Raw genomic sequence first — 121,896 nt, 5'->3', positions numbered from 1 at the left:
GGGAGGGTTGTGTTTGAATGTCAGTTTTGTAACCGGCTCATAATGCGTGTTGATTTGGGTCCTGCGTTAGTCAGAAGAGGTGTCTGCTGTAAGATAGCCCTGGACCCCAGATTGACACTCATTAGCAGAGGGCTGTGGGCCAGGAATCGGGGGGTTTGATGCGAGGGGACGAGGAAATGGAGGTGGGAGGGGGGTGTGAGTGTTATTTTTCAAGCACAGTCCCAGGGTGCCTCTGCCGGCCCAATTGAGGGCTGTTATTGGCCAAGCCCCCAGGAACGCACAGCAAGCTACATCCTGCTAAAAATAAACATCTGAATGATTGATATAGATAGAGGCAGACTGATAAAGCCACATAAAATAAAAGCAAGGGGAAAATGAGCCCCGATCAGAAAAGCCGTGTCAGGTTAGAAGGCCGCTTAAAGCCTACAGGACCCCCTTACAGCCTGTGTTTATCCTGCCTGGAGGAGAAACATGCTTCCCATCTTCTGCCACACACAGGGAAAACACCCTCCGGCCACCATTACCATCACGTCTGCTTAATCACCACCACCCTGTGGGCGAATAGGACCTGTGGATCTCTCTCCCTCACACACACACACACACACACACACACACAACGCTGTGTTCAACTCTCCCGCTGCGTTCACCTGTGCTGCACTAAGCAAGTGTCTATCAATGCCCCTGAATGCAGCAGTTCCCTTTCTATGACCCCATATATCAATAAGTGAATAACATGCTGCATTATTACAAGGAATAAAAAAAATCACCCCTTATGGGAAGTTATTGGGGAAGATCTAGAGGTGCCATTTCCCATACAAAACTGAAAGTTGAACTAGTCAGCCGTATAAGGTGTCTTCTTCAACAGGTGCGTATTTACATGTTCTTTAAGAGATATAACGAGCAAGTGTAAGCAGTCTAAGAAATGTATTATCACTTCCTCTTCTCCTTTTCTAATCATTTGCTTATTGTGATTTTAATTTTACACATTTGAACTGTATTACTTTATTTGGAAAACGGATCATCTTTAGGCCTAATTAACATCTTTTCCTACAAGAAGAAGTGAAAGTGAATAAGAGAAGAGGAAGAGATGGTATCATTACAGGATCTTCACTCCTTCCTGGACTCCTAAAAACATCTCTCTCCAAGCCTTTTTCCCACAGGGATCCTTCCTGGACAAAAGCTAAAAATACTACGAGAGTGGCACGAATGTCTGTTCTGGACTTAACAGAAGGTCGACTGGCCAAGGCCGGAGTACCAAGCATGTCAGCAGAAGTAGGTAAACAGTGCCATGTTGAAGGATGGATTAGCCTCATCCACTGCCAAAGTGTGACCACAGCAAAGTAAGATCCCAGTGACACGGCAGGCACTTCCACTAACCGTGCTCTCAAATGAAAGAAACATCTCTCTACTGCTATCTCTCTTAGGCAGTGCTTTTGTCCAAAGTCACATATTGTTTTCACCTACTTATACACCTGGATAATTTGATTGGGTAAACATCTCACACATGGGTCTTGTCTGGGACCCAAACTGTTAGGCTGCCAACCCCCAAGGAAGATGCTGCCCCCCAAGGAAGATGCTGCCCCCCAAGGAAGATGCCACACTGAGCTTCTCAGAAATGGTCAAAAGAAAAAACAATTATACAGTATTGGAAAATCATACACCTCATTTGAGTGATGTGAGTGGGTGGTTAGGTGTAATGTAGATATGACACTAAGTGATATGGCAGAATATGTAGTTAAATATTAAAACTCGGGAAAATTTCTTCCAGTATAAAAGACAGATTAATTGCTAAGTGACCCAGAGCATCGGAACATGAAAGAGAGCCATCCAAGTTCCAGAGCAGTTTGTCTCTCATGGGAATTCAGTCATGGTAATAACCATGTCTGTTTGAGTTAGGAATGAAGATGGAAAATGGAAGACATTAACTTTATTTACATAATTCTGTGATTTTGTCATGAAATCAGAGGCAATGAAATTTTATATATTAATGGAAGTTGTCTTGAACTAAATGAAATGCAATGGAAATAATTAGTGTTTTTTCTTTAATTCATAAATGTCCTACCTAGGTAAACCGGTGGATAACATAAAAAAAACATTTAATTCCCAAAACATGCATGATCAAAATTGTTGAACAATCCCACATACATGCTGCAAACCAGCAGAAGCCACTTCCGAAGTGTCCCAGACGACCCGCTCTGCCCCCACCTCCCTGCACACCCTGTATGGGGATGTTGCCACCAAACTATAGCAGAATCTCTCCTTCTTCCTCAAGATTCACAGCAGTCCCAGTGCCAACTTTTTCATGCCAGTAGAAACGGCAGTGTTACACCACCAGTTTTCCTCAGTAGCCCAAAAAAGAGAGCGGGATGCGATGCTTAAAATCAACCAAAATCGTTAGACAGCCTCAGCATTAAAACAATTAGCACGCACTATGGACTACCACCTGCAGCACTGTGTGTTCAGCTCCCAGCCTGTCTGCACCATGTTTGTGTGGGTTTGATTCCAAGCTTTTCAGGGAGAACAGGGTTAGGGCTTGGTGACACGCAGCTTCAAAGAAGTGGGCTTAGATAGCGACCAAAAGCAAAGCGTGAAAAACCCAAATACAGAGACACTGTTTACTCATCATACTATTATTGTATATTGTATATATATTTTTTTCTTATTTTATCTCATTATATTTTATGTCTATAATTTATTTTGTACTGTTATTTGTACTGTATTATATTTATCTCTGATAATTATTTTTATTTACTTTTTATTCTAGGTGTCTCATTCTTTCTCTTTTTATCATTTGAGCTACCTGTATGTGTGAAAGGTGTTATACAAATAAAAGGTATTATTATTATTATTATTATTATTATTATTAATCATTGACAAAAACATTTTAAAAAGTACATTGCAGACCAATTTAACGTGACATCATAGAGGTAAAACATATAAGGTATAACATTGTAAGTATGTAGAATTCTTTCATAACTGACTACTATTCGATACCTCCGCTATCATCTGAAATATGTATTAGTTCATTAATGGAGGATTTAAGGATGTTCAAGTTATACAGGAGAAGATTCCCTGTCATGCCGTCAAATTCCTGTCATTGAACATCATGTCATTTTCCCAGTTAGATTTAATCCATTTAGAAGTGGACAAAATCTGCTTAACAGATATCTTTGCCTTTCCAGGTCAGTAATAAGCATTTTTGGCTGTAGGCATATAGGGGTTTCACTTGGTGGGAGGATGAGCCAGAGGTCTCTGTTTGTCCAGGAGGTAGAAGATGAGGTCAGGTGACCCACAGTTACCAAAAATACAATTTGACCCATGAGGAATCATAGCAATTTCCAAAGTAAAATTATCAATAAATTTGTGTTGATTTTATCAATGACCCATTGATGACTAATCTCTGTGGCTTCAATCATAATATAAAGCTGCAAACTGAAATGCAACCATCACAAGAAGCAATGGTGTGAAGATGAACAGATAGATAGATAGATAGATAGATAGATAGATAGATAGATAGAAGGATGGATGGATAGATAAGTAAACTGCTCAGGTTTGTGTTTAAGTGCATGTCATATCCAATTTAATTCTGTTTTCATTTAATGTTATTATTTAGTCACACCTTACTTATTTAATACAGCAGGGCAATGTAACGTACTAAGATATATAATGATTAAGTAAAAACTGTTTTAAAAAATCATGTGTGATAATATTTCCGTAATTACTGACTGCCACTGACGTTGCCCAAGAAACAGAACCTAACTAAACAGCACAGAGCTATTGGACCTTGGGGGGCTTTGCGTATGTCAGCTAAGGAAAGACCATGTCATGGAGGCTGGTTCCGAGCACTAGGGCAAGCCAAAGGAATGTGTCTCTCCAGCAGCTGCCCTGTTCCATCAAATCCATGCAATCTGCAGTCGGAGCAGCAGAGCATCAGAGTTTGTCATGTGTAGAACCCACTGCAGCCAATTCAGACATCTACAGCAGGCTAGCCAGACACATGGCGATAGCGTCACCAAAGCAGCTCCATAAACCCCATCTCAAACAGGTTTAACATGTCTAATTGAAGCTGTCACTGGTTTTAAACTCAACAATGGATCAGGTAATAAGTAAGAAAATCAGATACTACCCTTTGGCCACTGATTTTGTAGTGTAATGACAAACTCTGCTTGATACACTGTGTTTGTAGAGCATCTAATGATGGTCCTTTTATGGTTTAGAATTTTACCTTAAGTTTCACGTGAATATCTGTTTATATCATTCAAGAAAACGATACCAGACATGATCCCGTTCGCTATTCTTCTGGCATGGAGACTAATACTGCTGAAGCAGATATCATCCCTACATCCCTCTTACCACCGTTGGGTTTGTAATGTTCTGCAGTGTCTTACTAGGGATTGTCCCTTCTTGCAAAACTTAATAGATAAAAAAAGAATAGAAAAACGATACTAGACATGGCACTGTTTTGATTTCAAGTTCACGGCAGTTTGGGCTCATTGTCATCGGTAACATTTACAATGTATGCGGCCTGGGAATACAAAGGCAGTTCAGTCTACTCTAGGAAGGCTCCGGAAATGGCTAAGGGCCATTGGTCAGGGGAGGCATTCATGGGGGTGGGCAGGGGATCACAAGCTGACTTGGAGATTCGTATTGTCCCCCAAGTGCTTCATGTTTCTATCTTTTTGTTGCCATAACAAATGTCAGGGGGCATAATGATGTATCTGGAGAGCCTGTAGGTATGTTTGCCAGTCTGGGGGGGACTCAGGTGCTGCAGATACACTAGAATTCATTTCTTGGGATTCCTCCAATTAATAGTTTACCCTTGATCTCTTGAGCTTTGTTTGTAAGACAATAAAAAGCAACTGTATCTTCGATTACTCTTATGCTGGGGAAGTATATCACTGGACACTGAATTTGTTAAATAACATGTCTAGAAACAGGTGCGGATTATAGGATGGAATGGGGATGAAGGTAGCAGCTGATAGAATGGCCAAGATAACTATGCAGATAATTGTGCAGCGTGGCTTGATCTCCCATCGCAGAGTTTAAGGTGAATTCCGACATCTCTGCCCACCGTAGCGGGCCCCCAAAGCAGGGTCAGCTGCCTTCTCACCGCCGAGGAACCCAGCATTGATTACCGGCTAATTATAAACCAAGGAAATGGCAGCTTATTTGTTTCTAGGGTTGCAGTGGAATACATGAGAAGTTCATGTGATATCAGGTGCGAATTTCACAGAACGCTAACTGCTATCTTCCCCGTTCACTCTTTCTCTGCCTGGTGCTCCCTCTCGTCTGCTATCACGGCTCTACCCGCCTCTCACAGCCTCTCCAGGTGGTACCTCCTCCAGCCTGTCTTCACACTCAGTGTGGAGGTTTAAATAAACATATGTCCTGTTAATTACCTCTTGGTGCCATGATGCTTTCTGAGTGCCTTTTAAACAGCGAGCTAAGTCTCCCTAATCAGTGCCTTTTACAGAGTGGTCATTTGATTGGCGTTCTCTCTCATGCCTTCAAGGAGCTCATTAGTTTGAACAAAGTTAATGCTAAACTGTCGTCAGTGACCTTGCTCTTTATATCTTATTTATCAGCCGTATTTCAGAATATTATTCTTAACTGTTGTTGCAGGTTATCATTATGGTCATATGCAAGTCCAGCTGAATTCTGGGATAATATGCTAAAAGCACCTTAATACATTCATCTCCCTGCTGAAAAACCAGCAGAGAGCATGGTTTCCATGCTGTGCTGTGCTGGTTAGGTGCTAGTGCAGCTGGTGGACCAGTATGGCTATGCTTGTCTACCTGCACATGAAACTGTTCCACCAGCAATATTTCATTAATGACGTTTGTCCACCAGCACCAAAACACAATATACATTGGTATAACCAGCATGCATTATACTAGTCATGCTGGTAACCCGCTTATGCTGGTCTATGCTGTTTTTTTTTCAGCAGGGCTACTCACCACTTATCCTAGTATGAGGTAGCCTGGAGCCTATAGCAGGCAGTATAGGGCAGATGGCAGGATACACCCTGCATGGGATATCAGACACCTAACTGAGTGCTTTTAGGCTGTGGCAGGATACCACCGCACCCAGAGGAAAAGCTCACAACACAGGGAGGTCACACAGAGATGGGAAACCAATGAGGTGTCTTACACCCATGTTTTAAGTAATTAAAAAGCAGAAAAAAGTCAAAGTTAGCTTTATTGTCATTGTGCACATGTACAACGAAGTGAGGTGGAAAATGAAATGAAACACACCTGATATTTCTAGAGCCTGTATAAATGATACATCTTTACACTCTACAATTTTTTTGGGAGCACACTCATCCATCCATCTTCCATAACCAGTTATCCCTTGTGGGAGTTTTACTTACATAAAAATGTTCTGACAGCAGAAGGAAAAATTATTGGTTCAGAGAGGTAGCCAATCAGATTGTAGAGGAGGTGGGTCAAGCGCCTAGAGGAGGCGGGGCCAAGACATCTGGTTGTTTACGTAAGAATTATGCTGGCTTTGTTTTTCAAAATGGAAAGAACTTTGAAGTCACCTTAACATTAGGAATACTCTGATTTAATTTTCTGCAGAATTAAGATGTACACTCATCCATGTTTTACTGATTGGATTTATTTTGAACTTGTTTTTGCATCCTTATTCTGTGGAAAACCATGACAGAAACTTGCCTTTTATTCAGAAACAAGCCCTTCATTTTATATTGTCTTGCACTGGACTTTGTGGCGGGGCGGAGCTGATCTTCTGTCAGGGGCACCAAATAAGTATGAGCATGCTTGCTGGTATCAGCATGATAAATGGTCTGCTGAAGATCCATGTGGTGACATGAAAAAACGAGAAATGATGATGTAGAATAATGTGGCTCCGGCCTGCTGTGGTGACCGGCCCAGTCTGCCCACTGTGCCCTCGCTCAGGTTTCACCCATATGCTTTTTCAGCTGTAGGCCCCATTTGGATGAGTGTAACCCAACCGTTTTCCAGCGAAAGCGATCTGACAAACTTGTGACGTCATGCCAAGTGAGGCAGCTTGACATCTACAGTGATCATACGGTTTGGCCAACCTGTACTGAAAGCATAATATAACTCAGGGTCATTTACAAATTCCTGAGAAGCAATGAACATTTATGTGTTACATCAGATGACCAAAGAACTTCCAGAAAGCAGTTCCGTCTCAGTATTTTGATATGATCTTACTATGCATGCAAGTGAAAAGTTGTATAAATGTGTGTAGAGTCAGGATTATTGCCCCTTTAGACTCATTAAATGAGCATAGTAAGTGGCAAGATCTAAAGTAGATTGGCATTTATTTAATGTACTGAAGTGGCCCAATTAAAGAAACTATAACAAATCAACCTAAAATATGAAGTAACAGCAATTTCTCCAACTAGACACTTTATTGGGTGAGACGCCATGCTACGAATTCATCCTGTAACATTCATGTATCCATCACCCCAGTCATCCACCGGCATGCACAAGTGGCAATTTAAAGATGCGATTCACCCAACTGCATGTCTTTGAACTGTGGGAGGAAACCATGACAACAGTATGAAAGCCCCAGAACACACGGAGAACATGGAAGCTCCACACAGCTGTGGTAAGAGGCCCCATGTGCTCAGTAACTGTCATTGTGAAATATTAGTAATGAACATAACAGTATTGGATCAGCTAACCATTTAATTATCTACATAAAGTGCAATTAATTATAATGGTGTCATCCTGTCCAAAGTGCCCCCTGAGTCCTGCTCAAGGCTTCCTGACGTAGGCTTCAGCTTCACTGTGTCCCTGAAATGGACAAGAGTTAAAGAGGCAAACACAAAGAATATTCCATAGTTATTTTTTCAAAATTCATAAACCTTACTTCAGGACAGACATGGTGGCCCAGTGGAGGCTGGGGCTGGTGAGTGGCTTAGCAGATATGGTCCTGTGCCTCTGATCAGAAGACCACCAGCTCAAACCCCAGCCCAGGTGGAACACTCACATGTCTGGGGGCCTTTGAGCAAGGCCCCTAACTCCCCAGCTTCAGGGGCACTGGCTGACTCTGCACTGAAAACACCCCCCACCCCCAAGATGGGGTTGGTGGAGAGAAGCATTACAGGGTACTCGTCTAATCAGCAAATAAAGCATGTTTGTTGTGTGGCACAGTTGCCTTTTCCACATCTCTTCCCTTGGTCACTTGGTTTCCTCCTACCACACAAATATATGCAATTAGACTAATCAGGGCCTCTAAAATGCTCACAAAGAATGACTGAGTGTGTGTGCCCTGTAATGGACTGGCGTCCTGTCCAGGCTGCACCCCAGCCTTGTCTTACCTGGAATATGGTCCTAGTGACCCTGACCAGGGTAAGTGACTGTAAAATGGACAGAGTAGCCCATATTGGTTGGAAATTTAACATTGAATGGCAGAGTTAGGATTGGTAGACACCTGTATAGAGAATACCAAAGAATTTGCCTCCATGAAATTTCAGCTAGCAGGACACTGTCCCCACTGGTATTACACAGCCTTTCTGCTTTTACTGTTGTGAGAGAGGATTTATTTGATGAGACAACTTATTGACTAAAAGTCCTGTTTCGTGACCTTGCTCAGTGAGATGTGGCTGCTTCATGGCTGTCAGTCCTTTGTTACACTCCTTGATCAACAGGACACTGGACAACTGGCAACACACATAAACTCCCTCACTTCTCAAATACTTTAAAATCGGTTCTTGCTTTGCAGGAAAGCAGCATTTAACATTCTTAATATGGAGCATCAGGGCAAAACCATCATTCTTCCACAATCAATGAGAAACAAAAATCGATCGTGATTTTTATAACTACCAAGATCCTAAATTAAAAATCAGGGCGATCACCTTGTGTCTGTTCCACCTATCCAACCCGCACATGTGAGGTAAGAGACCACCCACTCCATCTGTTACTCACATTAACACAATTAACATGATGTAATCGTGTATACAAGGTAACTTCCAAGAGGCTCAACCTGCAGAGGAAAATAGTAGGAACGAGGGCACTGGCCTGAGGGCGCGAGGACCCGGCTGGCTGGCCTGACCGCGGTGTCACCCCATTGCGTCCCCGCTGTCCAGGATGTCAAGACAAATGATTTCACCACATGCCCTTGTGAGCTCACCTTGCTAGGAGACACACAGGAAGTAACATTTATGCGATGCCAGTCAAAAGACAGCTGTGTCATACCTGCACTGGGGTTACTGCATGTGAGTGTGTTTCTGGGAGCCAGAATGCATTACTGTATATCCAAATTTCTAGCTATTTAAATTCTGATATAGTGTTGATTCCCATACCCCAGTGACATTCAAATTTAATCATAATTATAAAAAAATCTGCAGACTGCCCCCCAGCATTCTTTAAGAAGTTGTGTGTACACAATATGACTGAAATTCACAACACAATACTTTCTTCAAGTGGGGCAATGAAGAGAATTATAAACTGGGTATGAGATCGGATGGGTTTTTACACAGACAGAAATGAGTCTTAAGTAATTATTGGTGTGCGGTGGCTGACATAAAAGAGGATACTTTTCCTCACAATTTTTGCCTGCCTTGAGACATCCATCAACCCCACCCCCCAAAATTCACATTCATACTGCGCAAACTGAAATTTGTAAAGTGTCATCACTCTCACTATCCATAACACAGCCTTCCCTGTTCTTCTCAGCCTGTCACCGCATGGTTTCCTTTGCAGTCCTCCGTTAGCAACTAACATTACATAACAATATCTCCGTGTTTGTCATCAAAGAGTAAAAGCTGAAAATTCCAAAGTGAATAAAGTCACTGAATTTCTGGTACAGAATGTAAGCCTTTGATGCCAAGTCCATAAAAATCAATGGAAGAACCTCAGTACTGCAGTTCTTGTATTTTTCCGTGCAGTGTATTGTGGGTTACAAGTAACACCATTTCCACAGAAGAGGATGTGAATTTTCCAGAGAAAACGCAATTGTTTTCGAAAACAAAATTGTAAAACAGTTGTAGTTAAATGCAATCAAATGACTAAATTAAATTCTTTATAGCTAAAAACTTACAAACCCCAGAAAACTTACAAAAACAAATAAATATCATCACCACGACTTATAATGTTGCACATCAAGGCATTTCACGGGGTGGTACTTTGAACATCGGTTTTAATAGTTTAACGCGACTTTTTCTGTGTTTTTTTTCACTACAGGTTCAGTTTTATATGGGCTTGCCACACGATACAGGCAAAACTCCACATCCATTCCTACATTACACATTCACATTTAAAAATCTCACCAATTAGAAAAATGATATTTAATTTAAATATCGAAATTACAAAAGTTGCTCTGTGATGGAAAGCAGTCCATTCAGAATGTACCAACGCAACAGTTTCAAGTATAAATGGCTGGAAGATGGAGAGATGGATATTAATCAGCTACAGTGATCCCCGCTATATCGTGGTGGCGCCCCCACTATATCGCGGATTTTCCCCCGCCGCGTCACAGTTCTCTGCTTATCACATATCTTGCTTGTGGTCCGATTGTTGTGAGCCAACTTATCGTTTTATTCTAAGCCCCACGATTTAAGGCTTAAACTATAAAAAATGTTTGTTTTAGGCCTATGGTCTTTCTATATCGCGGATTTTCACCTATCGCTGATGGGTCTGGAACGTAACTTCCGCGATAGGCTGGGGATCACTGTATTGCATGTTGAGTTCATTTGGATATTGCGGAGTGATCAGCGCTCGTTTGGCATGAGTACCTCACCCAAAACCAAAATTTCAGGGTTTTTAAATGTCTAAAGGGGCGCGACTCCCGCCTTTTGTTTGTCTGCATATGACCTTGTGCGATGTGAACACAAGGTTCACCGACAGTGCAAGTTGTTATCAGTACGGTTACGGGTTACGTCGTGTACCAAGTCATTCGGTGCTGGGTTTTTGGGTTATCTCCGACCTTCTGTGGGTTGTTTTCTAGTTAGATTTCCTAAAAAGAAAACCCGTTAAGTGCCGCGTTGTTTCTGTGAATTAGGAAGAACGTTGCCCTTAATTCCCCAGAACAATGCAACTGCTGTTGATCTAAACACAGCTATAGCAAATACCAAGAGAAATGGCACAGCAGACTTTCAAATAGGCTATATTTCATTAATTAACAGAAACTGCAGGCCTAATAACAGTTATTTTAATTATTCACCGCTTACTCTAGTGAATAAAAACAGCTCAGTTCCACAAATACCACAACTCTCCGAACACCACAGAATTTTTCATGATGACAGTCTTTACACCAGTCTGATAATATATCCTAGTCATTTATATATGCATAGATGACATAGGCTATATTACGCATTTAATATCATTGTAAATGAGTTCTGATTGAAAAGAGGGGAAATTATTATAAGATTTTAAATAAACAATGTACCTGGGCAATTGAATTCCGTAAAGGCTGTCTGGAGGTGAGCTTCTATCCTTTCTTTTGTATAGCCCTACTTTTCTTCCGTCGCTTACGAAGCAGTCTTTAATGTTACATTTCTGCATTCCAAAATAGGATTCAAATTAAATACACGTAATTAAAGACTGCCTACACATATTGTCACAGAATCATGTGCGCAGTCCTTTACTCTGTCAGAAAATAGTTCTGTGGTTATTAATCAGAAGACAATTATTTGGCAATTGAACCGTTTTTGGTAATTGAACCATTTTTTACACACACGACCAGCTGCGAATCATTGCTTCTGTGACTTCCTTTACAGGAAAGACACGATTTCTCGGTTGTGTCAGCAATGAAATAAAGATTTATTATTTGTTTAACCACATAATTTAAAACTATAAAATAGGGGAAATAATAAAATAACAGTATAATTGGTCTAAAACGTTAATTGTACAGATCCACAGATCCATGGAAATTCATTTTAAAGGTTCTGAAAATACAATATGACTCATTAACAAGAAATTTCTCCTCTGAATTTTGCTTATTTAAAAAAGCTATAGGCCTTTCTAGAGTTAATAGACCCTACTTGCAGTTAAGGTTATAAAATAATCATGACGTCATGTATTTACGGATTTTTTCCCCCATAATCTGAGCAGAACGACCTAACTTAAATTATGTGTGCCTCAGTGAGTTTAGACCCCGTGTTTGTGGTGCAAAGGTCGTTAGTTCAAGTGGCGGCTGAGTGATTCTATAGGCTAATTCAGTAAGGCCCTTAATTAGCCCACAATTACTCCAGGGACTTTATGTGGCTTCAGATAATGGCGTCTGCTAAATAAGTACAGTATATGTAAATTGTCATCCTCGTATTAAATTAGTGATGAGAAACACGTGGAAGGCTTTATGCGATTATTCTGACACCGTAGCCGCTGTGGTTTAACAATGTCATACTCACACGGCTCGGATTTTGGACTTTCGATCAGATATTCCTCTTCCTAAACTTTCAAGATGAAACACAAATTAATTACTAAAACATCCTGTAAATCGTATTGCTTAAAGAAGCAACAAGGATGTAACAAAGAAATTCACGACACATAACCAATGTTGTCTACGTAACTGGTGTAGAGTTACGTCGTAACACCACCTGCAGCTGATGCTCAGGGAGAAGTGTGCATTTTAAGTTTATTAAACACTAATCTATTAATTCGTTTGAAAATTAATAGTGATGGCATATTTACACTAAAATCTGTGCAAAAAGAACTGTTTTTTTCTTTGGCAAAATAAAGATCATTAAATGACTGTTGGGGTGTTCTATTGTAACTTTCGGGGACTAAAACGCTCACAGACAGTCAAGAGGCGCAGCTCGGAAACTTGTAGTGTTAACCAATCACACGCCCTCCTCTGCCCCGCCCCCAAAGCTATCCCCAGACACGAAATGTATATATTATTTGTAGAAAAGACAGGCATGTGTTTTAAGAGTTCAGAGGAAGCTAGGTCGAAAATAAGGGTAGACAAATGTATTCCGAGATTTAGAATTAAAAATAGCCAATGAAGAGTGTTATTATGTTACATGATAGTTTAAATCTAGTTTTTGTTATTTAATACGTATTTTAACGGTAGAACCTGAAAAAAGAATGTGAAACTTTATGCTTAGCATACAGACTAGTCAATAACCTTAGTCGATGTAACAGCCGTAACGTTTTTTTCTTTTGAGTAAAGAGTCGTATTTTTCGTAGTCATTGCCTTTATTATTTTATTTTTTTTTACTAAAACTTACAGACACTGTGAACTTATGACATTTCAAAGACGTTCAGATTGTAGCTGCAAATGGGCGGTATAGGTGGTAATTTTTACCCCAGCATGTTGAATGGGACTGAAACGCAAAGTTTTGAGAAAGACGCTGATATTAACAACCACGTTTACCGCACCAAGGATTTAACTGACCTTAAAATGGGAATCCAAGATACCAGATTTTATTATCAAGACCCTATCCAAAACAGCCCGGACAATCTGCCTCTCCCGTACCATGCGGGTCAGGCTGTGGCCGGATTCGAAGCACAGACCGGGAGGTATTACCCTCATACGCCGCTCACTAGCTGTCCTTTCAATACCATGCGATCCCAGGGGAGGAACGGCCCGGGACAGGGCTGTGCACCGGCAGGAGGGGACGGTTTTGCGACGACGGCCAAAGACGTTTACCAGGCTGGTGGAGAGAGTTACACTTCGCCCTTCCAGCACCCGTATCCGCGACCAGCCCTATATCCTTTACCTGGGCTACAGGTGTGCGGAAAGACGCAAGCTCTTCTGAACAACTTCCCACTTTGGGCCAAGTTCCACAAATATCAAACCGAAATGATCATTACCAAACAGGGACGGTAAGTACAGGATTGCGCACTCAAATGTTTTAAGAGTGAATTTATGATAGACCAAGCAGGTAGATTGTACTAAACTTTTACCAGCAAAGTGTCTGTCAAAGGTGGCTCAATAACAGGCAGCCTTCTAAACAGTGGAATACAAGAAACTTAGGCTGGTGTATACGGTTTTCAGTTTTCTTTACTTAATCTCAGAATACAGGTTTTACTAAGGGCTTGACTGAAAGTATTCACGCTTCGGCTGCCGAACACAGCGGGTTTCGACACGTCCTATAGGATCCTCTATGCTTAAATGTATGAAACTGCGCACTTAAGTTGACAAGAAATTTAAGTATTATGATGTAGACCGCTATTTATTCATAAATGGGACAAATGTATATAGGTGCGTATTTGTTGTCATTCATATTACTATTGACCGCCGCTGTAAATGTTTCTTACGTTAATCGTCTGACGTTATAACTATTACAGGGAGAATGAATATACAGTATATTCTAAAATGCAACTTATTCAACTTGTTGCATACAAGAAGGTACGCGTACACCATATAAAGTGTGTCCCATTAAAAAGCGGTGTTACGTATTTTTGCACGTTACAACACATCTATGTAAACTGCACATAGTGAAATATACTACATCTAGGGTTTGCTATAAATCCAATTTCACTGTCTAAATTTAACCGGCAATCAGATCTTGGTATACCGGATGTTTGGTTTAATTTTCCATTCGTTTTTCTTACGTACTCTGTCATCATTAAATATTATTTTGGTGTTTTTCTGTCGGTGCGTGTGAACTGTCTGAAAATAGTTCGGTAGCTCACTGAAAGGGTAGACCGGTCGTCATGAAAAAGTCGTGCGATGTTGACGATTAAAGTTTTCCATGTTACTGTTTTGTATAGTTCGAACGAAACTCAGCAGCACTACTAATGTCAGCGGAATGATGGGTGTAATTCTATATCCAAAAGTCTCTGATATTCCTTCAGTCTCTCAAGGTGTGACAGGAAAGGGGAGGGGTGATAGAACTGCCATTGGGGTCCCGATATTCACCAGCCCCCTACCTTCCTGGCACAGTCAGCAGGTAGCAATCGCTTTCGGATCTCACCTAGCATTACGATTATTACTCTTTGATTAGGCCTAATTCACTAATCGGAATACGTTTATCGAATATTTACAACACTAAGAGATACTGGAATTGCGATCAAATGTTTGGTTTCCAGTATCTTAGAGCCCCCACACAGAATGTGTTTAATATGGTTTTGAATGTCTATAACCAATGTACTCGGAAAACAACCGTGATTGATTGTTACTGTTTTATATGAAACAGTGACTGGGGTTTTGGTATGCTAGCGTTTGTACATCATTTTAAATAGTCAAATTTGTTTAAAATATATGGCCTTTCTGGTATATTAAAATTGATATTCCTTTTTCAGAAATGTGTGGTGACTGAGTTTAATTGAAATCATTCATGTTTCCTAATAAATAAATAAATAAATAAATAGATAGATATTCTCGACTTACAATACGTAAATTTTTTAGTGCCGCAAAAAACAGAAATTTGTATTTTTAAATTTTCTTTGTTAAATTTATAAGTCAACTGCATATAAAATCTGAATTGAGCATTTTTTGTCATGTCTACTGAATGTAAATTGTATCATGACACTTATGTTGCAGTCTTTTGCTTTATATCTTACCATGTGATATGTGTGATGCAGGTAGAACCATTGTATTTAATTTAGAGGGAAAACCTATTCAAGATAGTTGTCTAAATATCCAAGTTGGTTCCAAAGTTGTGAAACTTGTCCCAAGAAAGATGATAAATGTGATATTATATATAAATATATTTTGAAAATGTAGACTTCTAAACTTTGGCCCCTGTGGTTACTTGGGTTAAACTGTTAATAAAATAACAATAAGAAATAGTTTTAACCAAATGGATCTAAAGCTTTACTGATACATTTGAGAACCGCACAGTAAAGTTGCAGTTAGTATCTTCAGATAGGTCCAACATTTGATACAATGATACCGCGACAAACAATAACTGCTTGTTGCAGGTTTAGGAGCTTGGTGCTCGGGTCAGTAGTGTATCTGGCGATCTGAGTATGCCTCATCTGTGATGTGGCATAATAGTCTTTATTATACCTCAAGTAGCGGCATCACAGCTTGCCAGCTAACATTTACCTTATAAATACTTCACAGATGATACTCATATTCAGAGACATGCAGGTGGATTGAAATATTCTTAACTTTCTGCTAATTGAATTTGTAAAATTCTTGTTTTGTCCAGATGCTGGCTTTACACTGGCTGTGTAACAATAATTGAGTATGTCAGTAAATTCACAGCGAACGTTACTTGGGTCTAATACCTACCTTTTGGCTTTGGAACTAAAACTTCTTTTTTTGCATTTTTGAGGGCCATATTTTATGGATGAGGTTTTTCGTAAAGAGAAACTTGCAAGATCAGAACTTAGGTTTCATGTGTATCTCGCAAAAAAGGCTGACGCATAGTAACATGTTTCCAGGATCTCGATATTGCTGCATGAAGGTCAAGTGGCAAGAGTCATAGCCTCGTCTAACAATGTTACTCGTTGCAGCATAAATTAGCAAGTTTTGCTTGTTTGCCATTGATACCTTATTTGTGAGCAATATAAGTTATGCTATTGTGAGAATATGCATTTGACATGAGATATAATTAGGCTTCCTGCGACTCAGAAATATTTTCCACTGTCGAATGCCACTTCTCTCTTTTCGCGTAGACATGCTGATCAGTTGACATGATGCCCATAGGGCAGGTGATAAAGAAAGGGCCAGTGGCTTGTCTGCATAGACTCATTGGACCTTTGGTCAGTATCATTCAGGTGTCAGAGTAAGACTGGGAAAGTTCCCACAATTTGGATTTTTAAATTATTATTATTTTTCATTGTTGTGGCACTTTGTACACATGTTTTCAGTGCTGTCAGTCAGTCAGAGATGTGCCCTTTTTGAATGAGCTATTTTAATAAAACGGATAATTGAGAAAAGAAACAGTGTTGTATCCTGTTCACCATCTGAAACCCAATCTGAATACTGAAGCAGTGGTCTCACACTATTGCTCATGTCCTCAGTCTATTTAAAGCTCAGACATGAGCATCTGTGTGTGTGTGTGTGTGTGCGTGTGTGTGCGTGCACACACATGTGTATGTGTGTAAGGCAGAATGGAAGTGTGTAAATTACTTTAATTAAATACTTCATGTTGAATATCACTGGGATGGCATCTGCTAGCACTAGTCATATCAAAATCAGACATCACCCAATAAAGCGAATGTGTGACCATGCGCATGCACACATACAGAAAACAAAGACTAATGTATTTTAAATAATGCAAACTTGGTAAACGGAATCCCAATAGAAAATCATTTTCTCAAATTTGTCTCCTGCAATATCATTTTACAAGTATGTAATGTTTTGATTAAAGTTCACTGGTGTGCTTAGGTCCACTTAAAGAGCCAGTTCTATCTGGTTTGCAGTAAAGTGCTCCTCACAGTCATGTTTCCCTGCTGACAGCAGACCTCAGGCACTGAGTAAGTCAGACGGCTAGACTGTAGGTGGCACTCCTGTTTATCACTTGCTTTACACAGCTGTGGATGTAGTCTCGTCTTCTCTAGTTGACAATACTCTCAGTTTTATTAACATATATTTTTTTATTATCACTAGAATAATGCAGATGCTGCTTTGTAAAAAGTAATCGATTTACTGAAAATCTCCTGGGGAAAGGGATAGAATTTTTCGTTGAGCGACATTTACGGCAACCAGACTTCCAAAAGCCCAGTTTACTTATGGCTGCTTTTTTTGGAAGTTCACCATCTAATAGTCTGTGCAGCAGTTATTGTAAAACACCTACTATATAGAAGTAACTGTAATGTGGCTGACTGCAAGCTTATATGTGGTTGATGAGTAAGTGTTTAATCCAGACAAATCTGTCATTTCTTACAACGGCACTTGCCAATTTTGTCCTTTTGTCTATCATACGTTACAGCTCAGATTACATCTACTAAGCACCTTCTGGGAATTGAACCTCCAACCTGTCAGTTACAAATCCAGCTCACGAGATGGTGCTTAGCATGTGTGCCTATGATTATAAGAATCTGGGGATGTAGCATAGTAAAATTCAGTTCCATTCCTACAAACGATGCAAGAATCATAACCTTGACTACGTGTTTTAATGCCTGGTTGTAACAGGGTCAGAAATATCACCATCCATTAAGTCATAAATGAAGATGTTTGTTTTTAGCCAAATAATGCAGATAGTATCCTGCATCAAGTGTTGATTAGAAAGATGAGAAATGTAAGATTGAGGTCTTATCTGGAATAAAAGCAGGGATTAAAGTGAACTAAAGTGAATAAAAGTGGACTCTTTTGTAGAGAAGGCTGGGTAACATGATTTGATTGTGACAATTAACCCTGAGGATGACGCTGGCGTTGCGAAACAGTCCAAGAACAAGAATTAATTGTCCTGATTTGTGACCTGCCTGACAGTATGTGTGCAGTGCTTGAATGGCAGTTGCTAGCATGCAAAATCCCTCTCTGATAGGGCATTTGTAAAGCAACTGAATGGGGATTCATCAGACCACAGATCTCTCTGCACAGAGGCTCACGCTCAGCTGTTTCCCAAGCAACACAAGGGGAAGTTTAGCCCCAGTGTTTGTATATGATAAGGGTGGCAACCTAGGTTTGTGGTTGCCCACATGTCATATTTTCAGAGAATCTGGCAGTGGACGCTTGTCAAAAAAATAATAAAAAAAAAAAAAAAAAAACAGTGCACTGGCGCTGGAAAGATACTTGCAGTGCAGAGACTGGACGGCAGCTTCACTGTGGTTTTAAAAGGTGAGCTCTTTGATTTGAGCAGAGAAATTGTAAAAACGTTCAGGAAAGCCTTCTTTGGTTCTTTGTCACATGCAGCAGAATTCATTGTACTGCAGTGAGGAAGAAGAGGGGAGGGGAAGAAGACGACTGAGCACCACTGATGCTATGATAGCAATAGAGAGCACTGGAGGTGCCTTTGAAGTGCATGAGGGGGGAAGCTGTGTTTTTTTATCTTTCTTCATCCTCTCTTCTTTTGGCATATTTAGAGAATAACAAGTCATGATCCTTCAGAAGCTGGTCCTGGCTCTGAACCTTAACTTTGAAATGCGCAGTAACCACATAGCTGATCTGAAACCGGCTCTTTTCAAGTTTCCCTCTAAACAAACCCAGTCCATCCAGCACTGTTCTGGAAGATTCTGTCTGTAGCAGTACTTATCAACTAAACAACTAAAGCTATCTTGTTAATACATCTATTAGAAGTCATCACTGAATTTGACATGACTGGCAATTCAAATCTGCCCAGAAGTTACCCTGCTTGACAGTATCCAGCACTGGTTTATAGGCTTGGTGTGATATAGCACATTGAAAATCAGAACAATTACTCTGAGTGGCATGATGTCAAGGGAACTGAACTTTTAAAAATCTAGTATTTAAATGTAGCTCTTGATTTCTTATATACTGGAGATGCATCTGTTGAAGATCTTCACTGTATTAATTGTTATTATTACCAAAATCATTACAATAACTGTGTTAAAGAATTTCTTAGTGGCATAACAGAAAATTAGTTTTAATATCGGAGGATAGTGTAGCATATTTACTTCATCTGCAAATCCCACATTAAAAACATGTGTTTTCGACAAATTGGCTAATGATAATCTCAAGAATTAAAGTAGCCGAGTATAGTACACTACATTTGAGCATTGTACATGCTATACAGTACTTATCCTGTGCTTCTTTCCTAATGATAAATGGTCTTCCTGTTGTTGTTTTGCACGTCCCCATAGAGCTGATAAGACACAGGGTGCTGCTCTTCATCACCTTTTGATCTAAAGGCCTCATTAATGGTCATATCTGTAGATCTTCTATAGGCGTTCTCTGCCAATAAGTAGATCTCGCCCTTTTGAGGGATTTTTTTTTGTTGAGCATACACACTAATTTCAGTATTTATATACGCATGCATGTGCTTCTTTAAATTCATTGGTTTGACTGTGCAGATTTAATTGTAACACAAGAAATATGATCCCGTTCTTTGATTACTGCTATTTTTAATTTACTCTTTGTATCATTCAGTGAAAATGCATTTATATAGTAGTTCACAGTACGGAATCTCCTACACATCCATGATTTGTCATGCATAATAGATTTTACAAACTTCTTTTGGCTATTTTGAGGTCAATTAATGCAGGTGAAATGCTACTTCACAGTCTCCTGTTCTTTTCCTCAGTGTCACACCAGGGGAAATGCAGAAGTCTATTTCAGGGCTGTGTTGTGTGTGTTCTTTGTCTTTTACTGATCAAAACACTTCCTGTTGAACAGATCGTGTTCACATCTGGTGTGCATGGTCTTGCAGTTGCTTCTAACAAACTCTGACTTCTTGGTAGCTATACGTATTCTAGGTAAAATGAGCTATATGAATTTTCAACTTTGCCCGATTTTTTTGCTCCAGTAATCGGGTTTTATCGCCTAATGTCTTCATAGCTTGATTATTTATTACAATCTGGTTTTGCTTTGTTTTACGTCATGCACATGTTATTCTCTATCCACTTGTCATGTGATTTGAATGAGAACTCCAAATTAAGAAAAGGATTATTTTTATTAATAGTGAGCTGACGTGAGTCCAGTCACTGATTATGAATCAGTCTGGTTCTGTGTTTGCAAAGGAGATAAATCCTTTCTGTTCCACGTTATGGCTAATAAAGATATAGTTTGTCATAGAACCTGAACAGTGCAGGATATGTGCTTCGCTTCGCTCCTACTGCCATGTTTTTATCACAGAGAGATCGTGTACATGTCGGTAATGCAGACTGAAGCTGAACCCCTGTCCCTATTGATCGGTGAATCGCTGGAGTGAAAGAGGCCCCAATGTGCCCTCAGCTGCTAGCGGAGCACCTGCTTCACACACACACCTCCCCCCCATCCCCCTACCCTCCTCTATTTCATCTTCTCAAAGAAAATGGAAATAACCCTTGTTCTTCCTTCTCAAAGGGCACAAGTTCATTTCAGTTGTTAATTGTGAAGAAAAAAATGCCCCCAAGACACCGTTAATTATCTAAAACCAAATATGACTTTTTGGATTCCAAAATTTTTAAATAATTATGCACGTTTTATATATCTGTTGGTGAGAACTACTTCATAAATGGCAATGACAAAATTCTGAGAACTTTAGAGCATTACAGTGAGCAGGAGGGTTGGAGAGCGCTGTGCAGTATTTTCCTGCATTGTTGGACTTGGTGAATGGGCTCAGAGTGTCGTGCTCACCCATCCTTTAGTGCTGACATTTTCCTTTTTGAACTTTATGCCACTGTGCAACTGAACTGTTTATAAAAGTGGTACCTGTGTATTTATGAACACTCATTAGCTGTGGTTTTCTCTGAGACATTCTGAGATGATGACACTAGCTGTCATCACATTGTTGTCCAAAGGTAAACGTTTGTGGAGGTACTGCTCCATATTTTCTATGTCATCTGCTTTGGTGTCTGTCTTAAGAAAATGAACATCTAGGTCGGTCATTGTACAAGTATTCTATACATACAGTGAAACTGTATGCATTCTCTTTCAATGCTAAAAATATACAGATATACAGATATACATATATAAGACTACGTTGAAGTGCAGTGGTGGAATCATATGATAATTATCAGCATCAAACATGTAATGATTTATTGTTTGGCTGGTGAACTTTCCAACCATGTGCTCAAGGTCTAGTTGAGCCTGCAAATGTATATCCAACAATCTACATAACCACCTAGTAGAAGAATTGGTTTGTTGAGGTAAATATGCAGTTTGAACTTTGCATCATTTCCAAGAAGTGATATCCCCATTGCATCTGCCATCAGCTGCAGTACTTTAGGTAAAATCAGGTATTAAATGCTAATTAAAAATAAAAATGAAAACCAATGCAAGTAATCATAGGCTTTGCTCATGTTACGGTAATTGTGCTATCTGCTTTATTAAGATCCTGTAATACAACCAGCATAGAATGTCACATGATACGTGTTTCAGGCGAACAAATGATTGTTGAGTACATCATGGATTACAGCTCTTAGTCAGCAGCAGACATGATACAATTGCCGATTCATGTTGGGAATCCAACATCATTACCACAGTCTGGTAATGATCTTTTAGGAACTTTTTGGAATGTACTCCTAGATAGTAAATGGAATGAGGTTCATGGATACAGGAGTTAAGATGCACGCTGTGTATTATGCGGCACTGTGCTTGGGTTTTCTAGGGTAGGTAATTTGGAAAAACTCTTAAGTCGTTCTTTAGAAGCGTTACTATTTTTGTAGCTCGAGGAGGTGGAGGAGTTGGTAGACAAGTAAAAATGAGTAAGATGTGCATTTTGGGGAAAGTATAAATGGGGTGAGCACTTTGCGAGGAGGTGATCATTTGCAGTGTTTTGTCCTGAGAGCCAGTGCTGATGTTACATTTCCCCTCTGTGTGGAATACGGCCCTTCTCTCTGTTTATTAGTGATGGCTGATTAACTCGCCCAGTTGTAGTTCTGGCCTGACACTGGTCACATGGGTTTTCCAGCTTCTGGCTTGATTCCTTGTGGTTCTGCATCATCTCCCTCATCTGATGACTGAACGACCCATTTTAAGACAGAAGGGTCTACAGCAGCAGTTTCCTTTCCCATATATCTTGCAAGCAAGTGTGCTTTCAATGAAAACTTCGATTCCCCTGCATGCAAATTTGCCTCCCTGTGGTACACTTGAATTCCTCTCTAGAAGTTCTGATTTCCTATAAAAGAGATCTCTTTTTATAAGTGATAAGATAAGTGCTCAGTCATATGAAGAATATGACAAGTCTTGTGGGGTCTCTTTTTTAATCATAGTGTGGGTTGTTCAGCATGGCTATACATGAAGTCGTTTGTACTTACGGTTTCTTTTTTCAGTTATATTGACAGATAGAAGAAGCCTTGTCTCTCCTCTTCTCTTTCTTATCCACATTGTGGTTGCAACAAAGAAGCTAAAAGGATCTGTACAAACGTAGGTTGGTCCCTCATTTACTACGCCAGCCAGTAGACAGATGTATGTATATATGTATGAATACAGGGCATGAAGGGGAAGTGAGAGGTGTGAGTGTTGCTCAGAAAAGCCTGGGCAGCCCCTCGTTCCTCCTGGGGCCCAGAGCTGGTCAGAGCATGGTCAGAAGCTGGGCCCTGCAGCCAAGCCTAATGCAGGAGTTTGAGTGTAATCATTTGGTGATTCCACATAGAAGATGCCTGTTACCCAGTCATGGGAAACTGAGTGTTATGGTACAGCGAGTGCCGCCCTGTTGTCTGATGCCAGGGCAGCGATAATGCTCAGCATCCAGATGACTTCAGTGGGAGAATGTCGCCTTGGTGTTACACCGCACTGCATCTAACCTCAATTATGGACTGATTTGACACAAGCCACTCATTTCACACTCCGAGCAGAGTGTCACACGGTGCAGATGCAGACTTATTATTTATTTTATTTTTTTTATAAATGAATGGTTTTCCTCATGATTGTTCTGCATTAGTTTGAATAATGCAGCTTATGGTAGTTCAGAAATCACCAAAACAAGATGCCGTTTCTTCCCCTTTTCCTTGAGGTTTTCACTGCAGGCTCGATAAGTCCCTGTAAGCATAAAGAGAAGATTTGAAAATAGAATAGGAGTATTTTTGTTATCCTTTATTTTACCAGGAAGTCCTGGCCAAGACAGCAGCAAAAAAGAAAAATAAGACAAAAGTTTTGTATACATACACAGAGATTATTAATATGAACACAAACTACAACACATACAAATTCTCAAACTCTCCAAAAATACATAGAATAAAATTAATTTACATGACACAATGACACTGTTCTTTAATCTCAGAGTTTAAGAGATTTTTAAACACATTCAGAGAAGGCAAGGAGTCTAGCATAGTCCAGGCGTTACAAATCAGCTTATTGTACTCTCCCAGATCTCTGCAAACATGGACTTTTGGTGATGGACACTGATGCCTTTAGCAATGAACACCGCTGACCTTCCCGGTCAGACACTACGATACACTGCAGCCCACAGGAAGCTGACCACCTATTGCTGCAGGCTGTCCTTCCTGGTACCCGGCTGCAGCCCCGGTGAGACAGTAGATAGCTCAGTGGATCTGTCACTAAGGCTTTCCACTGCCAATGTGCAGCCAGTACTGGATCAGAGAGCCTGACAGACCATAGTCCCCACATGCTGTATGTGCTTTAGGCAGACAGAGCACCTTGGAGCGAAAGCCAGTCATAAGTCCCCCCACCTCTGCATCTCTCCAGCTAACCACAACACTCCCACATGCGCCGTGCCCTGCCCGGAGACCTGCTGTTGTCATTTGTTTATAGTGCAGATCGCATCAGATGCAGCACATAAGCATGAAACATTCTTGCCGAAAATGGTTCACGTCTATGACGGATGGATACACGTGGGTAGCTATTAAACCAGTAAGAGCGTATTTCACAATAACATAGCCCCGGTTTAAATAAAGTGCTACTGTGACATGCAGTTTTATTTGTGATGAAGAAATGCACAAAGAAAAAAATACTACCTGTGCATGTTTTATGCTTCCAGGTGTTATGCTAGTCAAACTTAGTCAAGTCTTTATCTAGATCATGGTGTCTTTGGATCCGCATAGCCCAGCCTGTCGCATTTCACTGGGGGCTACCCTTTACGTGGCTGCTGAGGATCAAGCTCCTAACTTCGTATTTAGGCCATATAACATAAAAAGGCACACACTGAGATTTAGGTACGTCCCTTAGATGAGCATAACAAAGTACTATATCAGTGCAGTGTCTAAAAGTTTATGAATGTCTTTTTAAAGATGCATTTATGCTACATGCAGTTACACTAATCAGCCATAACATTAAAACCACTGACAGGTGATGTGAATAGCATTGATTATCTCATTACAATGGCACCTGTCAAGGGTGCCATTATGTAGGCAGGGGAACAGTCAGTTCTTGAAGCTGATGTGTTGGAAACAAGATAAATGGACAAGCGTAAAAATCTGAGCAACTTTGACAAGAGCCAAACTGTGATGGCTAGACGACTGAATCGGAGCTTCTTGTGTGGTGTTCCTGGTACGTTGTGCTCTTTACCTACCAAAAGTGGTCCAAGGAAGGCTGGGCAACAGGGTCAAGGGCCGCCCAAGCCTCATTTATGGGCATGGGGAGCTTAGCCTGGTCCACCTGGTCCGATCCCACAGGAGAGCTAATGTAGCACAAACTGCTGAAAAAGTTCATGCTGGCTAAAGGTGTCAGAACAGACAGTGCAGTGCAGCTTGCTGCGTATGCGGCTGCGTAGCTGCAGAGCAGTCAGAACGCCCATGCTGAACCATATCCACCACCGAAAGTACCTACAATGGGCACATGAGAATCTGTATTGGAGAATGGAGCAATGGAAGACTGTGGCCTGGTCTGAAAAGTCATGTTTAAACTTACATCATGTTGACGGCTGGGAGCATGTGCATCGTTTACCTGAGGAAGAGATGGCAGTAGGATGCATTGTGGGAAGAAGGCAAGCCGGCGATTGCAGTGAGATGCTTCTGCTGGGAAGCCTCGGATCCTGGCATTAATGTGGATGTTACTTTGACGTACCACCTACCTGAACGTTGTTGCAGACAAAGTTCACCCCTTTATGGTATTCCCTGATGGCAGTAGCTTCATTTAGCATGATAATGCACCTTGCTACAATGCAAAAAATTGTTCAGGAATGGTTTGAGGAACATAAAAAAGAGTTTAAGGCATGGACTTGGCCAGATCTCAGACCAATCGAGCATCTCCAGGATGGTCCGGACAAACAAGTCCAACCCATGAAGGCCCCACCTCAGAACTTACTGGACTAAAAGGATCTGCTGCTGATGTCTTGGTGCCAGATACCACTGGACATCTTCAGAGGTCTGGTGGAGTCCATGCCTCAGTGGATCAGAGCTATTTTGCTGGCAGGAGGGGGACCTACACAATATTAGGCAGGTGTTTTTTAATGATGTGGCTGATCTGTGTATAGTGGTAGCAGTACTCCGTTTCATCATTAAGCAGAGCCAAGACTGAAGAGTTATGGCTGACCTATATCCAAGCTCTGCTCGCACAGAATATTAGTTACAATCACTCTGATGATATATAATATAATATGTATTTTTCTAGCTTTTTTGTCATCAGAATCTTTAATGGAAAAAGTTTGTTGAACAGCATCTCTTGGAATGTGGTCACTCATACAGTAGAATTTCATCATTTATTTGTACACACATGTGCCACAAAGCCCCTGTCCTGTTTCGTGTGGTTTTATCTGCATTTAGGTGACTTTGCACTCATTGTGTCACCTGAGGACTCAGTGACCTCCTGGTTACCTCCTGACTGTGACATCCACTGTGATCAGAATAAGTTCAGCAAATACAGCTAGTGGAGCTCACTTCTGCTTCTCTACCATGTTTTATTAAAGAGCACCATTAAACTTTCACACCAGCCCCCCAGCCCCCACTTTGCCTCCTGTCTTAGCTGCCTCTTAAGCATCCTCACCCATCCCCTACAAGTAAGTCTCCCTTGACAGGTTCCATTTCATTCCTTCTCAACTGTACCATTTCCATCCTTAGATTCTGAGTCTTAGAAGTCTTTTCCTAATAATAAGATATAATATTGTGGAGCCAAATGGCTCATCTTTTCTATTGTGGCAAACGAGTTCTACACTGAATGTCTTGGCTGCTTATACCGTTATGAGTTGAATGAATGGATGAATGAACGAATGAACAAATGAATGAATGAATGAATGATCCATTTGTATAGCTCTTTTCAAGACATCCAAAGAGCTTTACAGAACCAATATGGAATCAGTTGGACCACCATTATGGAGCCTCACCACACAGTAGCTAAGGTGGTGAAGGGGCAGGGAAGGATTCACCAGTTAGATATAGGCGATGATTAGGAGGCCAGATTTCATAGGGCCATAGTGGGCAATTTTAGCCAGAATATTGGGGTATCACCTCGACTCTTTTGAAAGATGCCCAGAGGTTTTTTATGACCTCAGAGAGTCAGGACCTCATTTTTATGTCTCATCAATCATCCGAAGAACAGTGCCATGTTTACAGCACAGTGTCCCCATCACAGCACTGGGGCACTGGGATGCACACAGACCACAGGATGGTCTAACATGCTGGCCAGTGTCCCCGTCACTGCACTGGGGCACTGGGATGCACACAAACCACAGTATAGGCTAACATGCTGGCCAGTGTCCCCGTCACTGCACTGGGGCACTGGGATCCACACAGACCACAGGATAGGCTAACATGCTGGCCAGTGTCCCCGTCACTGCACTGGGGCACTGGGATCCACACAGACCACAGGATAGGCTAACATGCTGGCCAGTGTCCCCGTCACTGCACTGGGGCACTGGGATCCACACAGACCACAGGATAGGCTAACATGCTGGCCAGTGTCCCCGTCACTGCACTGGGGCACTGGGATCCACACAGACCACAGGATAGACTAACATGCTGGCCAGTGTCCCCGTCACTGCACTGGGGCACTGGGATCCACACAGACCACAGGATAGGCTAACATGCTGGCCAGTGTCCCCGTCACTGCACTGGGGCACTGGGATCCACACAGAACTTAGGATGGGCTCACCTGCTGGCCACACCTCTTTTATATGACACCCATGTGAGCCTTGTTCTTTTGTTACAGGAGAATGTTCCCCTATCTGAGCTTCAACATTAGCTCTTTGGATCCATCTGCTCACTACAATGTGTACGTGGATGTGGTTCTGGCTGACCAGCACCACTGGAGATACCAGGGTGGGAAGTGGGTGCAGTGCGGAAAGGCTGAAGGAAACATGCCAGGTTTGCCTTTCATTCATATCTGACTTGTGTCATTCATCAGTTGTCATCAGCTGTTGGTGGGAAGGATTCAATGCCAAGTGTTATCTACCATGCCTATTGACTACCAGAGTTGGGTAATTCAGGTCCAGAGAGTAAAAGTCCAGACCAGGATTTTGTTTCAATCAACCAGTTGAGCATAAAGAGTCACAGTCACAGAGTACTCAACTGGTTGGTTGAAACAAAATCTGGACTTTTACTCTCTGGACCTGAATTACCCACCTCTGACGACTACTGACTCTTTTCATTAAACAAGATCAGTATGGAAATATTAGTATCTATTAGGTGAGCTGGTGTGGGGTCATAATGCATATCGGATATGATAAAGTTGAAGTGGGTTGAAAGAAAAATATATGTTGCCAACACAGTTTTGTGGAAGTTACCCACAAAAGTAAAGAGGTGGAAAGTTCAGGTCCAGAAATTATAAATCCAGATCAAGATTTTGTTTCAACCAGCCAGTTGAGTACTCTTTATGCTCAACTGGCTGGTTGAAACACTGAACTTTCCATCTCTGTTTGTAATGGGATTACTTTTGTGAGTAACTTCCCCAAAACTGTATGTTGCATACCAATGACCTAATTTGTATTAATTCATGCAATATATATTATACTACATACTGAGTGATTGGATGTTTATTGTAGATAATGCAAAAAGGGGGATTTTGACGGTAACAAAATTATTAATTTTAATTAATTTAATTATTAAGAGTGGGTTTAATAAGTCAGCTGAATGAGTCACCCATTCATCTCTAGAGTGACTAGAAACGTTCTGATGAGCAACAGTGAGTGTTAAGTCTAGATTTGTTGTTATCACTGGATGTGGTCAACACCCTGAGACAGGCAGTAGACTGGATTGGGGCAGACTGAGGTTGACTGTATCTGGCAGTGGTGCTGAGTGTCTGTGTCTAATTGTCCTCTGCAGGTAACAGGATGTATATGCATCCTGACTCACCCAACACTGGGGCTCACTGGATGAGGCAGGAAGTATCTTTTGGCAAACTGAAGCTCACCAACAACAAAGGAAGCTCCAACAATGTGGCACAGGTGGGTGAACACGAGCACGTTCATGGTTGGGTGTACATATGCCTGTGTTATCTCTATTCAGCCTTGTTCAGGTTCCCCGCTACTGTTGAGCAGACCCACAGTTGTGCAAAGCTGCTGCCTATTCACATCTGTGAACACAGCGACGTCCGCGTCACCCGCGACTGTTCCGTTTAGAAAATCAGTTGGACTAACACAGTTGTATCTCTGTCTCCCCAAAGATGATTGTGCTGCAGTCTCTACATAAATATCAACCCCGCCTGCACATTGTGGAAGTAAAGGAGGACGGCTCTGATGATCCCTTCGTGACTTCCAAGACCCTGACCTTCGTCTTTCCTGAGACACAGTTCATAGCTGTCACCGCCTACCAGAATGCAGACGTGAGCTGCCTGCCATATTCACCATGTGTGGAATATGTTGTTACCTCCATAAGTGGAGCAAGTTCTTTCAGGTTACTTTTGAGTAATTACGTGACGTTACTAATTCTGTTTGCTCTTTCTTTGTCCTCTCTCCTTCTACTGCTATTTATTGTACAGATCACTCAGTTAAAAATAGACCACAACCCCTTTGCCAAAGGTTTCCGGGACAATTATGACGCGTAAGTAAGAAACTATTTAATTCAGCAATTAGGGAACAATAAGAATTTTATCCTGAAGGTACCTGAAGGCATTATTATGATTATATCCAACCTAAGAATATCCGCTCTCTAGAATGATGATCTGAACATGACATTTGAGGGCATTTCCCAAGTGTGTCCACCCGTGAAGTGTTGGGACTGTTTTTCTCATTACTGTGTTTTCCAATCCAGTCCTAAGGGACACACAGTTGGTCCATGTTTTTGCTCCCTCCAAGCTCCCTGCCAGACAGTCCCAAAAATGTGGGACTTCCAAAAATGTGGATCATGTGTGGGTCCCCGGGGCCCGGATTGGGAAACACTGCTTTAGTGAAACAAACTTTGACAAGCCACAGAGATTTCTGCCCTGATCTATAACAGCATCCATGAAGACCAATAAATTCCTTGGGCCAGGAATTGCCTTCTGATTGGTTAAACGTTGTCCAATCACGGAAGAATGTTTTGCATACCATCATACACAGTATCTTTTCAGTAATAAGTAAAATGATACAATCATACCACGTTAGTGACTGAGTTCTGTTCCAAAGACAAGGTTGTTGATTGAAATGGTCGCTAAGTGAAAATCACGCAGCCTAGGCGTGACTGCGACTGTGTTTGCGACTTTACTTCCGCCTTCCATACTTAACTTCTATTATTCATTAGTCTGAAAATGAATTGTTTATTACCATCGTATTTGCAAATGTTCACTAACCGAGGTAGTCACTATAGTGGTTAAGCTGTATGGGAATTATAGCCCACCTTACATGGTGTTCAGGAGAGGTCGGGATCATGTATATAATTTGGGGTTTTGGTGAGAAACTCCAATTTATTGGTCTTAACTTCTATTATTCATTAGTCTGAAAATGAATTGTTTATTACCATCGTATTTGCAAATGTTCACTAACCGAGGTAGTCGCTATAGTGGTTAAGCTGTATGGGAATTATAGCCCACCTTACATGGTGTTCAGGAGAGGTCGGGATCATGTATATAATTTGGGGTTTTGGTGAGAAACTCCAGTTATTGACCAGTGTGAACTCCCGCCACCCATACCCCCCCCCCCCCCCCCCGCAGGCTATATGCACCTCCCGACACGGAACGGCTAACCCCCTCCCCCTCGGAGAGCCAGCAGCTTCTCCCTGGCAGCTGTTACCACCAGCCCTACCTTCCCGACCAGTACATGGGTGCCCTGCCCCAGAGCCGCTTCTTTAACAGAGAGCGCATGACCATAGGCCAGCAGCCCAAGGACGCCAGTAACGGCCCCCATAGTCACTGGTATCTCCCCAGCCAGCAGGGGACGGGCTCCAGCCGGCTAGACTTCAACTCATACGAAGGAGACTACTCTGGTAGTGGCTTCTACAAACCCTTCTCCCTCCAGGGGCCAGCGCACTCTCATCTGGGGTACTATCCGGACCACCCCTTCACCTCTGGCAGCATCAGCACAGCTACTCCTGGGGTCTGGAATACAGGCCGACCCTCGCCACAGTACCTGAACCACTCCCTGCCCAGTAAGCCCACTCCAGGCCTCGGTTGGTATTGTCCCATGCCGTCGTCTTCCTCCGATCACCGGCTGCATACCCCGTCTCTCCTTGAGCCGCCGCTGCCCCCACCTTTGCTGCAGGACAAACCTAAGGAGCCGGGAGACGACGCCTGGCTGGAGCCCGCCTCTGTCAAGTCGGTGGACTCAGCCGACTCGGGCCTCTACGAGAGCATGGAGAGCAAGAAGAGGAGGGTGTCACCCTATGCCTCCAGCACTGAGAGCTCCCCCCCCAACCGCAACACTGAGTCCAACGAGAAGGACAACAGCAGCGATGCCGGCTACTATGGCTTCTACAACAACTGAAAAAAACAATCCACACCCCAGGCCAAAAAAAAAAACATCATTTGTTACCCACTTGCATACGCATCCATTCAACCCAAAAGTAGCTGTTCCTAGAAGGTTGTGTGAAGGTAAAGAGACTTGAGATGAGATGACTCTGGAAGGGTGCAAGGCTGGGGGGTTTCTGTAGTAAATCCTGGATTGGAGCAGACCTATGAAGGAACCGTACCTGCTTTGAGGGTATATCCTTATGTTGCTACCATGAAAGCAAGATCAAAGTCAGACCAGCAGTGCATTACACATAAGCTAGACTAGTCAAGATACCTCAGTCGGTCTGTTCATTCAGGTTCTCACACTGGATCGTTTCCCAAAAATAAATAACATAGAAGTACTTGTTGCAGTGAGATGCGCTCAATAGGTACCTTTAAGTATAATTGTTTGTAGGGAGAACGGCTTAAAATCGGGGCGGGGGTCTTTGAAAACATCCAGGCCTTTGTGATGCAAAGTATATGTTGCTGCCCTATGAACATGCAAATGAAGTGGTTTTTGAGTTCAGCACTGATGACCATTAGCAGACTGTTTTACCAGTTCTGTAGCCTAAGCATTGTTCCTCAGTTACCCAGGTCCATGCATGCAACTGGGACCATTGCCTGACCTTGTAGTGTTGTACAGGTTTGGGCCTAGGAGATAACTGATCCTAGAATGAGCATGTCCCTTATAAACTCATCCTGGATTTAGCTTCTAATACTGTGTTTATTTTCAGTGTCCAACAGCACCACATGGTGGTAAAACACAGAAATTGCAAAGCAAGAGAGGTACAGAACACAGCGGTAGAAGATCATCTCTTAAGAGACCATTAGTAAAACACAAGTGTCATGATTTTGTCCAGTTTTTTTTTTGTCTTCTAGAATAAAATCCTACCATGCAGAGCCTCCACAGACATTAGTAAAATGGATTACAAAGTTTTGTATTTAGCTAATTATTAAATCTCTGTAAAATCCCTCCATATATATATATTCCATATTACTGTATCACACACAGCAAGTTATAGAAGCAAAATGTTAAAGGCAATAAAGCTCCTCAGTGTAATCTATGTGAAGGGTAAATGTTTTAGACACCTTGTTTAGAGTATCAGTGATCAAACTGAAGAGTCTCTTCCAGTGCAAACAGTGGCTCTACAAAATGAGACATGATCTAAACCTCCAAATATTTCACCTTCACAGGTTCTGATGTTCTCCCCACAGCAGAAGTAGGGAGAACTTTCCATTCCTACACTAGGGTTGTTATCCCCTGCTTCCGGAACAGTGGCCTGTACTACGAAGCGGGGTTACTGGCTTATCGGGGTAACTTGTCAGATTTAAGGTAGTCTGGGCAAAATGTAAGTGAACAAATATGAAGTCCATTTAAACTGTGGTACCTTAAATCCGACAAGTTACCCCGATAAGCCAGTAACCCCGCTTCATAGTACAGGCCACAGGTCTTAGTGCCCCTGCCGCAACTGCAATTATCAGATGTAATTGGATAGCATGTGGGCCGCAGATGCAAAGCTCTTGATCCCATCCTCTGTGTGTCCTCCAGTGAACTCTGCCTTTTATGAAAGGAACATGTGCTCCCTCTCACACTCACATACACAAGAGCTGCGGCTCTGGGGGGCCTCTGATGGCCATGCCGATACAGTCCAATGAGAAAGACTCAGAATTAAAGTGAAGCATGTTATATGGATCTTGACAGATTGTGCGAAAGTCACATTTACTGCAGACTGAGGAAGGATGAGATGTTCAGACACACTGGAAGTGGTATAGCAAAGACAGAGGTGATGGTCTTAGTATTATAGTGCAGGGATGGAACGTTCAGGTCCAGAAAGTACAAATCCAGAGCAAGGTTTTGTTTCTTTCCATCTCTGCTATAGTGTATGCTGCCTTTAAATTAATTCTTCTTCAAAATAAATATTCTGGTTTTATTGTAATGATTTTTTTTTATTTGAACTTCATACTTTCAGTCTAGCTAGTAAATAGCAACTTACCCCTTTCACTTGAAAAAAAATCCCAACATTCAAGTAGCTAACAATTAAGAAAGAGTGCAGCAACAATCCCCCAAATACATATTCCATTTGCTTAGGATACATTCAGAGATTGCGCAAAGATAGGATGCTGGGGCTAGTTCATGGTAAATGGAGAACAGTGTAGGACTGCCCACAGAAAGTCTGCGTTAGAAAGGGGAGTGTTGTCCAGTAAATTGTTCTTCAGTCTTAAAAGATAGGATTTAAAATGTTGGCAAGAAAATGTATGTTAAAATGAGCCAGTCATTTGCGGAGATGATGTTGTCAGTACAGTGACAGTACAGTGAGTTTTGCCAGCCAGATCATGAGCGGAGCACAGAGACATTAAACAAAGGGCATCTGTGCCTGCAGCTTAGATTTAGGCAGCTTAGCTCAAAGACAGTCTGTCACAGAAGGATGCTGGGCAGATTTGCTTAAGGAGACAACCTTGGTTCTCAAATAGAGACAATCGCAAAGAATGATGAGATGGTGTGCTGTACAAGACCCCAGGAATATTACATTTGCTTGTGCATCAGAACAATGACTCATTAATCTCGAACATAGATTCATGTAAAATAAATCTGTTGAAAAATTCTTTCATTTGTAGTCCAAATAGTAGAATCAATGTCTGTTTTCCCAGTGAATGCACTTGTTAATCGAATTGCCCCATATTGCAAAATTTGCCTTATCTCTCTAAAAGTTGTTCTGACATCCTGGAAACTTTGTAAATAGCATATTAGACTTGTTGTGTCAGGGTAAAGCCCTTCTGCCGCTGTGATCATTTCAGCATTATTTTCAAGTTTGTCCTTAAGGGAGGGAAACTGGAATTATAAACCTGGGACTTGCTCTGTGGATTTGTTGTGCTTTGTTGCCATCTAGTGTTATGAACAAGTGCCTTGGACAATTTTGCAAGTCATTGTTGATTACTGGAAATGGGTCTTAATAGTTGCATTTGGGATAACACAAGGTTCAGTTAGAAACTGACATAATGAATAAATAAATTACAAATCCTCTTCTAAAAACAAATTCTTTATGCACAAAAAAATGGGAAATACAAAAGCTGCAATAGGTGAGATTGCCATGGGCGGCCTTTAATGCAAAAAGCTAGAACGGTGAGTAATAGATAGCTTGTGATAACTGGCTTTTGAAGTCCTACTTCTCCCATTGTTACAACTTACTAATAGCTAAAACTATATCAGAATTTTCATGTGGAATTAAAGTTAAATCTGTCATTGATATGCCTTTGATGGCTAGGACATCAGTTCAAATCCCAGGGTTGACAGAGTGATCTCACAGATGGGCCCTTAACCCCCAGCTGCTTCAGGGATTGTCTGACCCTCTTTTTCCGTAAAATTGTACATTGCTTTGGATAATAGCTGCTAAATAAATTAAAAAATTTAAAATATATATATATACTTTTTGTGTTGGACTTTAAAAACGAAATTTTATATCAAAAATTGACATACACTGGCAAAATGTTCAAGAACTGTATTTGGCTAAAATGATGATGTATTGGGTGGCAGCCATGTAGTGTCGCGGCTCTAAGGTTTGGGGTTCAAATCTTTCCCTCACTGTGCCGGTTATGAGTTATACCCCTGGTAAGCACTCCTGAATTCCAAAGAAAGCTGACTCTATTGCCTGTACTATGTGTTCCTTGTGATGGACTGGCATCCCATCCAGGGTGTCCCCTGCCTTGTGCCTTGTCCTGTCTGGGATAGGCTCCAGACTCTCACCATGTGACCTGGTACTATTGGATGGTTGAATGGATGGTAAAATGAGAATTCATGTCGTATTGTCTCTGCTTAGGAAGACCCACAATGTTTTTTTTTTTTTGAAAGATGGGTTCTAACAGTCCTAATAAGTTGTTTGTCTTACACTCCCAAAGACATGCAGTATTTAACTCAATCTAGCTGGATTTGACAATATTTTTTAAGATTTCATATATGGATAACAGTAGTTGATTTTTACAAATAAACTAAAGTGATCATGCTAAGAAATCTTGGGATTCTAGAGAAGACCGGATTTATGATATTTTTCTTCTTATGTTCCGTCTGCACTATCTGTTTATGGAATTATAAACCTGTTTTCCATTCTATGGATACACTTTAGAATTGTTTTTGGATAAAATGTCTTTTTGAAGCTTATGGAGAAAGCGTTTCAGATATTAGTGACCACAGTATAATACATGTAAATATGAAGAATTTAAATACAGTATGTTCTCATAATGAAAAATTAGCTCTATCTGACAATTTGTCAATGAGGAAAAACATTTATTTATTCAAAGCTGACCTTACCTGGTGTATTGTAATGATTTTCTTTTTTTATTCAGAATAAATGTTCAAATACCAGGAAATTGTGTAACTCTCTAATGGAAGGCGTTTTCATGAAAACAATTACACTTATTACATATGCTCTTTTATTTTTGGCATGCAGATAACAAAATATAAGAATGCCCATAGCTAAAGTTATCATTGATCGTATCTTTTTTGCACCTATATGAATTTGTTCATTATCATATTCTAGTTGATCTCACGTACTTCGATTATGTAGGTAAACTAAAGGAGAATTCAGTAATGATTTTTTTTTTTTAAGTTTCATGCTAGGTATTCATAATAATATGTAGTGGCATTGTACCCAGACTGAGCACATCTTGAAACATGGTGTTAAACTTGTTCCTTTCAATGCAATGTCCAATTGTATAACAACCATCATGTAAAATCAGGCAGTATTAACAGTCCATAAAAGAAAATATATATATATATATATGTAATGGTATATTGTAAACATCCCCAAAAATATATGGAAAATTACAGCAATGTTCCAGTCCCTACATACTGCATAATAATTGCTGGAACTTCTGAACAGTCATAACCACCACCAGATAAATATCCAAAACTTTGGTCTTCTCATTCAGTCAGTCTTGCTTCAATTCATGCAGTGTTTTCCTTTCAATAATTGTCTAGTTATTTCATGGAAAATATGAACTGACAATTTTGTGCACAATTTACTGAAGTCATAAAGTAAAACTCTAAAGAATAACTATACCATAACTTATATACCATAACTTATATACCATAACTTATATACCATAACTTATATACCATAACTTATATACAAAGCTATACTTTTCTGTATGTCCTTTATGAGCAAAACATATAGATTTAATTAACTGAAGAGTGACCCTATGACCTCTCTGGGAACTGAAATGTAAAGACATTCCCACAGCTCAGTATGACTATAGTTTTTATTGCGATATGTATTTACAATTATATAAGCTAATTCTTCTCATTTGACACTGCAATTTGATGTTTCTGCCATCTAGCATTGCTTGTCTAGAGTCTGCAGCTCCAATACCCAATTCAGTCTCACTACTAATGTACAGATAAGTACAAACAAATGTGCCATTGCAAGTTAATATGTAAAAAAATTCTCAGATACAGTTGAATATAAGGCCCTTACATATATGAGGACCCATGAATAAAAAATAAAACTCACCACTAAAAGTGCATATCGTATGAGATCAATTATCATTCCATGTTTTCCAACTGTATACACATAACTATGAATATAGCAGACATTTTTCACACATCCAATTAATCTCAGCAGTTATAAAATTAACACAATGGTTTACATTCATAAGAGTATACTTAAAGGCTCCGTAAAAAGATTATAAAAGATTTGGTCTTTAATAAAATCATGGCAGTGTCCATGACATGATTTTCTTTAGAAAAATAAAAATAAAAAATTGCTAGGAAGTAACATTTTCTCTCATGTTTGCATACAATAGTTTCCAGCTCAGCTTAGCTGTCGGGGGATAAGAGGGGGAGAATGAATTCTCCTTGGGGCCACGGTGACCTCTAAGTGAAGGAGAGGAATAAAAGATAAGATGAATGAACCTGCCAATTGGACACTCCAAGGCAAACTGTATTTCATGATAAAGCACACCTGCATCTCTATCAGCTTATAGGTGGAAATGTGCTCGTTGGAAAAATTAAAGCCTTTTCATATGTGAAAGAAATGTCTGTTTTTTTTCTATGGCAGCAGTCCCATCTAAAGGGCTATCCAGAGGTCAGGATTTTTTGTGTGAGAAAATCCCGGATTCTCTCGGATTTCCCAGTAGGTTCCGTTGGTCAACCACACCTCCCGGCCTGCAGCATCTAGGGATTTCCTGAAGACACAAACCACATGCCATTTAATTCTGGGTAGCCCCTCACATATGCACCTCTCATAACATCAATGTAAGTGTGAAAAACATACACAAGTTTAACAAACAAAGGATTGACCAACTTGAAAAAGCGAGGTATATGCTCCTCTCCCTTCTTGGCGAGGATCTTCCGCTGCTCCCTCTGCTTCTCCTCTATCTTGTCCTTCAGCTTGTCTGCCTCATTTACCTTCCCTTCCTCTAGCAGCCTAAAAAGAAAAAGTGGGGAATTGTTTAGCTAATGGCAAAACAGAGACATGCTACAATAGATGCATCACCAGCTAACATTGTTACATAAATGCTTCACTTAAGTTGCTGTGCTGAAATATCTGTGCTAGATATGCAAGATGTCTACTTTAAAGATGTGTAAAAGCATATTGATCCAGACATTCAGACTACTCTGAGAGCAGCGGATCTTGAGGTTCTGTAGTTTGTGGACAGTGTTAGGGAAGTTACTCACAAAAGTAATCCATTACAGGCAGACGTGGAAAATTCAGGTCCGGAAAGTACAAATCTTTAACAAAGTTTTGTTTCAACCAGCCAGTTGAGTATAAAAAGTCACAGTCACAGAGTATTGAACTGGCAGGTTGAAACAAGACCTTGGTCAAAATACTCCATGTTCTGCTCTGAGCTATGCTACTCACCTCTGGTCAGGTCGCAGACGGGTGTCAGTTGGGGGGAGCCAAGGGTTTAAATCAGGGGTCAGCTCATTTAGCCTCATGGCAAAACTGGAGAACCCATAGTACAGGACGTGGTCTTTGGGTTGAGGGTCTGCAGGAAGTCATGAATACAGGTTACGGGTAAGATAGGAGTGCCTTGGTCAGCACCATGGGCAACCGTGAGTGTCTACAGAACGACGGTAATTTTAGATAAGCTTTGACTAAACTCTAACTGAGAAATAATGAAATATGTTATAACCACATTCTGCCTTTGATTAAGCTGAAATACAGTAGTGCGCAAAAGTCTTAAGCAGTCAAAGAAAATTTTAAAGATACTTATCTGGGTAGTAGGTATATACTGACTCAAATAAAGTACAATTTAACATTAGAATATTGCGAATGTGTGAAGTAACACATTAAAAAATAAGAATTTCTGTTCACCATAAAGTAACATATTTGTTGATTGCTGGATGGCTAGATGAGCACCATTTTGGTTCCAAAACCTCTCCGCAGGGGCACCTCAGCCATTCAATATATTAATTGATTGAGCTGGTGGTAAAATTTAATCATCTTAAATAATCTGGTGAGGGTTTTGGTTAGGAGAAGTGGTTGAGACAGAGTGGTCGAGAGATCCATGGGTATGTTGGATAGTTGCTGCAAGTATCTGGGTGACTTTAGGAGACGTCCTGTACTAGATAAGCTAAAAAAACTTTGACAGACATAAGATCATAGTTTTACACAAAAAAGCTCATTCTAAAATCATTGAGACACAATTAAATAAATTCTTTGACTGCCTAAAACCTTTGCATAGTGATGTATGTTTACATTATTAAAAAGAAGGTTTATGCTGAGGTACGTACACACATGGTCCTTTATAATAAAAACAAGTGTCTTTGTAAACATTCTCCTTAAAGTTGGTTGGTACTCACTTGGCTTCCAAATGAACTGAGGGGTAGGCAGAGTGTCACAGTAGATACCCTCATGCCAGTACCCTCCAAAACGGTGGACAACAGTGCCAGACTGATCGAGAACCACACCCTGCACCTCATTCATATTTGTATCTGATCCCCAGTAACGGGCCTGCAGGGACAGGAAGAGTACAAGACATTGTGGTCGTCAGTCATGTTGTTCTTGCCCACCGCATTAATGTTTCCATATTGAGATTTCCAAAACAACTGTGGACACATGTTATAAACTAACAACACATCTGAGTAATTTGCTTTAACACACAATACATGGTTTATATTCACCGACAGCTTAAGGTAGCAATTTTCAAATCAAAGGATTTTTGGTTTTCAGCGCCACTAGTTCTATCTTAACCATTACCACACCATTATTAATTACTGAGACATTTTGGGCCTGCCAGGGATTACCTTGACAAAAGTAATCTTGCAGGTGCAGACGTCGCTCTTGAGGTTGCGGAGAGTCACTTCACCATAATGCTCCAAGAACCGCTGCTGACTCAAGACTTTGTGGATGCAGGTGACCACCTTGTTCCACTCATAGTGATCACCAAACCTGCAGGAAGGCCCATGGCAGTCAGATATACCTTCGTCCAATCACATCACCTATGAGACTGTGGGCATTTGGCCAAAGACATGGTACTGACCTTGGAAGAGTGACGTTCACCATTCCTGCTGGCATGATCTCCAGGGATTTGCCCCAGAACTTGTTTTTCCACCGTTGGTCTGTTATAAAGCACCAAATGATGCATTAAATGTCATTGATCTACAAATATCTTTACTGCAAATGAAAACTCAGATTTATAACATTGTTTAACATAACTTAAGAATTGTGCAAATGTAAACGCAACCACATATGTAGATGTACACGCACAATGGTGACAGTATACTTCAGGTTTACCTTGCCAGAAGGAGAAGTTCTTAGATTCAGCATGGCAGGCAGAGACAGGTGGGTGGTGGGAGACCTACAGGCAAGAGAAACGTTACAGAAAACTGAAACCCATTTCACCGCCTCTAAATTACCGAAATAACCATGACTGGGGGCTGTTTAGCTGTTTCAACCAACTAAATCAGTGTTTCCCAATCCGGTCTTCAGGGACCACCAGACCGTCCATGTTTCTACTCGCTCTGAGCTCCTTGCCAGATAATCCACAACTATCTATCAGCAAAAACGTGGACTGTCTGTGGGCCCTGAGGACTGGACTGGGAAACACTGAACTAAGTGCTGATAATTGATTAGCTTCCATTGACCAAAAGCCATGGCTTATAGCACCACTACAGCAGTGTTACACATTTAATGTAAAATGTGAAAATGTGAGCAGACTGTAGCACATCTGCCTTTGTTATCTTGCATACCTCGCAATTGACAGAAGTACATTTCCAAAGCTATCATTTCTGCATCAACTCTAAAGCATCTGCTTCCTGAGCCATTGTCTCCTGTACTGCAGTTCTGTGTTGAGCATCCTACTGACATAACAGTGATAATGTCTGACACAGGGGGCATGGATGTTTTGGGGGGGGGGGGTCAAACCCCTCTACTCAATGGAAACTAATTATTTAAGAGCATAAAGCAAGTTCACTGTGCATTAAGGAGACAGAGCGGTATCTCTTTTGCCCTTTTAAGCTAAGAGCTAAATGGCTGCTTGCAGGTAGCCCAGTTTGACTCTCCTACACATCCCAAGGGCGCCAATGAAATCGGCCCTTTCCATCATCCAGCCTCTGGTTGTCATGCGTCTGCTCAGATGAGCGATTTTTTTCACTCGGTCCTAACCTGTTCGCTGACATATCGGAAGCCCTTGTCCTCCCGTTCGCACTGAAAGGTCTCTCCGAGGATGGGGTTGAATGGTTTATACCTGTTGCGATAGCGAGCAGTGGCATAGCCAGAGATGGCAAAAGCTGCAATATATACCTGTGAGGGGCAATAATAAAGATATTTCAGTTGAAACTATATTTATACAAAATGGATGGATGGATGGAAGGATGGATGGATGGATATAATATAAACCTGCATGGAAAAATCTCTCTATATCTATTTGACAAACACTTTTCGAATATTGCATATTGCCAAAGCAAATATTTTGGCAGCGTTGGGCTTAAAAATTGGGATAAAAAAATCAAGAAATTAGATCCAAAAACCGATGAAGGTGATCAGTAGAACATCACTAAGAGTAAGAAAGGAATACAGTTCTAGACATTTCTGTAGCTTGAGTAGACAGAGGAGACAGAAAGCAGAGAGGCAGGAGGATGCTTAGGGGAGTTACCATCCTCTGATAGGGGTCCTCGGTGTTGTTGGCAATGTCCAGAAGCTCAGAGTACTCTAGTTCCTCACACAGCCTCTGCAGCAGACACAGGGGCTCGTTGAGGGCTGCGGGCATGGACACGCGGGAAAGGTCCTTCCCAATGTTGTTGTAGAGGATGGTTATCAGCCCGATGTGACTGTTGTCAGGGCAGGGGGCCGGCAGGGCAGTGCGGTGCCCCGTGTCTTTGGTGACAGGCCGCGGCAGATGCGGGGCGTGGGCCACGCTGGCACGGTACTCCAGTGTGCCAACCACCGGGGTGAAATGAGCTAGAATCAGATGCAAATGGATGGCATGTCATTTCACTGCCGATACTCCCAAAAACCAAAAACACATCAAAGAAGGTTTTAGAGCAGGGTGTTTCAGGCAGTTTATACACATTTGTTACATATATACTACACATATGGCTCCTACAACTAAAAAAGTAGGTCATGAATTCAAATCCCAGGAAGCATGTATAAATTGTAAATGAATATTTCAGTTTGGGTGTGAGCAGATCCCTTTATCGGCATGGCAACTTCTGCAAGATGCCTTTTCAAAATTAAAAATTTTTAGAAGGCCAACAAAAAAAATTTCCTTGTAATACTGCAGTACAAAGCCGAAGTGAAAGATATGTGTCAATATGTGTCAGTTGCAGCTAATTTTGTAGGAACAGTTACACATTAGTTTCTAAGCATCTTGAAATAAGCGTGACTCTGGCCAATGGATGGAGATAGGTGGCCAATGGAGATAGGTGAGGTCTCACCACAGTCGTCATCCAGGTCAGAGTAGGTGGAGGCACCATCACTCAGACCGGACTCGTCAGACGCCTCATTCTCAGCGTGCGGCCTGTCCTGCATAACATCACTGGCATCATAGTAAGTGGATGCCAATGAAGGAGTACGCTGAACGCCCACCTGGCTAGATGCTGGTGACACAGGCTGCAGATTGCACGTGGAGAGAGATGGAGAGAAAGGCAATGATAAGGTCAGGGGGGTGGTAGGCTAAAGAAGCTTTTCATAAATCTGGAGTAAAGTGGTACCCATAAAAGAAAGATAGAAGAGTATAAGGAGGAGGAACGCACCTTATCTGGCCGGACAGTGCAGAAGGAGTCCTCCGTTGAGTCCGAAGACACGGACAGGGAGTGGACTTTCGTCAAACGGGACTGCATCTCCAGCTATACACACAAACACACGTAAATGCATAGTAATTAGGGCAATAATTCCAATAGCTGTTAGGGAAACCTGTAAAAAAAGACAGGGAAATGCTACTGGGGGTGGAGGTAGCAAGTGGCAGATTTCCATAAATATTCAGAATATAGAAAGGGTACGGATCATAGCAAGCCGGATTCTCCAACCTACACACTCCTAAAGTAGTTGCATCACCACAGCTTTACACAGCATGCATCACGTGACTCATTCCCACCCCCATCTCTGTTAGCAGGGGTCAGCTGACAGATGACCACGTGCCCGACCTGTCCGGTCAGTAGGAACAGACACAGTCGCTGCGCCGGAAGACTCTGTGACTCATGGCAGATGGGCATGATGTTAACGCGGACGGCCGTGGGACCGGCACTTGCACAGCTTACCTCTGATAGGGTGGTACAAAGGGTCGCCAGCTGCTGGGTGGTGGACTGGTGGAGGTCAGGAGCAGCCCAGGCCTCCTGCAGCCTCTGCCAGTCCTGAGCCAGAGCTTCATGCACGGCCTTCAGGGACACGTGGACTTCGGGAGGTCAAAGCCAAAGGAAGGTCAGATACATGGAGGCCCAAAACTGGCACTGATCACAGAAATATCAACACCAACAAAGCTAATGCTCTGTCTTCTACTGACAGCAGTGAAACTATCTAAAGAGCAGATTTGTCCAAAGCAGAGGTCTCCAACTCTGGTCCTGGAGAGCTACTGTCAGGGGCGCCGTAAGGGGGAGGAAAGCTTGGACGATTCCAAGGGCCCCTGAGTGACAGGGGCCCTAAAAAATTAGGAAAATAACTGGATTGGTTTGGACTGGGGGGCCTAATATGATATGCTTTCATGGGGCCCAAAATCTCTAGCAACGCCCCTGGCTACTATCCAGTAGGTTTTCTATCCTACCTGGCACCTGTTCTTGATATTTAACCTGAGAACAGATGTGGCTCATATTCCCTATATATCCCCTACATATCCCCTACATATCCTCCTGCTAACTACACAATGGGACACATACACAAAGTTGTCCTTCTAGGACCACAGCTCCTACTAAACACATGAGCTACTTGACAAGGCTCACCCCTCTGGGACACGTTGCAGATATCCTGCTGGATCTTCTTGCCTTCAGGGGAAGTGCTGCTTAATGGGGTCACCTGGGAACCCACAAACTCTGGGATGGATGGGGCCGAGGCTCCCAGATGGCTGGCAGAGTGGCTGGAGGACAGCTGACATGGGGTGGAACATACGTGTGTGATCATTTTAGGACCACGACACAGAAGAAATTCACTGTATATGGCATGATTCAATTAAATATATTTTATGGTTTACTCACCGACTTGTTGATCACACGAAAAGGCTGCAAGTTAAAAAAATTAATAAATAAATGCTGAATGCTACATCACAGCTAGAAACTCACCATTTCAAGGTGATGCTCAAACAGACATATATGCTATAAAGATTTTGCTTCTAAGTGAATGTGAAAGAAGTTGCACACTGACTGCAGGCTAATCACTGTGGGATTACTGCCCAGCACAATAACCTAACACCTCCTCCCACCCCCGATCTGAAGATCATTACCTGGGACAGGGTGTGAGAATGGCCCCATATCCTCCCAGGTTTCTTCTTGGGCTTCTCTAGAGACAGATTCTAGAAAGACAAAGACAAAGCTATCAGAAACATCAAAACTCCCTTAAAAGTACAAGGCCGCCCTGTCGGCCAGGGTGCAGAGATTCTCCAAGGAGCCGACAGCTTTTCGAAAGGCAACTTCACTTGTGCATGTCTGTCTTATTTATTCAAAGACCCATAAGCCTTTGCTGCCCGTACTCTGGGTTACTCAGAATGAGCCTCAAAAGGGCGCCGCACCTGAATGCTTATAAATCGCTGTAGGTCTGCATTGGAGACCGGCTTGCTTCCTTCCATCAACAACAGCTTCTGCACCAGCTGGCCCAGTTCGTTCAGGTCCGCCTGGCAGCGGCTCAGTTCTGCAGACCGGCACAGAGGTTATGAGTGGGCTTGTCACTTCCACCACACCGGCTGCCACAGTGACCGCCCACATGCCACGGGCAGCAATACAATGCAAAGCACTGCCTTGACATTCGGGAGATGCGAAAGCCATCTGGCTTAGTAGTGAGAATAACAGACTTTCAAAGGTATCTTGACCATCACTATTCATCTGTTCAAATGAGTGACCCGTTACCCATGTACCTTGGCAGCAGCTGTTGGCTTGCTGGCTCTCATGCAGCCAGGTAGAGACCTTGCCGTTCACCCCCGGGGGTAGGGTGGGCGGCTCCTCCACCCTGGGGGGCGTTTCATTCTGATGATGTGCTGTGTTACCATAGTAGGGTGAGTAGGAAGCCTGTGACCCAGTGTGAGACAAGGGAAAGAGGCTGTTAGGGACACCCAGACGCTCCGGGTTTTTGCTCCCTCCCAGCTCCCTACCAGACAGCACACATTTTTGCTCCCTCCCAGCTCCCTGCCAGACAATACACATTTTTGCTCCCTCCCAGCTCCCTACCAGACAGTACACATTTTTGCTCCCTCCCAGCTCCCTACCAGACAGCACACATTTTTGCTCCCTCCCAGCTCCCTACCAGACAGCACACATTTTTGCTCCCTCCCAGCTCCCTGCCAGACAGCACACATTTTTGCTCCCTCCCAGCTCCCTGCCAGATAGTACACATTTTTGCTCCCTCCCAGCTCCCTACCAGACAGCACACATTTTTGCTCCCTCCCAGCTCCCTGCCAGACAGTACACATTTTTGCTCCCTCCCAGCTCCTTACCAGACAGCACACATTTTTGCTCCCTCCCAGCTCCCTACCAGACAGTACACATTTTTGCTCCCTCCCAGCTCCCTATCAGACAGTACACATTTTTGCTCCCTCCCAGCTCCCTACCAGACAGCACACATTTTTGCTCCCTTCCAGCTCCCTGCCAGACAGTACACATTTTTGCTCCCTCCCAGCTCCCTGCCAGACAGTACACATTTTTGCTCCCTCCCAGCTCCCTGCCATACAGTCCACATTTTTGCTCCCTACTGGGAGCTGGGAGGAAGCAAACTGTGGACTGTCTGGGAGTCCCAGAGGACAAGTTTGAAAAGCACTGGTCTATGTTAGAGGTCCATCTGTCACAAAAGCCATGATTTCCTATTCGATCTACTGAATAGCTTGTTTACATCAACATCAACAGCGCGCAGCACCAAAGGCTGTTGGGATACTCTGAGTCAGGGGTGCCGCTAGTGATTTTGGGCCCAAAGAAATTATATCATATTGGGCCCCCAACCTAGACCAATCCAATCATGTTGCAAATTTTTTTGAATCATCCTAATTTTGCCCCCTTTCTGGCACCCCTGCTCTGTGCTGCAACACGTTACATGTGGGGTTTCTAAAGCCCATGACATTTTGGGATCATGTTTCTGAACTTGACCACACCAGGTAAACATTCTCAAGATGCAATTTCATTAAGACTAATTACGTCAATGAGTTATGTCAAAATAAGTAATGTCTTTATTTTCATTTAGCATTCAGATTGGGAAAGACGTTATGAAGCTTCGTGAAAAGCTCACCATCTCCGCTATGCCCTGGTTCCTGTGTGCCAAGCTGGCCACGCCGGGCAGCACGCTGGGCAGCACGTTGCCACCCTGGGACAGGGCCTGCAGGAGGCCGTTGTGTGCATGCACAGCCTCACTCTTCTTGTGCATGCGATGGGCACACAGCTCCTTCACCCAGATGTCGAACATATTTGAGCTCTTCGCCTGCATGAGAAAAGCGACCAATTAAAAGCACAGCCAGGTACAGCATAAGAGCAGCTGTAACTAAGCAAAACACCCCCTGATAGTCAGGCGAGCGCTGGACCCCTTTTAACCACTGACACTATGCCTTCTGGACTTTTACAATCATGTTTTTACAGTAATTAGTTTGGTTTTAATGAATATCAACTCAATCATCCACTGGTCAGTTCTATAAGAATAATGGTCAATTTCTCCCTGTCCATTTCTATATGTTAGTAATATTAGTAGAAGCACGTCATGTGTCAGAAACTGAAAACTTAATCAAGTATTCATTTTTGCACAAACCATCGTATTTATCACCTACTTTGCATTTAAACCACTTTGTGTCTTGTATTTACTGTATTCGCTGTCTGTTTTACGCCATAATTGTTAATTGTCTGTTACCATGGAGTCTCCAACTGTAGCAAGGTATCTCTACACAAATTTCTACTGGGCTTGGTCATGTGGCAACAAAGATTCTAATGGTTACTGCTGACCAGCTATTTTTTGGCAGGCGAAGACTGAACATAACTCTTCTATTTCATAGATGAATCATTTAAAAAGAAGACAAATGCAATATCAAAATACCAACGAAAAAAGACAGTACCTTTATGTGATACAGACTGTGCCCAGCATCCAAGTCTATGCGTTTTGATTTCTTGTTGATTGACATAACTGCTAGACTAACATCTAATGAACCATGCAGTTTCCCCTTTGCAATCTGGTTAAAAGAATCAAAATTAAGGAGACATACAATTAGGAATCAGACCTGCAAAACTAGTTCCACCAAGAAGGACGTAGGAAATCCGACTTACGTCTTGCTTGGTTTTGGCGTATCGGAGAATTCCTTTGTCCAGCACAAAGTACCTCTGAAAATAAAGGGCAGACATTTACATGGGTATTCACACAGCAAACAGCAGCTTGATGTTTTGTGGTTTAGGTGGCGCCACACTCCCTTCCCAGCATGCCGTTCACCTTGTGCCAGCCTTTGAGGGGCCACTTCCTCTTCTTCATCAGGAAGTCCTCACAGATGTCCGGCATGGTGGTGTCCTGTTGATGGTCCCCTCCCAAGGTCATCTCGGTGTAATTGTCGTCCATCACCTCCCAGTCTTTAACATTCTGAAGCAATAAACAAGAGCAAAGGTCATGAGAAAGGAGGAGAACATGTTATATCCTCCTGAGACCCAAGGAAAAAAGTGTCCTTCAATTTAGGTTATTTGTCTTTGGAGGAAATAAGACATCTTACAATTTAGATTTTTTCAAATTTATTTTTATTTTTAATTTCACAGCATGTCCTCAGTAGTGTACAACAGGAATAAATATGTTTCCTTACATCAGTGAAAAGATAGATGCAAAAATAAAATGTCCACTAAAATGGACATAAATGAATGGGTGGGGCCTCAGGAGGTTACGGCAACCAATCCTGTTGAAAAAGATTTTATAAGGGGGTGTTGAAAAAGGATATAACGGTGCATTTTTTCTTTGTTCAGTGTGCAAGCACCCAGGGTATGTGGAACATCCTGTCACACTAATTTGCATCATGTCACTAGTGAGGAACATTTTACCTTACCAATTTTTTGTGTCACAGATTTAGTTATTTTTCTGTTTGGAAGCAGGGTCCACACCAAAGGCAAACTCAATGACCCAGGCAGCCATTTAGGCATATTGAAGCATGGATCTACAGTATATTGTCATGAAACATTTATCACAAATGACCCATAATGTCTTCCAGTAGCTTGGAAAAATTTTCCTTTACCAGGAAATTTGAATGCACTCAAATCCTCCTCAAAAACTGGCCCTTGAAAAAGTATGGCAATTTAAAGTTGAGTGAATTTACATTAAAATGCATGGGGACCAAATTTATTAGTAAATTAAAAAAAAAAAACATGCAGCTGTCATAAGAAATTAAATGAACATGAAAAATCAATCAATTACTTATTAATTCATACAAATCAATCATTACATATGAGTTATTAAACTTATTAAAGACAGTAAAAATTCTGAATAGAGGTATTCTAGTAAAAAAAAAACTCTCAGAACTGGTTGTAAAACATTAAAAGAGTTTAAAAAAAAACCACTGTTCATTGCTCTGGGAGTCACTCAGACCACATTGCCACCATCCCACCTACACTTTTCTGCCAGTTCACAGTGTCCTAATGGGCACCACCTGCATCAGCAGACAGACACAAACTCTCCGGTGAACTTGTAGTCAAAATGCATATCCATTGGCCCAAAAGGTTCCAAATGCTACTGTAATACAATATAGTTACATTATTTCCACTGACAGTATATAATGGTCTTGTGTAAATCTAAGCCATTTTCTAACCACTTTAGAAAGGGGTAGCAATAAGGAACTTTCAGTTTTGTAAGGAAAATAATACACTAAATGTATTTACATAATAAATCCATCAAGTGCGCCAAGACCCAGCACTCGATGGTCATGGGACATCAATGAATGGATGAAATAGGTCGAAATTCTCAAAGCATTTTTGAGCAATTCAAAAGATCTTAGATAAGCTGTGAGAAGTTTATACCGAAATATTTTACAAAGAGAAATACAAAATTTAACAAAACTGGTGAACCTTGTGTCTTGCGATATGAGTATTTTCAGCTTGCAAAACAATTCCATTCCAGGTCATAATGTAATAATGATAATAAATGTAATTAAATTAGTGAACCTTTCTAAGATTTCAAATTTCTGGAATGTTTTGAGAAGAAAAGACAAAAGAGAGGTGTGGGCGGAGCTTACTTGGCGAGTGTGCTTGGAGGAGGAGGTGCTGCTGCTCCGGGAGTGGGTGGGCTTATTCCAGCCCAACGGGGGCTTATTCCAGCCCGACGGGGGCTTTTCCAGACCACTCATTACTGATGGAGCCTCACTCCCCTCTCAGAGCTGAGTCCTTACAGAGAAATTAGTGCATGCTGATGACACCCTGGGAGGCCTTTAACACAGCAACAAAGATTCAATCCATTACTGTACAAAGAAAGAAACACTGCAATAGATTCAAGATGCTTTTTATAGAATCAAACAATTTACTGTCCCATGGACAGTGCACAACGAGGGAATTACAGAGGGCATCGTGTCAGGACACAACATCCCATGGGCACAGAAACTGATCTGTTGTTGAATATTCCTGAACCTACCTAGACATGCCACAGCATGCCAAGAAATGACAAAAAAACTATTTAGACAATCCTAAACTGTACACTGGTTGCTGACAGTAAACCATCCTGAAAGGCCACGCCTTTTTAATGCCGGTGTATGAACAGTACAGGGTAAAGAAAAACCAGTTTTTATTAGATAGGAAGAAGTCAGCAAAAATAAACTGAGACTGACGTGCAAATTCAAAGCTTGATTTTCCTGTTGGAAGTATGTAAAATGTTTGGGGGGGTGGGGGGGGGGGGCGTGACTTGTGTTAAGTGTTGTGTCAAGATCGTGTCAAATTTCAGAATGCGAGCCCCAGATTACAAGGACAAGTTTCACAGCAATCCAGTCACCTAACAGGACTGAAGCAGATCTCTATCATCATGAGGCAAATACACCCAGTTTCACTGCGGAACTTCCTACCAGCAGACAGATACGCAATCATGGAGCACCTGCCATTTGATTTAGAAGAATTTACAGTAAACAAATTTTTTATTTTTGGTGGTGTAATTAACCATACAGGTTTCACTTATGGATTATATCAATATATAATTATTGTGCAAGTTCTCTCTTTTTTATCCATTTTCTATAAACAGGAGAGGGGGCCATGTGACTGGAGCCACCAGTCTATCCAGTCCAGGCAAGGGCTAGAATGTGCACTCACACTTGACTGCATGTTGCTGGATTGAATTTGGAGAAAAGGAAAGGCTTTCTGATGGTGTGTCTTCCATAACTGCTTATCCACTACAGCACCAAGCAGAGCCAGCAGCCCAGGAAGCAGAGGTGAAGATTAAGAGGACACACACTGCGTAGATACTAGTTTACTTAACTACAATCAGGAAGGCACAGTGTTGCCATGGGTAGCACTATTCTCACACCTGCAACATCAGGGGTTAGTAACTAGATAGTGGGTCAATCAAGACTTTAATTACATAGTTTTCGCTGGCTAACTAAAATGCATATAAAAGTTCTGCAGTTTTCATCAGAATCAATGACATTAATTCTTTACCATAACAGGTTTACATTAACATTCAGGCAACATATTCAGGCAATTACACAGACAATGAACCCTAACCAGTTCCATAGTGTTTTTTTCATGCTGATTAACAGTTTCTACACCCCTGGCATTATGGTTCTACATAAAAAGTTATTCCACAATCATTTAATGTAGCTACACTTCTGGCATAAGCTGCAAAGAGCATATTGCATGAACTACAGCTGTACTGTTAGATTTAATTTACAAAACCAGACAGAGGCAGGCCTTGTTATAAGACTTTACACATGTATTACATACCATATATGGTATCTACAATACATGGCAAGGCACAGAAATAATTACAAAAAGAAAAAAAAGGCAAATGTGTAAACTATGTTTCTTGAAGAGAGCAGGGGGTGCAGTGGTTAAACAGAAGCCTTTGATGCTGCTCCCTCACAATCCTGCAATTAGGGGTGAACTTTCTCAGCAAATAAAACTGTCAGAGTCAAAGTTAAAGTCAAAGTTTCCAGACAGGTTTTAAATCAACAGCAACTATGGCTATTCACGCTGTCAAAATAAATCTTTCCATTAAAAAACACAAGGACAGAGAATTTCAACACTCGATCGTACATCCACAAACAATGACCCAGTACATAATCATAGTCAGAATCACTGGGAGGACGTAAATCATTTAACCAAGTAAGTAAGGAAGTACAGATGTTTGGCTTTGTAAATTCGATTAGCTATCAACAAAACTGTGGATACATTCAGAAGATGTCTAATATTAAGCCGCCATACCAATCTGTGTGCCACTGGTCTACATGACTCGGGTATCTGACATGGCTGCGTGTACCACATGATACACATGATACAGCAGAGCGGATAAGCAGGTGAATTTCCCCTCCAATGCAATTATCTTGGAGGGGCCTATTTTTAGCAGTGCTACAGCTGAAGAGTCCTTGAGTATGAGGTAATAAGGTCAAGGCAGAAAAGGCAGAAACACCAAAGGTCAGGCCCTCCCACAGGGCATGTACACACATACAATTCAGTGACATCAATAAGCCTGACTATGTGGACATGGACTAGGGGAGGACACCTATGAGTCACAAGGAGAACATGCCGATCCACTCCAACAAACATACAGCGAAGGTGAGATTCCAATTCCCAGCACTGGAGGAATAAGGCAGCAGTGCAGCCCAGTGACACCACTGGGGGCATAGGGCATACTTAGAAACTCTGGGCCCCCAGCTAAAGTGTCATCTTGCCCCCAGCTGCTTTCAGTATAGGGCTTGATTTTATGGATTCAGGCAGCCCTTCCAAGGGCTGGACCGCCTTTATCTGCCAGGGCATCCATGCCCCTCCAACGCTCATGGACATCACATCACCCTCGCAACCAGCACAGACCTCTGAATTAGTATTTCTTGCTGACATATTTTGATAACGTGAAACTGAAAATGGAGAAAAGATTTTGCTTTTACGCAGATGGCTTCCAGGTTTGACTCGTCTGACTTTTATGGCTGAAAGTCACCCATCTGTCATCTTAAAAAGGCTCAAAGATGTTTTTTTTCCCCTTTTCGTACGAGAAATACTACATCACGAGTAATTTTAATAACAACCAATTTATAGCTTTTTATAACTTCCATTTTGGTCCATGTAGAAAGTTACACATTAGAAAAAATTACAGACTAGACAGTTACGAACGCAGATTGTACATTAAATTACGGTTGGTTAATCGGGTGGATTCACAGAATATCTGACCTGGAGTGAGAGCTTAATTTATGATGGGGTTTGATAGATCAACACCTCAAACGCTACAGCCATTACAATCAGAGTTAAACGCTGGAATAACTAAAGAAATTTATATTTATAAAATCGGTTGTGTTGTATGATCTTTACATACATCCGCCAAAATTAATATCTTACTTTTGTTTCGCTTATCTGACTCGCGGAGATAAAAACAACTTTTTGACAACTGAAATAGATGAGGTTACCTTCTGGACCATTAAACTCATCTAATGGAGTACGTCTGTCTTTGGTGTAACTAAGAGGTGCCAACAGAAAATATTGCATTGTTACGTGTTAAGTAATTAACAGCGCATTATCGTTGTTAAAGACCGATTTGTGAGTGACGTCATTCAAACTCCGCACTCCGGCTTTTCACGTAGGCTAATGGTTACAGTAGGTCAGTGTACTAAATATAAGCTCCGACACCTGTTTACCAATTAAGTACTGTCTAATGCGTATTTAATCATTCCTTTTGTGCCATTTTATGATGATTTCAAACACTGAGCGATGTCTTAAAGTTTGCTCGTAAAGTGGAAAAAAACACTCAACATGTCATTTCTCAATAACAGTAGTGTGTAACAGCTTGACAATAATAAAGTGCGTGTAATACGTGCACATACCTTTTGGTAAAGCTCTTCTTTTAAAACTGATTATTTTTGGTTAACTAACCTACAGCATAAATTATCTATGTTCTTCTAATAAGTATGCTAGGCCTACTTTGTACTTTTTATTGTAAGGATGAAACCCATTAGAAAAAAATCACGCTAACAAACACCTATAGATATATCTGCACACTAACAAACACCTATAGATATAAATGCAAGTAAAACTAAATTTGAAACAAATTTTAAAATTTGATCATTAAACCTTCTTAATAAGGATGTTCCTAAACTATCGATCGTGGCGCGCATTAAAGTGTTAGCCTACCACTATATTCTACTGTTAAAAACGTCCCCACCAAAATAAGATAGTATATATTGGCGTCACTTAAACTCGGCCGTACCTTCACATCTTCCCTGCCCTCCCTACCTGGATCCCGGGTCTCCGGCGGTTCCCTCTCCGGACCAGTTCTATAAAGTCAGGAGCGCTCTGCTTATTTCTTCCTTCATAATTTCATAATTTTATGACATCACATCATGAGGAAGCTGGAGGTACCAGTTTTACTCGTAGGCATGTAGCCTCATCCCAAAATACCGCGGACAGAGACTCCCAGGGCGGAACTGCCAGCACGTTCTTGTCTAAGCACGGACCGAGCTCTGCAGTCGGCGAAGTCCCTGGTGCGATCAGGGTTTCATCCGATTTAGTGTTTTAGTGGAGATATACGAGCTCATTTGACTCTTCCCGGCCATACACGAAGTAGCTGGTAACTCGTTTCTGTGAACACACCCATTCTTAAAACTCAAAGCAGCCCGTGATTGTCTAATCCAAACAATTAGTTCATTACTTCGGGAACATGCGAGATTCCCCCATTTCAGAATGAGGTTCACTACGACGTGCGCTTGTGTGTGTGGTACAGTAGGTTGTTTCTGTGATCGTTAGTGGATCTCCAACGTAGCGCACAGTCGATTCAATAATTACCTTCTGCTTCACCTTTCTGTGTCTACCAGTAAAACAATAGTAAGGAGCCTCCTTCAAATATACAGAAAAGCAGCAACGGACTGACCTAGATTAACACTATGTAATCCGAGATTAGCAGTAATCGGGATCTATGAAAATGTTTCACTTGTCTATTACCAGACCTATCCTGCTGCTAACTCCCACAATTGCATTTACTAGTGCCTTGTCACTAGTTAAAGGGGCAGTCTGCCACAAAATAGGTTAAAGGGGCAGTCTGCCACAAAATAGGTTCAATACATCCTGCAGACAAAACTCCTTTTACAACTCATGTTGTAAATGACAGTAAAAGAGATGCATCTGAAAGCAAAAGCATAGCTGAAACAATGTGCCAGTTATAAAATAATTTAGTAAAAAGATCAAAGTCACATTTCTAATTAATATGCAACGTTAACCTATATAATTGTTTTTGGGTTTCAATATCTGTGACAATTAAAAAAACAAATTATTGTGAACATACAGTATCAACAAACATATCATTATTATGATTATGTCCTTATTTGTTTGTATATTGACTCGTTGATTTTACTCACAGTCACTTGCTCTATGATATGACCCTTACCTTTGCATATAGGTGTGCAATTATTATTATTATTATTATTATTATTAAAAAAAATATTGTGCTAAATTCTTTTACATTGTTGCCCTGCCTTCCTTCATGGAATTTCTTTGTGATGACGTACAAAGTTAAAATTAGCTCCAAATAAATCTTCCCTGAATGTGCACTACAGGACGGTAACAACTAAATGAACATTATCCTTGGCTTCCCTGAAAAGAGTGAAGGATCGCAGAGTCCACTGATAGGCCCCAAGGTGCCTGTTACGTAAAAATAACTGATATTTGAGCTGTCAGTAAAAACTTCTGCTTTCCAGAAGACTGTCCTGATGCTCTAATATTAACCTTACCTGTCTGCCTAATTATTTATCAATGGTCAGCAAGTTTTATTGAACCCTCTACAGTGGAGGATCAAAACTTCATAAAAAAATTAAATCTGTTAAATCAATGTAGATCACAGGGAAAATGAAAGCTGTTGATTCCTTTTAATAAGATCCACCATGTTTTTTTATGTATTATTTACCCAGAATCTACACAAATATTTACAGGGTACTTTAAGCACATAACCAAACAATAAAGACACACAGGATTACCAGCCATCCACATAGAGCAGGGCTGCACAGGTCAGCTCCACAGTAACCAGACCTGCAAGTTTTAGAAAACATCATAATTCACAGCTGACTCTCAGGTGACCGGCTGTCCAAGTTCAATCATTATGGAGCCAAGGCTTCCTGGAACATGGCACTCGCTGCAGGTCTTGGGGACAGGAGTTCAGCACCCCCAATACCTCCAGACCTGCCCTTATGCTACACTGTCCTGTGCCTCAGGTCCAGTCTCCTGGGATGGCCCGTCGATGACCTGCTGCTTGAGGTACTGCTGGAGAAGAGCGGACAGATGGGCAGGGTGACGGTGCAGCATTGAGGAGGTCTGGGAGCTCAGCAGACTGAGGCCACCCAGGACCTGCCCCTGAACCGTGGCCAGCGGCGGCAGTTTGGAGTAGCTCACTATGCCCTGCCTGCTCATCAGCGTGTCGTCCACACAAGCTCCTGCAAGAAGGACAGAAGCAAGTGAATCACCTTATGTGTTGAAGATCGTCATTCAGAAATTCAGAGAAAATCTTTAAAAGAGCGCTGAGCCATCATGGATCTTCAGCATGAAAATGTCCTCTTCACTGACCTGGCACACTGGGATTTTTTTAGAGAGGAGAATGCCTTCTACTGGCCAAATTTACAGTAGTATTACTTGCATGAAAAATATACAATGAGAGACCTAAAAAAAGTACTTAGCACTGTTGTACAGTGTAATGAGTTTAGACTCATTATAGTAACCAAAGAGCACATAAATCTGCAGCTATCATCATATTAACTTTCCCTGAAATAAGATAATTTCAGATGTAGAAAATGTATGAAAGTTAATATACAATGTATTGAAACTTTTCAGAACTGTGTTCTATGAAATGATTTGTATGCTAAAACCATAGTTAAATATTTAGCATAATAATATTAAATATTTAGGGATCTTTTAATCCCCTATCACAATAACTGCTCAAGAAGGAAACACAAAGCCAAATACATTGCTATGAAATCATTGATTATAGGCAGTTAAGAAATGCAGTGCTCTTAAAGCGGGACTCTTCTGGTGTGTGATTCAGTGTGTCAGTGATGGTCACGCGAAGTCTGACAAAACCTTTTACTGCTGTTTGGAGATTTCATAACTGTGGGTTGACTTACCAACCAGTACCAGCTGTGGGAAGCTCTTCAGGATCTGCAGAACCTCTTTCAACTTGGGCTCCTTGCTAACAAACAGGACTGTGGAGCCAATGAACAGGGGCTTCATGTTTTTGTGCATTGAATCTGACAGAAAGTCTCTCATTACCTGCAGACAGAAGCAGAGCATTATGGGTAAGCTTCAACTTCCATCCACTGAGAATCATGTTCATACCAGGGGTTTTCACCTCGGGGTATGACAAGAAATATTAAAGGCCACCCCAGCACTTAGTTACTTAAGTGATCATGCATGTGGTCAGTGGTCCATCGCTTTGGTCTATTTTCTCTGGGGGAAACCCCAATGGAAAGTCCTAGTTTATATAATCAACGGCACATTGCCCATCTAATAATATGCCTGAAAACACATTGTACAAAGACGTCTTTCTCAAGAGTTTCCCCATGTTTTGGAAGTTGTATTTGGAAAATAAAAGACGCAATTATAAATTCCCAGATTACAGTCATTAATGCTGCTGACCAATGCTTATACTGTGAGCACTTGTTCTTACCATAGTGTGACTGTCACACCAGGCCCTTCACCACTGTCCATATACAGAACATTCATCTTCATAAGAATGATCGTGCATTCAATTCAGCATTGAGTTGTACAGAACAAGCATCAGCTGTCTAATTGTCACTCACTATAACATCACAGCTGTGACAGAAGTTGATTTTGGCATTTTATATCCAAAGTCCATTATATCCAGAGTTGCTGTTTGCCCAGAACACAACTACAGGACACCATTTACTCATGCCACACCCCAGCAGACACACTTGTGGTATAGATTATTATATTGTACATGTAGTAATCCAGCTTTACCTGACCAGATGAGTGACTATTAATAATCCCGACTACATACGTATCTGCGCAGGATATCACCGGCACGCCTCGCGCCTTGTAGGCGGAGCCTGCATGTCTGTTATAGCCAAACAAAACTACAGCTAAAAGCGGCCCTGGGGACCAAATTGTTTGTACGTCATAAGCAAAATTCCGTTATATGCGAGTCTGCTATATCCAATGCTTTTCTGCATGTTCTTAAAGGCGCACGGCCGGGACCGGCGGACCCCATCCGTTATAGACGATATTCCGTTATAAGCGAGTCCACTATAACGGAATTTTACTGTATTGTCATAAAATCAGTTTCTAAAGAGGACACCTGCCGCACACCAATTAAACCTGCAGAATACCTTTCATTTCGAAAGATTTGTTTTATATCTGGAGCATGCAAACATAGCTAATAAAGCCATGGATTCAAGAATGGGCTACAGATGATATAGAACACCTACTATCCTGCGTGCAAAAGGCAGGGATCATACAGTCAAAAGATTCAACTCTCATCATAAATATATATGTTAATGCAGAATCCATTCCCCAGTACAGGCAAGGCCCCCAGATGGGTGGGGGCCCCCGAGGGTGGCTGATGACATAGTATATCGCAACGACAAATCTGCTTTATTTGTGTATTCTGTTTTTCACAGTAAAATTAAAACAAAGGAATTGTTGTTTATTAAATTAGTTTTGCTGAAATTATCAATTTACACTTCACAGTAAAATAAAGGCAATAAATTTTACCATGCTGGGTGGGGTATGTTTTGGGCTCCCAGTGCCTTTTGAATCATCTCTGTACATACACGTCTATCAGATACTTACTGCAGGTCCAGGCAGGAAAGCCTTGCAACTCTGTGGCCCCTTTAACACAGTGAAACCACAGCTACAAGCTTCATCTCAGAGGAAACACCTTCCTAAGCTCTGGAACTCAGCCTCACCTGGTTTGGGAAGAACTTGACACTGACGTCATGCTTGTGAAGCCGGTGTCTGAGCTGCAGCATGTCCTCAGTGGTGGTGGCATTGTTCTGAACCACAACAATCATCTTAGACTGCTGGAATGTGGCCTGCACCTCCCTCTTTATGAAGGCAGTCATTCTGCTGTCCTAGTGCAGCAGACGAGAAGATAGAACGCTAATCAGTCAATAAAACCTATACAGACAGCAGCAATCTTTGACTGTAGTGCGATTTTGCTGACTCTCACAAAAACAACATGTAGATGCACTAAAGAGCAATCCAAAATAAAGGAGCTGAGGTGGAGATAAAATATATCACTTTAAAATGGAGTAAAGCATCAAACTGAGTTCATTTTGCTAATCAGCAGGTAATATATTTCCAAAAGATTATAGGCTAGAGATATGAGAACTTTGTTTTTCCAAAATAAACTCACACTTATACACACTACCTTTGGACATCAGTAGATATTTCTTAATGAGTTTTTGGCCAAAATCTTTTGAATGTAAAATTTCAGTGTTCTGCAAATCAGTAGCCTCGGTGGACACTTGCATAGCCTATCTCTAACTCACCTTTCAGCCAATGTGTTTGTATTGGGATCAATAAAGTTAATCTTAATATTAGAACAAATGTCTTCTGTTCAGTTACATTGTTTTAAAATTGAATAAGACCAAACTGCATGTGCATGGCAATATACTGATTTTAGTTCTATTTAATGAAACATTTTATACTGAAACATAATATAAATACAATGAAAACTTAATGTACATTTATTGAGTAATTCCTTGAATTTAGTGTATTGCTTGGTTAAGTTAAGGCAACATACAGATAGTATAAAATGCAGGAAACCAATATATAACTACCAGACATTCAGAGTACAACCAAAATGAATGATGATGAGGGTACAAAGAATATGAAATAGCAATGTAGTTATAACAAAACACCAATGACACTTTCAGTGGCACTCTGCCTCTATTAACCTTAACAAGTCACAACCTACTGACTTGCCTGCTTTGTCTCTCTGGTGCGGGACACTCTGAAACATTCCTCAGGTTTGGGAGGGATGTATTCTGTAATAGCCAGCAGTTTCTGCTTAAGGAAATGCACTGGCTTCCTGTGCCTGGTGACAGCCTTGGAGCCATAGCGAACACACTGTCTCAGTGGCAGCCATCCTGCTAGAGATAATCCAGTAATTGATCATTTTCACAATTAAACATAACCTCAGAACTTGCAACAATGTCATACAGAATATTCAAGCATGGAAATAAATATACCAATTTATGTGTTAGCTTTACACACTCCAGCAGCACTCAAATACAACATTGACAAGTTTTTATTTCAACTTCAAAAATGTAAAATTTAACTTTTCACATTACTACACTAACTACCAAATTGCAGAGCATACCACTTGGAAGCTTAGCAATTATTGAGGCAAAGCCGCAAATGAAAAAGAATCCCAAACGTCTGCTGAACAACGCTTGTTCAGATTATTTGGAAATAATATAATTATTAAATACAGGAAAACCCAATGCGTCCTTTTCCTATTGGAAATATAATTTCGTTATCACACACTGTTATCACCTAGCCTAATTATTACTTATGCTGACTTCTAAAGCGTCGTAGCTCGTCTAAAGCACAACGTTTGATTGTTCCACGCATTTAAACAATTTTATTCGCATCTAATCATCTGTCTACATATTGCAATAGCAGTATCATACCTTGCTTCGGCAAGAACGTGAAGCACAAGGTCGCCGCCATCTTTGACCGGAAATGTCGTTTCACGTATGAACGTAGGCGTATACATTGTAGTTTTTTCAGTTCCTATGTATCGTCTAGTATTATGATCGGTGTACCAATGGAATTGTAGTATATCTGCTATACTACGTACTTCTCACATTGACAAGAACGATGCTTAAATATTCCTCATAATATTCCAAGACACTACAAAAATAAAAACTGAGGAGTAATGTGAAACATTCATGGTACAGGTATTCTGTTCCAATCATAAGCCAAATTAACTTGTCGTGTCATCCCTGCCATGATAGGAAATAACCACATTTGCAAGGGATTGTTCGAAGATTGTCTAAACACCTAGTTCAGTAGTTAGACAGAGAATATACTCTGTATCTATAAATATAACAATATTCCAAAGTTCCAAATTATCGCATTTCATTGTGTTTTACATTTGTCATAGTACATTTATCGTAGGGGCGGCATGGTGGTGCAGTGGTTAGCACTGTTGCCTCACACCTCTGGGACCTGGGTTAAAGTCTCCGCCTGGGTTACATGTGTGTGGAGTTTGCATGTTCTCCCCGTGTCGTCGTGGGGTTTCCTCCGGGCACTCAGGTTTCCCCCCACAGTCCAAAGACATGCTGAGGCTAATTTGAGTTATTCAATTGCCCATAGGTGTGCTGACAGAATGGTGTGTGAGTGTGCCATGTGATGGGCTGGCCCCCTGGCCAGGGTTGTTCCCTGCCTCGTGCCCATTGCTCCGGACCCCCCGCGACCCAGTAGGATAAGAGGGTTGAAAAATGGATGGATGGATGGATGGATGGACATTTATCGTAAAAATTAAAAAAATTAATGCTAGAAAACACAAATACCATTCCAGTATGACATACATTTGAAAATTAGTGGTATGTTGGTAGGTAAATTGTATCTTATTTATCTAAGTATCAACAGTGTTATATAATTACATAAACTGTCAGACAAAAGATAGATTTTTTTTTTCAATTATGAATAGTAGTTTAATGAATTTGACCGTGGCGCTGTCGCCAAAGCAACAAGAAAAACATACTGGGATCCTACTGGGATTTTCATGCGCAAATATGTGTGTATTTACGTCAGGTAAAATGTCACGATGGCTGCGTTGCACAATCGTGATACGCAATTTGGGCACATCAATAAAGCGGACGGCGAATTTCTGGAGTGAATTCCAGCTTCCGTTTGGAACGGGCTTGTTCTTTAGTGCGCCTGCTTCGGGTTTCGGGAGAGGACCGATACAGGACAGTGCAGGCATGGATCTCAGTGACATGAGAAAGACATACAAGGCAGATGAGGAGGTTAGCTTATGCGTGTCCGTTACGCTATTTACCGCATTCGGCTGTGGAGCTATGTTGACCATTCATAAAATGTACCTGTAGTCTTCGCTGTGTCTTCCAAAGAGGGCACATGAAATACAGTTATGCATGCTAGCTCTGAAGCTTGTAAGACCGATACGATATTATGTAATGGCTCTCTTGCTTGGTTCAAGGTCTTATGATCGTATTTCTCCTATTACCGTCTGAAGATATTGTGTCCATTTAAATCTAACAAAAAAGTGAAACGGAGGCGTGCGTGTAAATTTAGACATTTATTCATAATACAGTCAAATCATGTATATTAGCCGCAGGTGCTGTCTTAGGTTTTCAAACGGGCCGTATCAAAGTGAGTACGACGAACTGTACTATTTCTTACATTTGGAGCGCTTCAGAGAAACGCAGTGTTTAAATGAGGCTTATTTTATGTTTAAAATATTTTTACGCATGTTAATGTGGTGAGAGATGTGACTCCCTCCAAATCAGTCCTGGGGTATGAGTCTGATTAGCGATGTCCTTGCCTGGCAGTGCTTTGAGGAGGGTCACTTGGCGTCCCTGGATCCCATCAAGCAGTTTGGCGATTGGTTCAACGAAGCGGCCATGTGCCCGGAAGTGGGAGAGCCGAATGCCATGTGTCTGGCCACATGTACAAAGTAAGGAATGACTTTAAAAATCAGGATAAAATTGCAAGGAAGTAGTAAAGCATCTATATGGAAATTTCGACAACAGTCAGTTTAATTTTGTTTAATCAATATGTGATTATCTTGTTGGTTTACAGTAGGGTTGATACTGTCGTTCATTGTAATAATCGAATAATTTACCGATTGATTTGACGATTAAATGAGTAATAGTTTATATGAAATTAAAACACTGGCGCAAGGTAGGAACCAGTCCTGGACGGGGCGGCACCCCATCGCAGGGTGCACACTCATTGCCAGAGGTGGAGATTTCAGGTCCAAAGAGTACAAATCCAGACCAGGATTTTGTTTCAACCAACCAGTTGAGTACTCTGTGACGGTGACTCTTTATGCTCAACTGGTTGGTTGAAACAAAATCCTGGTCTGGATTTGTACTCTTTGGACCTGAAATCGCCACCTCTGCTCACTGCGCTCCTTGCCTAAGTTGCCACCCTTGACCAAATAAATAATTCAATAATAACGACGTCGTCTTCAACACGTCGGCAGTTAGACTGATTTGTTGAAGTACGCCCCTACGTCTCATACCTGCGTGCCTCAGGTGCTTTATTTTTCCATATCGAAAGTGATTGCTGTAGTCCAGGGCTCACCACTTCAGTCGCCCGCGGACCTGTTCTAAAAATAGCGCAACTCTCCAGTGAGCAGCGTCTAAAATTTAATTTTATCCTGTTTCTATTCTTCTTTAATCACATTTGCATTTATATAGATTTGAAAATAACAATATATCTTAAAAAAGCATTTAAAACGTGTTTATTATACACGAATTAGTTTCATAAAATCATAAACGTGATCAGTGTCTTCACTTAGATGAGTATCGTTAATAATAATATATAACTAAAGGTAAACTGAGCAAATATGTTATTTAAGAAGAGTGTATCAAACTGGTAGCCCTTCGTATGGCTCAGTACCCGTGAAGTAGCTCTCAGTTTCAAAAAGGTTGGTGACCCCTGATCTAGTCAGAGATCTTCTGTTCTCCAAACTAAGGGTTGCCGACTCTTACACGCCAGGCGTGACACTCAGACGTTGACTCTCACGCTCACGCAAGAAATCTCCCGGCAAATCTATTATTCCATGATAAACCTAAAATTAGTTACGTCAAAAGCATTGGTGTAATTTGCAAACCCTATGGGCTATTTACAAGGTAATAAAATTGTTACATACATGTAAATGCGTGTGCATGTGTGTGCAGACTTTTCTCGAAAATCTCACACCAGCCAGCTCACCAAAGTAAACAACCCTGTGAACTGACTGACCGTTTTGTTTTATGCAAGTGTATAGACGTCACAGAAACACTAAATTATATATGTAGCCTTTGTAACCTTTTTGAATTACTTTTCTGTCATTTTTTTGTGTGATTTGAACACCAAAATAACGTTACATTATTTACGCGAGTTTATCTATGTCTACATTGATAGCTATGACAACCAAGCTAAGGATGAGTTAATGAAGTTTAAAAAGCTTTGTTTGGCAGCTTATTAGTTTTACGATGTTACAGGCTCCTGGTTATAAAAAACTGCTCTGACATCAAGAGCTCGTTTTCTTTTAATACCTATGTATGTTGTGCTGTAAACTTGTCTGATACAAACTCATTATCATGCAATAGGTACATTTATCAGGGTAGTAAGTGTAGGCCTGTATATAAATAGCATTAGAACATATATGCAAATTAACCGCATCAATAAAAACTAAGAATAATATCTTCTGTTCTACAAAAAGTTACTGATATCTTGTTGGATGGCTAGAAGAACACAACCTGAGTCCCAAACGTTACCAGCCATTCCACACAATCATTAAATTTAACCACCAGCTCATAACTTTATTTTAATTAATTAACTCAATGAGGTACTGATTAGACAAACAACATGTGCGAGTGATTCAAAAGATACATGAGTGGAATGGATGGATGCTGCAAATGCTGACTTTAGGAGAGGTTTTGAAGTGGTTAAGCTGACACACTTTGACAGGTATAAATCATAGTTTTACAAAAACATGAAGATCATTTAAATATAATTTTCTATGACTGCCCAAGACTTTTGCACAGTATTGTATTTATTTCTCACAAAATCAAAATGACAGTGTGCATGTTATTTCCACAATGAGAACATAAAAATAATAAGAAAAATTAGGCTAATTCCCCTATAAAGGCTATACTACCTGTTTATCTTATTTTTTTTAAATTGTTATATTTTAAAAAATGATATATTTTTTTTTGTAACACTTTACTTGAGGGGGCACAAATAATATAGTACAGGGGTGTCAAACTCCAGTCCTGGGGGGTCGGAGCCCTGTGTAGCTTAGTTCTTTCCCTGTTCCACCACAAATGATTCAGCCCAAGAGCTGTGTGGCAATTAGCACAAGGAGTTGAATCAGGTGTGTTAAACGAGGGGAAACCCAAAAATGTGCAGGGCTCCGGCCCCCCAGGACTGGAGTTTGAGACCCCTGATGTAGTAGGACACTCTTATTTAATACAGGCCTATTAATTAACAAGAAACTCAGTTTAGTTTTCTGATAATATTCAATAAATAAATATGTAAATGATTATTAAAATGACCATTTACAATTTCAATTATAATTTAAATAATGATTTAAATGACACTTATAAATAATTATTTGAGTTACATTTATTTATTGACTTTTGTCACAAAACACCCTCCATAGTTACGTACGGATCCCATGTTAATTCATCATTAAACATAATTTTTTTTTATTTTATTTTTTTACGCCAAAATCATAAATGCAGCTCTGTCACCTACCTTTGCAAAGGTATGTAAACATGAGGCTAAAGTAATTTAGAGGGTTTATTTCCCTGCAGGGAAGGAATTCCATCTGCCCGCATGGTGCTGCTGAAAGGCTACGGCCACGAGGGCTTCCGCTTCTTCACCAACTACGAGAGCCGTAAGGGTGCAGAGCTGGTGAGTCGCAGACTGCAGGGAAAACTGCTGGAAGTCGGTGCCTGACTGACTGATATTACATGATGCTCAAAGCTTTTTTGCTTAATAGCTCCAGATATTCATTAAGCATGACGTTACGCGGCATACTGAGTAAAAGAATTTATATTCATTTCATTAGTTTTGCCTAAAATTATATTGGTGAATTTATTTGACAATTTATTATTACTACTAATTTTAACAAATCATCATTTCCAAAAAAAAGAATGAACTTCTTCAGGAAGGAAAGTTTTGACAAGCAGATGTATTTTCTGATAGCTTTGTGTCTTCATTTTCTGCTTAGTTTTTTACCCTGCTGTTTACTTGTTTAAAGATGAATAATGGTGACATGATTAATCGAGAGTAATCAAGAGATTAACTTCTAATACTTTATTTTTAACCACATAAAATTATTTAATTAGTTCTTCTCCCAAACCTTAGCATTTTCCTTTTATCATTACATACAAATAAATATAAATGCACTTTGTCTTTTTTCTTGTTGCTAGTGTTGTATTGCAGATATTATTTGTCCTTAATTAACATTAAGGCCTAACTGCTTATTCTGTTGTTGTTTCAGGAGCAAACCTGAAGGGGGGGGGGGGGGGTGGCATGTAACAAAAAATCTGTTAGTTTTATTAACAGGGTCATATTTGTACATCTGTTTTTTTATATCCTGTAGGACAGTAATCCTTTCGCCTGCCTTGTGTTTTACTGGGAGCCTCTAAACCGACAGGTGAGAACAAATAACAAATACAAATAAATTTAAGATTACTTTGTATAGCCAGACATGTACTTTTTGTAGTACAATACAATCTCGTTATAACGGACTTTAAGGGATCTTGCAAAACAGTCCGTTATATCCAAAATCCGTCATATCCAGAGTTGCTGTTTGCCCAGAACACAACTACAGGACACAATTTACTCATGCCACACCCCAGCAGACACACTTGTGGTATAGATTATTATATTGTAACTGTAGTCATCCATCTTTACCTGACCGGATGCGTGACTATTAATAATCTCGACTACGTACGTATCTGCGCTGGATATCATCGGCACGCCTCGCGACTTGTAGGCGGAACTGCATGTCCGTTATAGCCGAACAAAACTACAGCTGAAAGTGGACCTGGGGACCAAATTGTTTGTCCGTTATAAGCGAAATTCCGTTATATGCGAGTCCGCTATATCCAATGCTTTTTCTACATATTCGTAAAGGCGCACGGCCGGGAACAGTGGACGTTATAGACGATATTGCGTTATAAGCGAGTCCACTATAACGGGATTTTACTGTACCAGCTCTGTTAATGTTTACGGATTGTCGGAGCTGTAATACAAAATGGCTGGAGAATGTGGGTTAAATGAATTCTAACATGTTCACGCCTCATTCTAACAGTTAACAGTGCTGTTTGTTTAGTAAGGTCATCCATATATACTGTCAGATTACTATTGCAGCTATTGGACACATTTAACATTTAGGATCTAAGTAAATGCTTTTCCTTCCCCAGAGTAATATCATAAGAACATACAAAGTAATATCATAATATTAATATATTATCATTTGGAAACATTTGTTTTTCTGTCTAAAAGAAGTTTATTTTGTTGTGACATTAAGTTCACTACAATCATGTAAACTTCTGTAATTTCTGTGAATGTGTATTATGTGTTCATATGAAATTTATTTTGCAACTGTGACTTCCATTATAACGTCATTGGCAGCATAATGGCTTGAAGTCAGGAATAATATAGAAGTTTGCCATTCCTGTAGTACCTAAACAATAAACAATATTGAAATACACTAAATATAGTAATAGCTAAATGATGCTTGAGGTGTCATTGATGCACATGTATGTTAGCGGTGATGTGCTTCTGCCATCATTTCTCGCTTCTTGTACAGATTCGTATCGAGGGTCCTGTGGAACGTATTCCCCACCAGTCCTCCGTTGACTACTTCCAGTCCAGACCCAAGGGCAGCCAGATCGCCGCAGTAGTGAGCAGACAGAGCAGCGTCATCCCCAGCCGGGAGGTGAGACCTTTCCTACACACTCCACCCCAGTCGGGTGTTTTTCTCCCTTCCCAGGGGGTGAAAAGCTGTTATCCTCTAAGGCAGTACCTGCTTTTTTCTTTGTCACATATAACCCGTGATGACTCGATAATTCCCAAGGTTTTTTTTTTTTTTTTTTAATATGTATAATCGGAGCAGGAGAAAACCTGACAAGGCTTGGCTTCTTTCTGGCTGCATGAGAGCACAACAGAAGGCTGATAATTCAGCACCATCCTGGGTGACTGCTTTATCACCCAGCAAAGTAAAAACAGATTGAGCTGGAAAGTGCAGTGATTGTGAAATTGCAGTCAGCGTTACCATGTGGGCTGGAGCCTGACCGCCTGTGGATTTTTGGGCTCAGTGTTGATTCTTCCATATGCCCACAATTAACGTTTTAGAGGTAAATTAAATGGTGCAGGACATTGTTTCAGCATATGCAGTTTAAGAAGAAGGAGTTGCCTCATTTAGCACTGCAGTAAATGTATAACATATTCAGGTTATTTTTACAAAAACTCATTTAAGAAATTATATTAACATAAGGAATGCAAAAAGTTATTTTTGCTTATGCCACTGGTGAGTTTGCGATTTGTTGTGTATACTTGTAACATTTAATGCATGGAAAATGCTTGATTAATCTAAGATCTCAAAAACCACCCCTCTACTCCGCTGCAAAATTCTGTTTAAAATATTTATTATGCTTGTAGGAAAATGTACATTTCAAAATGAAGGATTATTAATCATAGTGCAGATGAAAATAGCGTATGCGATTCAATTTGTCCATCGGCAGATAAGCTTTCATCTCGTTGCTGTCTAACACTATACCCAAAAATTCCAAGGAAGTGAGCGGACCGATGGTTTTCTCCTCCGATATGGGGATGCCTAATTCGGTAAAAGTATTTTTTAATTTGGACAGCGAGGTGCCGGGTTGTGAGGAAGCCAATGCGTCGGAGTCTGCAAGACGGGGGCGCTTCGGGCAGGAGGAGTCTATCTGGGCGGCAGACCTTTTGCAGGGGGGTCCGGAGAAGCTGGCAGCCCAGCCGGCGAAGAGGGCGCAGTCGGTAAATGAACAGCGGGCACAGTCGGAGAGAAGGCGGCCGGTGTGAGTACGGCCAATGAGGATCCGGGCACTCGGGGGAGGTTAAGGGCGATCTGTATGATCTCTGAGCGGGAGAGATCGGGAGGACGTGAATCCCTACTTCCTCCACAAAACTCCGGAGTTGCTGATCAGACCATTGACGGATGTCCCGGCTTGGAGACAGCTGAGAAAGTCGCGCGCTTCTCCGCAGTGGACTGGAGGCGCCAAAACCTTCACCGAGAGCGGGTGAAGGAGAAACGAAATCCCCAAGAGGAGGCGGGACGTCGGAGTCAGACATGACCTAGACAGGGATGAGCCAAGACAGCGAGAAAAGGATCAAGGCAGCGAACCGAATAGCTGTAACGGCAAAGACGTGGGTTAGACTTACTCCTTAAATAAAACCTGGAGCGATGCAATTGGATACACTTGCATTCATTAGGTCACCTTGTTTGAACTTTAGTATTCACTTTCATTTGTCAATCGTTGCACCCGGCAGGGTGAAAAACATTTTAACTATCTGAATAATTATTATGGATGATACATAGTGTATAGTGTCACATATTGAGGACATATTTCCTGCTTGCTAGAAATTTATTTGCAAACATAGACAGTCTTTCTTAATGAACCTTAATTAAACGGACGCCACCATGTTGCGTTGTAAAAGGTCTTGAAAAGGCATTTTGCAAATGATTCAATTAATATACGATGAGAAACGTTCGAGGGTACAGTTTTGGAGAAGGAGAGTAGACCTTTCAACTGACCTACCATCAGGCAGTCATTAATGTTATAAGCATCATATGTAGTTTCTCACTGATGGTTAATAACATTGTTATTAACCATCAGTGAGAAACTACATATGATGCTTATGATTTGATTTTTTGAATATGTGAGGTTCCTTTCTTATAGCCAAACAAGCAGTTCTAGGTGTTTTGCTCACCAGGAATAGTTGTAATAAAAGAGTTCCAATAAATCTGCCATCCACTGATTTTCAAAATCCCTGTGTGCTGAGGATCCATTTCCTGGAGGAAGCAGAGTTTTTACAGAAAATGTACAGTAATATACATATACACATTACTTTTAAAAAGCCTGTATTATCGGTTTCATACATAATCATTGGGCTCTGCCTCTATGGTAGACTGACATTTAATCAACAGTTAGGGCTACTTGATATCTGACATAATATTGCCTATCAGATTGAGGTTGATTAAACAGTCAGTTTTTTTTATGGTAAAATGCAATATATTTTGATAACTATAAATATGATCATTATTATTATGTAATATATCCATGGTTTTTCTAAGTCATAATTTTAAGAATTATGTTTCTTTATTTTGTTAAAAGTATCAGTACACATTAACATGGATAATTAAAGGCCTTTTGAAAATCAATGGTCCTGTGCAATAGTTTGTCTTGAAGGTGATAAATGGCAGAATAACACTAGATTTAAAATGGGGAGTGAGGTGCCTAAGGGGGACTGATGATGTCACTTTCCTTGATGAGAAGCATTCATTCAAACTCCAGTCAAAATGATGAGGAAACCTGCCTAATGCATAAACCACATGAACAAAATATATGGGAGGGAGACATCAGCTTTGCCCCAAAGCCAGGAAGCAAAACAGTTTACTTTTCTGCATAGAACAATGTTTTCCAACTAAGTAATGATACGAAACATGAATCCTGACCACTAAATGCATGTCACGAAACACTGCCAAAAAATGGGTAGCAAATTATAAGACTGCTTTATATTTAGCAAAATAACATATACAAGGTCAGTGTATCTGTCACCTGTTTAACACCAAAAACACTTTCTCTTCTTTTTTTTAAGGCATATCTGAATAGGATTAGCAAATTGATTCTCTGTCTTCACAAATAACTTAAATCTAATTCTGTCCCCGAATTGACCAATAGAATGATTATCTCGACTTTTCCCCCTATGCTACATTCAGAGTCCCAGGGGGTCTTGCTTAACCATTGACCAGTTCAGTTTTAAGTAAATAAAATACAGTCACCCCTTCAACATGGCGACCCCCCCCCCCCCCCCCCCCCCCACTGCGGTGTCAATATATCACGGGGTCAGCATAAGAAATTTAAAAGGGGAGTTTTAGGGAGTTTTGAGAGAGCCACAAATGACACAGGAAGGCCAGAAGATGACACACAAAGAGTTTAGTGACTCATGAATACATAAAATACATGACCAGTGCTGGTTTGGAGGAAGCGTGTTTACGGCAGCCTCTTACCTGATATCGTGCAGTGATCTTTTCATTTGGCATTTCTCATATCTTTTCCTTTTGCCTCACTCTGCTGGTGCTCGCTTTGCTTGCCAGGGGTGGACGGGTCAACTCTATTAACTTATCAGTTAGGGTTCCTGATGTGTGTATCTACTTTTATACAGATTTCAACACTGAAGACCAAACATGTTGAATTATTTGTATATGCGTGAAATAATAAGTACGTTAGCATAATTTTGCATTGCAGTATTGGTTACCTATAATGTAAGATTACTTCTTAATTAGAAGTTGAATTTGTTGATGGTTGCAGAGTCAGATACTTTTGGTTGTCTGCATGCATTTGTTTTGCCTGTATCTCATGCATGTGACACACAGTGATCTCTTCTGTTATAGATCTGCTTTGCTGGAAATCTAAGCTAACCTCAACAGACTGGGGTCCTCTTTGTCCCCTATTGTTCACTGAGACATAATAGACTAATTTGGGAATTAAAATACACAGCGAGACAGTGTTGATCTGTAACCAAAATCTGTCTTGGTGTCTGATGGGTTCAGACAGATATGCAATAAAAAGACAAAAAGGTGGTGGTGGAGGGGGGGCATTCCCCATATTAATCTGCTCTTAGACCACCTGAGCCCTGGAGGGGGGTGACTGGGTTCATTTTCACTCAGGCCTTAGGGGGCCTTAACTGATCTTAATGGTGAAATATGAAACCCCTGCCTTATGAAATCAGTCTCCATTTAAAAATACTTGTCAGCTCTGTAATAATCCACTTTTCGTGGTGAGGAGCATACAGCTGTATTATCAGATCCCAGCAGGTGTTTTGCAGAATGTGCAAAATGGCCTCCTGACTAATTGTCCTCCTTTTGCATGGTCCCACTAAGACAATATATCAAATTACACATGAAGTGAATTTGTATTGTAGGATGTTCCAAATTAGTACAACATTGATGTTTATTATATTATGTAAATGGAATTTTGGTTCTGGATAGTCGTGTACCAATGTTGAACTGTTGAGCCAATACCAATTAGGCTTGGGCAGTATGACAGTATTATGTCATACCCCATTATTTAGAAACTTCAAAGGTATTAATTTTAATACCATCAAAAATACAGACAGTCCATTCTGCTAAACGGACACAGAGATGCTGTCAAAGAATAACACAGGTTAATGGCACAAAAACAAAATGCGTTGTGAATGCGCTATACACTGTTGGAGCATGCACAGCATACGTGAAACCTAGTGCACATGCGACCGCAGATCAGGGACAGTGGGGCCAGTAAACGAAGGGTGATCGTTTTTTTATCTCTTTGACAAGGAGTTGTCTCCTAGTTTCCCTAGTGCTCTACTGCCACACTGATGAGTCTGTTTGGGCTCTCTCTGATTCCAGAGTTTACATTAGCCTACAGGGTGTACAGTTATTTTGTAATACCGTTAGTGTTGTAGTCAAGACCGCCTAAACCGAGAACAAGACATTGCCAAGACCGGAGGGTATCAAGACCAAGACACTGCCGAGACTTGAGGGTACCAAGACCAAGTCCAAGACCAAGACCAAGACACACTGAGGCGAGACCAAGACCAATACTGGTCGAGACCAAGACCAAGACCGAAAACAGACTAGGGCTAGAATTGACATCACATTACTCAGATCAACTGTAGAGAAAAAAGGCATTGCTGTAAAGTGTCATTACTCGTTAAATCAAATTCATGTTATATTTTCAATTATATTGTCCATATGTCTTTCATTTAAAATCTCCCAGATTTGTCATAGTTATGAGGCCTGATGGGAAATAATATTCTCAGCAATCCTCCCCTATAACCATTTTATCAGACCTCGTCAAGGGAAAGAGATGGGATGTACCAGAAATATGTTCATATTAAGTCTCTTAAACCAGGGAGAGAGGCCTCGGGTAAGCTATGAATACGGCTATGTAATGATCCTCTGCTTTGAATTGAAGAGAATGAGCCTCCAGATTGACTTGCACCTCCAAGACCATGCTTTCTAATGAATGTAAAATACCTAATTTAATTGAATTATAACTATGCTATTAGTGCTGAGCGATAAAACGATCTCGATTTTTTATCGATAAAAAATAAGGACGATCACGATACACACAGACTATAAAACTCGATCAACCAAATTTGCTCCGTTTTAGAGAATGCGCTGAGACAGACAACTCGATGGCCTATCAAGCAGAGGTTTACTGAACGCCAGCACAAAAACCAATCACCAACGACGTTGTAATTTTGCCCATGCTCCCTTAAAGAAGCAATGGGTGCGTTCGACTTGGGCTTAGGTCTGTCTGCAGCTGACGCAACGTGGAGCGCGATCTGCCGGCGGCTGCAGGGGTGGAGTATAAACTGTCTGCAGCCAAGGCGGACAACTTCTACTCCTCGTAGTCTGTGAGACCTGACTGCAATGGCACCACTGCCAGAAGGGAGTAGATAAATCTATACAAATATCACCTGCATGCCTTCTTCACAGATTGGACGATTAAACAAATAAAGCAGCACAACATTACAGTAACTAACAATAAATAAACCACTAACTTACGTGTACTGTTAGAGCATTTATGTAATTTATTTAAACTTTATTTTACCAGGTAAATGAACTGAAACCAGTTCTCACTGCTTTATGTGCTTTTCGGGAGAAATAGCAGATAACGCATTGGAACTTCCTGGGATACAAACGTCATGCGTGTGACTAAAATCTTCAGCCAATAAGGGCAAAGTTATGTCGTCACAGAGGCGGTTCCAGTTTGTGCTGCACGGTCTCGAGAACTACAGCACTAAATACCGTCATATACCACATACCCGGTTGAAATGTCTAGAAAGTATGACGGTTTGAAAATGTAGACACTGCCCAAGTCTAATACCAATAACTGATATATTATTGTCTAATATCACTGAGACCAATAAATACATCCGATACATCGTGCACCTCTGGCTGATACGTTAACCGATACATCGTACACCGCTGGCTGATACATAAACCGATACATCGTGCACCTCTGGCTGATACGTTAACCGATACATCGTGCACCTCTGGCTGATACATTAACCGATACATCGTGCACCTCTGGCTGATATGTTAACCGATACATCTTGCACCTCTGGCTGATACGTTAACCGATACATCGTGCACCTCTGGCTGATATGTTAACCGATACATCTTGCACCTCTGGCTGATATGTTAACCGATACATCGTGCACCGCTGGCTGATGCGTTAACCGATACATCGTGCACCTCTGGCTGATACGTTAACCGATACATCGTGCACCTCTGGCTGATACATTAACCGATACATCGTGCACCTCTGGCTGATACATTAACCGATACATCGTGCATCGCTGGCTGATACGTTAACCGATACATTGTGCACCGCTGGCTGATGCGTTAACCGATACATCGTGCACCTCTGGCTGATACGTTAACCGATACATCGTGCACCGCTGGCTGATACGTTAACCGATACATCGTGCACCTCTGGCTGATACGTTAACCGATACATCTTGCACCTCTGGCTGATACGTTAACCGATACATCGTGCACCGCTGGCTGATACGTTAACCGATACATCGTGCACCTCTGGCTGATACGTTAACCGATACATCTTGCACCTCTGGCTGATACGTTAACCGATACATCGTGCACCGCTGGCTGATACGTTAACCGATACATCGTGCACCGCTGGCTGATACGTTAACCGATACATCGTGCACCGCTGGCTGATACGTTAACCGATACATCGTGCACCTCTGGCTGATACGTTAACCGATACATCGTGCACCTCTGACTGATACGTTAACCGATACATCGTGCACCTCTGACTGATACGTTAACCGATACATCGTGCACCGCTAGCTCTCGTCCCTTTGCTCCCAAATGGCTTGCCCTGGCATAACATTAAATCAGCACAGGACGCTTTGCTCTGTCACTTTCCTGACCACAACCCACTGCTCTGCATTGTCAGAATTGCAGGACTGACCTGTGCCTTATATCCACAGTACCTGAGACAGAAGAATACAGAGCTGGAGGAGAAGTACAAAAACACACAGGTCCCCATGCCAGACTACTGGTGAGTCCATCCGTGCTGCATGACCAGGCAGAAATGCCTTATCAGTGGTAGTTATTGGCATTTACATCACACTCAACTCCATTCCGTTTTGAAGATTCTCCAGCTTGATATAGTTAGCACGTATATTGCATATTGTACGTATGTGGAATGAAATCCCATCCAGATGCGAAGAGTCATGCTTGCATTTTACCCCCATCCAAACATCATGTCACCTTTCCCCCTTCAGGGGCGGCTACATTGTCAAACCCCACATGATCGAGTTCTGGCAGGGCCAGACCAACCGACTGCACGACCGCATCGTCTTCCTGCGGCCAAACAACGGAGGAGTCCTTGGGGAGATGCAGCACCAAGCAGAGGGTGGCTGGGTGTACCAGCGCTTGTCACCCTGAGGCTGGGACATCCAGCTGATTAGGGAGGGTACACAGGTCTCATACTTTGCATGTAGTCAAATCAGTGTTGAAGTGTAACATTCTTCGTATATACGAAATAGAAATAAGCTGTATAACAATACTCACAACATTAAACTGTGAAAAACCTCAAACCCAGGAAAATATGATTTAAACATCCTCAGTCATAATTTTACTGGCCAATACCATATATGATTTTGTTTTATGATTATTATCTGCTACAAGGTTTCTGGGATCACACAATACTTGAAATTTCTTTATTGAATCATGAACGTGTAGCCTGTAGGGTATGACAGTCATGTGATTTACTTGTGACTGAATAGCATTCCAACAATGTTAACATTATATGTTCAATTCCATATTACATTTACAAGGTTAACATACATTTGTATGCTTGATTCCAGATTACATTTTTATATGGTCTTTGTCCTGTCAGCAACAGACCCTGTATATAAATATATATTTGTAGCTATGCCATAGAGTTATATTTTACACATTTTACGTACCTTGAATTTTTTTCAGAATTGTCACTGTGGTATGTTGTAATATTGTATTGAACAACAGTTGTTGATTTCAAAATCACAGTACACAGCCTGTTCTTTCAGTCATTTCCTAATGGAATTTCATATTTCTGTCACATCAGAATGCGGAATCATTAGTATGTCTGCTCTGGGTGGCAGCTTGTTGTAGAGATAACACTGTTTAGTTCACTAGTTCAGAGGTATTTTTTTTTATGTTCCCCGGATAATGTTGTACATTGTTTTTCAATTATTCAATTATAACACGCAGAAGGATCCATATTTTATGCGAATTAACATTTGCATGAAAAGAATCATTTAAAAATTGAAATTGTGTATTAAATCAGGAATGAGTTTGTTTTTCTCTGCAATGTCTGATTTAGGTTAATTACACATAGATCTTAGTAGTGTCATCCCATGTTTCTGTCTAGCTGTTTGGACTTTTATTAAAAGTGCTGTATTATTCAGTGACCACTGCAGTGTTTGTTAATCTTTCATCAATTTCTGTAGGTCAGGTCCTGTAATTTCTGGAGGCTGTAAATCTCTACAAGTAAGTAATTTGTCCATGTTATGCGAAAATGGTTTGCCTTTGTAATAACATTAGGGCTACGTTCACACTGCCAGCCACATCGTTCAATTCCGATTTTTTGCTCAGATCGGATTTGTCTAGACGGTTCACATTCATAACTACAAGTGACCTGTATCTGACTGTAATATGAAGCGCGTGTCCGCGCTGTGCCATTTCTTTGGCAATTATTTCAATTACTATTCTATTATGATAGGTTCCTTCCAGTTTAACTTGAACAGATTAATTTCCCCAAATGTCAATTAAATCCCCCATTTTTACCTTCCCGCGCTGCCGGTGCAGGCTGATGATGTCAGCGTATGCATATAAGCAAAAAGCCACATGAATTCTGATCTGAGCGTCACATTCAGGTCGCATGGCCGCGAATCGGATACGTATCAGATTTAGTACCACATATGAAAGTGACACAAATCTGATTTGAAAAGATCAGATTTGCGTGTCCACACAGGCCTAAAAAGATCAGATCTGTGTCACATTAAGGCAAAAAATCAGATTTGAGTCACTTCAGCATGGCACTGTGAACGTAGCCTAAGTGAACATTTGTAATATCTATTTCAGCGTGTAGGTTAGAATATCTTAAAAACTGTTAAATGTTTAGCTGGTAATATTATCTTTGTGCACCAATGGGTGGCAGCATCACGCAAAGTTTGCCTGAAAGAAAGACAGACATGTTGTGTTCTTGTCAAACGGACCAGGCCCACCACTTACTACTTTCTTAAAACTAGCATTTTTACACATATTTTGTTTGTAGTTTCATTTCTCATGTTTAAGAAAATGTATGCATTTTGATGTCTTTCGTTTCACATGCTCACATTTATGCTTCAGTATTTACAGGCAGTCCCCAGATAGAACGTCTGACTTATGGACAACTCGTACTTACCAATCACATAAAAAAATTTGAACTTAATGTAATGGCTTGTAATAACAAACGGACTACGTTTGAGTGCACAACTTTGTGATGCTTGTGAAAACACTGCACACCTTCAACAGTTCATCAATTTGTGGTACAGCATAGTTACTTTTATTACTATCTTATTTTTCAGACTTACCTATAGATTCGACTTAAACACAGCAAACTTAGGGAATGGATCTCATTCATAACCTGGAGACTGCCTGAATTATCCATACATTCATCTAACCACTTATCCTGGTCAACGAGATTTATCATCCCTTAACTTCAAAATAGGCTATTACAATAACAGAAGCTTTCATATTTTTGTGATTTGTGTAGAGTTTGTTCCTTTAGATGTGAGAAATTAAATAAAATCATTTGTAAAAACAATGTTTACTCATTGGGAGGAGGAAAATAACAAATACCTGCATCAGGCTTCATGTTTCTTGGTGGACCAAAATTCTGTGATATCTTTAAGACAAAAAACAATTGAATAGGGGGACCAGAGGGGAAAGGTATTCACGCTCAGAACTACACACTTCATTAGGGAGTATTCTAACACCGAGTACAGCCTTTGCTCTAAAAATAATACTCTCAATACTTCATGGCATGGATTCATCAAGACGTTGGAAACATTCTTGGGAACTTTGGGTCCATGTTGACATGCCTGTGTCATGCAATCTCTAGATATGTGAACCGCACATCCTGCGAATCTCTGATTGGACCACAACCCAAAGATGTTCTATTGCAGGGCTGCCCAACCCTGCTGCTGGAAATCTATCAACCTGCATAGGGTGCAAACAGATTATCAGACAGTTCGGTAGCATCTCAGTCCTGGAGTCAGCTATGTTGAAGCGAAGTAGGCTCGAATACTGAGATGCTATTGAAAGGTCTGATCATTTGTATCAGGAGTGTTAAATTAGGCTGCCTTTTCCAACCACAAGTAACACCTACAATGTCACATTATCTAAAGTGGGAATAAAACAGCTTTAATAAGAAAAAACTTCTTCAGTGTCAATTCCTTTGTATCTATCAAATATCGGTGCCGTTATTTCTATCAGTCTAATGTCTATTCCGTTATTTCGACCTAATCTCTAAGCCTGTATTTCTATCTATGTATCTATCTACGTATCTATCCATCCTCTATGCCTTTATTTCTACCTAATCACTATCCCTTTATTTCTATCAATCTTTTTATCTGTCAACCTAATCTCTATGCCTTTATTTCTATCTAATCACCATTCCTTTATTTCTATCTAATCTCTTTGCCTTTATTTCTATCTATTGCTGCCAATATTTCTATCAATCTATTTATCTATCTAATCTCTATGCCTGTAGCTCTACCTGACTATCCCTTTAGATCTATCAATCTGTCTAATCTCGATGCAGAGTGTATTCAGTGTTTCTCTATTTACCTGCTGGGTGTAAAACAGCAGGTACGCACTGCTCTCCCTCTTTCTCAGCACCTGTCCCTCATCCAACCTTTTTACGGTCAGGTCACTGAAGGACAGCCAGCCCTTCTCTGCACGACTGAAGTTGTCGCTGATATAGTGACCTACAAGGAAAGCAGGAAGGACGACCTCTGAATATACATTCTAAACAAATGTCTTCTAGGTCACATGACTATTTAGCATCGTAGCTCAAATCACATTTGAGCAGCTACTCAAGCATGACAATTCTCCCTGCCCGAGTATAACATACGTAAGAGCAGGGGGGAATGTTACAGTACTCGCGAGTGACGTCTCGTCGCGGGACAGAACCTGTCTGAGGGCCCTGTGTGCGCATATATCTAACCTACCAGAGGTGGCGCTGGAGCCCAGGTGGCTGAGAACACCAGTGAGCTGATATCGGTGTCCGGTTGGCTGTGCTTTCGGCGTCTCAGAAACCGCTGCCTCTCCCTGAAGGGGAAACTCACCCTGAACTTCATCTACCTCTAAGGTTGCTCCAGCACTCTGCGCATCTCCAGTCTCTCTTACTCTCTTCTCTTACTAAGCCTTAGTAACACTAATGTCACTCTCTCTTTCCCTCTCACTCACTTGACTTCCTCCAGCTGTCCCTACGCTCAGCAGTGCAGGTGTATGCTGCCCTGTGCCTGTCTCAGGTCCGTCTGTTTAAGGGTCACAGGAATCACGGGACAAAAACACAAATGAGGTGACCGCAGGTGCTGTGGGGAGTTGATCTACTCTTGCTGGCCTCACCGCTACCACCTTGAAATTGTTTCCCTCTAGTAAATCCCTCTAGATACTTTGCTGCATAGCACAGTGTATTATAATGATGTATAACGGCAGCGTGCCCTAAGGAACTCATCGACTATCCTGTGAAGGTCTGCACCAGTGCATACAGACTGTTCTGACAGTATTCCTTTGAGAAACTGTAGCATATTACGTGCTTGAGCCCAGGCAGGTTTTGGTATGTACCTGCAGGAGGTGGTGACTCCACTGTGGCACAGTCCTCCACAAGTCCTGCATCACCCCTGCCTGGCATTTTAGGGACATCCCCTGGAAGATCTTCCACTGACCTGCACAGGATCCACACAGACTATTGTCCATACATGTGCATGTGTGTTTATAAGGATGGTTTGTCTATTTACAGCATTTCCCATGCTGTGGATGTAGCTGGACTGGATGTCACCATCGACTGGGTAGACTGGATGTCAACATAGGAAACAAATAAAGGAATAGAGATTAGATAGATAGAAATAAAGGGATAGTGATTAAGTAGAAAAGGCAAAGAGATTAGATCGATAGACACATAGATAGACTGATTGAAATAAATGGATAGTAATTAGATAGAAATAAAGGCATAGAAATCAGATAGGTCGATACATGTATAAATTGACAAATAAAGGGATAGTGATTATGTAGAAATATAGGCATAGAGATTAGATTGATAGAAATAAAGCGCTATGAATTAGGTAGAAATAAAGACATAGAGATGAGGTAGATAGATGATAGATTCATAGACTGATAGACAGAAATAAATGGATAGTAGGTGGAAATTAAGGCATAGAGATTAGATAGAAATAAAAGGATAGTTTTTTGGTATAAATGAAGCCAAAGAGATTAGATCAATAGATAGATACATAGACTGGTAGAAATAAAAGGATAGTGATTAGGTAGAAATAAAGGCATAAAGATCAGATAGATCGATACATATATAGATTCATCGACAGAAATAAATGGATAGTGATTATGTAGAAATATAGGCATAGAAATTAAATAGAAAGATTGATAGATAGAAATAAAGGGATAGTAATTAGGTAGAAATAAAGACATAGGTAGATTGATGATAGTTACATAGATGCATAGACTGATAGAAATAAATGGATACTGATTAGGTAGAAATAAAGGCATAGAGATAGATAGATTGCTAATTAGAAATAAAGGGATTGTAATTAGGTAGTAATATAGGCATAGAGATGATATAGATTGATATAATTAAAGGGATAATGATTAGGTAGAAATAAAGGCATAGAGATTAGATAAATAAATACATGCATAGATTGATAGAAATAAAGGCATAGAGATTAGATAGATAAATACATAGATTGATAGAAATAAAAGGTTAGTGATTAGGTAGGTTGATAGAAATAAAGGCACAGATTGATAGAAATAAAGGAATAGTGCTTAGGTAGAAATAAAGAGGCATAGAGGTTAGGTAGGTAGATAGATAAATAAATAAAGGCAGAGATAAGGTAGAAATAACAGAAAAGATGTTAGATTGATAGAAATATGGGAACAGATTCGATAGACACAAATAAAGGAATAGACACTGAAGAAGTCTGTATTTTCTTATTAAAGCTGTTTTATTCCCACTTTAGATAACGTGAAACTGACATTTCATTACATGAGTCAGTATATAAATGGATTGTGGATGTGCAGTATTTAGTCACTGTGATAACAGCTATGAATAAATGACCAGGTTAGTGGGTCTCAAATAATGCATAATCATTATTGGTTGTTATTGGTAAAATCACATTACATACTTTGTTTACAGCAGCTTCGGGAAAACCTTAATTTTCATGGTCCTTGAGAATTTGTTTTTGCAGCTTCTGGTCTTACCTCAGACCTTTATGTGTTACCAAATGTAATATCTGTCAGTATATGTTATACGCTATAAAGGATGCGGACACCATTAGTTAGAGGAATTGCTTAATTTAGCGAAAGCTATTGCTGAGACAGGTGTATAATTAAGAACACAGCCAACAATCTCCCGCCACACGTATTAGCAGAATGAGTGGTTGTACAGAACCACTTAACACCATCATAGGACACTATCTTTCCAAATTTTTCTTTTGTTGTCAGAATTTTCACTCTCATCATGTCCCCTAACCAGCAGCTCCTTTTGACCCATGAATGAAATTACATCTTTTTCTTCTTTTTTTTTTTCCAGTTAGCCAATCTTTGGGATTGGCTAACTGGAGATGCATGGCTTTGTTAATCAAGCTGCCAATCTGTATTAGAGTTTACCACTTTAAATCTGAAGAAATAAGGGAGGCATATTGCTTTAAAATGGGACAACATTCCATGCGGGACCCTCCCGTAATACAATAATTGTGATACGTGTTTTTGTTGAGAAAATTATTTCTTGATAAAGGATTTGTTTTTCTTTCAATAAATTCATTTTAAGGAAAGATTGAATTTTTCTCATTTTTTTCATCAAAAGGTGGACTATTACTAACCCTTTTTACAAATCTTTACAAGGGGGTACCAATAATTGTGGATGACGCTGTATGTCTTGCTCGATAAATACATAAATGTAGAGCTATTTGTGCCATTTTTATGACCAAAATGTGTGTGCATGTATTTATTCATTCATTTCGTGATTAATTTCCACATTTATTTATTCGTTTATCTGTTTATTTATTTGTTTATTTATTTGTCACTCCATAGTGATCCGAGTAATTGAACTTTAATTCATGACAAGGGGCTCCCCTAAACGGATGGATGGACGGCACGAGTATCTACTACGAAATAAGTATCCACTAAGCGGAATTTCAAAATGTGCGATACATCGAGTTCATTATGTTGGATACATTTAATGAATGCCACACCTTTTATGCTATATTATACTAATACCACAGCCTACTGACACTGAGCGGGGCCTCGCTTTGCTCTCAAAACAAGGCTCTGTACTTCGTGGCCTGCGTTCCCCAAGATGTAGGAATCATTCCATTGAGATTCTGTTCCATGCTGACAGGATTCCATCACACAAATTCTGCACATTTATCAGCTGCACATCCATGCTGTGATTTTTCCATTGGCGCCTTGTACATTCTGAGATGCTTTTCTGCTCACCCCATTTATACAGAGGACATATTTGAGTTACCATAGCCTTTCTGTCAGCTTGCACCAGTCTGGCCATTCTCCTCTGACCTTTGATGCAAACATTTACAGCTCCTAACCCATATCTACATGATTTTCTGCATTGTGCTGCTTCCACATGATTGGCTGATTAGATATCTGCATAAATAAACAGGTGTACAGATGTTCCTAATGAAGTGCTCAGTGAGTGAATGTCAAGGCAGTCATGCAATAAAATCAGTGTGAGTGCAGTGCTGTTAAACATTCTACATACTTGGACATGGTACTGTGTGAATGATCACGTAAACACCAAAAATTTCTTTCTCCTTTGTATTTGCTGCCTTCTACACCATTTTGTCGATCTAAGGTCCAGATAGAGGGGATGCTTGAGATTGGTATGCATTTCACATGCAGGCCGACAGCGTGTTAACGTTACACATCGTGACATGTATGATTGGTTATTGTGCAGCCCAAGTTATGTGCTTTCAAAATCACATCACATTTGCCCCGGACACAATATCCATTATGTGGATTAAATTTAACTTTGAGTGAGTGTCACAAAGAAAGACTGGCAAGCAAAACTATTGCAATCAAAGCCCATTTATTTATAAAACATGCAAAACAAGTTTTTTTGCATATAAAACATTAATGTGCAGTTTTTTTATACGTATATATAAAAATGCTTCGTTCTGCATTCTTTCTATCACTAACGTGGGAATGACTACATGTGATCGAATGTGATGCATAAAAAATCTATAGGTTTGCTTAGAAGAGAGCAGGGTCTGTTGATGGAAATGCTCGTACTCATTGCTCAAAATCTTACGGAGAATCACAAGCCACAATAATCCAGTGTGCATTCAGAATAGTTTCCAAAATGCAGACGTTACATACAAACTATTTTCAGTTGCCCTGGATCCTCAAACAAACTACAGGTAAACTTAACCTGGTTAGTTTGGCTCACATTTATTGAATGAATGTGTGTCTGTATCCCATGACCAGCTGTCACGGCAAGTTTCAAGGTCTTCATTCTGCTGTGGGGATTCCTGCTGTAATCAAGAAGACCCAAATTCCTCAATCAAAACATAGATTCTATATAACTACTGGCATTTTTTTCCAACGTTGATACCAGTTTATTTATAATGCAACTTGCATATATTCTAGGATGTCATGAACAGTCATTTTAATGATTAACAAGTATTGCTCTAATCTCCATCTCACATATATACAAATTTATTCACAAAAAATCACAAACATAAAACAATAAAATCACAAACAAAAACAAAACTGGGGACCACCTATTTACAGTCAGTCATTTTATAGAAGTATACAAGTACGAGAGTCTGTGATCATGTATATAGATTCCCAGGAAAATATATGCAAGCATAAATTAGTGCATATAGTACATACAGGTGGTCATGTACATACACTGAACATCAAATGCACATTTCATTTGTTCCGGACAACCACTCAATAGCTTCACTGATTCAAAGCACAGTTGCCAAAGCAAACATGTAAGTGATAAAGCAAGTTTACAGCAGCAATTTGGCTGGAATTCAAAGTACTTTAAAAGCTGAGAACAGCTTAATGCAAGATGAGCGAAAATGGTAGGTTTAAAGTTACAGTTTGGATGCTGATTGAAACATAATTCTGTGCTGCTCTCATAATCATTGGATGATTCTGCTCCAGCCAATGTAACACCTGCTGTAAATATTACTTCATGCTCCCCATGCATCAGGTGAAAAAGAACAGCAGTGAAACTGATTCTGCAAAAAATAAAGCAGTGGCACCTTTTTCAAATTTAAGCTTAAAACAATTTGCATATTCTACCTTTCATATAATTAGTTCATCACTTCAGTGAAAAATATAAAAGAAAACAGAAAACAAGTAATTTGTTGAAAGAAAAACAGGATTCTCTCTTTTTGTATAAATAGTATATAACATTGTAAATAAAATTGCTATAAATATTCAGGCTTGTGGGGTTTCATTGATAAAGCAGCCGAGGTATATCCATACAGCTTGCTTTTGGATGCATATGTCGCATGTAGTGAGAGAGGATTTGCATCCATGTGTGCGAAAAGAACTTATTTTGTATGTTGAGTTTAGGTGCGTGTTTATCAAGTCCATTATTTTTACGTAATGTATGTAACCTTGTTTTAATAAGCAAATTTGTGCCAAATAGTTATAGATATCTATGTATGTACACATATATTTACATGCTTGAGAATATGTGTTTGTGTGCATTCAAAGATGTTTGATTCATACTTTGATACCAGTGCTATTTTTCAGCTCTGTGATTCTCGTCAGCTGGAGTCTTCTCAGGAAACAGGTTGGGGTTCTCAGCCAGCGTGGCACGGATCTTCTTCTTTTCCTTGAAACGGCCGGAGTGCGAGACCTTGACATGGCGCCCCTTAGTGGCTGTCTTGTCCACTATCTTTTCCAGCCGGGCATTGAACTGACTTTCTTCAGGATCACCACCAGGGGGCACCCCAGAGTCCTTGTTACCCGTGTTGTTGCCAAATTCAGCAGGAATTTCATACAGAACTTTAGATTCAGCCTTTTTCTTGCGAAGGAAGGTCAACTTCCACCAGCCAGCTGAAGCGTCTGCCATAGCCAGTGTGGATTTTTGAAGGGCTCTTTCCTGCACTAAATAAAAAGGAGTTTCTTGTGATTACGGGGTAAAGCTATTCAGCTATATGCTCCAACATCTAAATAAGATCCAAATAAGAACTCAGGATAAAATATCAGAAAATGCTCATTACTTTAGCACTTCATTACCAAATAAATGGTAAAAGTAAATGTCATTCATTGGTTGCAACTGTGAAACAAAGACATTCAATAAGACACCACCTGAGGTATTACTGAACAGCATGCACTGTGTTTGCGAAAACTGGCTGGGTGTGTTTCCTTGGCCAGCGCTGATTAATTTTTCATTTGAATTCAATAGGGACCATATGGCGCAAAGCAAACACTCCATGCAGTAGATGAGTAACTATTATATTCACAGGGCTTGCTTTGCATGCACTAGGAGTCAGAGGAGTGGTCAGAGAATAGGCAGGTAAATCACTTGTGCATACAAGAAGTCCCAAATAAAAGGTTTCAAATGGTCCCTATACTGCTTATAGATAATAAAACACTTATCAAAGGATTTTTCATAAGAAGAACCTAACAAGGCCAAGCTTCTGCAATATTCAATTATGTAATAAAGTGATTGGGAATAATACTGAAAAGGCGGATTACTCATCAACAAAAAATACCACAAAGTGTTTCAGTTATCTTCAAAGACTTCCATCATGTTTATCTCAAACCATTCCATTACCAACTATGAACACTTGTGGGCTGAAGCCATATTGGCATTGGTATTAGATAAGGAGGTATGGTATCAGGGAATAGTGTGGCAATACCAAAGTCAGGAAGTATAGATATGTACACATATGTTGCAGGTTAATATCTGCATGCTCACAGGTTTACTCTGTAACTTGCTGGAAATGTGCACCCAGTTAATGATTTTCTATTTTCTGTCTTTTTGTCCATTTACAGGGGAAATGGAAAGATACATTGAAAATGTTTATTTTTGAATAGGTATAGCTCAAATCTTTACATAGATCACAAATCTTCTACATAATGTCAATAAGTTAAATCCTTCCGAGCACTGATCGTCAGCGTTCCCGCACACGGACAAATACGTCTGTGGCGAGACTCATCTGTGTCTGTGGCAAAATGCTTTGATTGAGGAAAAAAAATGATGTAGGCTACATTTCTAAACACCTTGTGGCCAAAACGTCCTCCCAGAATTTGCCATGATGTGTACCCCTGATTCTGAGCCTGAATCATACTGATTTTTTTTCACGTTAACAGTGTTTAACATTATTTAATTTTCAGGTCTCCGGCCGTAACTGTAAAAAGCCTAGAGTAACGTCTACTCAACATGACGCATTTCAATGATTAGTGGCGATACAGGAGGACACCCGATCGCAGCTCTATCTGATAAATTAACACTTCTAGTGTTTCTTCACCTACTCTTACCTTGCAATCTAATTAGAATCCCCAAATTGCTCCTTAACTAATGAGAAACCCCTGCCAGCTTGGGGTAGATGGGTAGTGCTTTTACTACGACGCTTAATTGCAATCTTACATTACAGTAATCTGAATATGCATATAGGTTTATAAACAGATTCAAATAAGTATGTCGATGCAACAGACACAGTGAGTGCATGCACCGCCTAACCGTACTGCTGATTTACATTTTTTGCCCCAACATTGAAAGAAAGCTCATTAGGGGGCAAAGAGACATTTTCAGTTAGTTATTTTGTGTAGCCAAATGGGCAGACTCTCTCATGGAAACAGCAATGCATATTGATCTACAGGCATGCTGGTCCTTCAGGCAGTAACAGCATTGCTTGGCACCTTGTGTTTGTTTTTTTTTTTTTTAATATTGTCTTCCTGAAATATAATATGTATGGTAACCTAGCGACAAATGTGGAGAGTTCTAAGGTCCCAAAAGCAGGATCAAATCTAACATTCAAATCCATCATTCCATACATCATTTCCTGGCCGTGTCTCTCTATACACTCTGCCCTTTTTATGAGGCTTCTTGCAGGCCAATCCTATGTGCACAAGGCAGTATTAAAGTATCAATACTGATGATAGGTGGAGCACCCAGGTGAAAAAAAGAATCATGCTGAAGCGTAGTGATACCCTTATCTGAAAAAGTACATCAGATCCTGAGCCAGCTGGCAGATGTTTCAATCCCAGAAGACACCTCACCGAAACTCTGCAGTCCAGCCCAGCCCGTCAATATTTCCTGAGCCATCAGTCACTTCCTCTTGTTTGCATGCAATTTGAATAGCTCACTCCTCTCATTTCTGTCTCTGTTTACTATGTGGGGCCCTATTCATTTCCCTATTGCGTAAGGGCAGCTGCGACATTAAAAGCGGTGCCCAGCGAACAGAGAACTCAGAGTTCTTTCTGTCAGGACTGCAATAGTGTCTGTAAGGGTTCAGAATGTCTCGCCTTTTAGGCAGCGACTCTTGCCTTGGCAGAAGAGAGCTTGTCCAGTATGTTCTTAATAGGTTACTATGCTTGCCGTGTCAGTGAGCAATGGCGCAGTGCAGAGCAGGAGCGCGGGGAGGAAACACCTCAGGGAAACTGTTAACTTGCAACTAGGTTTTATGGTTACTGCTTTTCAGATGGGGAAGAACAAGTTTCAGTGTATCTCTGAAAACATGGAGCTTAGAAGAAAGCAACCGGACTACCTGAGAAATGTACAAACACAAAGCAATACTGACAACGATTTAGTTTAGACCCGAATAAAATAATTAAGCAAAAATCTTGAATATGTTCATTTGCTTGGAATGGCATTTCAGTTATGAATTATTGCCTGTCTTGCACATAAGCCCTTGGCATGCTAAAATCCCAGCTCATAAACATGCCACTACCCCAAATGAAATGGCACTGCAGGGAGGCGGTTGCTGTTAAAATGTTGTGCAGCCTGAAGCACCGGATTATGTACTACAGTGTACTGATAGTTATGTGTGCGGATCATAGCTGTGTGTTGCATGTATTCATTCACAATGTTCTGTCCTAGGAATCTCAAGACAGAATCTTAATGTGAAACTTAATCGATATTATCTACAAATCCATCCATCCATCCATCTATTTTCCAGCCAGTTACCCTAGACAGGGTGACAGGGGGTGTGAGGGGAGGGGGGACACAAAGCAGGGGTACACCCTGGATGGGATGGCAGTTCATTGGACGGCATACTCATGCACACAGTCAAATGCAGAAGTATAAACTAAGGGCTTGTCTTTTTACTGCAGGACACTGGAGTGTCTGAAGACAAAATCTGCACAACCCAGGAGAGCATGCAAATTCCAGAGTGTAAACAGACATAAATATAAACCAATTCACTTTGTAAACTATCCTCTACAGCAGGAGTCTGCAGCTCTGATCCTGGAGTGCGGGTATCCAACAGGATTTCTATCCCACCTGAGGAGTAACTATCTGCCTGAGATCAGGTGTGGTTCGTCCGCAACCAGGTAGGATAGAAATCCTGCAGGATACCAGCACTCCAGAATCATGGTTGCCTACCCCTGATCTACAGTCTAGAGTCGCAACCTTTATTTAGAGTCTTGACCATTTATTTATGACCGGAAATGACATGGACATCAAAGACCACTGGATATGTTGTCAAGCTGCTGTTTGCTTGCATCATATAACGCAGTCGATTTAGACCTACAGGAACAAACCAACATGGCCTTAGTGCTTTGAAGTTTACAAGCCAGCAGTGTCAGAACTGTACACTCTAAAGATTACTGTGTCAGGAAGCCACAAGCTAGTGAAATTCCAGAAAGGCAATTTTATTGCGCTTTCTTCTATACTTGGCCAGTTTTGTCAGCTTTCAAATAAAAGCTTTTGATCACTGGTGCGTACAAATATGCTAAATAAAGGATGTCAGTTTACAGGAGACAATAGTGCTACATTTAGGATATAAAGCGGTTAGAGAGTGCTCTCTGTCCATCTGTGCGCTTATAGTTCAAAGAGTCTTTGAAAACTCTATTGATACTCAATCAGGGCAGAAACTCTTGCATCTCGGTATAGAATAGGACAGTTACCACTGCATTTCCAAAGCAAATCTGAAGAACACAACGAATACAGAAAGATCACAAGCAGTGAGAAGGGCACTTTACTGTAGTACATAAAGACAGATAGCACAGCTGCATATTTCACTTTGTCCTCAAGTTACTGCATAAAACCTATTTTCTACAATAATGCTGTAGTAGCTTCTGACAGAAAAGGACAAGCTTCATTTAGATGTTTTAAAGCTCAGTTTGTGACTACTCCATGTACTATATCATTGAGTATAAAGTTTATATGAGTCTATATGAGTTCCCAAGTATTATATGAGTCTATCAGTACTTTAGATATGGGCAAGCCAATAACACACATTCTACATATTTACTCATGCTTTCATATGGTCAATATCTCTTTTAAAATTGGAGGAAAACTGAGTGAACAAGAAGAAATGTTTCACTTTGACTGGTAAATGCACTGTGAGCGCACTAAGTTTCCATGTGATCTTGGCTGTCTCATGCTCTGTTGCTCCTATACATAAACTGGCCAGTCATTAAGACTGAAAATTTCAGTATACTTCTCTCACACCATCCTTACTCCATGTGTTCAGACCAGAATACGAGAGGCCTCCCCTCCTGGCACTCAGCGTGTAAAATGAGATGTGACTTTTCACTGTATTATTCATGAGTCCAGTCTGTTGGTTCCTACCTCTCATGGGTTGAAACAATGTGATAATATCCCTAGACAACAGATTCATATTGTATAACCCAACCACAGTATATCATCTATATTCCAGACATAAATAAGGAAGCACATTTTCTATAGGTTACAAAAGAATGCAGATATTTTTCCAAATGTAGAAGCTACCATTCTAAGCAAGCTAAGAGTGGTCGAGTGTAAGTCTATGTTTTAGAGCTCTGTGCCCATGTTCTGAAGGTCAGATTCAAATCCTGTGGCCAGCTGAGTCGGCACATTAGCACTGGGCCTTCGAGCAAGGCCTAACACCAACTGCTCCAGGGACACTGACCCTGAAGCTTTCATTGCATTTAGACAAAATCAATCGCTAAACAAACAGATGTGTATAATGCTGCACCTATTTAAAACTAGGAACGCTACTGAAGAAAGTCAGCCTAAATAACTCAAAAGCAGAAATGTAGAGCTCTCCCCTGGCACAAATTAAAAATCCAATTCTGTTCTATGTTAACTGCAACTCATTATGCTGTTGTGATCAGGTGATGTCATTCTCCTGTATCACATACCCCATTAAAGCTGTATACTGCGACTAATAACTGTAAGAATGGAGTTTTGGCAATTATCTTAAGAGAATTAGTAATTACTACTTATCTGGGACCATGAAGTCTTACTACTTTAGGAATGCACTTCTACAGAGTGAATAACTAAAGTGTAGCATGCCTCTATAACTGAAATGCAACGTTTCTGTTTGCATTTGTTTAGCTTATGCTTGCTAAATGTTTTGCGAACTTTATAAAGGTTTCTTTACATGAAAGGGTATATAATGCCATGAAAGGGTATATAATGATATAATCTCAAATGCAGAAGCACATTTCAAAATGACAGTGCAGAGATCAAAACAGGTTTCTTGTGCCCCAAGGTGCATAAAAACTGCAAACCCAGTGAACATGTAAGTCATGTCAAACAGAATATGCTTATGTGTTGGTTTATTTTTCTTTGCCAAATTCATTCATTTTTTTGCGAGCTTCAAGTTCTCAGAGAAAAACGGGGACTGAACAGCTAAAAGCTTTATTACCGTAGCAGCTCAGGCCATGTTTGATAAAGGAGCAGGCTACCAGTTCACATTGGATCACTTTGGACAGAAATACTATGGAACATGGAACGAAGAAATCCTGGTGAATAGAGAATATCAAAAATGTTCTCACCAATCAGTGGAGAGCTGAGCTGGGATACTGTAAATGCCTGTGTGCCCAGGAAAGCTTAGATCACTGTGACACCAAAAGTCTGTGGCCGACTCATTGCCATAGTGCCAGTAAAATCTACAAAATCCCAGCACCTCCTTATGATTTTCTTCCCGCGCTGTTGTTCTGTCTTTTCTTTCTTTATCCTTAGTCCCTTGTCTCTTCCACAGTCTTCTTCTTCTGCTCTGTGTCGACTCAACAGAGTCAACGGGGTCAGGTATTGAGCTACAGGTATCTTTCTCCCTTTCTCTCTGTCCCTCCCTTTGTCCCTCCCTCCCTCTCTCTCTCTCCCTCTCTCTCACTCTCTCATGTTCCCTCTCCTACCGAATTGTACAGAGGCCTAAACCCTGTTACCTTGAGTAAATATTACAGCAAATGTGATCCTGCAGGGCTGGATGTCTGTGGGAGCAGGTGCCCCCACCCCCCCCAAAGCAAAGTTATCGCTGACAGAGGGCATCAGAAGTACCATCAAACAGAGAACACAAAGACAGCTAAAAAATAAATAATTCTAAACCTGTAAATAAGTAAAGGAGTTAATTTTTCAACAGACATGTGAACAATACAGGTAATATAAAAAAAACAGTGACAGCCACTTCTGAAAATGCTTACACTTTATATTTTATCGTTTGGAGTCAGTGTAATTGACACTGTGCCTAATTAAATTCATTTCAAGGGCGTAGGAGTACCGTGTGTGTTTGGGGGTGGGGTGGGGGGTTGATTTGGTGACTAACAATGTTGAAACCAAACCTACAACCTTGATTCATTTCAAGAAAATGTTCCAATTTTTAAATTCAGGGATCTTCACGCATTCAGGATATTGTTTTCCATCCTCTAAACTTCTAATGGTTTAGTCATCTTTTCATTTAGTCTGAGCTTATTGTATGTGATCATGTAAGCATGATGCTCCAAGCGATATATACATCGAGCCAGTGGATGAGGCTCCTTGTTGGCTAATTAAGGTTCAAAATTAACACCAGCACCTCTCAGTCAGGCAGGAAGGGCATGACTGACATAGATAACAGACTATTCAACTTCCTTGCTCCATATCAGGGATTGAGGGACCAGCATAGTGGTCATGAAAATTCATCATATCTACTTGACTAATTTACATTTGGATCACTGCGAGAAACTGCAGTGCAAACTCCTTATGTGACTTTACAAATGCTTTCTTTGATTTGCACATTCCCTGCTAATCCGTTTTCCTTACACGCTCCTACAATAATTATGTTACTATGAGAGTAATCACCTGACATGTGCCTTTGGGGTCAATTTGACCCCTGGGTAGGTGTAAGCGCTAATCCGGGAGAAATCTTTCCATTTGTAGAATTTCAATAGACTTTTCTTCTCCAAAATATTGATCATTAAACCTCCCTTTACTCTCTGTACTTTACTTTGTTAGTTGAATAGTACATTCTGTATTGCCGTATATCTTATTTACAGTGTTACTTTTATTTATTTTAGCAGACACTTTTGTCCAAAGCAACATACAAGTGAGGAAAGCAAGCAGGGACAGCCAACATCCCTAGAGCAGCGGCGTTAAGGTCCTTGCTAAAGGCTCCAATGATCATGCGATTACTCCATCGCGCAGGGGGCTTTGAACCCATGACTGTACAGAAATGGGGACAGATTCTTTACTCACTGGGCTGCACTGCACCCCTGTGTTGTGTTATTATCAAATGAAAGCTGAGAATATATTTCCCTAAATGTGTCCTCTAGTCCTTCAATGATGATGATGTGGATGAGATGCATAAGAAGCTGGATTCATGTGTCTGTATTTTTGTGGATAATTTTGTGACTGCGTGTGAGTGGAATTCAGTAATCCTCTAAACTGGGCATCATTTGAGAATCCCCCCAACCTTGTGACCCAGCCAGACGCACTGCTGTGGTATTGTGTTTTCCGACTCAGGGCTGTTGGGGGGGGGGGCTCTTACATAAAAACCTCTGAATGAGCTTTGATCTCACTGCACAGCGGTCAACCTGGTCAATCCACTTGTTTTTTGGTAGCAATAAAGAAACCTTTTTGGCACAGACACATTCTGGTGGTCTAGAGTTGACAAGTGACCTCCATAACTTCCAAGAGCAGAAAATCAACTCACCGAAAAAAAAAACATCCATAGATTAAGACATGGATCACGCTTACATCTTTGTCTAAAAAAAAAGTAATGACATTGTTACTGATGACATACCAGACACATAATGGCGACAAGAATATCATCTGTATGTACAAAGTTTTTAGGTCATTAAAAACACATACGTTGAACTAAAATAACTACCCCTATGCTATACGTGCTGAGTCATCAGTGTCTTTCTAGGCAGTTACAAAAAAGCAAGTGGATTTTGAGGGCCAGTAGTCTGTGTATCTGTTATATCATCACTTGAATCATTTATCTTCAGTAGACTGGGGCAGGCTCCGAGTAGCCAAAACTGGCACCGGGCACCACAACAAGGATCAATTCCAGACTGGCGCTTCTAACGTGCATGCTTTTGGTAGAACTGACACGGCTGACCTCAGGACAGTAATATTTAATGAGTTATTCCATTGTCTGAGTGACCTTTCTGAGAAACAGTCTACATGGTCAGGCACAGAAAGCCTAATCATACTTTTGGAATTAGCCAAATGTATAAGAGTGTATTTTTAAGACGTTACCAAACATCAGATCATCGCCTGTTTATATTTCAGTTACTGTAAGTAGCAGTGACGAATGAAAAGCTGAGAGATTGTGATTCCTTGTTTTGTACGATATCACGTATGGCATAGCCTCGATTTTACAAGCTTGTAAAATCAACTGGCATGTTCTTTCATCTTGCCCAGCGCTTGTACTGAACTGTAAAGTCTACAGAGTCTCACCACTGCTGATAAATAACCAACAAACGAATGAGTCATATTATACAATACAATGTCATTGTTACTGGTGACATTACACACGCAAACCCAAAACAGACAGAGATGAGAGCATGACAGTGAATGGGGCATGCTGATAGCCATTATCTCACCTTACAACATCAGCCTTTGCTTTTAGAAGAATACCTGAGTATTATAATAATGTTTGTATTTAGTTTTATTTAATAGTTGTATAATGCCAAATGCATTACATTATTACAGAAATTCACTGTCATAATTAGAACCAGAAAAATAGCTGGTTATTTTGGTTTACATTACGGAAGCATAAAGCATGCATATAGTCAAAGTGGAGATTTTTATTTTGTATGACTATTTCATATAGCAGCTAGAGAATGTTCCCAAATGAGAGTATGAGCGTGCAATGTACATTTCCTTAACTAACTGCTATGGAAATTAGACAACAGGCAAATATGAGACGACAGTTGAATATGAAATACAAAATGTTTGGCTAGTTACTGAGAAATAATTGCTGCACAGCTACTGAAAGCTTAATTAAGACACTAATGTGGTCAATGGCCTAAATATTTCAGAGCACTGCTGCGATTGGTGAAGCTCTCTGCTTCAGTTATGGTTCGGGCAGAACACAAGAGTCCATTGTGAGACCCAACTGTTAGCAGTCCCTGAAATGTCACCAGGAAGTCAGTGTTTTGCATGATAGGGTTAAATCTCAGATCGGAGTAGAGTCTCTTCCTAGTTTATTGGGTATTTGAATAGCTTTCAAATCTATGGAAATGTGCATTGGGAACGCGCCCACTGCTTGTTGATGTTTTGGACCAAGATTGTCAGGAATACTTGGATATGAATAAGGAAATAGGCCTTGCAGTTTGGGCCTTTGGTTCCATCCCAAAATAATCTATTCAAATTCTCCACATACAGTATACTTACTGAGTATATGCAACAACACTTAAAATATACGCATTAATAATTCCATAAAATCTATAGACAAATTCACTACATGTTATTATGCAACAAGCAATAGTACAGCAATGAATGAAATGATCTAATATCTTGAGTTTCTAAAGCATTTCTTGGTAATTTTTGTCATTTTTTACCATTTGACACCAGTGAGCAGACATTGTATTAACAAATTCCTTTTCAGTAGTTTTTTTTTTCTTGCAGTTCCTGACAATCAGACATGCCTTTTTTTCAAAACGTGCGTGTGTGTGTGTGTGTGTGTGTGTGTGTGTGTATATATATATATATAACCCTAGTTACAGTCTTGTAGCAGGTCCAGCAGTCATTGGCGAAACTGTAGTGCAAACTCCTTGTGTAACTTCACAAATGCTTTCTTTAATTTGCACATTCATACAACAGAGATGACAGCATGACAGCAAGTGGCCTTTGCTGCCATTATCTCACCTTACAATATCAGCCTTTGCTTCCAGAAGACCTGAGTATTATAATGATGTTTTTATTTATACTTCTATAATGCCAAATACATTACATTATTATGACAATTCACTGTCATAATTAGAACTCAATTTGCAAATAGGCAGTATCAGTTTTAAAGAGAATTTAAGGAATATAACATTCAACTGTTTCATACGAATAGCGATAGGAATTATACATTATGCCCCAAATATACTATTTATAAATATGTGTACACCTGTTCATTTTACTTCCTCATCAAAGACTCCACAAACTAACCAGTTCTCTACCCACTGTTGCCCATGACAACCAGGATTACCAGTTTATATTCAACAGAAACTCCATATGCTGACATTTTTATGACATGATAATGAAACCGGCCAATCCGCCAGATTTGACCATGTCAGCCAGATTTATGCTGCAATTGTTCTGTAGTTAGACACACCCCCACCCCAAAGGTACCCCTTGGAAAATTCGGCATGTGTGTTATCGGCACACACCCTGTCACTGTGACATACTGTCACATTGTAATGCTTGAACAGGAGCAAATAAACCTGCCCACACCCTACATGTACCTATGTCCTCTTCTCTTTAATAGCGAATGAGTCATAGGTACGCTTATGCAAACCAACAGGACGCACACAGACACAAAACATTCATTTTCTCTTCTGCAGAACTCTCTCGGCATATCTTGAGCATACGATGCCAAAGAATTCATCAGTATATCGTTAATTACTCAATTAACTACTTGTTAACTAAATAATTCATTCTGTAGCATATCATGTAGAGCTACATGACCTGCTGTGTTACCACGTAATGAGTTGCGGTTTGCCGGCATATGAAAAAGACATTCCTTTGCTATATCCAAATAGGATCCCATCAGATATTCCACCACATGGGCTATGGGTGGCTTGGTTGGTACAGATATTCTACTCATACATAATTTACTCTAATTCATTTCAAACTGGAAGAAAAAATTAGGCAGTTTCTGCACATGCAGCTAAGAGATCATTGTTTAGAGAGAAGACAGAGGAAAATGACCCAAAGCACAGATAATTAAACCCCACGTGATTTTTTTTTTTTGCAAAACCTGAAAGTTTGTCTAACAATGCAGTCTATCTAGATTCTAGTGTAATAGATGTGAAGGCAAATTTCTAAATGTGCAAATGTGTTCCATTTTTAAATGTGCAAAGTTTTTATAGAAATCCCACGAGTCTTCATACTGGGAACTGGAGGAAACTACTAAGTACTGACTTTGATTTTTCACCTTTCCTATAAAATAAATTTACAAATTTGGCTTCAGATAGGCTGCTGGAAAAAGGGCAACAGAGGGTACTAGACCAGGGACACCAGGGACAGCACACACACACACACACAATCACACACACACACCGAGCTGCAGGTTAATATAAGGAGAAAATGCAAACGCCACTCAAAGAGGGGAAAGGATTTGAATCCACAACCACAGCTGGGTGAAGCAAGGGTGTTATCAACAGAGCCAAACTACTATCCTCACATAAAAATGTCTTTACATTATTAAAAATAAAAATGTCTTTAATTCTTTACACCAATGACACCACTATTCTCAGGGCCTGTGTGAAGACTGTTCTGTCCTTTTGTCATGTAATCTATAAATACTCCCCCCAGTAGAAGGGTGGGACATTTCCATACCCCATGGACGATGCCATTCTGGCTGGAAAATTCTCTTTCAATGTGTCTCCCTTAGCAGAGGATCCTCAACAAGAAGCTATATGTACTATGAGCTGCTCGGAGGTAACACAATCGCAGGCACCCAGGTCATATCCTCCATGGCTAATCATCAGCTACGGACAAACGAGCGCCTCAGTTAATGAATCCCTGATCGGGTTGCTGTTCTCATATGGTGTGATGGCCAGCTTGGAGAATTAGGGAACGTGAAGCGTGCCTTCAGGAAAGTGGGGCGGATCCACAGGTTTGCAAGTCACATGTTTTATCCTTAAAGGAACCAACATACCGCTGAAATTTCTGCAAAAAAAAATCACCTGACAGCTGTCCAGAGCAACACAACAATACTCAATCCTGCTCTCCCTTCCAAACATGCGCCATGGAAAAATGCCAAGTCTTTTGTTTAGTACTATTGCATGGTCACGTCCTTTAATCTGCTACCTGATTCACTATTGAAGATCACAGTGGATTCACAGGTCCTGCAGACATCATTGTCTGACAACAGAAGAGTCCTCACGCAAGTCCATTCATGGTGTCTGCAAGGTATGAAATATTAGGGCAGTCATGGATCCACTTTGAAACTGTCTGCTTATTTCCAGTCCCAGAGGATGGCAATTAGGTGTGTTTTAAAATTCGCAATCGGAATAAAAACAGAACAAAGGAAATTACTAGCTTGCATACAGCATATACTGCGGTGAAAACTCAGGTAGTGCCACAACATTAGGCATGCAAATATTAGTCACTGCAGTCCTGATGGACAGGATATACCAAAAATGTTGCACTCCATTCTCAGCTGAAGAGGTCAGAGTATAATTAGTTTTTTCTTTTTTTGAAGGGGGGGGGGGCAGGTGTGCCCATAACCTGGTGACACATTTTATCAGAGAACTTCATCTCATTTTCCCACTGCCTCTTCCGGTGAGGATTACAGTTGAGGAAGCCATTATATTGAAAAATCATTATCAATACTTTTTTCCATTCTTTGATATTAAATAATAATTGATCCCTGTGGGGAAATTCCCTTTTCACCTCCCCCAACTTGCTTTCTGCAGGAGTGAGCAAGCTGGCGATGAAGGGCAGCCAGCTGTTATGGCGCCCAGGGAGCTGGGGGTTAAGAGCCTTACTCAAAGAGCCATGGACATGATGAGGCTGAGCTTAGAGCAGCGACCTTCTGATCACAGGCACAAAGGCTTAGCGCACTGAGCCACACACTGCCTCAAGGTCTTACGCTCCACAATAATTTTTAAATATATTATTATGTCAGTAATGGAACAAGTTAATGCTAAAATGCATGGAGTAGCAATGGTTGGGATGGACAGTTAGTTAAAACTTTCTGAAAATAACCTTAAAGCATCATATAATACATGCAGATGTTTGTATTCAGCATAACCATTGAGCACGCAGGCTTTCATCTTCTGCTTAGCAAATCTATTGTTGTAGTGCAGTCATTAACAAGTAATTGTGGGAGATTTCAGTTTCCAGATCTGTTGTTTTTGCTTTTTTGGTTAACACTATTCATCAAGGTTCAACTACTAAGTTTTTTCTGTTATCTCAATTGGATAGCCCCTCCAGCCAAGAGAACAAACATGATACTGTCCCATGGTGAGACACCTATTACCCTGCCAAATACAGTACCAAGGCACATTTAAGCTCTGACACATCTGATAAGTTGTACTTGAAACACAGCCAACAGAAATGTACTCAAAGCAGTCAAAATGTACATAAACACTGATCACAAAAAAGCAAAATGTGGCATGTTTGGGTAGCACAGTCAGATAAGGCAAGCTAAAAATTGACTTCAATCAATGCTTCTAAATGTATAGAAAGCATTTTGAAAAAAGTGTCTATTTTTGGAAACGTGTCAGCTGTTAATGCTTCGGAATGTTTCCCTTGGCAACCACTTCCAACCAAACTCAGGCTTTATTTTGTACAATACAGAGAATGCTAAATGATTGTGAATGACGGAATTAAGTGTTGAGACGCATATAGGTTAATTTATATAATTAAAGAAGGGCTGGCTTTTTACATTTCAATTTGACTTACTCTGAACTAAGCAATGTTTTAAGCCTACTAACAAATTTTGTAAATCTTATGTATATTCACAAGTCAGTATTAAGTCCCAAACATTTTGTCATCAGGATGAATTGTTTAATTTCCTTTATTCATTTAAATGTTATTCAGTTTAATATTTTGAATGGCGTACAAACAGTGAAATAAATTACCATTAAGTTATTTTAACAAAGTTCCAATCTTCAAATTAAAAAGTACAAACTATGAGGCAGAACAAAATTTACATTAAATAAATTCCGATAAGAAAACTTTATTTATTCCAAGGGAAATCACTGAAATAATGGTTCAAATCGGTGATGGCTCATTGAGTGCCTATGTGATCTCGATTTCCCAGGGTTCAGTTCCCAGCCCCAGCTCTGACTGTGTAGAGCTCAAAAACACGAAGTTGATTGTCTGTGCCTTATGATGGGTCTGCGTTCCACCCAGGGTATTTCTTTCTTCATGCCACCTGAGATATGCTTCAGGCTCGTTCTGACACTGTAGTGGATATGCAGGTACAGGAGACAGAAAGGTGGATGAACTTTTGCAGTTATTATCCTGATTAAACAATAGCGGTGCATGAACAAGATTATACCTTATACCTTATACCTACGTAAGTGTGTGTGTATGTGTGTGCGTTGGGGGGCTGCGGGCGTTTGTCACTCTGTTGTAGAATGACGGAGAGCAAGAACGGAAAAGTCATACTGTAGTTCTAATCGAGAATCGCAAAGAATTACGTGCCCCCTAATGGACACACTCTGAACTACATCTTCCAGCTATTTTCCCAGTACGTTGGGTAAAATTAATGTTAACTATGCTGACACAGGCAGCCTACTTTAAAACTCTTTCACTGGTGTATTTAATTGCCTGGGCTTGTATAGTGTATGCTAATGAGCAGTATATCATTTTTACCATTATGGACTCGGGGAAGAGCGTACCGTAGGAATTTAAATATATGCATATTCCAATAAATTGAATAATGTTTAATACGGGACGAAATTGCACTGCACTCCTTTCAACAGGGGCGCCAGACTTCGCGGGTATTCCTAGTTCTACCTCGCTTAAGTCATTGTGGCCTGGGGGCTAAAATAAAGTGAACAAAAGAGGATAACCGAATTAATTTCTTTTGACTTAAAACCACTAAACCATGCGTTAATCCCATATTTCCCACCAAAAGTTTGCGCGCATATATTTATTATAACGATCCCGCTCTGACGGCTCGGGAACTTTATCCGAACCGGATGTAAACTATTTACCACCAATCACAGACAGCTTTCAAATATCTGTGATACTATTGGTTGTTGTGAATTTTGTTCGGCAGTATCAGTCACTTTGATTGGTGTAGTGTGTGTTGACGTGGATTTGGACTGTAAACAGAATGCCACAGGAAGCTGCACAGAAGTGCATGTCTGAGGCTGAATCTTGATGTTATAATTTCAAAACAGAATATTGTTACGGGAGAAGACGCTATGACGGTAAGTTTCTTTTGCACATATATGACAGCAGGTGAAACGGGGTTTTCTGCAATATATTAGGTAACATTTGCAAATCCGCATGGAGTTATCAGAGGTAAAACTGGAAGTTATTCAGTTATCAGTTAAACATTTGAATATAGAGTAATGTTTGGTCAGATACTGGTGATCCAACTTTAACCTTATTCCCTGTCCAAGAACTTCCCGAGCTCGGATTTTCCACATGTATTTCCGTCATTGACATTTTGCAGCAGCCTTAAACTTAAACTGATGTCTCATCCTAGAAGAGCATCTTTAACAATCTAAACTCTAGCTCTCTGTCAACAGAACATTCAGAATTTACCAATCGACGTACAAACCAGCAAATTACTTGGTAAGTACAGCGCACTGGTGTATTTTATATAACCACTACATAAGTTTTAATTGATGTCCTTATAATGTGCTGTCCTGACTTAAATGTCTACTGTGTATTGATACGATGTATAAAAGTCTAGTGGTATTAATTTGATTTATCTTTTTGGTTCAACTAATGACAAGCTGATGGAGTGTCTGATTTTGTTGATCTTTTTAGACTGGTTGGTGGACCGCAGACACTGTAACCTGAAGTGGCAGGGTGCTATCATGGCCATCCGCGAGAAGATAAACTCTGCTATCCAGGACATGCCAGAGAACGAAGAGATCAAGCAGTTGCTCTCCGGATCTTGTGAGTTCCTGACTGAGAGCCTTTTTGTCAGTGTCCCTGTGAGAGCAGTGTCATGGCGTGCATGTGCCACATGCTTGCTGCTTGCAGGTATGCCACCTGTGACAGGTTGTCAGAATGAAGGCTTTCCTGAGCAAGACTCACCACACTAAGGTTCAATTTAAACTTTATTAGGGGTTTTTCATTTTAATTCAACAAACTTCCAGAAAAAAGTCTTTGCATCACCATTTTTGATTTTTATTACATTTGGCATGTGAATTTCACATACCTTCCAGAGCTTATAAATATTCTGTATAATTTTAAAAAATATCCTTTTGAGGCATGTCTCAAACCATCATCTGCTCAAACCAGCAAAAATCCCTTTTGAGGTATGTCTTCTACATCGTAGGTAGCAAAAAGTGATACTTCAGAGTGTTTTCTTCTGAGCTATAACTTTTTTTTTTTCTATTGCAGCAGCATGGATCAGATACAGTTTGGTCAAATTTATGGTTAGATTTAACCTGCAAAAGTCTGTGTTTCATTTTTCAAGGTCAAAGTTCATCTCACATTGAATAATTTTTGCTACTTTTGGTCAATTAAAAAAAAACAGTGAATGGCTTGGAGCAACAAGTGTTTTTTTATAGTGAGAAAAAAAATAAAAAATATATATATATATACAGCGGGGAAAATTGTTCAGCGGATTGTTACCGACATCTGGTGTAAATTTCATGTCAATAGATCCTTTAGAAATATATTTACTGAGAAAAATGTTGACGCGTTCAATACTTATTTTCCCCGCTGTATATATATATTCTAAATCTAAGTCCTGTACTGCAATGGGTCTTAATCCTTTTCCACCTTGACAATTCTTGATTTGTAATGGAATCCATCCCACCCCTAGTGTAAGACTTCAGATATGTAGCCTGATATTGAGTTACCTTTGTCAAAGTGATGATTATGCATTACCACCTGATTTCAGATATTCACTATTTCCACTGTATGCGGATTGTTGAAATTCTGAAGGGAACCGAGGCCTCATCAAAAAATATATTTGGCAGGTATTCTTCCCAGAGGATGAAGGTAAGCAGACATGTTAGTGCCCATTCTGCAACATGGACAGACAGTGTGTTACTTAGCGGTAACTGATTTCTGCTGTCTTAACTGTCATTCCTGGCCTGTAGGACTGGCAAGAAATAGTGTCCCTTTATGAAAAAGATAACAGCTACTTAGGTAAGTGGATGTGGGGTATGAGGGGTCAAGGGGTGGTCTGCTTCTTATTCTCTGGTGGGATGAAGGGAGAATGTCAGGGAGATGAACAGGATTTAGAGTGTGGTTGGGTGAAGTCATATCTTCAGGAGGCCAAACGTTAGTTTAAAAAAAAAAGGTGTTTTGTTTGGTTCAGTATGATCTTTGGTGGTGTTTGTATTTTTTCATACCATGATACCCCGTTATACATAATAAGAAGGTATTTGTAAAAAAAAAATAATAATAATAATAATAATATGAAATAAACCTAAATCGTTTAAGCTGCTGTAATCTCTGGAATCAGAGAGAGCCTAAACAAACTCATCAGTGTGGCAGTAGAGCACTAGGGAAACTAGGAGACAACTCCTTGCTAAAGAGATACAACGATCACCCTTCGTTTACTGGCCCCACTGTCCCTGATCTGCGGTCGCATGTGCACTAGGCTTCACGTATGCTGTGCATGCTCCAACAGTGTACAGCGCAGTCACAGCGCACTTAGTTTTTGTGCCATTAAGCTACACATACAGTTAACGCTTTGAATTTTTTTTTTTTCTTTTTTTACTTAAGTGAGGCTCCAGTCACTGCTAACAGCTGTACATGGCCTCAATACAGCATCTCTGTATCTGTATGTTTAATAGAAAGAGGAACGTCTGTATATTTGACGGTATTAAAAATACTACTTTTGGGATTACTAAGTACCAGGATGTACCTTCGTGCCGCCCCAGCCTAACGGGCAGCTCGTCGTCGTTGTATGTTGGTGTTGCAGTGGAAATGGCCAGCTTCCTGGTGCGTAACGTGAGTTACGAGGGACCTGCACTGCGCCGGCAGCTGGCCAAGGCACAGCAACTGCAGAACGAGCTCAGTCGGCGGGAGGTGGAGTGCCAAAGCATGGCCGCAGACATGAGGGAGCGCTTCTACGCTTCCTGCAAGCAGTATGGCATCAAGGTGAGGACAGTCTGCATGGTGACAGTGAGCATACGGCTAATATGGAACAGGGGAGCTCCATTATGGATTAGCGCTGCACTGCTGCCACTTCATTAGGGCTACAGTCACTATGTCTCAGATTATTTTTAAAATTTAAATCTGTGAAATTGCAGTGTTTTCTCCTCTTTCTTAGTATGTAGTTTAGAGTACACTGGCAAGGTTTTTATACATCTAGCTACCCAGTGTTGTAGCAGATATTTAATTAACAAATGCATGAAATCCTTTCGTTAGTGCTGAAAAGGTCATTTTGATTGGTTGCTCATCTTGTTCTGCACCCCTGTCCTGGTTGGCTAGCTGGCTGCTTGTACCTTCCCCTTTCATTGACCACATGCGGTTTATCGCGTTGCCGGCTCTGGTGCGGTTTGCGCTGATGGCGTTCCCCCATCCAGGGGGAGAATGTGGCACGGGAGCTGCAGGCTTTGGTGAAGGACCTGCCTTCAGTGCTGGAGCAGGTGGGCAGGAAGGTGGCCGGTCTGGAGGAGCCCACTCAGCTGTACAAAGCGTTCACGCAGTTCGTGTGTGACTGGTGAGTGCAGTGCACCTTTAACGTGTCAGGCGGTTCATAGCTGCATTCCTGAAGCCTGTTGGCAAAGCGCAGCACAAACACAGTGTGATATAGAGTGCATAGTGTGATATAGAGTGCATAGTGTGATATAGAGTGCATAGTGTGATATAGAGTGCATAGTGTGATATAGAGTGCATAGTGTGCAGGCAGTGCAGACGCAGGACAATTGACACCGACGAGTTCAAACAGCCCAGTAAACCCAAGAATGGTAAAACCAAGGTGTGTCCTACCGCAGGGACATAGGTTTGATCCCCATGAGCTTCAACAGTTCCGCATCGTACCGGAGAATAAATCGGTGCGTAAGAAGGTCGATGGCGCCGCCTCTCTCTGCAGGTCGGAGCCGGTGCTGCCCATGCTCACGTTCGTCCAGCAGAGGGGGAACACCACCGTTTATGAGTGGAGGACCGGGGATGCCCCGTGTGTCATCGAGAGGCCCACCATGGAGGAGGCCCCCCTGGACACCGTCACCGAAGAGGCGGTCGGTTTGCGGTGCCCTGTCCCCTGTCACCTGTCCCCTCTCACCTGTCCCCTCTCTGTTCTGCCATCTCAAGCCATACTTTTTTATTATTCTCCATACATTGTGGATTTACTATCTAGTTCATATTCCTGTACTTACTCTCATTTTTAGGTGCACTTCTTGTTTAATAGGTTCATATGTGTGGTTACAATCATTATTACAGGACTGTCAGGCTTTGTTTTCATTATGATTTAAAAGCACTGGAATCTCTGCACTTTCAGAATGGTTTGTGCTGGAAGCTTAAACCTAGCAGAGTGTAAGATGCTGGTTTAATATTTTTATTAAAAATAACTGAAAAGGGCAATTACAAAAGGTTTCACAGTCCAAATTAATACATCCTTCTCTAATGTCATTAGTCTAATAATATAAATATCAAATGTTACTCATCGTAAACCGGAATGTAACCCTCCTCTCCTGCATCGGACAGAGCTCATTTACACCTGATTCAGGGTTTGCTGGACAGCCGTGTGCAAGTACCTGATGTTATGGTGTATATTTTGGGCCTTAATAGTAATTCTAGGAAGGCCAGATCTGCTCGGTAACTAAACATTAACTGACCTTCATTGTTATGTGAAGCAATCAAAATGAACTGATTATTAGGTATGTAGCATGTATGACCAGGAACATACCTCCTAGCATGTGGTCCGCTTTAGAATGAGGTGTGTTGATATTTGCAGTGGCGATCGACAGCTTGTTGGTGTGTTAACTTACCGCAGATTGACTGGAGTGCTCTGGACAGCCTGGAGGGAGCTGGTGGGACGCAGGCCTTGGACTTTGGTATCAGCATGGAGGGCGGCGTGGATTGGGGCGTAAGCTCAGAGCCCGGTGCTGAAGTACGTGGGTATAGCAGGGGCTGTTAGCCGAAAGCCAGTGATAAGATAAGAATTCACTGTCTGTGCGGTTTGCAGATCTATGTTTCACTGACAGTACAGCAGTGAAGCTATTAACTGGCACACTGTAATTACACCCAAGTTTCTCCCCATTTTCTCTCTCCCTCTCTCCCCTCCCCAGAGTGCTGCAAATGGCATTGACTGGGGGGAGGACACTGCTTGCCCAGTGGAAATCGAAGTTCTGGACGTGGGTGCTGATTGTAAGTCTCCTCAAGACTTCTTTGCGTGATTTTTCCCTTACCAGACACTTGCTGCGAGTTTGTAAGTTTGCAAAAATTAGGGGAAGGTATTCAAAACTTGTCCACTAGATGGCAGTATGCCCAGGCCTAATCTGCAAACACAGACACTCATGAACGCCACTAAAAATGATGATAAAATTGACACTGTTGAGACATACGTTGATGTTATCAAAATATACGGTTATATATATATATGGTTCTTTTATTTCAATGTAATCTTTAAATGACAATTTGTGTTGTAGGCATAAATATTTTGTGAGGTGTAGCTCATTCACTCACCAGCTGGTGGCAGCACAGAGTCTGTGGAGCAGTCCAATGGCTTTTGTGTGTTTCTGTGGAGCACCAATAGGCAGAGGGCCAGTGCTGGCACGGTGCCTGTGTAGTTTGTATTCTGGAGGGACACTGGTAAATGCTGTGCTGCCAACAGGAACTTTCCAGCAATTAGGCCGACCTGCTTTCCAGCCGGGGTGTTAAAAGCCCCAAGCTGAGGTTGTAGACAGACACCTTGGATTTGTTTACACAATAGCCTTGCATCAGGGCCTGGTCGGCGTCAGCAGAGCAGCTGCTACAAAGGCGGAGATAAAGAGAGAGAAAATGTTTGGAGGAGTTACTCTGTGACTCGTCTTTATTGGAACAAATTCGGCTTTGCCAGCTGGGCCATGAAATATATGTGTTAAAGTATCAGTGAATTCTACCCAGGCACTTAATGTGTGGTATCAGTTGTATCTGGACTCAATACACATGCTTTCTGTGGACAGTCAGAGTTACTTTTGTGTCAATCATCCTTTTTATTTTTCTTTTATTATAAGAAAAGAACAATCTTGTTTTTTCTCACTATTAAAAATCTTGATATAATCGTAAAAGGGCACAAGTAATATTAAAAATCCTTACAATGTATATGTTTGATTAACCCACCGATGAGCCAAAACGTTATGATGTGAATAACATTGACTAAACACAGCGCAGTGGCAAGGTCTGGGATATAATGGAAGGGCAGCCAACATTTGGTACTCAGAGTTGACAGGTTTAAGCAGAAGAAATTACCATGAATAAAGATCTAGTGACTTTGACAAGGGCCAAATCATTAACGTCAGCAGTCTAAGTTAGTACATCTCTGAAATGCACCATTTTTTACAAGGCAGTCAGCATTATCTGCTTCACGTGGGCCTGGTCATAACGTTTTGGCTTATCAGTGTGCATCGCTTTCCCACTGCAGGAACTTTTTTCTGGAACCAAGAACTTCTGTCTAATTTCCTATCGCAGGAACTCAGACCAATTGTAGTTCCTCAGAGGTAGTTCCAGAACTTTGAATGTTACTCAGTATGCGTACTTGACCGTATTTGTGTTCTTGTGTACTCATTTTATGTCACCTGCCTTTGCTGAAGACTAGTTCCAGTACTAAGAACAGAAACACATAGGATGATGAAGATCCCCAGATGTCATTCTTGCCCCGCCCCAAATACCAAAGATGTGTCGGTTGCAATCTTGCCCAAGGAGAACAATCCTTAACTTGTGTCTCAAGTTCGTTCTTGGGAGGAAAGTTAGCGAGACCGTTCTTGCTTAGTGCACAAGTACGATCTTTGCGTTCTTGAAATTGAGAAACACCCCAATTTTTTTTTTCCCAATACCCGCCTATGTACCTCTTGCTTGACCATGACCTGGGTGGGACTTGCCCCCGCGCTTGAGAGATATAGAAAGCTATAGAACTCCGAACTAGGAACTGTGTTCCTGAACTTTGGTGGGAAACTGTTTTATGATGCTTATACCATGAATGTGCTGGTTTGTCCATATAAAATTATTATAAATGGTCCTGTTTAGTGTTGTACTACATGAACTTTTTGTTCTGTCCCTATTATTCCTTTTACACTCCTGTTCCATTCATAGCCTCCGTAACCAATAACCTGGTCTCTCATATATCTTTGTATGAGTTACCCCAGCTGTCTTGTTTATGCCCTTATTTTATAAAAGTTTATTTCAATCCAGTGAAGACAGTAATGGTGATGAATAGTGGGCCGTCGCCATGGTGTTCGTAACCCTGGGTGCCCCTGGTGCTCCGGCAGGTCCAGAAGGCGTGGCCAGGGGGGAGGATGCGCTGTCACTGCTGGAAAACCCCCAGACACGCAACCAGTTCATTGACGAGCTGATGGAGGTGGGAGCTCCTCCGCCTTCCTCATGGGTCTCAGGTTCTCCCTCTCAGTGTTGCTGCCATTCGCAGTCGTGTCCGTGTTTTTTGCTAATGAATGCTGAGCCATGATGTGTCAGTGTGTCCCGTGAACCTGGGACGTGTCGTTTTAAACCAGAGGATGGAAACCAGTACTCCTTTGTTGCCTGTCCACGTTTCCTCTTTTCACTTTGATTTTACCATGCCCTTGTAGTTATGCCCCGACTCTAAATGTGCCTTGTTATTTGGTCCATGACGATGTCATGTTGCCTCAGGATCGTACCCTTTAATGTCACGTGACATGCTCTGCTGAGGTTTTAGTTGACCTGAACCTCATGAACCAGGAATGCCTGGTAAACAACAATGCAGTTGTAGTTGGTTAGCGCGTTAAATTAGGATGTGGATGAACTCGAGGGTTTGGCTTGAGCAAGACGGGCTAATGTTTGGGGGCTGGGGCCTCAGTCGGTAGAGAGTGACAGAGCTGTCACTGCACTGATGTTGCCAGCTGAGTGACGTGTGACTGTCCCCCCCCCCCCCCCCGCGCGCGGATACTGTGCAGCTGGAGTTGTTCCTGTGCCAGCGGATCAGCGAGATGTCTGAGGAGGGCGATGTGGTCACCATGAGCCAGTTCCAGCTGGCACACTCGGTCATCCAGGGGCAGACGCGGGAGCGTGTGCAGGCCATGCTCCTGGAGCTGCGCAGCCTGCTCGAGCAGTTAACCTGCGTGCGCATGCAGCATCTCTTCATGATCCAGGCCTCGCCGCGGTCAGTCATCACACGCACGCTGTTCCTGTGGAGATGTGATTGTGACTCTTCATAATGAATTTGTGTTCAGTTTTTCTAGGGCTGTCAAAATTAACGCGTTAATCGTTTTGATTAATTAAATATAATTAACGCATTAAATTAATGCGATTAACGCGATTAATGAAATCGTGCAGTGCATTATGGGGCAAACATATAAACCATGTAAAGGACTGCAAGAGAGACTTTTTTTGTAGTGTTGTCATTCATGATCTGCTACATTGTTATATCTGAAATCCTTGTAATCCTTCGTGATTATTCTACATTAATCTGGTGATTGATTTTACATTTAAATATGCATTGTAACAAGTTTTATTTTTTGGAAGAAAATGTTTTTAATCATGAATAATACCGATTTCTTCATTGCAAAATGTGCAAAAAAAATTTTTTTAATTGACAGCCCTGTTTTTTTTTTTTTTCTTTGTTTAATTTTTTTCTACCTGATTTTAATAATAATTCTTTGAATTCTATTAAATAAGAGGATTACCTATAAAAGAATACCTGAATTCAAACGATTAGTACGTTTACTGTATTAGAAAAGGCAAGCGTCATTATATCTACATAGCACATGTAATTATATACATATTGTAGCAGCTCATGCGTCCTGTACTTTAAAAGCAGTGTCTGTGCGCTTTTTCCTGCCTGTGTGTGTCCCGCAGGTATGTGGGGCGTGTGTCCGATGTCCTAAGACAGAAGCTGAAGCAGGCAGACATCCTGGTGCTTAAGCAGGCCGCCCTGGCAGAGCGCAGGCAGGAGGCGTTGGAGGAGCAGGCCAAGCTGGAGCCCCGCATCGACCTTCTGGCCACCCGCACGCGTGAGCTGCAGAGGCTGGTACGGCCCGCATTCCCCTCGCTCGCAGGCCAGCCGTAGAGGCTGGTACGGCCCGCTTTCCCCTCGCTCGCAGGCCAGCTGCAGAGGCTGGTACGGCCTGCTTTCCCCTCGCTTGCAGGCCAGCCGTAGAGGCTGGTACGGCCCGCATTCCCCTCACTCGCAGGCCAGCCGTAGAGGCTGGTACGGCCCGCATTCCCCTCGCTCGCAGGCCAGCCGTAGAGGCTGGTACGGCCCGCATTCCCCTCGCTCGCAGGCCAGCTGCAGAGGCTGGTACGGCCCGCATTCCCCTTGCTCACAGGCCTGCCGTAGAGGCTGGTACGGCCCGCATTCCCCTCGCTCGCAGGCCAGCTGCAGAGGCTGGTACGGCCCGCATTCCCCTCGCTCGCAGGCCAGCTGCAGAGGCTGGTACGGCCCGCATTCCCCTCGCTCGCAGGCCAGCTGCAGAGGCTGGTACGGCCCGCATTCCCCTCGCTCGCAGGCCAGCTGCAGAGGCTGGTACGGCCCGCATTCCCCTCGCTCGCAGGCCAGCCGTAGAGGCTGGTACGGCCCGCTTTCCCCTCGCTCGCAGGCCAGCTGCAGAGGCTGGTATGATCCAAAATGAAAATGACTTCACGATATTGGCTTATATTGTTCATGTTACACAGTCAGATTTTTAAAGTAATTTCTCAGTGACGAATCTGTGTAGTGGAGTAAAATTTATCAAAGTATAATAGGAACATTATGTTAAACTAACAGGTATATGGAGATTACAACTACATCGCTTACCCCCGGACTAGACTGCGGCTCCATTAAAAATTTTGCTATGAGCGACCCACAGCAGCGGTGAGGAGTATTTTATGCTCCTGTTTTCAGTGTCTCTGCATTATGCAGAACTTGTCAGTGTCTCACCTCCTGTCAGAGGAAAGGAAGAGGACACTTCAGCAGGCCTATCCTCAACATGGACCCAGCTCGCTCACGAAAGTGTACAAAACAAGTATAAATGATTATAACAGCAGCGTCAAAGCAGGCCTCTGATGTCACCAAGCCATCGAAACTGACTCTCTTGCTCATTGAGAATGATACCAATTTAACGCGTGAGGTTTCCTGGTATTTGGCCCTTGGCAAAGTTATTAAATAATGCTTGTTAATTCAGATTTCATTGAAGGGAAGAAATCATTAGTGAGCTGGAAGACAGACAATTATTAATACATATTATAATCAGCGTACGATTCAGTCTGCCGGTTCATTCAAATATAACCAAGTACGTTTATTTCTTTCATATGTGGACTTCAGACGGAGAGCAGAACACACTAACCTCCGACCGGTCTTGCTGTACTCCCCGTTTGCTGTTTTAGGGTAATTTTGTGAAGGAGGTTCCATCATCACCAACCGAGAAAATTAACGTCCTGTCGGAACAGTGCAATGCCGCAGTGCCAATTTGCATCAGAAAGCAGCTGCTTTATATGGAAATACTTCCCAGTCAGCTTGTTAATCGGTTACTAGTGCCCACCTCTAGTGTCGGCTGCCTTTAATGAAAATGATTCGACTGCTGCCAGAGCCTGTTTTATAACGTGGAGTTTGGCAAGAAAGATAAAAATCATCAATTAAATCATTTGTGTGCCGTTAAAATGCAACTTGATATTTGAGCCGTTTCACGCAGCCGGAATTGCTTCATTGACGTCTTTGCGGAGCCTAATGCTGAATAGGATCACAAAGCTCTGATTCTGATGCCTTCAGATGAAACATCTAACATGCTTCTCCTGTGATCTGTGTTTGTGCCCCGCAGATCGAAGCTGACATCTCCAAACGCTACAGCGATAGGCCCGTCAACCTGATGGGCGTCAACGTGTGAGAGCGGGAATCCCTCACAGCGCCCGGCCGTCTCCCACTAATAAATTATTTTCACGTGCAAACGTTGTCAGACACACTCATTTGATTATCTTTTTTTTCCCCAGTGCATCCCAGACAGGGGTTATCTCAATTTCAGGAGGTTCCCCAAGAAGATAATGGCATTCTTTAAGAAATGCCTTCAATTAATAATTTGTGCTCTCATATTAAATCGACAGCTTGAGCTTTGCCGATATTACGAGGCGAAACATAAAATTTACTTGCCTGTGTTTTTTTTTTTGCAAAAAAACAACATGAATTATTGCCCTAACAGGCTTTGTACCCAGTCAGATACTGGGGATTAGGATATTTGGAGTGTAAACAACAGCAGAGGCAGCCGTGAGCTGTTTGGATAAATATTGTTACTAAGCAGCTCAAACTCATTTTCCAAAGGCCATCTTCATTTCCTGAATGTCAGCGCCATGCCCCAGTGCACACGGGCTGTCGCTGTCCATGTTGTTTAGCCGTCTCTGTGGAAGGAGCAGACGCGCAGTCATATTTCTCTGGTCCTTCTGTAGGGGGAGCTCTTCCTACAGCTGCCGCCTAAGTTTTATGGACTTAAACTTAATGAATGTATTAACGAGCGACAGAGAGCCCTTATTCTGCCTGTCGCTGCTTCCTAACTGTCTGTGAGAGCCTTGTTTTCGCAATAACATTAAACTTGTTAGTTATAGCAGTGAGCGCCCTGCTCACTGCCCCTTCGTTCCCATTAAGAGTGAGCGAGCCTAAGGGTGGGAGTGAAGCTTCATTACGCCCCCCCACCGTGCCGGCTCCCCCAGGCTGGCGCCATCCTTGTGCCCTGTGTAGGCACAGTGCCACCTATGAAACTCTGATGTGCCCGGCGTGGCTTCAAGCTATTTTCTCCCCCTGCCCAGCTGGACATCCCCCGTCCTCAAGAAGCTCATCTAGTGGCTAATGTGCTGCCGCAGCCCCCCCCCCCCCCCCCCCCCACTATCGTTCGGGACTCTGTGGATGCCCCCCCGCCTGCAGCTCTGTGAGGCATGTCCTGGGCCCCGCCTGCAGGCTGCTGGCAAGATGCTGGTTTATGCCAGAAGAATAAACGGCTCTTAATGGTAGAAAGTTTCATAAACCTGCAGAAAGAAAAGTGCCACCAAAGTAACGGCGCCACCTACAGGCAGATATTGTGTGACAACTTTTTAAAAAATGACAGCACTTCTCAAGTCTGGATTCTTGGTTCTAACCTGGACATCATGTATAGTATTTTTTACAGTAGTAAAAAAACATCCTAGAATTAGACACAGACCATTTATTTACTTAACTATTTTTGCTTTTGTTTAGATTTGTTTACTGGATGGCTATATAAGACGAAAATGCAAAAGAACTGCTCATTAAGCACATGGTGTCATGAGATAAAATGAGGCGGGAGTTTTGAGGTAGGTTTGTTTATCTGTGGTGGAAATATGAAACTCTAAACCTCCATCTTCTCTGTGTTCACCTTTCAGGTGCTTTAAAGTTGTGGCAAGGCTGCGAATAAACACATACGCTACAAACCCACAAAGCCCCAAGTTCAGCCACTAGTGGCCCACCTTATCTAACCAGGATAGAAAGGGAGTTGTATGGATTCACCTTGTATGAACTTTCTCTGGTCTCTCTGCTCTGAAAGAATACTGCCCCCTGGTGGCAAAATATAGGTATGCCCAACTGGAAACGACTAACCGTTGGATAAAAACTGCTGCATTCATGATGTGCATGTACCTGACTTTCACAGCATTGTATTTATTCTAATTCACATTGCTCATACTAACTGCATTCTTAACTTGTAATCTTGTAATTCATTTCATTAACTGATTGTCATCATCTACTGTTCGTGTGTGTGTGTGCACGTGTGTGTGTGTGTGTGTGTGTGCGTGTGTGTGTGTGTGTGCGTGCGTGCGTGCGTGTGTGTGCGCGCCATGCGATGGATGGCATCCCATCCTTGTGCCTTAAATGGCAGCAGCAGCATAGGCTCCAGGCTCACTGCGACCCTGTTCTCTGGTTATGGTTGCTGCTGCAGTGCCTAAGTGAAATGGCACAGCTTTTCAGACCCTCCATTTCACAGTATCCCCGCGGCCTGAAGGTCTCGCCTACCGTCATTCACAGCTGTACACCTCGATGCATCAGTGGAACTCCGGTAATGCAAGTATGACTGCTTAATCTGCAGAAGGCCATGAGTCGGCATGCATGCACTGGCACACTGTGGGCTTTCTGATGATTAAAGGACAGAACGTAAAAGGTCCTAACCAGCCTTGAGTGAGCATACAGCAGGCATAGCCGACCCAGTACAAACCTTTGAAGGTCCTAACCAGCCCTGACTTAGTGATAGCTGACCCAGTACAATGTGTCCAAGGATGTCATGATCGCAGATTCTCCCGGCACACAAAGCGACCTTTCATGTAGGTTGCTCCTGATCTTTGGCCCTGCTACAGAGAAGCTTTGGAAATCCAGCCTTGGATTGTGATCGACAGCTTCTGTGCCACGGGGCTGCTTAGTAATGCCACCAAAGGACAATGCACCATATTCTTCCTCATGACCGATCTCTCCCAAGGAAGAGCCTATGGTTGGAAAAAGAAGTCAGGGCTCCACCCCTTACAAGCCGAATACAGCCATGCCACCCAAGGAAAAGAAGGGAGCAGGACAGGAGAGATGGAGACCTGGCTGATGGGGAGGCAGTGGGGCGGGAGAGGAAGGGAGGAGGCTGTGCCTTTAAGTGGCCGGCACAGGTAGAGCAGGCGGTCTGCCCGGCTTGATTTTAATTTCATAGCAGAGCGGACTTGATTCATGGCTGCATGGCCCCGGCTTTGACTCCCGTAACGACTTTCCATCAGAATGAAAAGTGGAATGACACCCCTCATTATTCCTGCCGCTTGTTATCGGGGCGGCAGAGGAGGGCCGAGTGCGGGGCTGCCTTTCAGCGCACCGGGACATTGAGTGATAGCCGCTATTAATCACCCCCGTCCTCGTCCGAGGGGACAGCGCTCGCACCAGGAAGCAGATAAGGTGTTATGAACTGTTTACAACGTTTGCGATCAATTAACGTCAGGGTCGCCTCAAACCCGGGTTTCCTCTTGCCACAGGTGAGGAATCTCAATTGAGGTAGGGGAGCTGGGGTTGAAAATATGCCCCCCTCTCCCACCTGCCTGCCCGCCCCCAACCTCTGCCCCAGTGCAACCACTACTACCCCCGCCCACGGTCTCAGCTCTTCCTCCAAATACCCCCCACTGTTCTCCTACATCTGCTGTTCCAAATGTAAGTGTCGTCCTTCCCGTCCCCCTGCCGTTCAGATGACATCTTGCTTATCCAAGGCCTTTAAACTGTTTTTTTTCTCTCATGTCTCCTAATCATCTTCTGCCTGGAAACTCCACAACTTGCTAACCGTAGCCAATAAGGTCGAGGTTCTGCTCTTCTGGCCTGAACTGTGAACTGTGGCAACTTCAGGCAGGAGAAGAGGGTGGCTACATGGTTTTAGATCAGGGGTGAGGAACCTGATCCATGGAGAGCCAGTGTGGGTGCGGACTTTTGGGATGGCCTCTCAATCGGGCAATAATAAATCAGCGGTTCTCAGCTCCAGTCCTGGGGACCCTCTGTTATTGGCTGATTGAGAGGCCATCCTGAAAACCTGCACCCACACCGGCCCTCCGTGGATCAGGTTCCCTACCCCTGTTTTAGAGGGCACACCTTAAAGTCATTTTTATGGTCATATTTCACTTAATGAATTCGTATTTGACAGAAATTTTTTCTTGACAAAAAAAAGCAGTTTGAGGGGGGTTTTTTGAGCACTATCAAAAAAACATTGTGCTACAATAACAAAATGTCAGGGAAAAATGAACGAATAGACGAAAACAAAATAAAAATTAGAACATATTAGCTTTATTTGCTGTAGCCACATACTGTGAGGTTCGGTTGCTGTTGTCCCAGTGCTCACACAGTCTTAAACGCTAGTGAATTGCTCTGCGATTTCTTCAGCAGGCAAACTTCCCTGCCTGTGTAATTTCAGGACTCATCTGCTCATGTGTGAAACACTAAACTTCCCTTAGAGCTAAACGTATTGATTATTTCCTGCCCACAACACGCTGGAGTGACAGGGTGAGAACTGAGCTCTGCTCCTCAGACTGATCGTGCAGAGTAATCAGCTTCTCTTTGCAGGGAGGGGCCTTTGCGGGGGGGGGAGGGTTGGGGGCTCGGCACACATTATTTCCCAGTAGCCATTGCAGTAAAATTCTTGATTGTGGGGATCATTTGTGTTGATTGGGGATCATTGGTATGTGGTGCCTGCCCCCCCCCACCGCCCCCGCCCCCCCCCCCACCCCCGCACACCCACACACCAAAACGGACGACAAATAGAAAACCTCCCTTCAATATCTACCATTGCAAAGGGACCTTTGCAAGCCAGACCAGCTAATTCACTTCCCAACACCCACATGCACACACACACACACACACACACACACCCTCAAACCTCTCCCTCCCCTGCTTAATATTTCTCCATTACTACAATATTTAAATACCTCTTGTACTTCTATTAAAAAAGTTCTGCACTATTTACCACGCTGGCTATCAATTACTGTCAGCAGTTTGCCCCGTCTCTACCCTAAAAACAGCACCGTGGAAATTCATTTGTCAAACTCGCCTGGAGGCTACGCTTGACTGTGTCCAAAAAGGACAAACTGTCTCAGTGGCAGATGAGAATGAATAAAGGTACTATGCAAATTGCCACTTAATCGGCACCAAAACACCGCAGCTTGTAGCGTGGGCGCCATTACTCCTCTTTAGCCTTGATTAACTGATGGCTGCCGATTGGCTTTAACTCTTTGTTCTCCAGATCTCCTGAATAGGCCATTATGTTTCAAGGTACAAGGACAGAGACCGAGATTTGGCTTGGCATCTACCAGAAGAGTGTTTGTGTTAGGGGTTTTTCTTTCTCGTCCCGCTGATTCGCGTCAGAACCCGGGAGGATGATTTTGTATAGGACCGTGTTCATAAATTAGGACTCAGACTCCTGTGGGCTTATCGAGGCCTGGGAACAGGTTCTGGTATTGTGATGGAAATCATAGTATGAACGTTTTAGTTGCAAAACTATAGCAAAATGAAATCATTCTGTCGCTTATCTGTTCGTCTGTTTTGTTAGTGATTGTTATGATAGTGCATTTGCATGCATAATAGGGAAATTATTCATAGACGGTTTCTGAACATCTGAAACGATTGTGATCCCAGTCCAGATTTTGGAACACGAAGCATTTGTTATCTATGGGACCCCTGGAAAGCTGAGGGAAATCTAGGGGTGAAAATTTCATAAGCCAACATCTCAGCCTTTCATGGGGGTATTGAGTACAGTAACAGAGCTGTTATGGAAGCTGCACCTGTGTGTGTGTGTGTGTGTGTGTGTGTGTGTGTGTGTGTGTGTGTGTGATTATTTCATTGGGGATCAGATTTATCCACAATGTGATAAAAAAAAAAAAAAACCAGCAACACTTCACCTTGTGGAGACATTTTTTTGATCCCCACAAGTGAAAAAGCTGACAATGCGATCAAAACACAATAACAGCCAAAAGTCTTGTATTTGGTTACTCATGGTTAAGGTTAGGGTTAGGGTTAAGGTTAGGGCTGGGTAGGGGTTATGGTTGTCATAGTTGGGATTTGGGTAATTATGCCCTTAGAACTGAATGGAGTGTCCCTATAAAGATCTCAAACATGGACTGTGCTTGTGAGTGTCATCATTAACCAGACAAGTACCCAGAAGAAACGGGAGACATGACAGAAATAAGCTGATGTAGTAAGTTCATTTAAAAAGTACATATAACATAGCTTTGATCAGTTTAATAATACTGTACCATGTAATAATGTGTTTGGAAAAATGACAAAAGGACGGGTAAATAAAAACTGAAGGCGTTAGCTTTACTAAACTAAGGCTTCAAATATTAACCTGGTCTGCAGCAGGCATGCCGTTAATCTATTAAAAACATATTCCCCTACACCTGAATATTTATTTCTAAAGAAATTGCTTCTCAGTTATTGAATACTCTATCTTGTACCAAAGTCCCGAGTGATTAAATCACCGCCTGCCCCGTACAGACCCCTGCCTGTAAATCTTTACCACACTGCGCGCACTAAACACGCGACGCAGCGCAGCCCGGCTCTTACAAGATGAATACGCAAGGAGCGAGAATGAAGGGGGCATTAAACGGAGGGGGCACGATCCAATACATTTTTCCCGTCACTTCATCTCTTGCCAGCTGAGTGTTATAATAGGTCTTCCCTGTGACAGGGTTAGAGCATCGCTATCTATATTATCGCGCGTAAGTAGCGGCAGTCTGTTGGAGCTATTAAAACACATACATTTGTCACGGATTTTAAAACATTGTGTCACAGCCTCTTAAAACAATAATAAAATACATCTCACGGACCGGGGCATACCCCGCGAAGAGGACTGTGAGAAAAGTAATCTACAGTATATTTATATTCTTGGGCAATTCTACTCAACCGTCTTATTTCCTTGCATGGCCACAGAGCATTTTATTCTCCCTCCGGTGTAATCGTATTTCACTTTTAAAAAGAAATGAAATGAAAGAAAATGAAGAAAAGCCATGCGTGACGCCTGTCTTCCATTCATTCATTTTTCACTTAGCAGCCGTCATCAATTCTAAGAGCACGTCGCGTAGTTATTGCGCCGCAGTATCGTTCTCTTTTAGTAACATGCCCCACTAAACACTTTATGTCGCTGTTTACGGCTGGTATTTGAGAGAGGCTCTTTAGGTCTACATTCATGTGCTACATTCAAATGATCTTACCTTTTAAAATTATTATTTTGATTTTAATAACTGGCACATTTACACTATACCACATATATTATGCATAATATATTGTTCAAGTTATGTTGTAATTAATAAATCTTCCATATTCCATATATGTTGATTGGTTTGGAGAATGGCTTTATATGTTTAGAAGTACATATGGATATTCCAGTGGGCCTATATACATTTTTATAGCCTTTAAATGTTTCTCAAAAGGGTCGAGTTGCAAGAGATATTTTGCATGAATGAATGTGGTAAACTGGTTTCATTTGTTTAATCAAATTAAATAGAATATATAATTTTATTTGTGCACCTCATTTCCAATTACTAGCCTCAGTGTGAAATTATTTGTCCCATAAATATTTCAGTATTTGAATTTTAAAACAACAAGCGACCCATGAAGCATTGCTCAGAGCAGATGGAAACCCTTTTAGATTAATTATCATTTCAAAAGGAGTAAATACACATGAAAACTAAAAGCTTTATTTGCATAAAGCAGAACAGATACTTTTAAAAATCTGGCTCCCAGTTTAAGACACTAATTAACTGAAATCCAGCACTGCTGTAGCAGTGAATCGCTGCTCTGTCTTTCCCTCCCATACCCCACTGTGATTCATTGCCAGGCTACAGCCAGACTGTCGAGATGCCTCTTGCATTCAGAGTGACAGAGCTGTCTTTTTAAATCTCCATGCATCCAAAACAGGTGACTGTACAACTTTTACCCATCCGTGCAGTTCGCTTTACTTCCCCGTTAATTAAAGAAGTGCTGTTTGCAGCCCAGCCCAGCACTAGTCACATATCCGCAGACCTACAGCCTGTTCAGCTCATTTCCTCACGCCTGTCCAATGTCATCATTGCACTTATTTCCTGTTCATTCAAAACGTGTGGTGAAAAGTGGATGTATTTGTCTTGCTTTAACAAATGGAGGTGACAAGCAGGCGCAATCTGCTTCTACATCATGTGGGAACTTCATAGACGCTGATTGTAAACGGCTCCAGCTGGTCATTCCAGGTCTGCTGGCACAGACTTGGAGAAAGTTGGTGAGGCTCACATGGTTTCCATTAAACTTGAACCTGAACCTGTAATTACCAGCAGGAAGAGCTCATTGGTTTGACTGCCCCCCTTTTACTGGTGAGAAAAAGTTTGTGAACCCATTGGAACCATCTCAGTTCCTATATTAATTTGGCCTACTGTGTGTTCTGATGTAAGACATAATAATAGATGAAGACATTCTGATTAAACCAATAATACACAAACTGTTGTAGTTTTTGATCCATCCATCAATTTTAATTTTATTTAAGCATTTGCGATCTAGGCTGGAAAAGGAGGCTCCAGGATAATGAATTCTATGAAACGGGGTAATTGGAGTCATGTGGTCCAATCAATGAGATGACATTCAGGTGTGGGTTTAAGGTGCCCTGTCCTATAAAAACACCCACAAAGTTTAGCCACCAACAGTCTGCTCTTCACAACAGACATCTGGTGAAGTGAAACATGCCCCAATCAAAAGAACCTTCCGAAGAGCTGTTAACGTTCATCAGAGAGGAAAGGGCCACAAACGCATTTTTAAGACTTAGGCCTCCATCAATAGGCAGTCAGGCGCAAATGGAAGACTTTCAGTACCAAGGCTGTTTCCTGTGGGTGGGTGTTTTGCCAGAAAGAGTTCACCATGCAGTGTTCAATGCAGTAACAAAGATTCTGTGGGCATATCTTACATGTGCTAATGTTTAACAAATATGTGGCGACAACTTCAAACCTATTGCTTGGAGGGAACGAAGGAGCCACACTTAGGGTTCACTCACAAGAGGAGATTTGTACTGTGCCTGAGCACATTTGACCTCCAAAGTCCAATTCGTTTGACTAGTGTGATCGCTCAGAACTCCTTAACTGTGCCCAGGCCTGCTTAAAGAGGTGGACCTGAGCATAGTTTAGTTGGACTTGGACACGGCATGCATCTAGTGTGATCGCTAACCGTGCCTGAGCAATGAACGCAGTTGTGAAGTCAATGATGTGACTGGCCATGTAATAAACAAGGCAGCAAAGGGATCACTTTGGCCTCTGGCCAAGGTGCAGTGCTTGCTGGAAATTTGGGCTGACAAGAAGTACAACTGGATGCAACAGACAAAAACTCAGCCCCCCTATTTTATCAAATATCTCTATCTTTGTACCCATGGATGCCAACGATCAACTGAACAGTGATGTGACCTGATGGTACGGAATGCACTATGTGTGGCAGCTCACTGACTCCAGATAAGGCATTAATCATGAACTCCATCGTGCTGCACAATAGCACTTTCCTTACTATGTTTTCTTCACAAAAAGTCATACAGTGATGATGAAAGCGTGCTCGGACCTGGACGTTAAGCACAGCGGGGGAGGGGGGACAGGCATGGTACAGGGCAACTCGGCTTAGTGTGAGTACGCCCTTAAACTTCACCCAACGTGTGAAGCCGATCCCGCATGTAGACAGCTTGTAATGAATTACCAATTATATCAGGAAATTCCAGGAGTGGGTATAAGTGTATCACTGTGGTTTGAAGCCTAATAGAAGATGGGCCTTGTGGCATCATGATGACCTTAAGCGTAGAATTAAAACCACAACAAGATGGCCAGATCCTGACCCTAACCCTCCAGAAATGCCGTGGCATGACCTAAGGCAAGTCATTTATGTGAGCCATCCCAAAAATATCAATGAAATTAAGCATAAAGAGGAACGGGTCAAAATGCCTCCTAATTGTTGTGCAGGTCTGATCAGCAGTTAAAGGTCTGAGGTTATTGCATGGAGGCAGCTCTGGTGACTATTTGTAAAGGTTCAGCAAATTAGAGTGCCGGTCATTCTAAACGATTTATAAACTTTCTCACAAGTGCATGTTCCAGGGAGGTGGTGATTTGAAGACTCTCACAGAAGTTTCCAGCTTGAGGCTCTACAAGATTGATGTAGCAGGCCAGCAATTTTTTTCCCAGAAACGCTGATGTAATGAATTCTTCCATGCCAGATGAGCATGTCGCCCTCTGCTGTTCATAAGATAACATGCCATTTAAGACCCTGCAGAAGTGAGTACTGACAATAAAATAAAGACATGAAAAATGCAAATGAGTGCTATTATTATTGTTTCTAATTTGGGGATTTAAACAGGAGACATTTCAGTCCCAGTAGCACTAAGAACTTGTGGTAAAGTTATGCAAAGAGGTGAACCCACCGTTAAACTGTGAGATGAGATTTATGAGCTGTCATCATATGAACTTAAAGAACCATCACATATCAACTTAGTCAGTTGTGCCATACATATATACTAAGACAGCTGTCATATGTGCATATCATTTTTGCAGGGGTTTTTGCATTTTTATGTCTATCTACCCTCTCAGAACGTAACTGCTTTGCCATCTTTTCCATGAAGCATAATTATAATACTGAGAACTTAAAACTGATTGGAACAGGGCTGTACGTTGTAAAACAAGGGGAGGGTTACGGGAGATGGCATTGCTGTGTTTTTATTCCCTCTCCTCTTCTGTTTTTCACTCTGCAGCAGCTGAGTAGCAGACTGGACAGGCTGACAAAGACAGAGATAAGGCTGTGGGAAAGCGAGGGGGCTGTCGCATGACGATCTTGATCCGCTGGCAGCTTTTGTGCGTGTCTCTGCTCTACATGCCGCATTGGCACATTGTGACATGTGCGCAGAGCTGCACACAGAGATGAGAGGCCCAGGGATGAGAGGGTTACAGATAAGAGGCCCAGGGACAGACCTTTTCCGGGGGCATGGGGACCCCGGACCTTTCTCTGCCTTGCCCTCGCAGACAAAGCCGGCGGCACATTACACAGTGCTGGTTTTCAGATAGCCCCCCCCCCGGGTTACCCCCGCCACAGTGATGCAGGTCCCACTTCCCGCCCTACGCGGCCCTGCAGATGTTCCTCCGCTGCCGGGACGGCCTATCCAAACAGCAGGGGTCACGGGTGACCTTCAGAGGGACAGAGGTTAGGGCCAAAGGCCAGGTTCCCAGACTGATGTAGCCATAGCGACGTGACCCAGAATGGGCTTTGATTTTGAACCAGCAAACTGGAATTCCTTGTTCTTTCTCACCCTTTTTTCTCGTGATGTGGCCTTCAGTCCTGTGCTCTGCAGAATGTCCTTTTAACTCCATTGAGTAGCTGCTTCATGGGTTTTCCCTAAGGGCCTTTTGCAGTGACTTTGCTCCTTTGAAGAAGTTTTTTTTACATGTTGCATCTTCACAAAGCCTGAAGTCTCAGAGAACCTTCAAGGGAAGATTATATTAAAAAAGAGTGCCATGAAGGTAGTCAACTTTTGTGACACAAGCGCTTGTATGCACATTTGGTTTGCATCATGCATTAGTCACTGCCTGACATTCAGAGGAAGAAGCCTGTAGTCACTGCAGCCTAAGATTGAAGTGCAGTGAGGTGTGAGGGTAAGGGTGAAGCCCCAGGTAAAGACCAAGCAAATCCACTGTATTAAGATGAAAATGGCTTTGCCTGTGAAGGTATGTAGCAGACATGACTGTGTGGAGAGCCAGGTGGTATCCAGTGAGCAGCAGGAGACGAGGGAACACTTCAGCTGTGGTTCTTCTGTCTTGCGTTTGCAACAAAACTACCTTGATTCTTCTTCCAGGCTGCATCAGCAAGGTGAGTGAGGCACCAAATCCACAGCTGGGTGT

At 41.5% G+C, this 121,896-nt stretch overlaps 6 protein-coding genes and 1 long non-coding RNA gene across 13 annotated transcripts; 3 read left to right on the top strand and 4 right to left on the bottom strand.

Moving 5' to 3' along the window:
* Positions 1-12,847: 12,847 nt before the first annotated feature.
* Positions 12,848-35,529, top strand: tbx21 (T-box transcription factor 21). Of its 2 annotated transcripts, XM_023814316.2 has the most exons (7): positions 12,848-13,760; positions 27,478-27,632; positions 28,590-28,711; positions 28,930-29,088; positions 29,245-29,306; positions 30,394-30,848; positions 30,941-31,083. In XM_023814316.2, exons 1-7 carry the CDS (start codon positions 13,213-13,215, stop codon positions 30,949-30,951), a joined length of 1,512 nt encoding a protein of 503 aa, XP_023670084.1. In that variant the 5' UTR covers positions 12,848-13,212; the 3' UTR covers positions 30,952-31,083. The 2 variants fall into 2 exon arrangements, with proteins under 2 accessions (XP_023670084.1, XP_023670083.1); XM_023814315.2 differs by having other exon boundaries at positions 30,394-35,529.
* Positions 35,530-36,402: 873 nt separating this feature from the next.
* osbpl7 (oxysterol binding protein-like 7) lies at positions 36,403-53,862 on the bottom strand. Of its 5 annotated transcripts, none has more exons than XM_023814311.2 (23): positions 53,705-53,862; positions 48,973-49,162; positions 47,199-47,342; positions 47,039-47,092; positions 46,831-46,944; positions 46,020-46,208; positions 44,662-44,812; positions 44,320-44,438; positions 44,035-44,103; positions 43,790-43,813; positions 43,538-43,682; positions 42,863-42,996; positions 42,359-42,451; positions 42,041-42,215; positions 41,260-41,564; positions 40,770-40,907; positions 39,900-39,963; positions 39,646-39,724; positions 39,410-39,554; positions 38,966-39,116; positions 38,022-38,148; positions 37,464-37,586; positions 36,403-37,344 (listed from the first exon to the last, which is right to left on the bottom strand). In XM_023814311.2, exons 2-23 carry the CDS (start codon positions 49,081-49,083, stop codon positions 37,227-37,229), a joined length of 2,772 nt encoding a protein of 923 aa, XP_023670079.2. In that variant the 5' UTR covers positions 49,084-49,162; positions 53,705-53,862; the 3' UTR covers positions 36,403-37,226. The 5 variants fall into 5 exon arrangements, with proteins under 5 accessions (XP_023670079.2, XP_023670082.2, XP_023670080.2 ...); XM_023814314.2 differs by lacking the exon at positions 53,705-53,862 and adding an exon at positions 53,130-53,431 and having other exon boundaries at positions 48,973-49,120; XM_023814312.2 differs by lacking the exon at positions 53,705-53,862 and adding an exon at positions 53,156-53,431 and having other exon boundaries at positions 48,973-49,120.
* Positions 53,863-54,761: 899 nt separating this feature from the next.
* mrpl10 (mitochondrial ribosomal protein L10) lies at positions 54,762-59,629 on the bottom strand. Of its 2 annotated transcripts, none has more exons than XM_023814302.2 (5): positions 59,557-59,629; positions 58,847-59,013; positions 57,826-57,990; positions 56,026-56,170; positions 54,762-55,341 (listed from the first exon to the last, which is right to left on the bottom strand). In XM_023814302.2, the coding sequence occupies exons 1-5, from the start codon at positions 59,594-59,596 to the stop codon at positions 55,097-55,099; spliced, it is 762 nt and encodes a 253-aa protein (XP_023670070.1). In that variant the 5' UTR covers positions 59,597-59,629; the 3' UTR covers positions 54,762-55,096. The 2 variants fall into 2 exon arrangements, with proteins under 2 accessions (XP_023670070.1, XP_023670071.1); XM_023814303.2 differs by having other exon boundaries at positions 58,847-59,010; positions 59,557-59,626.
* Positions 59,630-60,670: 1,041 nt separating this feature from the next.
* On the top strand, positions 60,671-75,355 carry pnpo (pyridoxamine 5'-phosphate oxidase). Its single transcript, XM_023814386.2, has 7 exons — positions 60,671-60,900; positions 61,444-61,568; positions 64,423-64,522; positions 65,217-65,270; positions 66,432-66,560; positions 73,889-73,959; positions 74,186-75,355. Exons 1-7 carry the CDS (start codon positions 60,691-60,693, stop codon positions 74,346-74,348), a joined length of 852 nt encoding a protein of 283 aa, XP_023670154.1. The 5' UTR covers positions 60,671-60,690; the 3' UTR covers positions 74,349-75,355.
* A 2,438-nt stretch (positions 75,356-77,793) lies between these two features.
* On the bottom strand, positions 77,794-78,472 carry LOC111845169 (uncharacterized). Its single transcript, XR_011991875.1, has 3 exons — positions 78,399-78,472; positions 78,161-78,260; positions 77,794-77,917 (listed from the first exon to the last, which is right to left on the bottom strand). It is a non-coding gene; the product is annotated as an uncharacterized lncRNA (long non-coding RNA).
* A 3,775-nt stretch (positions 78,473-82,247) lies between these two features.
* prr15lb (proline rich 15 like b) lies at positions 82,248-90,420 on the bottom strand. Its single transcript, XM_023814308.2, has 2 exons — positions 90,135-90,420; positions 82,248-84,308 (listed from the first exon to the last, which is right to left on the bottom strand). Exon 2 carries the CDS (start codon positions 84,271-84,273, stop codon positions 83,941-83,943), a length of 333 nt encoding a protein of 110 aa, XP_023670076.1. The 5' UTR covers positions 84,274-84,308; positions 90,135-90,420; the 3' UTR covers positions 82,248-83,940.
* A 9,109-nt stretch (positions 90,421-99,529) lies between these two features.
* On the top strand, positions 99,530-110,466 carry cdk5rap3 (CDK5 regulatory subunit associated protein 3). Its single transcript, XM_023814388.2, has 14 exons — positions 99,530-99,665; positions 99,990-100,035; positions 100,234-100,365; positions 101,321-101,421; positions 101,523-101,571; positions 102,353-102,531; positions 102,960-103,096; positions 103,469-103,613; positions 104,369-104,485; positions 104,664-104,742; positions 106,842-106,930; positions 107,502-107,707; positions 108,403-108,574; positions 110,340-110,466. Exons 1-14 carry the CDS (start codon positions 99,660-99,662, stop codon positions 110,403-110,405), a joined length of 1,524 nt encoding a protein of 507 aa, XP_023670156.2. The 5' UTR covers positions 99,530-99,659; the 3' UTR covers positions 110,406-110,466.
* Positions 110,467-121,896: the final 11,430 nt, after the last annotated feature.

This window comes from Paramormyrops kingsleyae, chromosome 5 (genome assembly GCF_048594095.1).
Source record: "Paramormyrops kingsleyae isolate MSU_618 chromosome 5, PKINGS_0.4, whole genome shotgun sequence".
NCBI classification, from domain to species: Eukaryota; Metazoa; Chordata; class Actinopteri; order Osteoglossiformes; family Mormyridae; genus Paramormyrops; species Paramormyrops kingsleyae.
The sequence above is the reverse complement of the archived record's forward strand: the minus strand, read 5'-3'. Positions and strand labels throughout refer to the sequence as shown.

Bases quoted from the DNA above. Each gene is read 5' to 3' on its own strand.
- tbx21 (XM_023814315.2), top strand. From the start codon at position 13,213: ATGGGCGGTATAGGTGGTAATTTTTACCCCAGCATGTTGAATGGGACT. The intron at 13,761-27,477 runs GTAAGTACAGGA...CTTTTGTTACAG, and splicing joins ATCATTACCAAACAGGGACG to GAGAATGTTCCCCTATCTGA. The intron at 27,633-28,589 runs GTTTGCCTTTCA...TGTCCTCTGCAG, and splicing joins GGCTGAAGGAAACATGCCAG to GTAACAGGATGTATATGCAT.
- osbpl7 (XM_023814311.2), bottom strand. From the start codon at position 49,083: ATGAGTGGTCTGGAAAAGCCCCCGTCGGGCTGGAATAAGCCCCCGTTG. The intron at 44,104-44,319 runs GTGCGGCGCCCT...TTGTCTTTCTAG, and splicing joins AGCGATTTATAAGCATTCAG to AATCTGTCTCTAGAGAAGCC. The intron at 40,908-41,259 runs GTAACTCCCCTA...TGCCCCTCACAG, and splicing joins AGGACCCCTATCAGAGGATG to GTATATATTGCAGCTTTTGC.
- mrpl10 (XM_023814302.2), bottom strand. From the start codon at position 59,596: ATGGCGGCGACCTTGTGCTTCACGTTCTTGCCGAAGCAAG. The intron at 59,014-59,556 runs GTATGATACTGC...GATTATCTCTAG, and splicing joins CACGTTCTTGCCGAAGCAAG to CAGGATGGCTGCCACTGAGA. The intron at 56,171-57,825 runs GTGAGGCTGAGT...TTCTGTCTGCAG, and splicing joins TCAAGTTCTTCCCAAACCAG to GTAATGAGAGACTTTCTGTC.
- pnpo (XM_023814386.2), top strand. From the start codon at position 60,691: ATGTCACGATGGCTGCGTTGCACAATCGTGATACGCAATTTGGGCACA. The intron at 65,271-66,431 runs GTGAGAACAAAT...CTTCTTGTACAG, and splicing joins GGGAGCCTCTAAACCGACAG to ATTCGTATCGAGGGTCCTGT. The intron at 66,561-73,888 runs GTGAGACCTTTC...TTATATCCACAG, and splicing joins GCGTCATCCCCAGCCGGGAG to TACCTGAGACAGAAGAATAC.
- prr15lb (XM_023814308.2), bottom strand. From the start codon at position 84,273: ATGGCAGACGCTTCAGCTGGCTGGTGGAAGTTGACCTTCCTTCGCAAG.
- cdk5rap3 (XM_023814388.2), top strand. The intron at 104,743-106,841 runs GTAAGTCTCCTC...GTGCTCCGGCAG, and splicing joins TCTGGACGTGGGTGCTGATT to GTCCAGAAGGCGTGGCCAGG. The intron at 107,708-108,402 runs GTCAGTCATCAC...TGTGTCCCGCAG, and splicing joins ATGATCCAGGCCTCGCCGCG to GTATGTGGGGCGTGTGTCCG.